Below are 141944 nucleotides of genomic sequence, written 5' to 3' on the forward strand. Positions count from 1 at the left end.
TTATCCAAATGGGAATTACCGAGTCAACACTAAAAAATTCCCAAACTCCCTCACTGCTCACACCCTCCTGTCCTTCTCCCACAACGGATGGAAAGTACCTACCACCCTCATTGATGAATACCAGACTGGCACATGTCCACAGGAAAATGAACTGGGTTTACAACAGCTCAGTATGAGGCGATACAAGAAAGAACACAGGGTGTTCAAAAGTATTTTGCCAACAAAATGTAAAGTTTATTATCATGGAAAATATTTATTTTAATACCTTTTTAGGGTCGGCCACGTTAACTATATGATTTGAAGACATACAGTATACATCTCACACAGACTAAATTCTACAACAGAAGTAATTACTGTATACTTATGTAACAAGTACTTGCGCCTGAAGCACTTCCTGCCCAGCCCAGGTGTGATATGAAGACTCTGTGCCAGGGCCTGTAAGCATAAGGCCTGTGTCTGGGCGAGATCCCGATCCTCCTGTCTTTGCTCCGCAATCACACCCAGACTCAGATCACCACACAAAGCCTGGGAGTGACAGAAGCAAGCATGCTTAAAAAATGAATCAATACAGGTTTGCAGCAAGGGATCTGCAAGGTTTCATTAGGCTGGTAACCTATTGAAAAGCAACCAAATAGCATACAAAGGGAAGAGTCTGACTGATAGAGGATCAATACATGGTTATTCCTTGCACCAAGCAGCATTTTTTGATTTTCAGCTCTTAATTTATTTAGTTTGACAATGTCTGTTTTTCCAATTGTGTTTGGGTTTTCACTTTGGGACAAAATATATTTTGTCCACTAAAAGGTGGTAAAAAATGCAACGATTTTTTCAAATCTATCATATATAGTATATCCCCAATATTAGAATTGTTTGTTCCTTATATTGTATTGTAAGAACATGATTTTGCAGGGGGTATATACCCTTGTCGTTTTTCTCAGTGTTGATCTGGTCGGAAGATCAGATGATTTGTGTCTTTGAGCACCTGCAGAAGGCTCTCCAGACTGAACCATAGACGTACCTGGCACTGCAGATTTGAAAGTGTTGTCAAGCCTTTTCTGATCTCAGCCATGAAATGGCCAGTTCTTATACTTTGCAATTCCATTATCACCCAGAAAATGTTCAAATCTCACAAACACATTTCAGAGCTTTATATTGAAATGTAATTCCATAATGCCCGTTTAAAATTTTTCTTCATGCCTTACTGTGTAGGAACCTATAAAGTACACTTTTGTACACCTGCAGGAGATTTATTAAAAGTAGGTACTCAACAAAGTTATACATTTAACATTATAACATCAGAAAACATGGCCTTTCACACATCAAAAGATATCCAGGACCTTAAACACTTTGCTGAAACCAATGCAACAGTACTGTATTGTTTACCACAGTGTTCATCCTCAAACCTCAGCATGACCTTGATTTCTTATTCAGTTTCTCATATAATGTAATGTTCACCATCTCACTTATAAGGAGCTGAAATTGTGCAAAGACTTGCTTCACTAGAATGCTTTTCATATTTCACATACTTGGAAACTGAAAAAGATGCAGATATAATCAACGCAAATAGAGTAGCAAAGCATCTGACTCTCTTGTAACAGGATGATTCATATCTATTTGATGTGTTACACAGTATAGTCGAAAGTACGGAGTGGTGTCCACAATAAACAGAAGATTTTTTGCATTGCTCATGGGTCAAAAGTAAATTGTCTGAAATTGAGTATCAGGCGTAACAATTTGTTACTCAACTTGAATTCCAGTAAACTGATGTCCTGATTAGCAGTTATCAGTGTTCAAGCATTTCAGACCTTTTTTGTAAAGGTTGTGGTAAAATTAACTTTCCTTAATGCAATAATATTTTAAAGACTGTAGGATTTTTTTTCTAAAAACTGATAAAATAGCTTACATATCTTGGCAATTTGCAGTTTATGTAACACCTGTGATGCACTGTTGGTTAGAAACAAGAATCAGGGGCGTCAGTCTGGATATCTTGGATCTTGGGCAATATCTAGACTGAGTCTCATTTCTGGTCTCAGATAAGTGCTTTCCTAGTATCAAATATCAAAATAAAAATAAAATACATATGAATTGTAACAGTAGGTTCATCCAAACGAACGAACTAGACATTAAAGATCACATCACATGAAGAAATGTTAGTCGTCTTTAGAAGGCATTTCTTTTCCAAAGGTGAACGATAAATCACAGTAATTACACTACAAAATTGTTTCAAATAATGCTGACTGGGTTACATGTAGCAAAGTCTGTTTTGTATATATCTGTAAATCATAATTAAATACCAAAGTCGGCCGTGAGAGCACTAGAAATGCGCAAGCAAAACTAAATCATTTATTTGCACTAAGCCAAATGAAACACGAGTTACATAACTGTCATTCCCTGGGGTCTAAATCACAACAAAACCTAGGCAGACACAATCGTTCTTTTTTAATCAAAAACATCTGAGGAGAACTGTACGGCATTTTCCTTGTTACTAATGGCTCGTGACAATATTCGTGCATTTCATCTCCCTCACGACAAACCATAGAAAATGGAGATTTTTAAACTATTCAAAAGTTATACGTCAGTTATTAAACTTGTTTTAGTCACAGAGACTTGCTTGACCAAGTCTGCATATTATTAACCCCCTGATTAAGCAAGGACTCGAGCTGTGCATTATATAATAGCGGTGAAGTTCAGTTAACTCAAATGCAGAAATTGCAGGACCTCGTCGCTTATACGAGCGATAAAACGAAAACCTTGGGTTAATTTCCCTGCTAGTGGGTCGAACAGCTCCCCCTGTTGGCTATTGTCTGCAATGGTGTTCGTTGAACATGGAGGCTGAGAGAACTTGGACTCCATTGGCTTTATAATAATAATTATAATAATTGCTTACACTTATATAGCGCTTTTCTGGACACTCCACTCAAAGCCCTTTACACCACCACCACCAGTGTGCAGCATCCACCTGGATGATGCGATGGCAGCCATAGTGCACCAGAACGCTCAGTGGGGAGGAGAGCAGAGTAATGAAGCCAATTCATAGAGGGGGATTATTAGGAGGCCATGATTGGTAAGGGCCAATGGGAAATTTGGCCAGGATGCCGGGGTTACACCCCTACTCTTTTCAAGAAACACCCTGGGATTTTTAATGACCACAGAGAGTCAGGACCTCGGTTTTATGTCTCATCCGAAGGACGCTGCTTATTTACAGTATATAGTGTCCCCATCACTATACTGGGGCATTAGGACCCACATGGACCGTGGGGTGCCCCACTAACACCTCTTCCAGCAGCAACCTTTTTTTTCCCAGGAGGTCTCCCATCCAGGTACTGACCAGGCTCACACCTGCTGAGCTTCAGTGGGCTGCCAGCTGTGAGTTGCAGGGTGATATGGCTGCTTTCATCTGCTTTACCTTTACTTTTTAATATAACGACACATGAAATAATACAGTTTCTTGCGGGAAATTTGAAACACAAAAACACAAGTCATGATGTATTTGTGGGGATCTTCATATGACTCCCCCTCTTCCTCCCTGACTGGCCAAGTCACAGTCACAGTGCCGAGAAACGCTTGTGGACACACAATATAATTACGGGAATTCCAATTTCTTACCATGGTACCCTTGTTTAATCAATAATGATCAATTTATTATTTTAAATAATCAAAGGGTTTACCAATTCAATATTTTTTTGAGACTCAATGTTATATGAAATAGAGAAAAAAAATTAAGAAGCCGATCAAGAATCAAGAATCAGAAACAAGAATCAAGTGAAAAGTTTAAAAAAAAAACTGGTCTAATGGGTAAACGCTCTTCATTTTGTCATTTAGTAGAAGTAGAAGAACAACTGCAGTTTGTGTAACCGTAACCCTACACTGGCCTAAAATGCACTGTGATTTAAACACCATGTTGACAGCATGTTCCACCAGATTGACAAGGAGAGAAGCAGGGCTAGTAAGGTATGTTTTATGTTTATGTTTCTTTATTAGCCCTTTACAATTTCTTGCATTAGGAAATCGTCTTTTCGCATACCCCAGCTTTTCTTCCATGGAGACACAGGCACACAGACAGGGAGAGAAGCTGGGGGTCAGAGCGCAGGGTCTGCCATTGTACGGCGCCCCCGGAGCAGTTAGAGTTAAGGGCCTTGCTCAGGGGCCCAATGGAGTAGGATCCCTCTGCCGGCCGCGGGATTTGAACCGGCAACCTTCCAGTCACAGGCGCAGATCCTGAGCCACAGAGCCACCGCTCCGCTCCCGTTTTTTTTTTTAATGAAAATGTACATAGCAGAGGATGGTTACGATCCATCGACCTCCGGGTTATGGGCCCAGCACGGTCCCGCTGCACCACTCTGCTAACAGCTCTCAGCGAGGTACAGGACACTGGACCGCGCTGAGAACCGGAGTGATCCGCTTGAGCTGGGTGACTCGGCAGCCTCTGGCACATAAACACCCCTGACTCCCCGAGAGGCGCTGCCTCGCGACTGGGCCAGGCCCTCAGAGGATGAAGAGAACAATGTGGCCGGGGGTCCCCTCTGGCTCTTGGTGTGAGAACCTCACCAGCAGGCCTCAAGGTGGACCTGCCATTCTGAGGTGGGGGAAGTGAGCTTCACTTACCCCCCCCACAAGAGATGGACCCCCTCCGCCCAACACTTTCTCTCCCAACAACTTGTTTGTGAGGACAAAGTGTGTGCCAATGCATACTTAAACCTGGGGAAATGTGTGAATGTGTGAGCCTGACCGCACAGCGGTAGGGGAAAAACGCACTTCGAGCAGTGAGCTGGGGGCTCCAGTTCTGAAAGAATGAGGAGTGTAAAACTGAGGGTGGAGACCAGGCCTGGAGATTAAAACTGAGAAAAACCTGTGCCTGGTTACCACCAATAAAGAGGGTGAGAGAAACAAAGGAGCCGGGGTTGGTAGTAAAGGCTCAATGAGTCAGATAGTTGGAAAGGGCAGAACGAATAAGGGCCCGATGGGGAGGGATGGATGTAATGTCCTCCGCGAAGAGGATCCGTTTTAGAAAAGAGTAGAAATGAGTGAAGTGGGAGTCTGGTACACAAGACAGGTCGCAGAGGGATAAGACTCGATTCTGGAAAAAGAGATACAGAGGAACTGGAGGATTCTACAGCTCTTCAGAATCTGAAAAAAGCAGTCCGACACATTGCAGCCATATGTGCATCTTCGCAGGGGGTAAAACAACCTAATCTCAGGACGGAAGATGAAATGAGGAGGGTGTCAGAGGAGATAGGCTTCCTGGAAGGGACGATTGGAGGTGTTGTCTTTGAATTCCATGAAGCGCGAGACGGACTGCTAGAATAGAAAGCAGGGTACGACACTCATTAGACTGGATCGTGAGGGGGAGCTGAATCCCAGAGAGGTTCTAGCACTTGGAGAGTGTCTCTGGTACAGGCAATGAAGGCGACAAGAATAGTGAGGCTGAATGGAGTTGAAGGCAGCCAGTGGGATACACAGAAGGTGGTGTATGCTGTCCAGGTCACATGGTGGGTGGAGCTAAAGCAGCAGACACATGTAGTCACGTGCTGCTTGAAGCTGGGCGGAAAGAGTTGATCCTGGTCAATAAAAGACTGTGGGACTCTGGAACTTGAAGAGGGGAAGGAGCTGCGGTGGGCATCATGTTGTGGAATTTGGGAATCTGCAAAAGAGAAACAGCGTCACCCGCAGCATTTGAAAGTCTAGGGAGATGTTAAACTCTTGACAGGACATTGTGGGTAATCCAGGTGAGATGGTGAAGGAGGCTTGAAATCAGGGGGGAAGAGGATCTTACTTTATCGTTAATGAAAATGGTGGATTTGCTATCACAATGAAATAGAATTGATTTTCCCATCCACTGGTATCCCCAGACGTGGGCGGCAGCAACTATAGGACAGAGTTGCAGAAGGGCTGTGGATCGTACATGGGGAGAGAGCTCCTAGATTTGAGAGGGCCTGGAACTACAAAACCAATTGAGCTTCGAAAATATCTGAAAAACTGACAGAGGAAGTATTGGTGAAGAGAGTCAGATTATGCGGAGTAGAACACCAATCGTTGTAAAACATAGAGAGGCCGTTCCAGTGGTGTAGCAAAAAACTCCACAATTTGATATCCTGTGGAGTTAGGTGACATAGCAACATGGGCATTGAGAAACCCGACAGTCGTAGAAGGAGCAGGAACCTGAGAGATGAAAGATCTGCCTTGTGGTTTAAAGAGGATAGCATCACTGGACCGCCCAAACAAAGACAACAAGCTGCGTCTAGTGATAAAATGTGAAATCTGAAAATGAGAGATGAGTCAGCTTGTAAGGAGGAAGGCCGACCTAACTTTAGATTAAACTGAATCTAAAGAGATGCCCCAAAAGTCCAGAGTGGTGAGAGGACCTAGAGTTTTCTGGGGAGACGAGTTTCCCTGGAACGCCAAGGGAAGAAAAGAGGGGTGAGATTAATTCAAGCGAGCGGGGGCCGGGGCAGGTGGCAGAGAGATGAGAACAAAGTCGTTGAGGGGTAAAAGGAGAAAAGGTACTGGGGAGGTGTTAAGTAAGATGCAGTAGAGAGCTTCCGAGAGTGTAGGGAAGACATCACGGCTGAGGCCGCAAGCTCTTTTCAGGTTTTTGGGTTCCAACTTTTTGTGTTTCTTTACCAGTTTTATATTTCTTTACGAGATTGTTAGATATTTTGTTGCATCACACCTTTCCATAAAACACTTTGAACAGTAAGAAATAATCCTTATTACCCTTCAGGGCCAATGTTACGAAACATACACATTGAGCTACCTGACATTTGACAAAAAACAAAGTGTTCGTTTCAACTCATCTCAACTGAAGGAAGACGTGGAACAACAACTCAGAAAACACTTTCTAGTTGATGTATTTAGGAACACTGCGGACAGGACTGTGATCTAGGCCGTGGACTATAATATTACTACAAAAGTGATGATTTTACCTTACCTTTTTTGATTCCTTTTATTAAAATTTCACAGATCACTAGCATGTTCATATCTTTTCTAGCCCTGTGATTGTTGCCTTATTTCATAAGGTAGACTCAAGAATGTATGATCACGCAGCTGAGAACAGAGAGCCAGGAGAGATTCAAAAGTTCATACAGTTTACTCCAAAACACCACAATATATTCTGAAAAAGACTTGATTTTATACAAGACCAAAGACATTATCAGAAAATCCAGAGACTCGAGCCAGAGTCCAGGGGACTCCAGGAAAGAATAGTCCAGAGAAATTTGTTGGGACATTGGAGCACCCTAATAACGCACATCAGCTACTTTCTACAAATGAGGCAGACTCCTGCCTTCAGTCTTGCTAAATATCTGCTTTTAATAACTGTATTTGTTGACATTTCACAATTTAACACGAAAACGTTTTCTGCATCAAAACGTTTTCATGACTTCAAGAACAACATCCTAATTCTATTCAACACATACAGTACAATAGTGTATTTTAATGTGGGCAGCAACATGGCTTATTTGAATACAGTGGGAGGCCATAATTCTCTGTTTGCAGTTGGCAGCAATAAACGGGCACAGAGAGGTTTTATGGTTTTGCAATATCTCAGTTCAAAGTAAAAAATGATTGCAAAAAAAGTAAGGAGTGGTGGACCGAAGAGAAAACTTCTGATAGTAATGTGAGGATAAGGAGTATTTTGTCGTGAACACAGAAACATTTGAATTGTGTATTTTTGCTCTTCTGGTGCAGATTATTCTTTATGAATTCTTTATGTGGTGCAGATGTAACTCTTCATGTTCCCGGATGTGTGCAGTGAGTATGAATGATAATACAAAATGTACACATTAGATTTGTCAAGTACAGTATGGAATACTATAAAATCAGGACAATTAACCATAATTAACCAATCCTTTCCTCAAAGGAAAAAAGGCATTCAAGACAATAGAAAAGATTTAAGATCTTAAGACAAAAAAGAACTGAAAGAAAAAAGTAATGTTTCCAAAGTAACTCCATCTGTTGAGGAAGATGTCTTTAAACACAGCCACTTCATTACTTTTCTTCAACCCTTTCTGTGTTCCATTTTGTGAGAAACTCCATAGCAGGCGCACGTTAAACATTTAGATTAAACAGAATGTACAAAAGTCAGCAGAGGCAGCCAAATTCAATGAAATGTCACCACTGTTCCCCTGGCTTTTAAATGACAAAATGACATAGAAAAACTCATCTGAGCCACAGAAAGGGAAAACAATTTTCCTCTTTTTGTACAGAATGCAGAGAAGGGCACCTGTCAAGTATACATCAGAAACGTCTTTAAAAGGTCACACAAAGTATTCTCATTCCACATGTACATCTCCTTAGTCTATAATTAAAATGAATGATACTGGAATAAACTGAGTAACACTGGAATGAACTGTCATAAAATAGATGGCAATGCACCATATTCAGCAGTAAGGTCAACAGCATAATCTCTATACAACAAAACAGGCTTTTTAAAACAAAAAACTGTGCTGTTTTCTCTTTTCAGATGATTCTTCATTCCTAAAAATACACAATATGTTCACTTCAAAAAAATTAAGCTGCACTTTCCACTGTTTCCTCTCCCTCTTTTGCCCTGATCAAGGCACACGAGAGGATGAAAGACGAGCACGAGTAGAAGGTGAAATATCAACATGGGAGGCAAGGCAAGCATGCACTGTGATAGAAACATACCGATTGTACACGTAAGACAAGGAAAGGGAAGGTTTCCAATGCGCGAAAAATGTTCAGGTGGTTCGTCAGGGGGTTGATAAGAGCAGGGAGACGCAGTAGGAGAGCAAATAGAAACAAAGTACTATAGTTCTGTGAGTGGAAGCACAATGAGGCTGTAGAAAGATCAGAGTGCGTTAGATATGTTCCCAAGGAATGAAGCGGAAAAATCGAGCTGCTCTTTATCTCAGGGTCTTTGGCAGATCATGTGATGCTGTCAGAGTGCGTGACACTGCTCATCGCTCGCAGCAGAAGATACCTCGCCCCCTGCTCCAAGGGCTCTGTCTAGGGCCCTAGGCTCTGGACTGAAACTCCTGCCCGTTGACGGCAGGAGGTCAGGGGACCCAGCCTCCTGCTCTTCAGCCCGGCAGAGAGGCCAGGCGCCTCACCACCTCCTCAGCAGCCCTTCGGTAAGCTCTGGCCTGGGAAACACAGGAAATCAGGTTAATCTCCCTCCAGCTCCAACTGGACAGGACACAACCCCCCCCAGAGAACTTGGGACATGGTCTGCCAATCTCAAGTGTCTACGTTAGGAATGCCAGATACAGAATCACTCTACCTCCCCAGCTCGTTCAATTGTGCAATTTAGACAAAGTATATGTTAAGCACAGAACGTTTTGCAGGTTTCCCTTGGCTTTAAAACACTTAAAGAAACCCTTCTGTCTCCAGCAGTGGGTGAAGCCACTGTTCTGCTGGCATGAATGATAAGTACACAACTGTTTCTGATTCCAAAAGTGGAATCAATTACTGCAATCTCATTTTGAGACAAAGGCCCATTTTCCCTGTGGGCAAACAGTAGGTAAACTTCCCATCTAGTTCATCTGTTATGGAATGAGCAGTTTGCCCACAGACTGCCCACGGGGAAAAGAATTCTAAACAGTTTTTTAAACAGTTGCTTTTTTATGAAATAAAATTTCCAGAGCAAAAATACTATTTAGTGTCATGCAGTGAGCACTATGTACAGTATGCCGAGCTTTTTTTAACAACAATTTCACTTTGAAAAAAAGATGAGCAAACCAGTTCCATAGTGGGAACAGTGGGGTGTATAGATCAAGGGAGTGCGCCACCAGTGTTGCAGGGTAAGAAGGGTTCCACTTCTCCCTCCACCCGAGTTGTTATTTACTAAACTGAACTCCTTATTGCTTAATAGGACACGTTGAAGCCTTTCCTTGTTCTTGGGAAGCTGGAAATCTAAAGTGACCAATAATAACAACTGGACATCAGCCCCTGAAGACTAGAGTTGGGGTCTCTGGGTTAGATATATTTCTCACAAACAATCGGTATTTTTTCATTCTTTTAATACAAAATGCTAAATATCTACAGGATATCAAACCAGAAGCTTCAGGCATCGTTAACAATTGTTATTACACGGGGGTTGCGATTAGCTGTACTGCATCGGGTGTGTGGTGTAGTGAGGTAAAAGCAGGAACAGGCACACATCCCAGTTCCACACCGGGGTGGTTGAGGGCAGGAGAAGATGAAACACCATAGGAACAGTCAGTCCTAGCAGAATCTCTCCCAATCAACCAGTCCGCTATCCCAGAGATTAAAACAGAGATGCAGCAGAGTAGTAATTAAGGAGGCCACTCGTTACTGTCCATTTAATGACCAGCTAGAGCAGTTACAGGGACGAAGGGACAGCTGGTAATTGCAGTAAATGGCTGTCAGAAGAACAAATAGTCCCTTCTAGTAAGACCTTTCTCTTTTTTCAAACGACACAACTTGTTCAGCACTAATCTCATGCAATGTATGCACGCATACTGCACACACTGATTTTTCCTATGAAATGTGTCTGATTCCTTAAACAGCATAGCAAATCAGGCTGAGAAAGATTTCTCCATGGTCTCTTTATGACTTCAAGCAACACCGTGTCAGATAACATACTGAAAATATATTAAGAGCTCATTTGTTTTCCATACAGCTAAATACCAAATTCTAATGATAATGTTTACCCAGCTTTACACAATGGCTTGAAACTCACTGGTAAATAAAAGAAAAAAAGATGTTCTGAAAAACCTCCTAACAAAACAGAGCCCTGAAATAACACCTCCGTCCAGCTTTTCATGGTGTTGAACAGTTAGATGTAAAAACGAGCTGAAAGGAAAGTCTGACCAGTCGGATTCTTTTCTTCCAAGAGGTGGAACAGGCCGTGATGATTGGTCTGGCCTTGAGACCCGACCAATCCTAGCTGAAGCTGGCGAAGCAGATGCAGAACAACCGGGATGATCAAATCTTACCAGAATAAATCATGATACAAAACAGGTCTTTGCGGTCTTGAATGACCAGAATACATTGCATTTAAAAAACAAAAATTACTGCTGCAATTTCATGCTTCAGTATCCAACGTACTTAAGAAAACTAGAGAGGGAACAGGTGGGGTGGGGGGGCATCATTTGGTATTCCAATTTTGCAGCAGCTGCTGCCTTACATATGCAGTGTATCATTTCAGAGCTCTGATTCTCGGCACCCTGTAGTTTAGTGAAATTAAACAAACCTCTGGGCTCTCAGGGGAAGACACGACGACCGGCCGGCCGCTGTCTGACGTCTCTCTGATATTTATGTGCAACGGGATGTCGGCTAGAAAAGGGAAAGGAAAGCCGTTGAGAGGAGAGAGCGAGTCCGCAGGCGCGCCAGCAGTCTTCTGGCTGCTCCTCGCGGTGCTAGGCAGTGGCAGGGGCCTTTGCAGATAGGCCTCAGCAAGATGTGCTTTGATGCAAAAGGACCTTGAAGATCACAGCGAGGCGCATCATGCTGATCCTCTCCACCCCGACGCCACAGGGGAACGTTAGCTCACACATCTGCATGGATTGAGGGAGCTCTCCAGGGAAACTCTCCCAAAACCGGTAAATATCGAATGGGTCCAATCCCCTAATACATGACAGAGAGCTTTAATAAAATCAGCTGCCGTGGCAATGACACAATACAACTTAACGACAACACCAACAGAGAGAAGCCAAGCACTGTCTGGGAGCCTGGTTTTGTGCAGCGAGCAGAAGGCTGGTGACGAGGGCACAGCAGTACCAACCAGGGGATTTATGGGCCGTTCACTTTCAATACAGCAGGGCTGTGAGTAGAATACAAATCGCCGGCCGGACGGAGGAGTGTCCTCACCTAGCACCTCCACGCCGAGGCTCTCCGCCAGCTCCCTCGCTCCATCAGCTCCAAATATATGACTCTGGTGCTGACACTTCGGACACTGGAACACACTCATGTTCTGAATGAGCCCCAGCACCTGTGAGGGGAAAGTTATGCCAATACTCAAACAGGATAAGAAGAGACTCTTTACCTTGTATTTTGCTACACCAAGGGAACTTAAAAGAAACGGTGCTTTTGGATTGTGTTTAAGGGCCAAAGCTGAAACTGCCAACTGACCAAAATGGAGTTTCCTGAGTGCCTCCTTGACCAAGCGGACGAAAGGGCTTCCCATGGTCCAGGAGGCAGAGCTGTGCTGTCTGTAGTTTGCTTCAGGCGCGTTTGTTAAAAAGCTAACGTTACCCCACGGTACATATTTTGCAGTTTAGACGTTGTTTGCATCTTCTGATGTTTCTGTGTTGTGACCACCAAACACTTCCAATTCACCCACTGAACCAAATTTTATGTATTTTATTGGCTTAAAGTTTGTTGTCATAAACGTGGAAAATGTGACTGCGCTTTTCGTTCCGCATAGCGGCGAAAGTGGCTGGATTTCTGAGGATCTCATCACTGGAGGATGGTGCCATCAGAACTTGGGTTTTGCAATCTGGATACAGTTCAAGTATAGGGGGAATTTTGAAAGTGCTTAAATACTCTATATTGGATTTTCTTCATTTTCACAAGGTATTCTCTCCGTACACTGAGATGCAAATTGAGTCTGGTTCGGCTGACTTTGATAAATGTGGCTCAGCACCTTTGGTAAGAAGCCAGCTTGGCTTGTAGTGATGCTCTTGTTTTCCCAAGATTAAGCTTTTCTAAACACATCCCCATACCTCACAAAGAAAGGACTATCTGAAACTCTCAGGACCTAACAATTAGCATCTAACCCAGCTCTTTGAAATAAATAATTCAAGCACGCAAAGTTATTTACTTCTTACTCGGGGGGAAAAATGAAAAAGAATTATTCAAGTCTATTTCCTCTTCCACCTCTCCCTCAGTCATTTTAGAAAAATTAATTGGTTCCTTTAGGGCAGGACGGATGATTAAAAGTTACAACATGTTTGATTCACGTGCACTTAAATCTTTTAAGAGATGAAAGGGAAATGGCAGCACAATTAGAGTCTCACAGCGATGTTAGCCGAGCTAGGGGTTAATCCTGGAGGGAAAACTGGCTTTCTGCTCACACTGTACTGGTCAAGTATAATTAGCAGACCGTCTCACAACAGACTGACTCCAAGTGAAGGAATGGGCAGATGAATGAGAAGAGCCGGGTTAACACACAGCCTTCCTGGAACAGCACAGATTATTAAAGGAGACAGCAAAGCTTAACACTGACAGTAAAAAGGGCTCTTCTAAAGTGGAAAATAAGAGAAGTCTGATCTCAGCAGGAGGTGCACAGTTTTGAAAAGATTACAGCAAAAATGACAGCAGTGTAACAATTATGTACTGAGAGCACACCAAGCTTATTAGACAAAAGTGAACCCATGCACGGCAAACACCTTTTATTTAAAAATTGTCCTTGTTAAAACAAGGCCTGGGGTATCAAACCCAATACCTGCAAGGCCTAGGGTCTTAGATGTTTTGTTGCAACTTCAGTAGATAAACAGCATAATGACTGTGACGGATACGTATATGAGAAATATAACATATAAGAAGATGAATGTAAGACATTATACTAGAAAAGATAAGATAAATCTAATCACCGCCTTGGCTGAAGTCAAATTTAATGTTGCTTCTAACCCTAATTCTAAGACAAAAGTAAAAGTCACAAAATATTACTCAGAAGTATACAAAATGCATATTAAAGGCTCATCTACATTGAATGACGTACACTGTGGATTTTAAAAGTAACCTAAGTTGTCAGCATCATTTTTATCTTTGCAAAGTGTGCATCACAATTCATTTTATACAGTACAAGGTGGTCTTAGCATTGCTGTAGGTGTTACCACATTATTATTGCATTTATTGTTATTGTATTTTCTCTTGTTCGTTATAGATGCTTAATGTTTTTTTAGGCTCTAAAAATATTGAGTGATATTTTAAATATCAATATCACCCATTGATGAGTAGTGTGTACTAGATGTTGATTAGATCAATGTTTAGGGTAATGACCAGTTGAGGTCAGTGTTAGAGTGAGAAATTACTGTGTGTTATGAGTGAAAACCCAACAATCACTGCTTTGTTTAATGAATCATTGTTAAGTTCTTAGGATTGTCTTCTATTTACATAATAGCGCAGATTTTCATGTATTTCATTTTGCAGCTCATAAGATGTTAAGGATCAAATTAAGTTAGGACCAGTGATTACAACTAGGTAGTTCACAACTTTAGTTTCTGCAATGCTCACAACTATGTTTTAACCACTTATTCACGAATCCTTTGTAATGTTTTGGACTCAGGCCCTATTTTTTGGATGATTGGTGTAGAGGTCGAACACAAAACCTTTCCAAAATGCATGTCTCACATTTTGGTTACTGGTTACATGAGGGCCAGTCTATGGATATGTTCGGATCTAGTTAACGTCAGTGCTCGTAGATAGCAGAGGCAGTGTGTTTGAACTTACTTTCTGACATTTTTCAACTGTTTCTCCAGGTTGGTGTTACTATTGGGTTTGAGAAAAATCTCAAACCACACCTCACATTGTTTTAATTAAGCCACAGGGAATTTAACCACTACCATGACTGAAGTCAAACTTGAATGGCACTTCTAATCCTATCTAAACCCAGACTCTGTTTACAACTGTAGGATTGGACTTGCCCTTAAATATAGGTTTAAGCTAAAAGACACAACTCACTGCTACACTGCTACCATTTTTTAATTAAATTGACATTTTAAGTCACACCCAACATGAACAGGACACAAGATAGATGGAATTACACACAGCTCGTTTAATAAATATTGTCTCAAGGTATAGTTCTGGATAGAAACCAAGAGATTGAAAAAACATAAAAATAATTTATTTCTATAATATAAGGAACGGTGCCAGCAATTTGCTGCTTTCTTTCTGTGCAGACTGGCCAACCATAAATTGTTAATGTATTGGTTACTTCAGGTACAACAACAAAAACTGAGCAAACACTGACTTCAATTTAAAACAAAATGTGCGTATGTCTTCACGACAAAAATGTAATGTTCAAATTACAATTTAAAATATCAAGAAATAAATTGAAAAACTGAAAGATTGGAACGGATCGTTTGGAAACTAAATTTGAATAAAACAGAAGCCTTATTACCTCTTCACACGGTGGCCTGGAGTAGACCTCTTGAAGAAGATGTTTTAAAAGCCATTCTCCACACGCTGTTTCATAGACATTCTCACTTAATTCACAGCAGGACAGAGGTCAGATTATCAGTTGCTATGACTACAGGTAGATAATACAGTCCAGTGGCCAAGACAGCTTGTCAATGACTTTAATTCAGGTCAATTTTAGGGTGGTGTCACCATGGAAACTAGAGGGAAACAGGAAAAACCACTATTCCTTTACACGCGTGATGTAAGAACACAGCAACAAGAATCGCACAAACAAAAGGAGAATACCTTACTAATTAACGAGGCACAATCCAGTAAGATCCTGCAGCAGCACAAGCTTACGTTACTATCCAAATCTGGAAGTACTCCTTATTTCTAATTCCAAATCTGGCATTGCCAATCTTGAACCAACCGGATGCACCACCATCACTCTTGCGTCAGCATGGAAGGCACAAGCACAATACTTGTTTTGCTTCCAAAACGTGCCACGACCAGTTATCTGTCCCTTTGGTGTACTCTCTCTAAATTAAACACCACCTGCTTAAATGCTTCACTTGCTTGAAATGCTTATTTCTCTGCAGCAGACTGGCAGACATGTTGGATAAATCCGGGGGTACAGGCTGGTTTGCTGATGTCCAGCTTCTGCAGCCAGGCTGTTATTAGGCCTGTATCAGCAGCAGCACGTGGAGAGTGCCCACTGATTCGCAGATATGAAAACCCTCGCTGGTGGAGGAACTGTCCTGCCGAGCAGAATTACAGTGCGACACTAGCAGAAAAAACCCTCCGGCAGACTTATTTACCCCCTCAGCCCCCTGACATGCAGAAACAAAGGAATCTTTAGCTTTTAGCAACCTCAATGTAAAGGCCAAGTGCAAAGCAAATAAAGGCAATTTTAACTGTGGCTTCCAATGAGCAACAGTTGAAATTTAATTATGTAATTTGGCGATTGCTTATTAGGAACAGCTTAATAAAGGGCAGGGTCTTGACTACTGCACCACTTCCCGATCCACTCTTTCAATTCTTTCAACAAAACCCTCCCCGAGACGAACTGAGCTCAGTGTGAGAAGATTACACAGTGATGCCTCCTGTGTAATGAGATATATACAAGAGGAACTGCCGTAATAAAATGCAGTAATAGGCCCTGAAAACAAATTACCCTAAGTTTCAAAACACGAAATAAGCCATAAACCACGCAGAACCATATGTTTGATCGCAGCAGGTCTGGAGTCACGGTGCTTCCCAAGGTCTGAAGACCCTGTATCCTATATCACACATGATATCTGACGTTTCTGCAAGTGGTGCAGAGCCCCAGCAGAAAACTCTCACGTGAGCTGTGCAGTGCAGGTTCAGGTTAAATGAAACAAACCCAGTCAATGCCTGCATCCGGTGCACCAGCTCTGTCACAGCAGAGGGAGGGAGGAAATCTCAAAGAAATACCTCACTTCCCTGTCTCCTCTTGAAGCCCCAGTGAGTTGGGGAAAAGAGGTTTTGATTGACAAAGTCGGAACGGAATTGATCAGAATTTGTACTTCAGTCAGAAGTACTCATGCAGTTTTGCCTTTACCTGGTTAAAGTGCCTCAGCCCTCTTATGTCATTTTATTGGCATGAAAAAGTTACCTTTAGGACTGCATGCACATTGACAAACAAAAGCTGGATGAGTTTTTAATCAGCAATGAACCATAAAGGGTGAGATTGAAGGAAATCTAAACCAAGTTTCTTAGATTCTGTGACTTTCAGCTTTTAAAGAATAGCCAACTCTTGCACACACCTGCACTGATAGGAAAGAGCAGAGGCTTTTATGAGCCAGAATTTAAAGCTCAACTACCGCACCACCAGCTAAACCAGCCTTGGTCAAAACAAGGGACGGAATGAAAAATGTACCCATGTAACAAACCAAATATTAGTAATACAGAAGGCATTATTACAGTCAGTACTGGACGCTGGGCAGCAGTCAGGCCCCGCTGATGAATGAGCTGAGAAAACAGGCAGACAAAGGCGAAATGTGAGCACGCCCCATGCCATCCGTCACACAGACACCCCAGACCAGCCAATAAATGAGGCGTGCTTTCAACTGGGACATGCTTCCATGTCTGAACACTCACCTCTCTGATGGGGCTCTCACTCACTGGCGCTCTAGGTGAGCAGGAATGCATAGATAAAACTGCGCAGGAAGTCTGTCAGCAGTTCTGATTTAGTGCTGCTCCAGGGTGCTATAGACAAATGGCTTGTAAGAAAATGTATGTGCTGGAGCTCCACTGATCACTCATACATGGCTCATCACTCATACATGGCTCTCCAACAAGAGTGCCATTCCGGTTTCCGGAGCAACTACTTACAGATGGGAATGGGGGTGGTTAATGTACTAAATGTGCTAACATATTTTATGTCATCTGGGATGGAAGTTGAAATATTTGTAAATTTTTCATTTTTTTCCCCCATTTGTTTTGCAAACAGCTTTAGCTTCGTATTCTAAGCTCTGGACTGGCTGAAACTGAAAAAAAAACAAGAAAAACATTCTGGAGGAGGAGTTTGGATTAACTTACTACTGTGTGCCCTTATTATCTCAGCACCTCCACCTGACCATTTCACCCGTGTGGCTGTTTTCATCCGTGTGCCCTGCAATCTTGTACCAGAGCCCGAGCATTCATTTTTGTTTGTACAGGATTTTTTACTTGTGCTGAAATATCTGCCACAGCTGTTCCTTTGCCTGCTGCAGCTCAAAAAAAACATTGTTGCTACTCCATTACCCAGCTGTTTCTACAGGCATACAGCTCTTAAAATGGCAAAGTCCAAAGAAAAAAAAAACTTTAGTGATCAGTAAAGCGGTGTCACCTTACCAAGTCATACCTTTATCGAGTGAAGTCCTATTATGTACTTGAGTATATTGACTTTGTAAGTAGATAAGACGAGGCAATTAACAAAGGACATGAGGGATCACAAACCACGGCAAGTTATGAAATAATTTTTACCATTGACACTGTAACTTTTAAGAGGAGATATCAGAAAGCCGAGAGCACTTGTATTATACAGCAGGTTTGAAAGCAGGAATTTCAGCTGCTGATTTGAACTGGGAAACATTCTTGACAACTATTTATGCCCACTAAAAGCTGCCCGTGAGCAGGTTATGGGGTTAACGGCAGCTCTTGTTCTCCCATTTCTAGCACTAAAATCATCACGAACCTAATCTGATGTGAAAAAGACAGACATATTTTTGTGAATAAATATCTATGGTAGCAGAGCATGGCTCTTGGCACTTGACCTACTATAGATATGTTTTGCAAAAAGAAAAAGGCGACACAATTTAATTTTGAGTTTCTCGGAAATGGTTAGGTCTTTGTTGGTTCCGAGGTAGCTGTCCAAAATTTCAAAAAAATGTATTCACCATTCTGCAACATGCTCACATTCATTAACTCTGCTCATCGACATAGATCATGAGCCCTGTGACTATTTCCCACACAGAACTGCAGAAGAAAGCCTTCTCAGGAAAAATCCGTATCTGGGAATCTATGTGCGTGCTTTCTCTTTTCAGATACATGGCACACACACAAATCCTGAAATGGGTCCAACTCAGCAGATGTCCAAGGCAGACAAGGCAGTGTCACGTTCGGGTGAAAAACAGAAACTTCTAGGTGAATATTATTCCAAATCAGCCACAGCACTCCGCATATCCTGAATTCAATCCTTCCAGATTAAGACTTGGATAAATACAATTGTCTTTTAACCTGGCTATTTATGTATGTATCCTATGTATCTTTACCTTGTTAGCTAGAGGACTTCTTTGATCACTGCCTGTCAACAGCAGAACTAGCACAACGGTATCGGAGATCCTGTACTAGTTTCCCAGGCTTTTTCCAAACCCGGCAGAGGGAAATGTGGGCTGCATTTAATCACCGACTAGAGACACCTGTGTAGCTTTATATATTCTTCATCTGACCCTCCACCCTCTTCAGTGCATTGAACAGTAAAAAAATTCAATAAATTACCTAGTACAATAAGTAAAAGATTTAAATAAATATTCAGTTACATTAAAGCAGTATAAAAACAGGATAGAATTTGCCATAAACAAAATAATAATCCCTCACTTTGATCAACTATAACAAAATTAGCATTAGTTCTATGAGCATAACTGAGCATACTAAATGGTGCTTTTTTGTGAACAACCTTTTTCCAGTATAAATCTCTAATCATGCGCTGAGCCAAAATAACTCCACCCAGATAACCTTACCTCCATCACTGTGCTCTGAGAAAAAACACTTCCACATCACAACCTGCGCATCTTCTGGACAGAACATGTTTGAAAGTGTCTCAGGTCTCAAATGCAGCTTAATGCACTTCTCATGTAATGCATTGTAAAACATGCTGTTTTCACATGAACAAGTCTCCGATTCTAAAAATAAAAGGCCTTCAAGGTTCTTGGCTATATTGTCTGAAGTTTACAAGAAGCACTCTACATGAAAGTTGATTTTGCAAACAAGCAATCATGACAGAGGCTGATGAGGGTACGGGACAGGTCTTGCTGCAGGGATCACTTGGAAGATGCCAGGTTCCTGCACCATGAAAACAGGTGTAAGAAGAAGTCTCAGAACTGACCAAGAGCGGCATCACACTAAAACAAGGACTGAAATTTTAATTACTTCCCTGCCTTCACTAGCAGATACAAAACTGATTAGCCATTGTTGCAGCAGCACAGTGCTTCTTATGCTGCTTTGGGTAATCGCCATTATAGGCTGTCTACATGAGAGTGTGGCAAAACCATGGGACGAATTCAATAAAGAATAATTACATATACGCTTCAGAGAGCTGATGTTGCAGATGTGACAGAGATAATACTTAATTGCTATCGGAAGCAAGAGAGAGCGAACAGTCTGGGAAATGTTTGTTCCGCACTTAAAGAGAAGGTTAGGAGGCCAGCTGAACATCTGGGACCCATCTTCCAATGTACGGAGACAAGGATGCACACAACTGGATCTATGATTTGCAATTTGCTTATTTTTTGAGCACAGCCAAGAAAACAGATTCTTTCGAGATTGTACTGAACTGGAAAAAAAAAGGATAAATGCCACAACATTAAATCGGACAGCTCATCCCTCAAGATCAACAAGATAACAAGAAGAAACTAATCGGGGATCCACAAATCAGGCACTACTGCGTCTCCGCCCCCAGGGATGTACGCTCCTCGCAGACCTGTGATATTTCTTTTCACGGGCCCGGCGGATCGCACCTGGTCGGGAGCTGGCAGGCCTTACCGGCACGTTCACCTTCCTGAACATCTCCGCCCCTCTGCGCGCGTCCAGCAGGGCCAGGTCCTGTGGAGTCGACACCACCACCGCCCCTGAAAGAGGTAACAACATTTGGCTTTGCGTGCCTAGCGCAAAAACAAAAAAAAGTTGGCCTACATTATTCTCTTCTTGGAAGACAAACTTCTCACTTCCAGCTGACATGAGATTTACATCTAGCTCTTTTGATTTCACTAACGGACATGAAACATGAAATTGCGCAGGATACACAAGTTCCACGTTGTAAACTGTCCAAAATATAGAATCTCTTCATTATTCTCCCACAGCAAACGAGATTCTGATCTCATGGTAGCAAGAGCACACAGCAAGAATTAGCTTTGTTACAGAACTACAATATTAATGTAATCATATCATTAATATTGGGTCAAAGAAAGAACAGATAAGACAAAAGAAAAGGTTCATCAGTCAGTATTTTTAAGTGTAGGACACCAACATGTCCTGAGTATTACTTAATCACTAGGTTTCTACTGTGACACACCCTTGCACAGAGGCAGGCAGTGTGCCCATTCCACATTCCACACAATTAACACTCATTTAATTACCACTCCCCGATGGTCAATCTACAGAGTGACTGAGGGCATCTCTGTGGCAGCTCCACTGTCACAGTGCCTCCTGTTTGGATACACTGGGCAACTTGCCACAATATTTAGATGTAGAAACCGACATTCCCTGTACAGTTAAAACCTCAGGATCAAGTTAAACTCATTTAAACACAGTTCTCGACATGTCTCTTTGTACAGTGGTACCGATTATTCCCTTTCTCTGTGGTGCTACAGTGGACCGGCATCCCATCCAGCACAAAAGCAGTTATATGCTGCCTTGTGCCCTGACTTTCTAGGATACGTTCTGGGCTGCCACGATCCTCACCAGGACAACTGGCTTTCTGAACATAGAAGGATGATGTGTCTGTCTGCAAAACATACATTATTTACTGAAACATGCTATAAAAAAATGATGGCATGCAAAATTCTTGAATTTAAAGTAGCACGTCAATCACTGCTTCTGCATTTTAAGGAGCAACATGCTTTCCTGTGCTCCATTTTAAAACCGGGCAGCCAGCCCATAGTTTAGAGGTTCAGAAAATTTGGCACTGTGAACACCGCCTCCTTATGAATCCATCAGATGGAACATTTGAAGGAAGTCATTTATCAAAATAAAGTTAAAAGCCTGAAGGAATTTTCAGTTTGCACACTAAATATGTCCAAGAAAATCTGCTAAAGACAACACAAATTCAGAAGGCATCTTTCTGTCTCCAATATTTTCGTTAAAAACAGTTAATGCACTTAATCACCCATATCACCCTGCAACTCACAACTGGCACCCACTGACGCTCAGCAGGTATGAGCCTGGTCAGTACCTGGATGGGAGACCTCCTGGGAAAAACAAAGGTTGCTGCTGGAAGAGGTGTTAGTGGGACCAGCAGGGGGCGCTCACCCTGCGGTCCATGTGGGTCCTAATGCCCCAGTATAGTGACAGGGACACTATACTGTAAGAAGGCGCCGTCCTTCGGATGAGACGTAAAACCAAGGTCCTGACTCTCTGTGGTCATTCAAAATCCCAGGGCGTTTCTTGAAAAGAGTAGGGGTGTAACCCCAGTGTCCTGGCCAAATTTCCCATTGGCCCTTACCAATCATGGCCTCCTAATAATCCCCCTCTATGAATTGGCTTCATTACTCTGCTCTCCTCCCCACTAATAGCGGTGGTGAGCGTTCTGGCACACTATGGCTGCCGTCGCATCATCCAGGTGGGGCTGCACACTGGTGGTGGTGGAGGGGATCCCCATGACCCGTAAAGCGCTTTGAGTGGAGTGTCCAAAAAAGCGCTATATAAGTGTAAGCAATTATTATTATTATTATTATTATTAATGATAAGTGTTAGTCAGGTACATTTAGTAAAGACAACTAAGCGCGGAGCTATAAACAAATACATTCTGAATTCAATCTCAGCTTTTTGGTCAGATTTAAAGGTTTAATCTAATTTGCCTCATTATAAAACAGAACCAATTATCATCATGAAGCTTCTTCCCCTTGGCATTGATTGAAATGTTTTGAATTTACTAAGTCTAAGTGAAATACCTCTGGGGAGTGATTAGGTCTCTTGACATGAAGTACATCACATCAGAAATCTGGTTGTAAAACAGCCCAGAGGGGTTTTCTGAAATTCAGGTAACTTAATCCCCCTCTGAGTAAGCTAAGAGCTAGATCCAAACAACATAGTGATAGCCATCTTTTTAATTTTCAATAGTTATTTTATGTAATGCCAGGCACAGATGGCCGACTCCAACAATGCTCTCAGAACCTTCAACGAGCACAAAAAACAGAGAGAACTATTTTTGCTTCTTCTAGCTGTTGACATCAGATTCAATTATGTTCCACTGCTCATCTCCCTGGTACCTTTACAACTGAAAAGTGCAGACGTGTCACTGTAAATCTGCTCAACGTGTCCCCCACTGTTCTGAACACCGTTTTGATCTGATCATGACAATTTGTAATTAAAAACCAGATGAGCGCAGCTTCGCAAAACAGAGCATGAACAAAAACAAAATGGATCATTGGATGGAAAATGTGAACTGGCCGACCTGAACAGCAGCCCCAGCTTTTCAGAAAGGGAAATTCCTACTCTGCTTAGAAAAAAGGGTAAAGAAATCTAAACACTTCAAACTAACGTTACAGACCACACAGCATCAGCATTATCTAGCTGTCATACAGTATTTCATACATCGGGTGTGGCTATACTGGTAACAAAACAGAATTCCACTTCTATGACATCATTTTAGTCACATCTAGGGTTAAAAGAATAGTTTCAGTCTTTCAGTGTTTCTTTTTCAGCATCCTGAAAAACAAATACTAACAACCTGAGGAAAAGGGGGTCCCAGCTAATTCAGCACGTGATAATATGTAAAGATGCTAAAACAGCTCTCTGCTCATCAGATGAATCAGAAACACATTCACTTTCCTTATCTACATCGCCTCTTTTTCTAGTAAGCAAACCAGGCACAAGAACGATACCATGCTTCCAGCCTTGCCCTTTTCAAAGACTTGCAATATAAATGGGATTTACTTCACTCTTTGCAATCTTAAATGGCTTAAACTATGCATATCCCAAACATTCTGCCACTCATTACGCAGACAATGAGAAGCAGCTTGGTGCTGGAAGGCTTTTGGAAAGTCACTGTTCCAAACAGGAGCTCAGCCTGCAGAGAGGGCTGCAGTGTGAGAGTCTGCTTGCCTGCTGCAGACAGCAGGTGCAGGAGTTCAGCAGGGTGAGGCCGTTGGTCTGATAGGTCAGGCTCCAGTCTGGGATTGCCAGCAGCACGAAGCCAGGGAGATTCGGCATGAAAGCTGGGAATGATAAATGGATTGATATACTGTACAGCGTTTGGCACACGGGACCCTCCAGTATTACAGCTCGCAGCTGGCCGAGGATATACTGGAACAGAATGAAGAGACCAGCTCCCGGCCACTGCCAAACACATTACAAATAGTGTGTGGATGCAGGAAAAAAACAGCCTGCTCTCTATTTAGCTTTGGGCAAGATTCTGCCGTTGTAAAAGCGACAGCTGTCAGCCGAATGTGCTCTTGACATTCGCCACATGCAACATTCCCTCTGCTCCCACCACTGCACTTGTGTCAGATGGGCTCTTAGCACTGGACTCATTTCTGGTAGGGCAGACTGGTCAAAAAAACAGAAGCGGGACACAGTGTCGTTTAAGCCAATGCGTGTGGAATTCCAATGTGGTGGGTGTACACCGAGGCAGACACAGTCACAAACTTACATCACCTGTGCGCAATGGAAAACAAAAGTCCATGCTTGAGCCTCCTGGCTCATCTGGACGGAGCTGAGCTTGGCTTAATGTTAAGCATACTGGGTGTACACTGCCCCCCTGTGGACTGTCACCACCCAACAACACTCATGCCCATCTGTTCAGCTTGGTGGGTTGGAGCAATAACTGGAGAACTTCCTTCCACGAGGGTATGACAGAGCAGAGTCTCGCACACCCATCGCCATGCCCTAACCATTGCTCTGCACTGCCCCCAGGGGGCAGTATAGTACTCTTTAAAGACCAAGGCACAGTGTTCAAAGGGAGCACCAATACGGTATGCCCACCTGTACACTGAACATGCCAGAATAAAAATGTGAAACACTGGAGGTGACAGGGTTCCTTATGCTGGCGGATAAAACCTTTCAGCCACCAGGTCGACGAACAGGCTCCAGAGCGGAGAGCGAGGGGGGAGGGAGGGTGGGCTCGGCTGCTGGGGGGGAGCAGAAAGTATACATTTCTTTCTTTGTTGGGGTTTCTTTTACTACGGTACCAATGCCAGCCACAGGGAAAGTCTGCCAGGACGAGAAAGTACATATAACATCAATTATTTCAAGATTTATTGAGAAAGATTTGCAGGAGGAGAAGCCCTGGAGGCCAGGCATTGTAAATCGCCCCTAGGGTGGAAGAGGAGAGAAAAGAGGGGTTTTTAAGGACTCATTCTCTTTTGTTCTTACAGTAAGCAGCGGCGCAGCTCAGGCTGATGCCAAGTTTTCAGAAAGAACCAGAATTTAGTCCACACACAATCATTTGGAGTGACAGAGCAGAAATGCACTCAGCTTTCCCACAGTTACCCGCAAGGAATTCAAACCATTGAATTTCCATCCGAAATGACTCATCTCCATTGTTGGAGAAACGAAAAAACACCACTGTTTTATTGCCATCAGAAACAACACTCACTGAATATCTCCTGCACCGAATTCCACAGATCTCCATTTCATGTTGTTAAAGGCAGTATTCATGAGAATATGTTGCTAGCAAGCCCTTGATAATCCGGCAGGATATAGATCCCTTTGTTTCCATAGCAGTGATTTCTTGCTTCTCAGAGGGGAAATGTGAATTGCAGGTTCTAAACTTTTATCATAAATGTGCCTTTTGTAATTTACCTTTTGATGCCTTGTATACTGACAACACTCACTTTGCTAAGCCAAGTAGAGTACAGCACATATTTATATACACACACAAGGGGACTGTCATTTTGCTGTCTGCTGGTTTGCAGCCAAGAGATTTGCATACAGAATGTCTTTTTTTTCTCTCCAGTGAACTGTTGCAGTTTACCAGGAACAATGAAGAAGCTGTGCACTGAGTCCCTCTAGTGGAGGACAAATTACCAACATCAGAAAGTTCCCAGAGTCTACAGAACCGGGCATCACATTTCACGCTTACTGCAGGACCTGCGTGAATCACAAAACGAAAAATCCTTTCTTATTTTGCTTATTGTGTGACTGCTACCCATTTTAAAATTTAAAATAAATATTTCATTGGTCTTTGCTTTATTTGTTTTGCTGTGAACAGTAAAAATGAGTCTTGCAAATTTAAAATTTTATATTACAAGAATATTGTTTCTGACAGCAATTTAATGGGTAAAATCATGACAAGAACATTACACAATTCATATTGAGTTACTATGTAGGCTACAATTTAAAGACCTTCAAAAAGCAAGCCACTTGCAGTACTTTATTACATGTAAGCACGCTTAGCATTGCATTCTTTCATACCAGCAAGAGAGTGCTTGAACAAAAAACAGAGGAAGAGGTCACAGTCCATTTTTCTGTCCACCGCTCTTGAGATGTTAAAGTTTATTGTGATGGGGTTTTCCTCCTTGTTTGCTAGGAGGTCTATTATGACATGAACAGTGCTACACCTAGTTACCATTTTGCGTGCTGTATTTAAATACACAACAACATTGTGTATTCGGGAAAACTATATTAAAACTATATTAAAAGTAAATATTTTGCCTGTTATTTTTTTTTTTTTTTTTGCCTGTTATTTTTCAGCTTACTTGTACCTACTGGGGAGATGTTAAGTGCATCGCCTGTCACAGATGCAGTTCAATAGGGATTCCAGTAGAGGGCAGCACTAGATGGTTTGGTAATGTACCTGTCTGTGGGCAGCACTGCGGGCACTTTTGACCAGAATATTGTTAATGAACTATCACAAAATGGTTCAGTGCGCTCAGACTTACAATCATTCATCTGTATGATAATTACCTTGAAATACAGAAAGTATTTTATTTCATTTATTATTTCATTTGTTTCACGCCTGAAATTAAGAAAATAAACTCATGAATTCAAACTTAGCTGCTAATCAGGGTCAGTGGGCGTTATACTGCACAACAACTGCTTTTAAAGGAGTTTAAAAAGCTTTAAAAGAAAAAAAATCAAAATATTTTGGTTGTAAAAGTGAACTGTCAGCTTGTTTAATCTGAAACAGAAAGTGTAAAAAACCTCTTCCTCTTGCCTGTTGAATCCCAAGTGGCATTTACTGATCTGCATTCCCCACAACATCAAGTACATGATGCATTACATTTTTAATAACCCCCTCTGGAAATGAAACGCCCCTCCAAACATTAAGCTAAGACAGCTACTCGTGAGCTGGAGTTTTAAAACCTTAAGAGCATGAGCAGGATAATCCATTCACTCTCAAAGTAAACCTTTCTTAATATAAACCAAGTTATCTGTGCAACACCCTGAAAATACATCTCTCCCTTTCCTCTTTAGATAATCTTCTTATACAAAATACTTGACATACTTTACTGAATTACTTTTTCTTCATTTCTATACCCGTATTTCTCACCATTCACACAGTGAAGAGACATTTCCTGCTGGGGTTTATATGTCCTACCTGCTATGGGAATATTCTGGGTGACAGACAGCTGCACATCTCCTGTGCCAGGGGGCATGTCCACAACCAGGTAGTCCAGGGTACCCCAGTCTACCTGTGAAATAAAGAAGCATAACATGTCACATGTTTCCAGCAAACAATGATCATCATTGTTAGCAGCCATATCACCCTGCAACTCACAACTGGCAGCCCACTGAAGCTCAGCAGGTGTGAGCCTGGTCAGTACCTGGATGGGAGACCTCCTGGGAAACACAAAGGTTGCTGCTGGAAGAGGTGTTAGTGGGGCCAGCAGGGGGCGCTCACCCTGCAGTCCATGTGGGTCCTAATGCCCCAGTATAGTGACGGGGACACTATACTGTAAACAGGCGCCGTCCCGTCCTTCGGATGGGACATAAAACCAAGGTCCTGACTCTCTGTGGTCATTAAAAATCCCAGGGTGTTTCTCGAAAATAGTAAGGGTGTAACCCCGGCGTCCTGGCCAAATTTCCAGTTGGCCCTTACCAATCAAGGCCTCCTAATAATCCCCCTCTATGAATTGGCTACATTACTCTGCTCTCCTCCCCACTGATAGCTGATGTGTGGTGGCTGCCGTCGCATCATCCAGGTGGATGCTGCACACTGGTGGTGCTGGAGGGGATCCCCATTACCTGTAAAGTGATTTGAGTGGAGTGTCCAGAAAAGTGCTATATAAGTGTAAGCAATTATTATTATCATTCCTATCCTGCAGGAGTAGGGCAAAAACAGGCAACTTCCTACTTTTACCCCCCACACACTGGAAAATAATGTGTCTCCCCACCTGTCTTAACAGCTTCTCTATGGCTGACATCACCATGAGGCCTCTCCACACCACTGGGGCCGTGTCCTCCACCAGAAAGCCCATGGACATGCTGGCACAGAAGGGGCAGGGAAAACAATCACTGGAGCCATTACGTTCATCAATTAATACCTGCTGAACACGGCTAATTCTAATACATCTTTAACTTACCAAGGAATGCCAAAATTCACCAGTGGTCTCATCAGGTTTTCTGAAAATGAAAACTTTTGTGTGAAAAAGAGATCTGAGTGGGTGTGTCTACTAAAATGGTTATAAAATATGGAGCATATGAATCAGTATAACTGGTGTACATAAGTGATAATGTACCAGCCACATATGAGCTGCACCTCCCCAGCTGTAAAAACCTGACACTGGCTACCACAAAAAGCTACGCTTATGTTCACAAAACCACTTCTTAACGTCTGTGAGAGAACAAAGAGACTTACTGTCTGTGAGCTCAGGGTTCCCTCTCAGGTTCATGAGTTTGGGGATTGAAGGACCATAAACGTCTGCATCCAAGAGCCCCACTGACTTTTCCTGTTTCAAAGGAGAGAAGGTGCACTATCTTCAAATGACCAGAAAAACCTCCTGGCAGGTATGCCCATGCCACAAATTCTCAGACAGTGCAACAGGACACAGGGGATTGTCTTTTGCCATGGAGATAGAAGGATACGCTTTTGTCTCAGCATTTGTCTCACCTTAGTGTACTCAGAGGAAACTCGGAGGCTCATAGGGAAGAACAAATTAAAATACAGTCTTCAGAAGGAACGAATAAAATAAAAGAACACAAGCATCCTGTTTAGATCTGGAAACAGGAAAGCTTCTTAAACCGTTCTAAAGATCACAGAAACACGGCTGGTCTTCTTGCTGTGCGTGAGGACACTTTGCAATGCAAGCTTCACATACAGTGTGCAAGTTGCACCGGACATGTCATACATGGGGAAAAAAGCAGACATTTCAGAAAAGGCTGAGGATAATTACCAGGTCATTAGCGGCAAGTCCAAGAGCCAGGTTCACTGCAAAACAAGTTAAAAATTGATGGTAATTTGTAGTCTGTGAATTATAAAATGAGGACAATTAGTATAATGAAAGTAATTAAAAAAGAACTGAGTAATTATGCCTGCCTAGGAGCATGATTGTGTCTCTTTAGGAGTGCAGGGGAGGCACCTGTCTGTGCCAGAGATAACATGGTGCTCGTGTTCCCTGATGACAGGGGGGTCGTTCCTGTTGTTTATTACAGTTTATTTGCATTTGCATAGCAAGGTGGCATCGGGATCTGGTTCTGATCTTGATTTGACCGATACGTCTTATTTGAGAATTTTTGCCCCCCTAACTCTTTTTGAAAGCTGTAGCCTGCTCTGCCCAGACGACACAACTCAGCGCAGTTCGTCAGACAGGGGGGGAATGGGGCCGATGACAACATCTGGGGAGGAATAGCTCCTGGAAATAAGCCACGTGGATAATAGCCTTGCATACACTTGCAGATTTTTCAAAACAAATAAAGCCCAGAGTGAACAAGAAGCTGAAAAACATGTCCCAATAACCCTGCTGCAACTGGTAACACTCACGCTGTCGATCGTGCTCGGTTTTTCTCACTGAGCTTTGCTGTGTGCACGGCGGTGTGTATACCCTGTGCTGTACGCTTTGGGAAAAGGAGCTGCAGACAGTTGTAAGGCCCCTGTAACTGGGCAGCATACCTGCGGTGGTTGACTTCCCCACACCTCCCTTTCCCGAGGCCACAACGATGACCTGCTTCACCCCTGGGATGGGCCTCTGACGGGGCAGACCTCTGGCCATGTGCTGTCTCTGCCTCTCCTGGAGTGTCGGCCCCTCAGATCCCGAGGCCTGGAACGAGCAGTGGCCCAGTTCTTAACTTGTCATAGAAGCGCTGTCCCAGTCTCAGCTCAGATAGCTACTGTACATGGAAGAGCATCTGGGGACTTGTTCATGAACACAGTACATCAATACCATCAACTGAGAAACACTGCCATGGAAATCAGACTCTGCAGGAGCAGATCTGGCAGTCTTAGATCGAAGGCAGGACTTGGATTCAGTTCTTCACTCTCTTGACTCGTCCCGCTGATGAGATCACAGAAATCATTAATCATGAAATAAAGGATTTGGAAAATGGAAAAGATTTGGAATGAACTAGAAAAGACACCACTACTCACAGTCATAGTGAACACTGTAGGTTAGTCATTACTTCTGAATGATGCATATATTTTCACCTGATCAAAAGACTTACTGTATATGCTTCTTATTTTCTTTACATACCTGTATGTATATTATTTTTAACATCGTTTTACAACGCTTTCCAATAAGATAATGAAAGCATCGTGCTTTATTTAATTCTAAAAACAATCTAACTTTAACCTTGCTCAGGCTGCCAAGGTTATTAGTTTAAAACTGTAGATCTACGTGACATCAGGGGCACTGTTTTTTTTAATAACATTATACGAGACAGCATCATTGGAAGCAACCTTTAAAAACGTATCAAGTGCTGCTATCTCCCTACACTGTTAAATGAAGAAGCGATGTTGTTTACGCAGATGAAAGAGTACATGTAGAAGGCTTTCTTTTTGATTTTCTATTTAATAATTCATGCATATCATTACTCACAACTAATGCCATGATCTTTCAAGTTCAAGCGACTTTACAACAGGTCAGCATTTGTCTCACCTTAAAGCGAACACAATAATTTATAAAGACTGGAAGGACAGATTTTTCTCCCGGCACCGACAGTAGATGGGCTGTGTTACAACTGACAAAATGTCTATGAACATGTAACAAACGGCTGCTAAACCTTAAAGCCATTTTAAATGCAGCTATGAAGCACCAAAAGGCACCGAGAGAGCGCAGCAGATACATTGGCGATTTCTGATGACGTTAAACTCGTCTTCAGAAACTCAAACGTTTGTAAACGAGGAATGCATGTTCAAACAAAATTAACGATCGTTTCTTCAATCTTATGTTTTATTTTTCCTTGTTTTCTCCCAGGTTATGGTTCTTCATTGCACGTTTTCGGAACAAACACATTCCAAGCTACACAAGACACAATGGGTTTGTTTGTAATGTGTCAACTGCATTACAGTCTTGGATTATGGACCACAACCGCACACTAAATCCGATTTGCCCATCGGTAGAATCCGGATCATTTCGTTATTTCCGCTGCAAAGAAAGGTATTATTTGCCGAGCTCCAAGAAAGTACGTTTCTTTTTTAAAAAAATACAACACTAATAGCGTGTCGTCTTGCTGTTTTGAACACCTCATACTAATTTTACTTTCTAACTCTGGTTGTGTATGAGTACACTGGTGACCGAAGTTTTTCGTTGTTTTATATATAAAAGAACTCTTACATTATGGGCATGGGATTTAAATTCCATTATTACCCTGTGCAATGACCAGCTTTCCTGAAACAAGCTGCGTTAGAATTAAAAATCATTCAAAACAAGAAGTGGGTGAAGCGTATCCATGAAAGTCTCAGATTCATTGTGCTCTACGGTCTGCGGATCTTGTATCACATCGATTGCTCGATATTTGACAACACGGCCGGAAACATCGAGAAATGGGGTTGTGTCACCTAAATTGGGTCCGTGACACTCCCTTCTAAACATGGCGGAGAAGACGGCGCCTGTATCAGCCAGAGTTGTCTTGCAGCAATGCTTGCACGCAAAACTGCAGGTCAAACCTGCAGAAGTCGATTCGGATGCGGAGTGGGTTGAGGTACTGTTTTATAAATAAATACGATATATATTAAAGAAACACATTTGTTTGAATTTGATGTATTGGTACAAGCCATTCCCTGCCCTTTAAATATATCAGCCGGCTATTAACATTATACATATTTAATAAATGCATTTTTTTTATATTTCAACTGACTGAATATTGATATCCTGCCATAGATCTTACGGAATCAGATATTCAAATATGTGCAGATGTTCGAGGTGCTGACGGGATTGTTATAAACGTTTATTGTCATTCTACTCATACTCAGGTATATGGTATTTTAGTGCATGTAATGCGCATCCTATTTAAATCACTGTAGCCCTAAGTAAGCTTTCAAGAATATGTAAGGTGGGAAGTTAGTATTAACGTTTTGTTTTAGAAATAAAGGTGTGTTCCCTTCTAAAAACAGCCCTGTTTAAATAGGAACTTCGTGGGAACTGGTAAGCAGTCCAAGTAAGCAGTACTGTATGTGCTGTGTTTCCTAACAGTCAAGTTGTTTTTTCGTTTCAAATGTAGATTCAGAGGGGAATGGTGATTTACATCTGCTTTTTCAAGGGGGCCACGGAAGGAATTATTCCCAAAATGGGTATGCTGTAATCTGTGCTCTTTTTTTCTTTTTTAGAACTATAAAATATGATAGAACAAAAAGTTAAAGTAGGGAGCTGCGTCAGCGTGCGAAGGCTGCAAAGGAACAAGTAAAGGTTTATTCCGTGCTGTAAAAAGAAGAAAGGAAACAGCGTTTCGGCTGTGGGAACGTTTCCTTTGTGTTTCCTTTCTTCTCTTTTCAGATTGGAATAAACCTATTACTTGTTCATTAAAAAAAAACGGTTTGGCAAATCAATGTATGGTTTGACGTTGTTCACCAAACACGGAGCAAGTGCTCAAGTGGTAATCCCTGCGACCCAGTTAAAGAGCCTCCAACCCTGAATATTCAGTTTTCTTGATCAAGCGCAGTTATCTATGAATCTGTCACGGCTTGCTGGTGACAATACCGATGCTGCCCTGGAGCCATTTTCCCCCTTCCTAACCAGGTGGCACCCTTGCGCTGTCTTCCCAGTGGGCGCGCTGTTAAACGTGAAGCTGTGCGAGCTGGACTCCGGTAAATACGTGTCGGTGCTGGACCTGCCCGGCCATGTGCTGGTCGTCCCCCAGGCCACGCTGGGCGGCAGAGCCAAGGGGAAAAGCATGCAGTACCACGGCAACATCGACAAGGAGGACGGCAAGAGGCTGTACGAGCTGTTCGTGTCCCGCTGCGAGCAGCAGCTGTCCTCCTCCGGCGCCTGTGTGGAGGCGGGGGTCGCGGTGCAGCACGGGACCTACGGCAACAGGCAGGTGCTGAAGCTGGACACCAACGGCCCCTCCACCCACCTGATGGACTTCTAGCACACGGCTCGGCTGTGGCACTTTCTCACTGGGGTCCGAAGGCCGAGACGGGAACAAGATTTCTGCCGTCGCAGGATGCAAACTCCGGAGCTCCCTTTTTAGGGATGCTGGTTTAAAAAAAAAAAAGTCGGTTTTGAGAAGACCTGGGGGGGAGAAGAGAAACAAACCGGTGTACAGATCTAGTCCCATGTTTTCTGAAATGAAGTTGATTTATGATGCCTCTGACAATGTGTAACCGATCTGTGGCTTGAGATTAACACGTTTGTGCATTGACGCACAACGGCTGTACGGTATTTAAATGTGAGATTGTATAGTATAGGAGATATTTGTATTTCCAGCTAATGAGTTACTGGGGGGGAAAAAAGATCTTTTGGTCATATGGGTGATGAGAATTTTTTGTATGATTCGATTTTGATTGTAAATAATGGCAGTGTGTCAGGTTGAATTCACTATGAATTTGTAATGACTCTGCATGTGTTCACAACCTGTATTTAATATAATTGCCCAAAGTTAAAAGGTAAATGAATTGCTGTATTTATTATTTGTACGTTCACTTGCTGGTTTGTATTGACCCCTTAGGAGTGTGTAGGCCTGAAACATACTGTACTTCTCCAGACTCCGAGACACAGTGAGTCATTCAATTGAAGCTCCTTTTAAAACGTAGTTAAACTCTTTTCATTAACATCACCAAGAAATATCAAGAGGAATCTAGTGTATGTGTCTTACAGTATATATACCCCTTGTTGCATTAATCACATGAAGTTGCAGGAAACATATAGTAAAATGACAAAGTTATGTTGTATAGTGAGTGGGTGCAGCAGGTTCTGTAAGAGCCTGGCAGAAAACAATTCCCTGCCTTGGTATGGCGCTCTTCATCCTAGAGGATACCAAAGACTTCATCGACAGGAGGGGATCAGCCCTCAAACAAAAGTCACATTTCCTTGCACTTCTGGGACAAGTGGAAGATATAACTGCATGCATGTTAGTTGGCAATTGATGAAAAATAAAAACATGACTACACTGAAATTACAGATGAGATCTTTCTTTAGTGTGTGTTAATTTTAGTAAAAAAAAGGCCAAAGTTTTATCTTACATTGTCATCTGCTTCAGAATACCTTTCACTCTGGAAAGAAGCCCTTAAATGTGTAAGATGTATAGTACCCTGTAGTGTTCCGATAATGGTTTTAACATAAATCTGTATCTGATTAAAACACTGAATCGATTTTCTGCAGTGATCCGCCATTGATATAGCTGGGATCCTGAAGGGCAGAAAATTGATATGTGTATTAAATCATATCTGGGATGCAAATGCAGTACTGCTGCAGTGTCCAACCTTCTACATGACATTGGTCTGTAGTGTTTCTAGAAGTGTTTTTTCACGAAATCTCTGCACAAACCATAATTGTTTATAGGTCGCTGTTCCTTTTCATCTCCATGCCATTGACATTGATTAATTGCAGCTGTGAATTTCTTTTATTTCGATTTTTTTCCTGGTTGAAATGTTCTCTCTCAGAGTGAAATAAGGTTGAACATTTTCCTGAGCCAGATTTAAGAGGAGATCGGCGGAAGCTACAAGTAACACCATGCAAGAGTAAGAGTGCAAGGAAATTAAAATGACAAAGCAATCCGGCTCATCTCTGTCATTGTGTTCCGTGAAATTTTCTTTGAATTTGAGGTGCTTCAGCTACATGATTGGGTCGTTTTTTTTTTCCTGTCATGTCCTGTTCTTTGTGTCGAAAGAATTCAGTTTCTCCCCAAAATGCATCACCTACTAATTTCCATCTCTTATCTGTATCCGTGTTTCATGACTAAACTTGAAGTAGCCAATGTGATTACCTAGGGACTTAAATTGCTCCTTTATTACTGTGCCTTACATACTGTATAAAGTCTTTCTTCTTTGGTCTGTTCTCCTTTTAATGCTATTTTCAGCTAATAGTTCCTTGATTAGAACAAAGGAAAAGAGATCTGAGATATGGAAATGTGCTCACTTGCTCTCTCCTCGTTGTTTGGCTTTAGTTAATGCACAGGTGACGTTTGTACACATTAATATTGGAACTGGAAGTCGCTAATTTGGCACTCTGGTAAAGAACTGATCACTTCTATAAGCTTCCAAGTCATGCACAGATTATGATTCGCATTATTGAAAAGACTGGTTTAATTTACAATATCGGACATTTTAAAGTGCCAATTCGTTACTGTAGCCTTTTGAATTTTATTCAATTTGAGATGATATGAGACAAGTGTACCTCAGTTTAGAACAAGCTTAATTCAGTTAGTTAATAAGGGAATGAACTCAGCTGAACTGTCATTTCAAAGCCTTACTCATCTCCTTGTTACTGAACATGGCGGGATGCAGACCAAAGGTCACTATCTCTCATCCTAAACGTGGTGCCGTTACTTTTCATTCTAGTCTAGTTCTCAGAGTAATCACTGGTTTAGTTAGTTAAAGATAGCTATAAATCCTGAAACACTGTTGCTGTCCACTGGCAGAGTGGTGGCTCTGTGGCTAAGGATCTGTGCCTGTGGCTGGGAGATTGCTGGTTCAAATCCTGTAGCCAGCAGAGGAATCCTACTCTGCTGGGCCCCTGAGCAAGTCTCTTAACCCCTACTGCTCCAGGGGTGCTGTATAATGTTTGACCCTGTGCTCTGACCCCAAGCTTCTCTCCCTGTCTGTGTGTCTCATGGAAAGCAAGTTGGGGTATGCGAAAAGACAAATTCCTCATACAAGAAATTGTATATGGCTCATAAAGTGATCTTATCTTATCTTAAACAGGGTTGAATAGAATGTGTCTTTCACTTGAAAGTTTCCTAATTTCTTTCCTCATATCTCAGAGCATCAGTAAACATTTGTGACTGTAAAAGAATCTTAATCAAGTACAGTAGATGAGAAGTGGTGAAGACATGCAGTAAGGCATGCAGGTCAATGTCATTAACATTGCAAATCTGAATCCTATTTACCCTATGGTAATCTTGTTGGACTAGACCCTATTTATCTTCAGGACTCGTCTTTTGCATACACCATATTGTGAAGACCCTTTAACGCCAGGGCTGCTTTGTCAAAGCCCGCAGGGTTACTGTTCAAGAAGCCCAACAGATGTCATTTCTTTGCGTCTTCTCACGTGCGGCCAAGTTACACGCTTCTCATGTTCACTGTGCTAAATCGTGTGCATGTCTCTTCATTGCAATTACGTCTGCTTCAAACCCAGCGGCTTTATTCGGCTGGGTTTCTGCCTCTGGGAATGGAAGATTATAGTGCGTGTGATCTCACAGCTCATGTTGCCTCTGTGCGCTTTTTGCGCATCCCATCAAATATTCTGTTTCCGGTTCCACATCTCCAACGGCGCTACTGGTTTGCGGAGCATATTATTCTTTTAGAGATGGGTGCTCAGTTCATCATGATTAAGACTCCCCTACACATTTCGCCAGGACAGTATTGAAGTGATGATTGGTTTTGATTCTTTTTCTCGTTTGTGGATATATAAATTACCACCTGTAATCTTGAAATAGAGGGATTTTTTAGAATGTGAATATCTTTCAAAGGCTATACAGTGAGCACACCCCCGCGCTGTTTTCCTTTGACAGGATACCAGGATTTTCGGTTTACTTGAAAGCAAAAAAAAACTGGTAAGTTTGATTTTTACCATTTACTTCATATTTATAGCGTCAAAAAATAATTCAGCATACCCTTTAATTGACAGTTCTGGTAAATCTAAACTTTACAAGGTATACGCAAACAGTAAATATATATTATATTATTCATAAAAAAACAAAAGCTTGGGTAATGTTTGTCATTTCAATATATTAATGCACTTTTTATTTTAAATTCTAAATTGCACACGTGTGCTTGGTTGTTAAACGTTAAGTATTCTCGAGTGAATGTCTTTAATTGAAAAGGATCACGATCGCTTCTTTCGTTGTAAGCGCTGCATTTCGGTGTGCTCCCATTTACCTTATTTGTAACACGGTGCGTTAACAGTACAGGTTAATATCCACCTGCACGCCTGTCTACCCGTACGAGTGGAGTCCAATTGGCCGTCTCAAGTGCCATGTCGTCGTGAGCCGAGTCGCTCCGTAGCTCTTCGGTTGATTAGCGTGCCTTGAACTAATTGAGCGTGCTCGGTGGCTCTGCGCTCGGCTGCCTCGCTCTGTTTGTTTCAGTCGGAGTCCGGACAGCAGCTGTAACGCCGAGGCGCCTGGTGTCCGAAACAGCCCTTCAGCTCGGGGCGTCTGCAACATCACCTCGCTGGAATTCACCAACTTTACGAATCATTAGGTAATGCTGAAGAACTTTCCTCCCCCACCCTCTAGGTTGGGGTTCGCGTTACCCGGACGGGGAGGGGGGAGTTTAGTTTCTCACCCGACACCGAGAGCAATTAGGTGGCATGATAGTTGCGGGATCTCTCGCAAAAGCTGTCCGCCTGTATGCCTCAGGCCGGGGTGGAAAAGCAGCCCAGACTCCCAGCTGCGCCCTGTGGTGGGAGTTTTTAGCTTGCTATGTGTGAATAAGCATTTTCTTCCGCTGCGGACGCGAGCCTTAAATATGCCCCTTGACGTCTACGTGTGCCAGGGGAAATCCTGGATCTTTTTTTTCTAGGAATCTGTATGATGTGATTTGTGAATGTTATGTTCGGGTGGCGATACCTGTCGGGGAGAGTGCACGTATAAATTAAGTTAGAGCCCTAGATCAAAATAATTAGCCGAATGGGTTTCGGTCTTTCGAAAGTTTCATGATGCATTCCGATCACTGCCCTTTATAGTAATAAAAAAACGTGAATAGTATTTAACTTTCTCTCTTATTGTTGTTCTTCATCGCAGTGATTTTAAAACCTAGTCGGTTATTTTGTTCCCCATTTTTCTAGACGATATTTATTGTGGCAAAGGTCGGGAAATACAGACGTTTATCGAAAGGTCCGGTCAAATTTGCAGTGATAGAGATGAGTCGTAAAACCATATTTTTAACGGGAAAAAAACATTTGTATGAATGCGGTATATGCATGACGCACGGATTACAGTTTCTTTAACAATTGAACAAGTTTCAAAACTTAACTGCGAGTGATGTAATTGCAATGTGTTTAAAAACAACTAAAAGGTGACAACATTAACTGTTGAGCTGTGTTGCATTTCGGATCTGCACCGGGGTCATCACGGGTCCGCGGTCTGTAAGACGTGTCGCAGTGTCCACCTCTCTGACCAAGTCCGGTCGTTTCAGACCCTTCTGCTGATTTTGTTAGTGCTGCATAAAAAAACGTGAAAGAAGCTTAGAGGCATGCGTGGGATTTAACATAGCTGCTTGGTTGCAGTGTGGAATCCTACAGTCTGGCTTGGTGGATATTGTATTCTGAATGCACACCTCGGTAATGGGGCACACTGTGTAGGATGAGTCGTGCTGTCAGGGGCTCGTTATGATTCCCACAGATTGGAGAGAAATTTACGAGGAGCTGCAAATGTTAATCTCTGCCTCAGCAGCTACCCTGTACGTGTCCTGGCTTCAGAGATGTTAGTGTATACCAAAAATTGCTTCACAACCTGAGCATTACTGGAGAATTCCCAATTCCCCCTCGTTGCTGCATTGTGAAGTGAGGGTGTTTGACATTAATATCTAAAATTGACGAGTTGTGAGCGCACTATCTTTTGCTGAGCTGTTGCATCACTTTAACCTGGCAGGCTGCTGTCATGAATGGTGTAACTACTGTAGGAATGCTGTGCAGTTCAGCCGTGTGATGTAACCTGTGTAGCACTATCTGGTTCACAGGTCAGGTGAAGTACTGATAGTGGCCACCTTCCCTGTGTTGAGCTTTGTGGATTTGCAATGATAGGCACCAGGGGCTTGTCAGGTTGTTGGAGCAGGAGAATAAAATATCATCTTTGTTTCCATGATCCATGCAAAAGCCTTGAGCAAAGAAGCAGTGATAGTTACAGCTTGTGACTGCTCTCGCTTCCAGTTGAATCACTTCACAAAAGCTCTGCTCTCTCCCAGGAACCCTCCTGATAGCTGCCACAACGTTTGTTTCACACCAGCTCGTACTGTAGCTCTGATTCTGCGGAAGCTGCAACATGAAAAGAGCTCAGCTTGACGAGCTGCCTTGGGAGTTTTGTACAGGTTCTGTACTGTTTCTTCAGCATTGTATTAAGACTTGACAGTCATAAGCTTGGCTAAACAAATATATGTGACTGCCCACAACAGTCCACAGGTACTGTGGGCCTCCAGGGAATAAATGAAGGTGAAGATTTTCATTCCAGTGTCTCTGTTTCATCTTCAAGAAAAATCGGCTTCTCTCTTTAGGAGCAGAGCCTGAATCTTCGTGCTTAGCACAGAAAGTTTAAGATGCATCCTGGAATGTAGATGCAAATTCTTCTTAACTAAGGGAAATTGATCTCTTCCCAGAAGGAGAAGAGTTTCAGGCTAATCTTGTACCTAGTGTTTCAGCACTGAGGGGCTGGGCTGCTGTTGAAAATGGGGTCTTGTCCTTGAGACAAGCTGGAAGCCTGGATTTGAAGATGTTCCTGTCTGTGTAATTCTTCATCCAAGATCATGAAGCCTCTGTTATTTTGAGACAATCTGCTTATCTTTGTAGGATTTTGAAGTTGTCTCACATCAGTGGAAGCTCAGTGATTCTAGTCTGTAAACTGTGATTTTCAGTATTTGCTTGGGATAAAACAGGATCTATAAGAAAATGATTACGTAGGAAATTTCAAATAGTGTAATGATAAATTTACAAAAGTATACTGTTTCAGCAGTCCGTCTTCAAATATACTGATACACAATCAAAATGCAAGATTTAAGATTCACATCAGTAGCTCATTGGGCACATATGTGGTCTTCTTTGCAATTTAAATAATGAACAAGTATACTTGTTGGTAGTTTTAGTAGCATTGTGTCTTAGGATTATGAAATGCTGTGCTGAAGTTGTTCATAAAAAAAATGCCCAGGTGCTACGTGTTGAGTTAAAATGACCAAAGTGAGTGAAGAATCTGTGTAAGTAGTCACTCGCAAAGAAATGCGTTTTCTCCGTATAACAATTACAAGAGATTCTGCCATGCCCTGCCTGAGCAGTGAGGACTGGTTATTGTTGGCATGGTTGACTGCCTGTCTGAGAGAGAAGCTGCCAGCAGAATGAGACGATTAGCAGACCGGTCCAGAGAAGCCAGCATCCCAGCCCTGTGAGAGACCGGCCACAGTCTGGAAGGCAGAAGATCACCACAGGCGCCCATCTCTCAGACTGCAGCGGCTACAGGGAGAGATATCGAAGGAAGGACTAACCTGTGCATCAGCAGAAGACGGGAGCTCGTTGGCTGCATGAAAATGATCTGCGTGCTTGGAGGTCATTTAAGGGAGAACACGTTGATAACCGAGAGATGAAATTTCTCTTCTGTGGGCAATCGCCCGTATGAGGAGGTGGCTCAGACAGTGCTGGAGTGTTTCATTCGCCTTCACAAACCTGCTGGAAGATGGTGTTTGCGGAGATTTTGTTGTTAGTGTTACACTGAGTTTTACATTGTTCATGCCAACAAGTGAGATGATTTTAATGTGATGTAGAGAGGAGTCTCGATTAATTCAAGAGCATATTTGCATTTTGACAACAGCCTAAGGGCTCTATGATATTTTGTCAAAGTCCTTGAACAGAACTTCCAACAGTTTTCTGTTCTTGCAAGCTGTTTCCGAAGTGTCAGTTTTCCAGAAGGACAGTGGACAACCGTGCAATGCTAGGACTGGCAACAGCATCGACGGGTTCAACCTCATTGACTGAATCAACCATGAAACCTGAAGCAGAGGGCACTAGTGGAAACTACAGGAAAGGTGCATTTAAACGGAGAACACTCCTCTACACAATGGATGGTGGGAGACTGGGACAAAGCAGCCAAGCCATTTTGTCAAAGTCGATGCAACCATTTCTTTTAAGAAACAGCTGGGTGAGATTCTTGGATCAGTTGGCCGCGAGCCTTGTTGGGGTTGAATGACTTCCTCATGCACCCTCTCCATATGTTCTTGTGCTTACAATGGCATGATGTCAGGAAAGAAATGTTGGAGATTTGCCATGGCCAGCCCTCTGTGGGAGTAACGTGCCATTGGCATCAGCAAGCCACAGCTGTGGCCAGCCTGACTTCTCCAGCTGCCTCCAGAACCTGATCAGATCTCTGTCGGCATTACCAGGATTGTGCTGATGCCTGGAGAGGTCTTACCTGATACTGACTTCATAGTGTTTTTATTTTGACAGTGTCACATTTCGTCCTGAAAGCTTCTGATGTATTTGATCTGTTTTTATTCATTTTGGGACTGATGTGTTTAAAATATTGGAGGAAATCCATTAGACTTGTGTTGCATTTTTTGTGTATCAGTGTATACATTTCCACAAAGTTGTTTTTGACATTCAATGCAGTCTTCATTGATCTGAATTTTTATTTTTTACCGGCGCCTCTTTGCACCATGAGATCTATTGCTTCTGGGGAATAAGATACCGAAGAAATGTGCACTGTATATCTCTCCTCTGTGGATTGTGCTGCATGCTGCAGTTCCTAATGCTATGAGCCTCACCACAAAAAGCACCCATTAGGAGAGAGCCATATTAAAAGACAGTGCCATTGGTGTATTAATTGTCTCATAATGCACATGCAGAAGGAAAAAGAGCTGTTGATGGGTGTTATGACGTCATTTAAGCAAATTCCAGCAGTTTAAAGCCTTATCAACTTGACGCCTCTCTCCTTGATGCTCAAGTAAAGGCATAATAGTAGTCGTTTAAAATGTGTATATTTTACTGAATTCTTACCGGTCAGTTTAACGGATTGATTTGTCAGCTGATGTGTTGTGAACTGAAACCAGGACTGCCAGCTGCAATGCTGCCTGGTCTCTGCTGCCTCCTGCTGGATGTGGTCTTCTATCATGGACCTTTCAAGTCTTACTGAAGAAGAGCAGAAGTACAGTACATCCAGAAGCTCCATGCCAACATCATCTTACTGCTGCTGATCCAGTAACCAGCCCCGTGAGCTGAGAGCTGTGTTCATGTGGGGTGTAATTATGTAGCATATGGTTGCACACAGCAGTATCTCCTCACCGTGGTGCGTTTTACTATTCTCATCATTGAATAAGAGAAGACGCGAATAAGACAGCCGTGAATCTACAGATGTGAGGTCAAAGCCAATCAAGCAGTATCTTAGGAGAATGTCAAAAGTAATATTTTCTTTAAAAAAAACAACCCTATAATACTAGAGTGCCTGTTGCAGTTTTACACAACTGAATTTAAAACCCTGTTTTCAGAGTTATGCAAGGATTAGGCTTGTTTTTTCAGTCTTTTGAGTGGAAAGAGCGAATAGAGACTGTAATTACATAGCCTTGCTGAATGGGATTGATCACTTCTAAGAATGCTTTGAAGTGAAAGTGGAGTGATTTTGACAACAGGACATACTTTGTAGAAGAAACTGAAGTTGTATAGAATTTATGATAGAAATCAACTTTCAATGTACTTTTACGCTTTGTTGTTTAAAGAATTAAACCTGAAAATATGGTCACAGCACTGGCTTAAAATTTAGCATATGAGTAAAATTGTGATAGAATAGAATCGTGCTATATAGAATAAAAGGTTATTACAAGTATTAAGGTTTGATTATGTAAAAGATGAACGTAAACATTTTGGTGAGTATGAATGGACTGAATATTTTTTACTTGCACTTTGATTGTTTTAATGCAAGATCCACTGTTTAGAAAGAATAATTTCTCTATTCGAATAATAAATGGCATGGTGAAAATCTAGAACCGAGACCCGAAATGGATAATTAAATATCTTGTCGCATGCTTACTCTGACTTGAAGCGGTACCAGCCTGGCTTGAAGTGCCAAGTCCAGCCCACGGGATCTTCTCTTCTAGACTGGCCACTATTGACAGCCCTGCGATGCGTTTGTATTGTCAGCATGTGTGAAGGGTACCTGTGAGATTTGGCCTTCAGGAGGCAGTGGCCGTCCTGGCCTGTGCTGCGATCTGGGCTTCCGGAGCAGGAGGTGGAGTGGGGCCCAGACCTGTCTGTCTGCAGGGTGGATCCCTGCAAAACATACTGTCACTTGGGGGAATTGTGGGTAACTAATCTAGCAGATGCTCTAGTGTGCTTGACAGGCAGAGGATTTCTAAATTATTCATGGCGTTGCATGCAGTCTTATTCTCAGCTTACAGTTTTACATTGAGGGTTTCTGGTTTTAAAATGAAAAGCGTGACTCGCTGCCATGCATGACTTTGCCCCGAAAGAATTTAACTGAGCCTAAGGCTGGCAAAAAAAATGGGTGCATTGCATTAAACTTTTATGTGTTTTTTGAACAAATGCGTAGTGGTGCCTGTGCATAACATGCATTCAGGCAGCAGCTGAACTGTCTTGCAAGTGTAATTGTCATTAATATTGTTTTCACTCCTTGATCTAACTGGGCAGCGCTGGTGTACCAGCAGTCTGCTGGTGGTGTTTTGCAGGGACGGAACTCCTGGAGGGGCGCGGAGGGGCAGGAGAGGGAGTGGGAGAAGGAATGGAGCTGGCCCACGGCCTGTTACTGAACGAAGAAGCCTGCAGCCAGCTCAGCAAGCAACAGAAGGCAGAGTTTGTGTTCGAATGGCTACGATTCCTCAAGAAACTTTTAGTTGCGGCGGACAGGGTAAGAGATCTGAATTCGGCGGTTTAAACGTCCCTGGTTGTTTGCGGTGTTCAGGATGCATCTTTAACGAAACTGTTTTTCTCATCCTTGGTGTGGGAGCCATGTCTGTTGCCTTCTGACTTTTTTTCTTCTGTTGTTCTCTAAGCCCTTGGTTTGGCTGACCAGCACTAACTGTAGCTTTGTGGAGAAAGTAATGTGTTGCTTGATGAAGACCAGCCAAGCTGTGCTGGTGTAGAATACAGATGAGTCCGTCACAGCGCACTCTGTTGCCAGTGAGGATGTAGCCCGTTCCAGCGGGCTTCAGTGGATTCTGCAAGTGCCAGGTGATTTTCTATAAGGCACTGTGTCATTGAAAAGTGATGGGGTCTATTTAGGAAATATTTAACGTTTTGAAGGTTATGTGGGTGCCAGGGTTTAAACAACTTGAATCTGCATCGCTGAAAACAGAGAAGCTCTTGTAGCTTCAGTATCGTATGCAGTATTGTTAACATCATCTGACTGACAGCTGGTTCAGGCTTAATTTTAGTTGAAGAAGAACAATTTCCTCTTGGGCTGGTTGACATGTTCAAGAGCTTTTCATCTCTCGCTGACAGTCTGGCTTTGTATCAGGCTTGAAAGAAACATGAGTGGTCCCCTTGGTAGCTAGTATTGTCCTACAGAGAAGCAGTGTGCAAGTCTACAATATTCAGTGCTGTTATTGAGGACTCCAAGCCTGAGTGACAAAAAGCAATCGGATCAAAATATAGGTGAATTTAGTAATGTCCAAGAAGGCGATACTTTAAAAAAATAATACATTTAGAATAACTGTTACCTTTAGAATGTGGGAGGGTACAGGGGGCCCACTTGCTTTCTTCTGAAACCATATCCAGAGCTCTTGGGTCTTGGGTTACTTACCAGCAGAGTTGTCACCAGCTGGGGTGCTCACAGGGACCATGCCAAGCTGACAGGATCACACATTGTGGTGTGCACAGGGGGGACTCCAAGCCCCAGCTGGCTAACGGCGCAGTCCAAACTCACAGAGGCATCTTGATTTGCAGGGCTCAGCCTGAGCTCTTCCTAGCTGGACCTATTCAAGAGTGAGCCTCCCTTCCTAAGGATGATATAATGGTGCTTTTCCAGACCTGAAAATTAAGAAGAAATGATTGTTATAGATCCAGTGCAGTGCCGTTGAACTGAAGAGCTAGAGATCTTTCCCCTTATAAATCCTTGCTGGGACTAACAGCTCAGTGAGGATAAAATCTAAATTGTTGTTGACCAGGCAGCTTTTGGGGGGCTTTGTAAGCAGTGCTTTAGGGGAATGCAAGGTTGACTGAAGCCTTCAGTGTTAAGGAGGAATTAAGGACTGTAATGAGAAGGGGTTATTGTCATATAAACATTTCGATGAGACCTACGATATGCTCTGGTGCTGTCCGTTCAGTTTTAGAGATGCAACACGTACTGCTCAGAGCTTTACGTGCCTCATTATTGCACTTGGTAAGAGTGTTTTCACCGAAGAGCTTGAGGTAGGTTTTCTGCGTCGGTCTTTTACACGAATGACCCAGACAAGCAGCAGTGACAGCAGCCGATCTATTAAATCCGAACGTCTTTGTGGATGGGTGGCATTTTAAAAACCTTGCTCTGCTCCTTCGGTAGAATGGGTGGTGTACGGGGTTCACCGGGGAAAACCAGGGATTTCTGAGTGGGCTTGTCCTGTGCTCCCTGCAGGCCGATGTGAAGGAGAAGCAGAAGAAGCTGGTGGAGCAGCTGCTGGCGGTGCTGAACAGCTCCCCAGGGCCCCCCACCCGCTGGCTTTTAGCCCATGACCTGGCCCTGCTCTACAGCGTGGGCGACACCTTCTCCGCACACCACACCGTGGACAAGTGCAACGAGATCATCCGCAGCAAAGACGACTCGCCCAGCTGCCTGCCCACCAGGCTGTGAGTCCAGAGAACACGCTGCTGGGGCTCGAGCCCCTGGTCCTTAATACTTGGGGTCTGTAGCATAAATGACGAGATTTTTCTGGCTCTTTTCATATGAAGTGAAGATAAAGGATTGAGGAGGTGGGGATAATGCGATCCGGTTGATCTTTTTATTTCTTGCGGGGCTGTCCTTGTCTCTCTTTTCAGCAGTCCAGGATTCACACAAGTTTGAAGTTTCTTTGGTTTATTTTAAAAAAATCAATTAATTCTGGTTTGACATCCAACCAAGCCATTTCTGCGCAATGTTAAAAGAAATATGAAAGCTTAAATGGGTGATTTCTAGAGCATGATTCACTTGTGCCCTAGAAATCTACTGTAAAATTGGAGGAGATCTATTAACTCTTTCAGGAGGCTCATTATAATCATGAGGGTGGAAAAAACAGTCCACTAACATGATGGTAGAAGCATCCAAGATCAAGAGACTAGATCCACATTTAGGCTCTGAGAAAACTGAGGTCTGAAGTCACGGACAGGGGTCATGAGAGACTGATTAAACTGCTTTGGAGAATCTGAAAAAGAATCCAAAAAGCAGGCAAGGGTTCAAGGCACGGGAATCTGTCCAAGACATGCACAAAAAACTGGGTTGAATCACAGAGGGTGAAAATACCAAACGCAGGGGAAATCCTATAAATAGTCGGTACACAAAACAGAGTATAAACTGGAATAAACGTTGAAAAGCTAGCAAGGACTGCGAGTTGTGTTACTGTAGGAAGACCCAGTGACTGAGCAAGGGAGACTGTGAATGTAGGACTTAAATACCTGGAAGTAACAACCTAAGAGCTGTCTTAATTGTGTGCAGGTGGTACAGATAATCCTCCATATCTTGTCGTTATGGTGTTGGAAGAATTAACAGACAGTGTGGAGACTAGGCCTGTTGCTGCGGGGGCAAATGGACACTACAGTGCGTCTGTCCAGTGAAGGGCTGGGCGCCGCTCAGATGCCACTTGTGTGTTTTCAGGGCTGCAGTGGCCTGTCTGGGTGCTTTGTACGAACAGCTGGGCCGGCTGCTGGGGAACACCTTCACCGACACCGTGGGGAACCTGCTTAAGGCAATGAAGAGTGCAGAGGTAAGGAGCTGCAGCCCACTGATGAAAAGTGTCAGGGACATTAAACTGCTCCATTATAAACGGCTCCGATGTTCACCATGCTGGGGCTGTAGTGAGAGAACAGTGAAGCTCTCACTTCACTTCATTGACCTCTCACCTGCTCATGCTGGCATCAGGTGTTAGAAACAGCACAGCACTGTCTTTTTTCTTTATTAGAAGGATTTTGTAGTATTGAGGCTCTGGCCGTCTCTGTGCCCTGTTGGAACCTGCTGTGAGCTAGAAATCAGGTTAATTGCTCTCAAAATCTGGAGGCCTTCGTTAGTGTGGAAAGTAACACATTCGTGTAAATGGGAGACACAATCTGAGTGTGTTCTCCGGGTCATCAAATTTGGGCTAATACATTCACCATTGACTTTGCATTGAATAATCCTGCGAATATTTCAGATGATATTCTGTGATTTCAATTGATTCCATTTAGCTAGTGCCGCCCATTCATTTGAGAAAAGCCAATCCATGATGATAAAATTTACAATGATCTAAAACGACACAATAAAGCATCCAGTTTTCAAAACAGCTGGGTAACGATTCGCTACTTTCTCTTTCTGCCCCTGTTTATCTGTGACCTATTATTGATCTGTAAGTGGAAGAAGACCTTTGCTGATTGAGTTGCTCTGCTCTGCCTGCAGTCTCGGGGCCGCTATGAGATCATGCTGAGCCTGGAGAAGATTCTGCGTGGCCTGGGAGTGAGCGCGGTGCCCTGCCACAGGGAGATCTACAAGGCGGCTCGCGTCTGCCTGACTGACCGCTCCATGGCTGTACGCTGTGCGGCCGCCAAGGTAGGGCGGCCCCCCGCTGGCCCGGAGATCTCGACTCCTCGCGCGGCGATGCAAAGACAGGCTCCCGTTCTTGCGCACACCAGTCCAGGCGGCGGAGCCAGGCTCGGCCTCTGGCTGCTGTGTCGTTAGTGGGGGCCTTTTGTTCTGCCGTGAAAGGTCTGATGTGAAAAAAGCACACCCGTGATGCTCAGTGCCTGACTTCTTCCAGCTGTGTTCTTGGGGTCAGATTTGAAGAGAGTCAAGTAATTTGGTGCTGAAGGGCATTCCATGGCAGTGAAGCAGTGAGAGAAGAAGCACTGCGACCAGAAGTCTGAGATTTAATCCTGGAAACGATGAGCAAAGGACCTACCTCAGCTATGGAGTCTACGGGAGGAAGTGTTAACATGGAGGAGTTCAGAGATGTATGACCGATTGTACAGGCGGTGGTGAAAGAATGAATAGGATGCTGATGCACACAGAGTTCGGTGCCCGTAGGTTGCAGTTACTTTTTTGACATTTCATTCAGAAATGAGCATAGTAACATTAAAATGGCAGGTTGCTCTGTCTGGTGATGTGTTTTTTCCCATTTTGCTTGCAGAATGATTGGTTCGTAACCCACACGAGCTCTCAGGGGGGTTGGAAAACTGAAACCATTCTGATTGAAATGCAGCTCTCTTGCCTGCTGCTTTGCCTGGCTTATGTTAATTGAGTTTGTCTGATAGAAGATGGCAGGGTAGTCATTTCTCCAATGGTCATTCTTTTCTTCCTAGACTTTGATGTAATAGAATCAAATTGGAATTAAAGTAAAACTTGGGAGTGGTGCTGAACCCAGGTTTTTAAAATATCACCAGACTCAGTCGATTTTGGTACAGCCTGAGAGTGAGGGGTTGACTTTATAGCAGAGTGTTGTGTTGTCTGTCGAAAAGGGTTTGTCTTAAAAACCACAGCAGGCAAACTGTTTTCTTTGTCCGCTGTTCATATGCTTGTGTTCTAGAGCAATCCGATAGGCTCTGCTGTCCCTTTAATGCCTTCGTTATAAGTGATCTCAAGTATATTAGCTGATTTTTTGTGAAGAGTTTGACACTAAAAAAAAAAACTTGAGAAGAAGGCAAATTCTTAGGCAGTCCTTATCTCCTGTGGTCTGTTTGGATCGTTGGCTCCCATTCACTGGCATGTTTGGTTTCTGTGGGACCAAACAGACACTACAGAGAGCAGGGGAAATGACTGTGCGTTCTGCTGCATGCTGACATCCTCGCAGGCTGTTGGTTAATGTGAGAGCTCCGAGCCCTTCTTCAGCCCTGCATTTTGACCCCTGAGTGTCCGAACCAGAGAAATTAAAAGCCTTGAGATTTTCAACGACGGTCTGACATTGACAGGAGTTTTGCCGTTTGCTGTAGTGACACATAAAAATTGAAAGCAGTCTGTGAGGAAGCTCACAAGCACTGCTCCAGGACTAAAAAATATTTTTATAATATTTAAATATTGAAGCCCTTTTTAAAATATAATTTTAAAAAGTACTTCTGAGCAAACGCAACAGGCTGGTTTAACTGTGGTTAATTGTGAATGTGTGGATCATAACAGAAAATTAAAATGTGTCTGTTTACCAAACTGCAATGTGCACTTTCAGTTATTAACAATCTGGTTGCCTGCTAGCACCATCTTAATTTGATGCATTTAAAGCTTCTCGGGGAATTGAGTTAAAAGTAACTTGTTCATTAAATAAACAGGCTGATTTCTTTTGTGAAAGAAAACAAACATATCAGCTACATTTGTCCCACAAGTCCAGTGGTCTCCAGTGTTTATCCTTTTGTCCTACCAGTAGTTGTGGCCTTTTTAAATTTCCTGAATAACGCTGCTTGTCAGTATGCAGCTGTATATACAAGTACAGCATATGTACAAAATATGGGTCTTTATTTATGGAACAGCAGCCTGGAAATCAGCTGGGATTTATAGATCAAATCTGAAAGCAACTTTCGGTATTTAAGTATTTTAAGAATTTATATTTGTGGGCTTTTGTTCAATTCCCAGTGCCTCCTGGAGCTCCAAAACGAAGCCATTTTCCTTCGAACCTCAGAGCTGGAGAACGTGGTCACCTTGTGCTTCAAGGCCTTTGAAGGCTCCAACTATGATGTGCGGATGGCTGTTTCAAAGCTCCTGGGCACCATTCTCGCAGCAGCTGTAATGCCTAAACAAGCCACAGGTGAGAGTTGGAAGGTTTTCCATGTTGCTGCTTTCTACTGGAAATGAATTCCCTAAATATGCTTTTGGTTGTGTGTTTGCTTAACCCTGCTTATTAAAGTAATCTTATTTTAGCACAAAAGAGTTTAAAATGTTGTGGCATTTTGTGTGTGTATATAGTGTGCATATGAAATGATGAAAATGTACAGATAATGGCTCTAACCGGTAATATAGTTGTAATATGCAAAGGAACAAGTAATAGGTTTATTCCATGCTGAAAAAAAGAAGAAAGAGAACACAACGTTTCGGCCGTGGAGCCTTCTTCAGGTGTGTGATATATAGTTGTAATATGGACTGGATGTGATGATCCAGGAATACACAGCTCTTGTCCCGACGTATTGAATGATGGGGGATGATAAGGAAAGGATAGTGTCTGATATTTCAGCAGGTGTCAGCAAACAGATTGCTTTCTAGCCGTTCAGTCCCTTCCCAGTCTCAGATCAATACAAGAGCTGTGGGCAGTGAAACAGCTGGAAGCCAAAGAAATCACGATTGTTCAGCTGACTAATGGAAACTAAAATGTGATTAGTGTTACAAATTTCTGATTTTGCGAGCGAGGCATTGACCTTATACCACTCTTAAGATGCTGACTGATTAGCCATGAGAACAAAGCAGGTACTCATTCTAGACTGGCTGTATTTTTACCATGTGTAGCACTGACAAATTATGACAAAAAGTGCATATTGTACCACAACCAAGCTCCTAAGGTTCATGTTACAGTAAAATGAAACAGGTTTTGAAATGTTTAAGATGAGAATTGCCTTCAGAAGTGTATTTAGATTTTGGCACACTGCTTGGGGCTCTAGGGAGTGTCTGCCTGCCTTCCTGCAAGGCTTCAGCTGGTTCTCATTCTCTCTCTTTCCTTGTTCCTGCCTCCCTCTCCCTCTCCCAGCAGCGCCCAGGCAGAGTCTGAAGAAGACCTCCCTGGAGGAGGTGATGGACCTCCTGGCCTCGGGGTTTCTGCGTGGGGGCACGGGGTTCCTGCGGGCTGGTGGGGACATGCTGAAGGGCACCAGCTCGGTCAGCAGGGACGTCAGAGTGGGCATCACTCAGGTTAGTCTGCGCCAGTGACCAGTGACCTTCAGCTAGATAGACGATGGGTACCGTGTGGGTGGAGCTGGGTAGCAGTGGCTGTCCACTTCCTGCTTTCATTCATTTTGTGTAGGAAAGCCTTTATTTTCTCAAGTCTCAGTTGAAGAGTTTGCATTGACAATTGCGTTGTCTAGGTTTTCCCGTTAGTCTTATTTGCTGTAGCAATCACGTTAGTAGAGAACTGTGGGTGAAGATGTCTGTAGTTGTTCATACACAGTCCATATCCCCCTGCTCCATTTCCATATTTTCTTTTTTTAAGCTGTTTTTTTTAATTCATAACAAAGAATATAATGCTTCACATTTTGCACTGCCGACAAAGTCGGAATGAACATACATCAAGGGAACTATTACACCAGTTACGTGTTGTTCAGATATTCGTGTACTAAGCTGTAGAAGAGAAGCTAAAACATCATTTTTAACTTTGTGTATGCATAATATCTTTCCACACTAGTAACATTTTGCTGCTACGTCGACGGTGCAAGATCCAAGAGTACTCCTGGTTATTTTTAAATACATCAGCAGTAGTACCATGTTGTGTAATCCAAACACATTTGCCTTCTTTTGAGATCGCCAAACAGGTTCACACAGCGTGGGGACAATAGTGGGAAGTTACACTCTCTGTCTAATATCCCCTCGAAGTCTGTATTAACTCCCATTTTAACTCGGCTTCAGGAAAGAAAAAAAATGAATTATGCTGCTCCTGCACCGGATAAATAGTAATTCTTGATTAAATTGCTGTCAAATTAAGATGGGGCTTTGTTACGACATCCCGCTTCATTGAATTCCTAATAGATATTTAATTGTCTCCCCTGGGAAAGGGTTTTTCTTCCACATAATCTCGTGGCCTCCAGAATGTGATTAATGTGAGCCTCCACTGCTGACTTTCCTGCCGAGAATAAAAACAGAAGGTCTGTAGTCTGCGTGACGCTGGAAACGGGAGCCCCAGCATTGAGCTGCAGACACCCTGAGCAGCCAGGGTCCCGTTCTGAGTTAGTGGACTTGTCTCCTGGTCAGCCGTGCAGCTGATTGTCAGGAGACCCGTATTGGAGAAATCTGACACTGGTATTGTTCTTGCTGACAGCAAGAGTGGGGCGGAGCGGTGGCTCTGTGGCTCAGGATCGGCGCCTGTGACTGGAAGGTTGCCGGTTTAAATCCCGCAGCCGGCAGAGGAATCCTACTTCGTTGGGCCCCTGAGCAAGGCCCTTCACCCCAACTGCTCCAGGGGCGCTGTACAATGGCTGAGCCTGCGCTCTGACCCCAAGCTTCTCTCCCTGTCTGTGTCTCATGGAGAGCAAGCTGGGGTATGCGAAAAGACGAATTCCTAATGCAAGAAATTGTATGGGGCTAATAAAGTTATGTTAAGTACTGTTGGAACCCGTCAAATACTTGTAATTTCAGAAGAATCTTTGATCAAACTTTGATATTTCCATTTTTTTGTCCCCTCGTTCATCCGTTTCCTTTAAGTTGTGACATTCAGTTTGACGTTGAAGCTGGTTTAGTCCTGGCAGTCGTGTCTGTACAAGCTGTTGCAGCATGTACATGTGCAATGTTTTCCCCCTGAGTGCTATGGAAGATGTTTTCCACCCTGGGGGGGGGTGAGTTTCCCAGCTGCAGCCTTGGTGAGGCGGCCTGTGTCACGGTGAAGGGCGTCTCTGTCCCGCAGGCCTGTGTCGTGTTTGTCTCCTGTCTGGGTGGCCCCTGGCTGGAGAGGAACTTCTCGGCCCTGCTGGGGCTCGTCTTGGAGCTGGTGTCCCACCCCAAGGCCACGCAGACTCCGGCAGACGCCATCTTCTGCCGCCGATGCATCTCCTTCGTCCTGCGCGCCACAGTGGGGGGGCTGCTGGGGGAGAAGGCCCAGATCGCGGCCGCCAAGGAGATCTGCCAGGCGGTGGGCCGACAGAAGAGAGCTGTAGGTGAGTGCTCTGGTGGGTCAGCTTGAAATCGGTCACGCTTGCAACTGCTCCTGCTCTGAAGACAAGACGCAACATCCCAAGTGGCAGTTATTGGCCCAAATATCCTGGTTAAAAATAAACATTCTTTGGCTGGTGACAGAAATCCTGATAGACAGAACAGGAACGGGACATCTAGTGTCTTCCCTTTCTGAAAATAATTACTTCAGCTGGCAGAAGAATGCCGAGTGACATCAGAATGCAAAACTTCAAAATACCCTTTTCAGGAACTTATAAAGGGCTTCAACTAAGTGACAGTTGCTATTTTTTCCCTTTTGAAAGAAGTGTTTATAAAAAAAACATAAAACAAAGTGATGTTTGAAGCATCTTGCTGCAGTGGATATTATCTTCTGTCCCTAGGATTGTAGTCTTTTTCTGTTCCTTATTTTGAAAGCAAACTTAGAAATAGCATTCTTATTTTTAATTTAAAACGTAAGTGTATTTATTTCTGGTTCAGGTTTTTTTTGGGGGGGGCCTTTGGATGTTCCTTTGTAGCTGCAGGTGTGGCTCAGCTGATGGGGAAAAGTGCCTTTTCTGTCTTGAACCTGCAGATGCCGCCATGAGCGAGAGCAATGTGGAGACGAGGGTGGGAACGTTGGATGTCTCGGCCAGCCAGCATGTGCTGGTCTGTGCCCTGCTGGAGCTGGGCAGTCTGGTTCAGGGTCTGGCCTCCACTGCCACCCCTCTGCTGCAGGACGCCAGCACAGGTACAGGAAAGAGATGTCCCGTTACTGCAGGAAATGACCAGCAAGTAGTCCTGCGTCCATGACCATGTTCATGAGGTGTTGTCAGGAGTTGTGATAGGACTTGCACCCTGCTCTCTGCTAGAACTTTGTTCTGTGCAATAGAGTTTAATGACTTTTGTTTTTTGTGGTCTAATGTGAATTTTTACATTGTTGTGATTCTCTGTAATTCATGCCTGAGACTTCATGAAAATTGGTAGAAGTGAGTGAGATCTTTTCATTTGATTAATCAAGTGAAATAAGGGCTGACTGTTAATCTTTAGGATGTCTTCTTCTCTGACTGAATGCATTATCTTTTCTTATGGATCCTTATAAACATTAAATAGAATAAAATTATTTTTACAGAATATAAAATACCCCTTCAGTGGTAGATCTTGTTCATATTGACTTCCCGGTTGTAGATTTTCTTTCAAATGCAAAGACTTTCATCTAAAAAAAATCAAAGCAAAGGTTCCCTCAAAGTCAGCTCCTAGCATGAGAGAGTCAGCACTATTGATCAATTATTAATACAACTCATGTTTCAACTTTATTGCTAAGAAGTAAAATTTCAGTGCTTTCTAATTCACTGCACAGTGCAGACAGACTTCAGGCTGGGGAATTATCACAGGCTCCCTTCATTGATCCTTTGGGTTCTGGGAACGCCAGTCAATAACCTTCCGCACACAGGGTTATCAATAACTGCCACATGTAAAATACTTATTCTGCTCCTGGACTGTGAAGTCGTATTTTATCAATGGGTGTCCTGCTTCTAGTACACTTGCAATATGTTGAATCAGTATTGTATCCACTTCAAAGTCATCTGTGTTGATGGCTGGCCAAGAACACAGGGTTTTTCGAGGTCCATATAATGAACCCAGTGTTTGTGAATGAACCTAATGACCAAAAAGTATGGTAAGAGTTGTTTTTTATCAGTACAAACCCATAATCCATTATCTTTCTTTGGCACAGGGCTCCATTAGACATTGTTAGGCAGAAATTCATCTTATTCTAAAGAGCTGAACTGTACATGTCGTTAAAATATTTTAAATTCAGAGGCCTCTGTAGACAATACTCAGTCCCACAACCACAAGCCAGCGCCCTCTCTGATGAGACAGAAGACAAAGCCCTCTGCCTAAAATGTTCAGGTCCCTGCTCTGGGCAGCCAGTCCATATAGAAAATAACCAAAACACGTTCTTTCTACATGCTTGAGTGACCTGTCCTAAAGCTGCTGCTAGGAACAAAAGGCAGGATCTTGAAAAAGCAGTGAAATCAGAAGACACTTTTGCGTCTTCTACAAGGCCACAGTGATCCCAGAAATATTCAGTTTAACTCTTTACGTTCATTTCTTAAACTGCCTCAAAAAAACATCGCTCAGTTCATACAGAACTGTTTTATCTTGCCAGAAGATGTTTGCTTCTAAGCATCTGCAGATTGGAAGGTGTAGATATCTGGCTCTGGCCTGGAGTCATTGACCTGGTCTCCTGACCCGGCTTGAGAGAATTTTAGAATGGCTGCCTGCTGCTGTACGTGACACCACAGAAATAGCTGAAAGGCGGGACAACATCAAGAATAGCCACTGGATAATAAGTAGAATGCTGACTTTTTACCCCCCCATTAATGGTAATAAGATGGCTCGACTGGGCCTATAAAAACCTCTGTAAAACTGTTGCGGTTCTGGGCACTGTGGGAGATACACCTCGTGTCTGTCTCCTTCGGTGGTTCTCCGGAGGTGGCCATTTTCGTCATTTTCGTAAACTCATCTCAAGCGTTCACTGGGCTGCGCTGTGACTGCTCGCACCCCGGGGCCCGCCTGTCTGCGAAGGCACGGGGCCAGCAGGCGTCTCACGCAGCTCGGTGTGCCCTGTCGTCCGCAGGGGTCCTGGACACGGTGGTGTCCGTGCTGCTCCACCCCAGCGCGTCGGCGCGGCTGGCCGCCGCGTGGTGCCTGCGCTGTGCGGCCGTGGCGCTGCCCTCCCAGCTCTCCCCGGTGCTGGACCGCTGCGCCGAGCGGCTGCAGGCGCTGAAGTCCTGTCCGGAGGCCGTGGCGGGGTACAGCGCCGCCATCGCCGCCCTGCTGGGCGCCGTGCAGCACTGCCCTCTGGGCATCCCGCACGGAAAGGGCGAGGTAGGGCTGTCCCGAGAACACCGGGAGAGGGGTAAACTGACTCGGACAAGAAATCCAAGGAAAATCGGAAAGAAAGCAGTGAACCGTCTCTTACGTGTGTAGAATATTTGCTGGCACCTTCAGTAAAAGTTGCTGGTTCTGTGTGTCAAACAGGATGGTATTAGTATTTGATTAACTGAGAGATGGGTGTGATACGGGTGAGGAAGGCTGGGAGTTTTTGACAAGAAAAAGTTGCAGAGTGGTGAAAAAAGTTTCCTCGTGTCTGTGTGGGAATTTGGTGCAAAGCTGTTCCGCTGGTAAAACTGCATCTGCGGCTGCTGACACTGGTTCCTCTTGGCTGATATAACACAAGGCAGAAGAGAGCCAGGGCAGTGATGTATTAATAGCCTGCTCCTCGTACCCTGGCATCTGTACCTCGTAATTATTTATTGATTGAAGCTCCAGCATCCTTTGAGACTTTTGAGAGTGAAATTATCACACTCTTCCCAAGTGACATGGTGGTGTCCGGTACTGGTTTAAAACTATTTATTTCTGCCCTCTGTCTTCTGGGATTTTCAGGTAGTAATTGGCTTGGCAGAGGACTTGCTTCGATCTGCCGTCCAGAACAGCCGCATCTCTGTCCAGCGCACTCAAGCTGGCTGGCTCCTGCTCTCAGCATTAATGACATTAGGTGAGACGTTTTTTCCATAATTGCATTATTTTTTTAAAGCAGTGAGATATTAGCTAGAATGTAGAAATCGGATCTTGACAGAAGCCGCTGTTGGAATGAGGAATCTTAGCTCTGAAGTGGGAGAAGCTAACCTTGGAGAAGAACGGCCGGGTTCTAAACGGGCAGAGGAGCCTGAAATAAATCTTTTGGAATAAACGGGATGTCTTTCAATCTGGGGCAGGGCCCGCTGTCGTCGAGTGCCATGTTCCCAGGATCCTGCTGCTGTGGAGGTGTGCTTTCCCTCTGTCCGTCAAGGATCTGGACACGGAGCGTAGCCGTGGAGACTCTTTCACCTGGCAGGTGACCCTGGAGGGCCGGGCAGGAGCCCTGTGTGGTAGGTTCCCAGTCCACCCGCGCCGATGGGCCAGACGATCACACTGCCCCCTGCTGGATTTTTCATGCCTGCTCACTTTCAGAACAATGGAACACATGGGCCTAATGCCTCGGCCCTTGCCTGAAGTTCCTTGCTCAAGTAGAGCAAAGTTGTGAGGACACTGTTTTGCTCATGTTTGCTGTGAGTTGATGGTAATTGAGTTTTCAATATCTGTCCCCTTCCAGACGTCTTGTTCATCTCCGGATTTTCAGATATTAAAAAAATAGTATAATATTCATAAACGTGCCTGCTGCTTAAATAGTTTGATTAAAGAGGACTATAGAGTTTTTTTCTCACATGCAAAGGAATAATTTATAAACATTCAAATGGTTTCTAAAATGTTTTTGCATTACTGCAGTACCTGGTTCTATGCAGGACCGATTAGTGGAGTGTTTTTTTTTTTACCAATAAGAATCAATATCAAATCCACAGCTTCAGTCATGGCTGGATTTACAATTATTTATAAATTTGGAGAAGTGGTTTTTAGTGCACTATGTCGTTTTGGGGTGGGGGGTGTCTCACACACGCTGTCCTCCCTCCTCCTCTCCAGCGATGAAGAACTTTGTCGTGCACTGTGGAGATCTCCTCAACGATGATGTCATTTGCCGGCTGCTGCCGCCCCTGACCTGTGCCGTAGCTTTATTAACGCAGTAAGTAGTTGCTGCTCTGTCTGGGACCGCTGGATCATGGAGGCTATGGCTGGACACCGGACAGGGGGCTGTGACAGATCAGTGGGGGAATGTGGGGGTCCTGGCGCATGTTGGGGCAAAGACTCGGCTGAGCTTGGAAATAGGCTCGTGCCTGGTTTATTTGTTCAGGTGCTGTTTATGCCCATTCTTTTCATTTGCACACCTTTCTCTTTTGTTAGCTGTGCCGTGTGACCTCCCAAAGTCCTTCTTGGCTTGAGCGTAGGTGATCATACGTTTGAGTTGGCCAAACAAACCTGGGGTGACGTGGGGTGGGGTGCGTTGGCACAGGGTGCTGTTTGAGAGGGGCAGCCTGAAACAGCAGCAAAGTGATAATAAAGCTCGACACCTCGAGTGAAACTTTCATTTAGAAGAATGACTTTGTGGGGGGGAAAACACTTCAGATTTCCCTTCCCATGTGATGCTTTGGACGAAACTGTAGCTCAAAGGGGTGATGAAAGATGGTTTTATCACACAAAACAGAACTACGAGCCGTTTAAGAAAGACTGCCAGATTTATTGAAACCCTTCTCTTCTCCACCTTGAGACCTGTGACAATGCGACGTTGTACGCATTCGGCTCACCCTGAATGTGGCTGTAGACTAGTTAGGCAGCATGTGTACCAGACTGCAGAGCGAAGACCTCAGGCTTCATCAGGCGCTGGGGATTCTGGGAAATCTTTCCACCCTCACCAGCCGAGCCTGATTAACGAGCAGCAAGGAGAGAGTCCTGTGACTTGGGGAACACGGCATCAGGCTGACCATGGAGCTCCAGCAGTTCCTACTTACTCATTAGAAAAGCTTATTCTATGACTATAAGTTGGTTTATTGACTGTTTTTCCTTATGACATTGGAAAATAGAAGCTTTTAATTCCCAGTGCTTTCTTTTCTCTCTCCTTAGGTTGCCTTCGCTTCTCAAAGTATATGGGAATCCAATGAAAAATATATCAATGGTCTTTAGACAGAGACTGTATGAGATCCTTGCTTTTCTGCCTCCCAAGACCTATGAAGGTAAGATTATAAAGTTAGAGAAACAGATAAAAACTATCCAATGCTCGTCAGTGTTTTTTCTTAGGAATATAGTTTTTGCTTTGTTGTAGATTGATTTTAACATTTGAAATTGATACTCATGTTTGCCTCATTATTTAAAGTGCTCCTCATGCAGTGCAATTTGCGCTCATGTGGGATTGATGAGAGTTCAGCCTGCTCTGTCATAACCTTTCTTTGTGAAGACCTGTGGCAGTCTGTTTCTGGCCATCTTTGCTGGGTGCAGAGAAGTGCTAGAGAAAAATACTCAGCTCTTTTAATCTGTGATGGCTTCTAAAGGGTCTTTTTAATTTGCTTGAATTCAGATTCAGATAGCATGAAATGATTTAGTGAGGCTACTAAAGTGGCTGAAAATTACAGGAAGTCTATGTTAGTGTTAGTGTTAAAGGTATGGTGAGGTATAGGGTGATAGAATTGAGAGAAAGGATTGAGTTATGGTGAAGGTTTAGTGCAGGGTTGCTTTTAGGACTAATGTTGAGTTAAAACTAAGTGGACTGTCGGATATGCGATCGGCTCACATCCTTGCCTTGTCACCATTTCCAGAGAGTTTCAGAGCCGTGCTCAGACAGCTGGTCAGTGAATTGACTGGACCCGAGAGCCCTGTGTGTGCTGGCCCGGTTCTGCTGCCGCCTCTCTGCCATGCGGACGATGTGTCTCTCCTTGGCCCAGCGCTGCAGGACACCGACCACCACTTCATCGAGGAGCAGGTCTGAGCCACTGGGCCAGGGCAGCCCAGCCCTGTACAATACTGCGATCAGATCTTCATCTAAGTCCTAAAATTAGATAAAGAAAAACCCAATAAAACAAATAACACGCAAAGGGATATACAATTTTGCATTCATTTATTGATCAAAATGATCCAACATGAAATGTCTTTGTCGGAAAAGTGTGTGAGCCTATGCACATGATGAGGGAAATGTACTTGCACTCAGTTTTTTAAGTTTCCATATTTTTCTGTCTTCTCCTCTGCAACTCTGTATTGGATAAAGCTTTTAGGAAATAGCTGGATAGTTGTGAAATGAACTTCATGAATAGTCGTAGCATTTTCTGTTTGTGCTATATTGGAATTGATATACTATGGTATACTGATATACTATATATTGATATACTCATACTATATATTGTACATATATATAGTATATACTATATGCTGATATACAACTGACATGCTGTACGTTAAGTTGGCTCAAGGCTTTAATATTAAGCTCATTACTTAATAAGGGGCAGGACTGCACCCTGATGCCAGGGAGTATTCGTTTCTGATTGGATCAGCACCTGGTTGTGCCTCCTGTCTGCGGGGCCTGGGCTGTGGGGTGCTGACCTGCCTGCGTTGTTTCCCCCAGCTGCACCAGGGCGGCGGCGCTGGGGGAGGGAGCCTGGAGCACGACGTCTTCGTCATCAGCGAGAAGGGGTGGAGGGTCCCCGCCCCCCTGCCTCCCGCGCTGGCCGTCGTCGTGGCGGCGGCGCGGCTCTTCGGGGTCATCTTCCCGCAGCTGGCGGCCGCGCAGAGGTAGCCACCTTCCCCGAAAGAGGAAGCCGCCGTTTCCCGTTGTTGCCGGCGGTCGGACTTGTCCGCGGTCTTTCTTCGAAATAACACCGAAGCACTCCCCTCCCCTCCCTTCCAGGGCCAAATGAACAAGTAAAAACTGAAGGCAGCGCGCTTAGTGTCCTCTTAGAGTTAGAATTCATTGTTCTGAGACCCAGGTGAGATCAGGTTCGAGCCACGTCCTGGTGTCCATGGTTTTAAGCGAACTAGGAACATAGGTCTCTGACCCTGGATGGGAGACCAGGCCATCACCGAGCCCACACCCAGCAAACACTGGTCCTGGCTGGGCTGGGTGGACTGGAGCCATGGCGGTAAAGTACCTCACTCAAGGTACAACAGCAGTGTCGAACCCACAGACCACCACTCCCGAGCCCAGAGACTTTTCGCTTCACCGTGCTGCCCCAGATTGTATTAGACTGAACACCAGTTCTCAACAAGGTTTTAATTAAAGGGGAAGCTTAGTTGAAACTCCCTTTTATATTTTGGGTTAGAAGGAATCAGCAGTGATGACACTTATTTGCCCGTACATCGCAGGACGTCAGTGACTAGTGAGCAGGAAGGGCCACAATCCGTGGGTTTGAGACAACATGGCGACTTGGGGTACTTTCACAAAGTTCTCAGTTTTTGATGATTAATTTGTAATTTGTCAAATTTTTCTAGGACGTCAATGAATTTATTTTGTTACTGAGATTCAATAACCATTGTGAGAAACTGGGACTGCAATTTAATTTAGATTTTCTGAACATTTATAGTACATTTGCCTTTGTACATTCTTTCAAATATGCCTTTAAGTGTAAGGGTCCTGCCTTTTATTTTTACCTGCGCATTATTAACAGGAGGTGTTATAGTCTGCCCCTTCACTGTCTTTTAACAATGAAATTCTTTTGAATTGAAGAGCCCAGATTCTGGAGCAGTTTTTGGAGAGCCTAAAACAACTCAAAGGAGCCCGCCAGCAGGCAGCCCAGATCCACACAGTCTCCGCGTTCTGCTGTGCCTTGAAGGTAAATCTCCAGGTTCCTCCAGTCCGAGAGTGTAGACACTCCCTGGCGGTGCACGCTTTGGAGAACTGGGTGAGCAGTGGGAAGGATTGGGAGTTATCAACCAGTCGCAGCGTTTTGAGCATTTCTCCCTGTGTGGAATTCTGATACTCGGGGCTCTTCAGCCTCTTCTGCACCTTAAAAGTAACGAGTGCTCTAAGCCTCAAGTGGCACAACACAACAATACAAAATAAAACTCAATTAAGCCTCGCAACTCTAGCGATGTAATAATCACTCACTAAATTGATAGAATTGCTTTAAAAAAACACATTGCTTTTATGCCCCTCCCAAGGTCACAGTAAACCTGACCTAATTACCCTCAGGCTAATTGGTAATTACTCATTTATCTGTAAGTTCTTATGGGAGGATTTGTATTACTTCCTTCCACTGAGAGACGACAATAATGCAGAAGGTTCCGGAACTTTTGACCCCCCCGGGGGCCGCAGCCCCCAGGGAGAGGGAGAGATGCCGTTTCCCGCTTGTCTTCCAGCGCCTGGGAACGTGCCGCGGGGGGCTGGGCTCGGAGGAGCTGCGGAAGCCGGCTCTGGCTCTGCTGATGGGCGCTCTGGAAAGCGCCAACGCCCAGCTGAGGTGCGCGGCGGCCGAGGGGCTGTCTCGGCTGGCGCAGGCGGCGAACGACGCGGCCTTCACGGCGGGCGTGACCCAGATCAGCTTTGACAAGTGCGTAGAGACTGGACCGCCAAGCCTGCCTTCCCAGAATGCACCCCCTTGGGAATTTCCTCTAAATTTATTTAGAATCTGTTCTTTCAAAATGTTCCAGAAGCATTGTGGGTTTTTTTTAATGAGGGCTGCTTTTGTAGCATGCATTTAAATTTATCAGATCAAGATCACAGTACGCATTAAGGTCTCTTTTGTGTCCAAAAAAAGGCCAACCCTGCCTGAATTCTGACCTTGTCCTTTCCTGACCTTTGTGGTTCAAAAAGAATCTTAACTGTCCTTCTGATCGCATTTTCTTATGTCTGATGGAATGATTGCTTGTTGGGTGTACAGCTGTCGGACTGCTCTTGTTGAGAAAGGGAGATGAAATGGTAGAATCGCGAAGCTCCTTGCTGGCCTTAAAAATAACGGAGAAAAACTCTTTTGTAGGCTGAAATCCGCCAGGGACGTGATATCGCGGACAGGACACTCCCTGCTCCTGGGGTCCCTGTACCGCTATTTAGGAGGTATCAGCTCCAGCCAGCATCTGGGTGCCTGTGTGGGAATCCTATACACCCTCTCTCAGGACAGCACCTCACCTGAGGTTCAGGTAATTGTAATGCTTGAGTTACTACTTCAATATCGGTGTAACTTCACATTCCTTACTCATTAAAGTAGCATTTTTTTAATATACTATTTTTTTATTTATTATTTATTTTCTTATGCTCACGTATGTGTTGCGTCTGTTATCGTATAAATCCTAGAGTACAAGTGGTGTGCCGTTGTGTGCTTTGTCCGTTGTGGTGGTTGGTCTGCAGGATAACTTTCAGGTGTCGGTCTGCTGTCTGACAGGCGTGGGCGCTGCACTCCCTGTCTCTGGTGATAGACCTCGCTGGGCCACTGTACCACGCACACATAGAGCCCACCTTCACTCTGGTCCTGAGGCTGCTGCTGTCTGTGCCTCCCGCACACGTGGAGGTGCATCAGAGCCTGGGCCGCTGCTTAAACGTCCTCATCACCTCCCTTGGACCCGAGCTGCAAGGTACCTTTTTCAAAACAACGTGTCCGGAACAGAAGCCTCAGGTCTGATCTGCAAGCCTAAAGACAGGAGACCATCTTAAAGGTCATTTCCGGTCCTAAATGTAGTATGGGATGTGTACCAGCAACATATGGGACATGGTTTTTTGTTATAATATTTGTACAAAGCAGGGTTAGGATAAAAAAGTAAAAGATTTTAAGGACCTGGATTTGAACAGATATCAAATAATATTTTACAAGTAAAGTTTTATTCCATGCTGAAAAGAAAAAAAACCCCAATGTTTCGGCTGTGGAACTGAAACATTGTGTCTCTTTACTTTTCAGCAGGGAATAAACCTTTACTTGTTCCTTTGCAGCCCACACATGCTGACGCAGCTCCCTACTTGAAATAGTATTTTATTTTTACTTTGTACCGTAAACTATTTGTTCACAATCTGCTACCGTTCTCAGGCATGCGAAGCTGTATTTTTCCTAGATCCCAGGGGCTGTAAACTGGGCGATAGCTGTATTTTTTCTCAGTTGATTCTCCCCCATATACGAACAACTTTACTGCCATCCCTATCACCACGGCTGTGATCCGTTCAGGAAAGCTGGAATTCGGCCTGGAGAGGTTGCCTCGCTGGCGGCTCTGAGAGGACATGTCGGCTCTCTTTATCTCAGGTAGCAGCTCCGCGGTCTCGGCCCTCAGGACGTCCTGTCTGGTTGGCTGTGCGGTGATGCAGGACAATCCTGACTGTCTGGTCCAGGCTCAGGCCATCTCCTGCCTGCAACAGCTCCACATGTTTGCCCCCCGGCACGTCAACCTCACCAGCCTTGTCCCCAGCCTCTGCGTAAGCACCATCCTCTATGCCTTGTGCTGTCGAGCACCTTCACTGCCTTCGCGGCTTTGTGTTTTAAACAAGTTGCTTCCGTGTGGGGTATTCTGTAGGCAATAGCAATGTACTTGAGGCTGTTAATGTGTGTTCTGCTCTTTATCTGGAGACGTTTAGGAGTACTACACAATACGGACCTTAGCTTTTTTCTGTAGCACTGTCCACAGGGTAAAGAATATTTTGTAGTCTCTGTTAACTCATTTTTGGTGTTCATTTGCACCTTTCCTGCTGAGGTCTAGTTAGCCCAGTGCTGTTTTAGAGCTGCAGTCTCACTCTTCCTTTGCTTCAACCCATTTAATTAAAATAGTGCTTAAAAACCTCCAGCATTCGCACTTCTAGTAATTTTGTAGTACCTTGTTAGTTTTGTCCATTAGTTTTGTCCATTACAGACATGGCATTTTACTGTATAGAAAATGTTTGTTAGACCCAGACCATTTGTTGTGTTGTTTTTTTTAGTCTGTTACTCTTCTATTGTTCAAACTTTCAAAAATTTTCTCTTTATATTCTGTTTTCTTTTCCTTGTGCCTTGTATATATTTTATTGAAAGTTTGAACTTGAGGTTTTAAAATATGAAAAGCAGGAAATTCTATTCTTAGCTCATCTTTATTCTCAGTTGTAATTTCTGTAGCTGAAATCTTTTCTGTCATCTGTGTATGTGAGTATCCTTCTCTCCCCTTGGTGCTATGGTGACTGGTCTGTCATTTGCTCTCTCGTGCAGGAGATCTTGTTGGATAATTCTGTGTTGGTAGGTTCCTTTCCCTGACAGGTTTGCAGTGTGAAGTTTTCTCTTGCATCTGCTGTTGAATCTGAGTTTTATTTCTCTCTCTACCTCTCTATTCATTTTGGCTGTCCGTTTGTTTCTGAACTAACCTGATCACTGTCAAGCAGAGCATGAGCCGACATTGCTATGGTTTTATTTTGTACAACATCTCACGGCAGGGGTAGTGTGAAGGACTTTGTTTGTTTGCACATTAGAAGCAGCTCGCAGACCGGCTGTCTCTTGCTTAGAGACAATTGTGTTTAGAAATTTGGGACGATTCCTCCAAAAACGGGTTTTGCAACCCTAGAAGGTGGTGTGGGGCATTTCCGTAGTAAATATTGCATAACTACCCACAAGATGAAAGAGGAGGGTTTTTTCTATACATGTGGGAGTATAGACTAGGTGCTTTAAAGTGTTTAAATTTTTACCTGTTTTGCTTTAGTACTAAGTAATTTTCCTTTCCCTATCCCCTTTTCAAGAGGACAAATATGTAACTTACTACATATGTTTTTGTAATTTGGAGATTTTTTTTCTTCATTTTGAATGCCTCAGAGCAACGGAAGTCAGTTATTTTGCTGGTGTCTCAGTTGTGTAGTTTATAAAACAAACAGGCCTTAAACAGTACCCCTGTCTTCAATATCGTCCCACAACCTTTCCTGGCTGGAGCAGATCATGTTTGCGCTTCCCCCATTGCACATTGCAGGATTAACACCAGATGAGCCACCAGGGCGGCGCTAGCCACATGGAGCTAACAACGCTGTTGGTTCTTATTTGACCATGTGTTTGAGCTTTTTCGATCTGCCCCTTTAATTTCTTAAGTACAATAATTGCTTTGGAAGGTGCTCCAACATGATTGGCAAAAGAAGTAACTTGCATAAATGTGTTTGTTTTTTATTATTGTTGTTGTTGTTGTTGTTGTTGTTTTGCAGTTTTTCGAAAGCTTTGTTTTTTCCTGTGTGTAATGGCGGGTAATTGTGTGGGTTTGGGTCCTGCCACTGCTGTCAGAGCATGGGCCTTTGCTGACGTACATCGCAGAAGAGGACAGCAGTCAGTACTTGCAGTCCTCTGCTTATTTTCTGTATGCAGCATTCCATCTCAGTCTGTGTGTGCATCTTCTCGCATCTGCTCTGAAACCGAAAACTTCCCCGGATTGAGTTCTGAAACAGATCTTTGAGCCAGGTGTTTGCCTTGACAAAACCTTTGTTTTCTGAACCGTGCTGCGTTGATACATACTGAAATGGTTTAGAAATGCAAGTCTGGATTAAGGATACGTGTTAGATGGAATAAATATAGGTTAATTGTATGCTTTATGACTGTGATGCTTGATAAACCAATTTCTGTAGACGTCAGGAACTGAGAGTATACACATGATCAATACCTGGTTTGTCCAATGTTAATCTGATCACATGTATATATACATAATACATGCAACAGACGCATTGCACACTGTCCACAGGGATGTTCCTCTATTCAGGCAACTGCCAAATCCTCTGTGTTTACAGTGAAGTCCACATCGGCCCAAAGTGATCATACTGTTGTTCAATGGGGTTGAGACCTAGTGATACAGGAGATACATGCATGACAGGAAGTCACGCTAGTTCAAGACTGATCTTAAGTGACCTTTGCCCATGTGCTGGTTATCGAGTTTAACTTTTCATGGATCATACTGGCATTTTTTTAATGTAACAATACTGTAGGTGGAACAAAAGCTTCAAAATGGGATCAGCAGATTGCTGTTCAGTTAACTTACCATCAGCAGCAAGTCAATATCTCTCCCCTAAACGATTCTGTTGCTGCCACCAAAACCGCACTGTTTCCTTATTTGGACTTGAGGACTTTTCGTGGTTTCTCCTGCGTCCATCTGGTCTGTCATCACCGCAGTAGACAGCACCAGCTCCAAGTCAGTATGGAGGCAGTTGTTGTTGCTACAGTCATGCAGTGCAGGAAAGCAGAGTCATGATGCTGCAGGGTTCCATGGCTGTGGTCAGATGCATGGGTGATCCATGATTCATTATTTTTAGCAGCTGCAGTTGTTGTTTTGGCGAAGTGACCTCTATGGTGGTACCAGTGAATTTGAAGATTCTGTTATAGGGTTACTGCAGTTAATAATGAATAATTCCTTGCCTTTATGTAGCACTTTTCATCCTGAGGATTCACAAAGCACTTTATTGATAAGAGGACACCCACTTCATCCAAGAATGAAGTGCAACCACCACACATTCTACTTCCCCAGCTGAGGGGGATCTCTTCTGGTAGACCAGATTATAAAAGCCCAGTGTTTAATCCATCTGCAGCACCGAGGTAAACACCCCTACTGTTATGACCAGTGCCATGGGTTCTTTATTGACGAATCAGTCAGGACCTGGGTGTAACATTGCTGGGCTGCACCTCCTACAGCACATTATTACCTGTCCTGAGGCTTTAGTTTGGAAATTCTGGTCCAGAGAAGGAGCTCCACCTACTGGTCAACTGGCACTATGTAGTGCTGCAACCTGGTTTCCCATCTCCGTAAGGACCTGGTTAGATCCGTACCAGAACAGGCTACACAGTAATGCACCTCCTGTCAGTTTTAAAGGATGAATCCCAGTGTCCTAAGAATTTTCACTGTGCCTGTTCCTGCCATTATAACTGACCAAGTGTTGTTGTCTCTTCTGTTTAGCTTAAGCACCATTTTTACATGACAAACTGAACCTCTAATAGTGTCCTAAACAAACCACTTTAAAAAATGGACCTTGTCCACCTAGTAACTGGGAGCAAAAAATAGCTTTGCATTTCTAAAGCATTTTAGACACTGTAGTTTAATGTTTTTTCTCATTGTGTTTATTTCTGTCTTTCGACACCTGTCTGTAATGTTTAGCGATCGTGTTCTTTATCTCCGGAGGTCTTAATCGTGAGAGAAAATGAGAGAGAACTGAAGCTGATTCCTCATTACTCCCCTGAACACTCTTCCTCATGCTTTTATCAGCTGCATTCCACAGACAGATCCTACTGAGCTCAAACCACTTTCGATTTAAGATGTGTGTAAAATAAAGAGGCAGCCAGAATAGCCAGTTTCAGTATGAATGTCATGGTACCCAAAAGCCTGTGCTTTAGTTTCCCTTTGTCTTTTTTGGGTTCCTTTTGTGTTACTATTTATGCTTATGAAGTTGTTTACTTAATAATACATTAACTGTGGTTACATCTAATTGCTCTGCAAGTAACTGAGTTTGTTAAAACCTTTTTTTCTAATCAAGATCAGTCAAATAAAATTCACGTAAAAGACGGCAGGATATGAAAACTGGTATTATTTAGCTCTGGTGCAGAAAGTTCAGACCTCAGAATGTAATAGCTTGAGTTTGACAATTTCCCTTGTACTGGGGAACCTGAGACTTTAGCTCCCTTAGGTATACCTATCTCAAGCCTCAGCAGTTCGGCATTTATTTGAAGAGGTGATCCTGTCGAGTGTCTCTGTAGCTTCCGTAACCTGTTACTTTGTGTTTCAGTGGTAGATGAAGGACTATGTCACACTCAGACTGTTTGGTGTTGAAGTTTATTTCATTGATCTCGATGGCAAGGATCTGCCTCCCTGAAAGTCCAACAAAGTACCAATTTTAGGCTTTTTAGTAGAAAATATAAAAAGCTCTGGATGAAAGGCTGCAATTTTGAAGTAAATTTGCTCCTCTTCTGAGCCCTAAATTGTCCGTGCAACCTGTGTCATACAACCAGTGCTTGTAAATAATCCGTACGTAGTGTGGCAACAGTCAGGGCTTGTTTCCAGGGCTCAGAAATGCACTCAGTGCAGACAGAATGTAATCATGATGCTCAGGTGGATTTTCTGAAGGGTGACGATGAAGCTCACCGTGGGTTAAAGCCGGGGCAGTGAAAGCCTGTGAACGCTGTGAAAGCCTGTGGGCGCTGCAGGGGTCGAGAGTGCCGGTGTGACGCTCCCCGGCGTGCTGTGCTTGCAGGTGAACCTGTGCAGTTCCTATCTGTCCCTGCGGAGGGCAGTGCTGGCCTGCCTGAGGCAGCTGGCCCAGAGGGAGGCGGCCGAGGTGTCGGAGCACGCCGTGGCCCTGGTCAGAGACCTGCCGCGCCGCGACAGCACCGCGCTGGGTGAGTGAAGGCGGGCTTGCACCATCCCAGCTCGAGAGGCCTCACAGCTACGCACACATGTTGGGAGGGTTTTTTTTGCCTTTCACACTGACCTCTCATCTAAACCTCCCTTGACATCGCTATTCTGCAAGGTCCCCTCTGGTCTCGGTTCCTTTCGGTAGAGTTTGCTCAGTAGCCTTCCTGGGATTCCAAATTCCTTGCAAATTCCGTGCGACCAGTGGTTATGGTGAGGAAGAATTTTGCCATTTACCTTTTTTTACATGTGCAGGGTAGTAACGATTTGTCTTCGCTAACATGCCTTTTTTACTTGGCAGCAGCATGAAAGAATAAATTGCTGACGAATTATTTGATCTTTTTGATGCTAACGCTATAACCACGTTTAAAAGAGTGTTTAGCTAAATTTCACACCTTCTATTAGTTTATGTGCTTTTCACCAAATAAAAGGTGAATTTTCATTTCTTAAGAATAAAGTGGTCAGTTACGAAGAAGTTATGTGTAGAGAGAAGCTACTCCTAATATGGAAATTCGGAACGAGCTGTGTGACCCTGAACCTGCTGTATAAAACCCATCACCTTTGACATCATCATTCATATCTGTATATGAGTGAAGAGTCTATAACTGGATGCTTTTAAGTAGAATAAAAGCAGGCATGACCCAAGTCCTAATAAAACTCAAACATGGTGCGCTTGTGATACCTGGGCTGTGTGATTATCTGTAGCTCGTTGGGTCCATGAGTGGCTGTGGAGCTATATGAGCTCATTCATCAAAGTTCTGTCCTCAGGAGAAATTTTAAGTGATTGTGAATGTTACAAGAAACGTCTGTTGGCTGGTTTACAACACTGAAATTGTTGTACATTATTCATTATGCTTATTATTTATTCCTATATCTGTGATTCAGATAATGTTTTTTTTTCCTTCCAGGTATGGGTAGTGTTAACACTGTACAGCCGTAGGGTGATGTCAGTCACCACAGCACTCTAAGACTCAGTGTGACCCCTAAATTGGGGTCACAGGCCAGAAAACAAGAGTCAGACAAAGAGGTGATATTTTGTTTCTCCAGATATCATGATCAAAGAAACTGGCCTGGAGGGGGCGCTGTTTAGTCTCCTGGACAGGGAGCACGATCAGCGGCTGTGCCAGGACATCAAGGAGACGCTGGGTCACATGCTGTCCTCCATCACTGCGGGGAAGCTGGCGCATTGGCTCAAGCTGTGCAAGGACGTGCTTTCAGCCTCCGCCGGTAAGTGAGAGAAAGTCCTGGGCTCCTCTTCCTTTCCAACAGTCACCGTTTACCTACCTCGGGGCCCACTGCGCAGAACTGTGAAATGAATTCCCTTCGCGCTCAGATTTCGCCACTGCTGCCCCGGTGGAGACGACTCAAGAGGAGGAGGAGGGAGACCGCGCGGAGGACACCTCCGTCTTCACCTGCAAGCCCGAGCCCAGCTGCCCCTTCACCAACCCGCGCTGGTCCACGCGCGTCTTCGCCGCGGAGTGCGTGTGCCGCGTCATTGCGCAATGCCAGAGCGGCGACGAGGCGCACTGCAACATGGCTCTGGCGCAGGAGAGGAGACTACAAGACCCTGCCGGTGAGTGCGGCGGCCCTCTCTGGCCTTTCAGAGATTCTCAGCGGGACTGTACCCCTGCTGCACTGATGGGCTTTCGCAGGTAAACACCCATGAGTGCTGTGTGCAAGTCCAGAATGCTCCGTTACCCTTAAGTCCATGGAAAAACTAACAGGGAAGCCGATTAGAGGGAAAGCAATTCTTTTTAACATCGTCCCTCCCTGAGTCACTAAACTGATGAAGCAGCTGTGCAGTGGGGACCTTCGCTGCTCGTCTTGAGTGGTCAGAAACAGGCCGGCGGCTGATCGCAGCCCTCGCGCTCTCTCCTCAGCGGACTTCCTGGTGCTGCACCTGGCGGACCTGATCCGCATGGCCTTCATGGCAGCCACAGACCACAGCGACCAGCTGCGACTCTCTGGCTTACAGACCCTCCTGATCATCATCCGGAAGTTCGCCGGCGTTCCGGAGCCCGAGTTTCCTGGGCACGTCATCCTGGAGCAGTACCAGGCCAACGTAAGCCCCTCTTCTGCTGAAGCAGTTGTCAGCCAGCTACTCTTTTGCTCAGTTAGACATCAGCAGTCATCTGTAACTGCATCTCTTAAGAACTATGTTCAGATTAATTTTTGATTCTTGTAGCCCATTTCATGACTATGACATCTGCAAAGTGCTTGATTTGATCTTTTTAGATTAAATGTGGCAAAGCTGGATGCTAGAGCCTTTTATTTTCAAAGCTGCCTCCTGCAGCTTCCTTTCAGGTGCGCTGAGTGCAGCTGGCTGCAGTGCAGATTTAGAACGTGTCTACAGGGAACTGTACTCGTCTGCCCTCAGCTGCTGACAAACCGGGTTTATTTTAAAGCCAGACGGCAAGCTTTTCATTAAGCTTTTACATTTTTTAGTTTGCTCGGACAACACAGGAAAGTGACTCACCTCTCAGCTTCTTTCTGTCACGGTTTTGCTGTAGGTGGGAGCCGCCCTCAGACCTGCCTTCAGTCCTGATACGCCACCTGACGTAACAGCCAAGGCTTGCCAGGTACGATGCCCTCTTCAGCTGCAGAGACGAGATCGATTTACCCGTATCCAAAACTAATCATTGTTATTTGTTTTGTGTATTGCGTCAGCCGATTTTCTGGGTGTAAAAAGCGAAACAGTTCTTTGATTGTGTTGTGCTTTGAAGACCTCCATTTGTTTCTCTTCCATCATTTTTCTCAAACACACATCTTGTGATCAAAACAATTTTACTGCAGGGGTAGGAAAACCTGCTTATCAGGACAGTTTGATTTCTAGGCCATTTGAAAGATGGATAAAGCAGATACGGCAGGAGAAAATCTCATTCTCATTCTCAACGAGACAGACCTCAGCCCTGGTGGTGCTGGGCTTTTAATACCTTGAGTCTTTCTGATCTGTGCGTGACCCATAAGGCAGATCTTTCCCCTCGGCGTCTCTCGTCAGGCTCCAGACTAACGAGACTGAGCTCCTTACCTCCTTGTGAGCGTGAGCTCGGTCAGTCGGGGGTTACAGCTGTGGCTCTCGTTACCTGTGGACAGGTGTGCAGCGCCTGGATCGCCAGCGGGGTGGTCAGTGACCTGGGAGACCTGCGCAGGGTGCAGCAGCTCCTGGCCTCCTCTCTGGTCAAGGTGCAGGCCGGGAAGGAGGTGCACAGCCAGCTGTACAATGAGAGCACATCCACCATGGAGACCCTGGCCGTGCTCAAGGCCTGGGCAGAGGTAAGGACACAACACCCTGCACTTCAAGCCTGCAGAACAGCATGCACTTTGCATACTTACCCTTCGAGTTCACTTTTACGCAGAAACAAGTGAGCAGTATGACAGTAGCACTTTTCTGATTGATTTGATAGAGTTTTATGGGTCTTTGGTTTCGCGTTTGGGTTTGAAATGGTTTAAACCTGCATGCAGTGTGAATTGTGGCGATGTTTGATTTGAATTGACTCCTACAGGAGGGCTTCACCTGACGCTATTCCATGTGCTCTGGGGCGAATGGGAGTCCTGATTATTTTCCTCTCGGCCTTGTCTCTCACCGTGGCTGTTTCAGGTGTACATCGTGGCCGTGGAGAGCCCCAAGCAGAGCGACAGTCCCCTGAAGCCGCCGAGGGCGGCCGGCTCCTCGGATGACCCGGGCAGCTCTTCAGTGGACGGGCTGCTGCGGTTGGTGCAGGCCGACCTGGCCACTCTGAGCCGGCTGTGGCTGGCCGCGCTGCAGGACTACGCCCTGCTCACTCTGCCCCAGGAGTACGCCTCTCAGCTCCCTGCCGGAGGTGAGCCTCTGCACCCCTCTCCGTCACGTCCTTCACGACGCCCGCAAAGATACTCTGAGGCCCAGAGATAACGTGAAGCGTAGAGATGAGCTGTTAGTGACTTGGCTGATGCTTTCATACTTGCACCTTTTTGTTCAGCTAGAGCATTTTTCTGGAGCACTCTGGGTAGAGTTACCTTGCATGAGAGGGTCGCACCTGTGCCCCACCTGGATGAAGGCTCGCAGCCTTCTAGTGCCCCACTCAACTCACCTCAACTTTATTGTCATTAAACTTACACAGGTGCATAGTATAATGAAAAGTGTTTCTCATTAGTCACTCAGGTGCAGTATATAAATAGGACAGAAGATAAGACAATAGACAGTTACACAATAGCAATAACAGTAACATGTAATAACATAACATAAATAAGATGTAATCAAGTAATCTTGGGTGGGACCTGGGTGGGACTGGGGCCTGGAGCTGTTGGGTTATAAGTCCAGAGCTCTGACCACTCCACACTGCTGCCTGTGGTGAAGCATGGTTATGGTTGTGTTATGGTCATGTCATGCTGACATATTAGTTACACTATCGCAGTTTCTTTGGTGGAGTGTTATGACAGCAGTCTGAACTGTACTGTGCTGTTGACGTGAGATTGCGAAACGAGGTGTTCTTTCTGTACACGATGCCTTCTGCGGTCCCGTGTGTCTGTTACGGGTGTTGTCCTTTTTCAGGCGGCGCGTTTTACACTGCAGAAACAGTAGAGCACGCCAGGCCCCATTACTGCAGCTCCTGGGCTCCCATTCTTCATGCTACTGCACTCTGGCTCAGCAGCACGGGGTTCATCGTGGTGGACGAAGGGCCAGCCAACCTGTCCAGGCCCGTCACCCCGACCTCCATGGGTCAGTCCACTTCACTGGCCAGCGTCAAGTCTCCGGAGGACGTCAACACTGACCGCTTCCACCTCATCTTAGGTCAGGAACAACTGCCCCTTCGCTCTTCATCTAGCAGACATTCATGTTCTTCCAATCGCGTAAAACGTGGTACAGGATAAAACTAACTTTTATCATGAGAACAGGCAGTTCAACCTGCTTTTCCTTTTCCTGTCTGCGAATTGTATATCAAAGCTGTTGCCTGATTTTTTTAAGGGGTGATGTTGCTTGACAGTTACATGACTCGTTTTCTAAAATCTGCTTGTAATATGGTCGAGGAATCTAAACATGAGGTAGCGGTGAGGGTGGTGGGGATTTGACAGACACTTCTGTTAAAAGGCCAGGTGCCAGGAAGTGTTGGGTCTGTGGTCGGTTGAGTCCGTGAAGCACTGATCAGAGCCCTGGTGTGTGCAGGGATCAGCGTGGAGTTCCTGTGCTCGCCTCGGTCGGACACGCAGATGGAGAGCATCTCCTCCTGTCTACACGCCCTGCAGTCTTTGCTGGACGTCCCTTGGCCGAGATCTAAAATTGGAAACGATCAGGTATTTCACACTCTTCGCCATTGCTTTATATTCAAGCACATTGCTGCCCTCGCGTACTTTGTGATCATCACCTGATAGCACAGTTGTTATACAAAACCTACAGTACATTTATCACGGACCGTCTTTCCGTTTTTGAGCAGTGGAATCGATTGTACGGTACACTCTTTCTTGTTGAAGGATATGTGTAAGTGCCGTCATGGTTATTATAAAGGTTGTGTTCACATGAAATACAGATTGGAACATTGTGTTCGGACTAAACCCCAGTGGGAAGTAAGTGGGCACCTTCACGGGCACTAACCCCAAAGTGCTGTTGCCCTGCAGGCCCTCAGCGTGGAGCTGCTCAGCGTGCTGCACCGCCTGGTCCTGACCCGCGAGTCCCCCGCCGTGCAGCTGGCCGTGCTCCAGCTGGCCCGCCAGGTGGTGTGCGCTGCCCAGGAGCACGTCAAGGAGAAGCGGCACAGCGCGGAGGGTGGGCGCCTTCGGCTGGATTGCTGACGAACCGATGCGGGTCTCGGATGCGTGGCTTTGAGCATGCTGGCCTTCGTGGGGCACAGATCAGTCGGGGGAGCCCCAGGTGGCATCGGGGATTTTCTTGATCTAATTTTAGAATGAAAGTTAGTTGATGAGGGGACTCTGTGCAAGTTATGAGACACTGGTAAATGCTCTGACTGGGGGGGGATCATTAGATTTTAAACTGTTTTAGATGTTTTTTGTGCTGAGTTTTTGCTGCATTATTTTCACACACCAAAGTTATAGGCTGTCAGGCACCTCTTCCTGAGATTAAATAATCACTCCAGAAGAGAGCAAGCAGGTATGATTGTGATTATACTTATTGGACACTCCACTGTAAAGTGCTTTACAGGTAATGGGGATCCCCTCCACCTCCTCCAGTGTGCAGCCCCACCTGGATGATGCGACAGCAGCCATAGTGTGCCAGAACGCTCTCCACACACCAGCTCTCAGTGGGGAGGAGAACAGGGTGATGAAGCCAGTTCATAGATGGGGCTTAGCAAAGGCAGGAAGGCAGTGCTATGCTGGTCTGTAGCATTGCTATGGGTGTGCAGTTCATTCCTGCCGCTTGTGCTTGCAGTTGACGATGGTGCCGCAGAGAAGGAGACGCTCCCGGAGTTCGGGGAGGGCAGAGACACAGGGGGCCTGGTGCCAGGGAAGTCCCTGGTGTTCGCCACGCTGGAGCTCTGCCTGTGCATCCTGGTGAGGCAGCTCCCACAGCTCAACCCGAAGCTGGCTGGCAGCCCTGTGGGGCAGGGAGGCCAGCCCCAGCCCCTTACCGAGAACGACTGCAAGCTGGTCTCTGCTGCCCTGGGCATCCTTTCTGACCTGCCTTCCATCTGCTCCCCTGAAGGTACCCGTAGCTTCGTTTTGGGGTTTGGCTGAACAAAAGCTCCTGCAAAGACATGAAGTCAGCAGTGCTTAATAGGTATTTGCCCAACTCCAGATTTCGTCTTGGCCTTCAAATATGATTCGTTTTAAAACGAGCTTTGTTAAGGAAAACCTCACGCAGTCATGTGGCCTCCTGTATTTTGGTGAAGTCTCTGTGTTAAAACCTGATTCGCTCCCCTCACGAAGTCAGTCGCTCCTTGTAAAGGAAAGCGGCGCGGAGGCCGGTTCTGCAGTGACGGCCGGCTCGGTTCTCCTCGCAGGCAGCGTGTCGATCCTCCCCACGGTGCTGTTCCTGATCACCGGCGTGCTGCGCGAGGCCGTGCTGCGGGGGCAGGGCAGCCCGCTGGCCCTGGTGGCCCTGGTGGTCCCGGTGGCCCTGCAGGCGCTCCGGGCGGTGGTCTCGTCCCCCATGGCCCGCACCGAGAAGAGCCACGCCGCCTGGACCGGCCTGCTGCGCTGCGCTCTGGCCACGCTGCTCGACCTGTGGGACGCCGGTAGGTCACCCCGGCCCCCAGCCCCGCTCCCCGCCTTCGCACGGCCGCGGCGGCGGAATTCGGTTTTGCCGAGGCGACTCGTTCACGAGTCTTGGACGACTTGCTGCTCAAGCTGAGGTCTCCAGCCTCTTGACCAAGACGGACCGAGCAGAACTGTTGTTTTTTTGTTTGAACAGGCGAGTCTCACCCAGAGGTGGACGAGGTCAGTCTCCTCACAGCACTGACAATTTTCCTGCTGTCCGCTAGCCCGGAGGTCACCACCGCGCCCTGCCTTCAGACCCGCTGCATCGCCAAGTTCAGAAGAAGCCTGGAGACGCAGGATCCTGTGGTGAGCTTGACCTCCTCGGCTGCCTCCCCATTTACAGGAGGACACCCACTCTTACACAGTGGCTTCATTTTTGCTGGTGTGGGCACTGTCAGAGAGTAGAGTTCTTTGCTCATGCCAAAGAGAAAGCACACTTCTGTTTCTCTGAATGTACAAAACTTACTGCACAACAACTGTGTAATAATAGTTATATTACAGTATTCTACTCCTGTAGAATTCTACTGTACAATACTCTACTGTAATAACTGTGTTATTACATAGTTGTTGTTGTGATATCTCTTTGCCTCCCCCCCCATCTGCGGTTCTCGCTGTATAGGTTTTGACGAAGAGCTGCCAGCTGCTGCAGACCGTGTTCCAGAGCCCCAGCCCGGTGGTGGCGATACCCTTCATCCAGGCGCTGGGCCCGGCCATCGTGGGGCGGCTGCGGGAGGTGGAGAAGAGGACGCCCCAGAGCGTGGCCGAGCTGCAGGCCGCGCAGGAGGGGGTGCGGGCCCTGGAGGCGCTGGTGTCCGTGGCTGACGAGGAGTGCCGTGAGTGCGGGGACAGCGGAGGCGCGGACCTCCCCTGTGGTTCGGGGTTCAGGCAGAAGCAGAAGTCTGAAAGGAGAAGAGGTTTACCAGAGAGTAGCTATAAGGTTCATTGCAAGACGTGTGTATAACCATGGTGTTGGTGCACAAGACAAATGTCCCCGAAAGCCAAGCTCTGCCAGTGTTGGCTTCAAATCTCAGTATGTCCCAGTACTCCTGCATTCCCACTGTCCCACAGGGGTTTTTCTGTTTCTGCAGAGGACCCCATGTTAAAGGATGAGAAGGGTTCTTGTGGGATCTCCACACTGGAGAAATTAATTCATTGTAATTGTTGCATTTTGCACGAAACCATAAAAATCTCTAGTGAAAGATGTGGTTTCACAGTTAGAAATGACCATTTATTTGTTTTTAATGTAAACTGATGTCTTGTAGACGAGTCATCTGTTATTAGAGATGCCTGGTTGCAGAGCTTGTGAGAGGGAAACTGATGTTCTTCTCTCTCTGTCCATTCCTCTGTTTGTAGGCTCCCAGCTGGTGGCAGTCTTGCTGCCCATTCTGATCTCATTCCTGCTGGATGAGAACGCGCTGGCCTCCGCGCAGCTCCCCGCGCGCAACCTGCACGAGTTTGCCCTCCAGGACCTGATGCGGCTCGGCCCCCAGTACTCCGCGGTCTTCAGGTCCCTCATGGCCAGCTCCCCGCCCATGAAGGCGCGGCTGGAGGCCGCCGTCAAGGGCAATCAGGAGAGCATCAAGGCCAAGACCGCTGCCCGAGAGCCCAGACCCCCTGGGAAGAACTCTCCCAGCATCCAGCTCAAGACCAACTTCCTGTGACGCCAGTGTGGCCTTGAAAAGATCCACTGGGGATGTGCACTCGCTTACTGTAGAACGTCTCACACTGTAACTCTCAATTAACACTCGAGGCACGCGGAGTCAGTGAGCATTTCTTTACTGTTAGTTCGCCAAAAAAAAAAAGAGATTTTTATTTTTATTGATTATTTTTTTAATCTTAAGTAGTGATTAGGCTTGATTCAGATTTTATTGGAAGTGTTTGAAAGCTCTTGGAGGAAGTGGAAGAAGGAGTGGTATGAGGATGATACAGAATGGGAACTGGTCTCTGCAAAGACCTTTATCCACTTAAAGAGCTAAAATGGATCAGGTAGCCCAAATGTACTACCTTGTCTCCCTGGGGAGGCACTGTGAGGGCTTGGGGAGGAGCTCAGGTAGTCTGTTCCTAGGCAAAGAGAGAAATCTTACGCCTTTAGCCTACTGCAAAGAAGCAGAAGTGGGTGCATTTCCAGAGACGCATAATTAACAAAGTCTTTCACCAACTTTTCCTCCAGATGAAAAATTGAACCCAGTGTCAGTATTGGTACAGTATCAAACCTGAGGAATACTAGGAGCCTGACGGCAGTTATTTGCACTTCAGTCAGAAGGGAGGAAAAAAAAGCTTGTTTTGTATTACTAAATGCAGCAGGATGTAGTGACTTCTCCAAGGTACTAAATATTGTGAGTTTTAGTATTGTTAATCTTAAAATTAAGGTGGACCAGCTAATGGTAAACTCCAGTTCCTTTTAGAAACAATAGTTTCACAAATAGGAGCTATCTAATATAATAAATAGCAAATATAAGGGTTATTGCCAGAAATTGCTTGATAACTTAAAAGCTTTCAGGTGAACCTGTATTTTCTGGGCCTGGCAAACAAATCCAGTTCACTTTCAGTGTCAAGACAAAACATGTTTTTGTTCATTTCCTAAATGGCAAAGTAGGGTAATTGCTAATGATTAAAATGTGCTCTTAGATACGTAAAAAACTGCACAACAGACAAATAAAATCTGCTGAACAGTTTGGTACCTTGTTCGTCCTTTTGCAGTATTTAAGTCCATTAAAGCATAATGCATGCTTTTATACAACCTGATTTGCTCTTACAGTATTAACTGAAATAGTAATGAAAATATGGGCCATTTTATGAAAATGTAGTAAACCTTTATTTTGTCAAGAGGAGTATTGTAATAAATTTGAGTATTTTTTTCCAGCATGGCATTCACTCCAGCAGTGACACATAATAATGTAACAGCAAGCTAAATAATTGTACACAAAGTGGCTGAGAGAGTATACATCTTCCAGCTGGATTATCTTGATTCTCTTACGTTTAATTTTACAATTTAGAATTGTGAGAAAAATGCCCTATAGCACGAAAATACTAATTTGTGTTTCTGAGCTCTTTTCCACTGTTGCTGTATTAATGGCTTGGAAAGCAAAAGAAGTTAATAAATGTGATTCTACTAAATTTCATTTAAACTGACAACCTTCAAAATATATTACAGATAAACTGGTAGAGATCTGTTTTTTTTTTCTGTCCACTGAGGTAACTAATTCAGAATTGTGATTGGTATCATGGATTTTTAATTTCTCTTGCAATGTCATTACAGCAATGTTTAGTTAAATATAAAAATGATTCAGAAGGTATTTGGTAAAACAGCAAGTGGATTTTGTTTTCTAATATTAAAACCCACTGAAGTGTGGAGGATTGGAGAAGTAATAAGTGTGGATCAAATAGATTCCTGGTATTAATCCCCTATTTTCCAAACTCCTGAAGCACTTTTATCATGACAAATTGTGTGTAACATACTTTATTAATTGCATCATAAAACAGTATTTTGTACATAACATTGTAAATTGTACAGACTTAACAATTTGACTTAAATCCTAACAATTTTTTCTAATGTACTTAAAATAAAGCCTAATTTTTCTCTTAATTTCTGGTGCTGTCTGTTTTCAGTGATTGTAAACAGGTGGTTTATATTATTGTAAGCCTACGGCGTGCGGTATGAATCTTATCTCAAACACTGGAGACTCAGTGTGAGTAAGATCAGTAACATCTCTGTCATGATGTTCTTATCCAGTCTCTTAATGATAGGCACCATGGGACATGTCGCTGTGTGCTGTTGACTTAATGTTTGCAGGAAGCCTCATTTGACAAGATCTTGTTTTGCCTGCATTAAGAGGACAAATATGGGTTAACCTTCAGATTCAGATTGGGGCGGAGCAGTGGCTCTGTGGCTCAGGATCTGTCCCTGTGGCTGGAAGGTTGGTGGTTCAAATCCTGCAGCCGGCAGAGGAATCCTACTCCGTTGGGCCCCTGAGCAAGGCCCTTCACCCCAGCTGCTCCAGGGGTGCTGTACAATGGCTGACCCTGCGCTTTGATCCCAGGCTCTCTCCCTGTCTGTGTGTCTCATGGAGAGCAAGCTGGGGTATGTGAAAAGATGAATTCCTAATGCAAGAAATTGTACAGGGCTAATAAAGCAACATAAGATTCAGTAAGCGTTTGTAACATTGGGATAGTTTTCATTTGGTAGCTGACTAAAATGCAGCATTGTGTATTTTAAGTGAGCTTGTCCCTATACTGTATAAGCTTATACCATCCAAAAAGCGTTGCTCAGGCTTTTTCTACCTCACAGGACCCTCAGATTTGGTCTTAGTGTGCCCTTTGAATGTTTCTCCACTCGAATCCAGAGAAGGATTGGTTGAGGAGCTGGGGATTCTTCTCTCTGGGAAAGTCAATCCCACAGCAGGAACTGCAGCCCTTAGAAGCCCTGTGCTGGCTTCTTCACTGCGTCACGATTTTTTTCTTGATACCTCAGGGCCTGTGGCTTCTCATTGCACCTGTGCTGTGTAGATCACAGTTCTGGAGGAGAGAGCTGTTCTATAACTAGTTTCCTCAGACAGGATTGCTTCTCTCATTTGTCTGAGGCAATGGCAAAACACTGTCACCTTGCTCGAGGAGACAAAGTGAAGCTGCAGAGTTTGTGTTTTTGTCTTTCTGGAGCACCCCAGTCCTCTATTGCTCTAGGTCAGACATAAAAGAGGGACACGGGTGTGCGTCCTGTAACAGAGTAATGAAAATTGAGAATCACAGTGCTGCTTTATTATGACTTCACTCATAATTGAAGTCACTGTCAAGATAATTGAACGCATCACTTGCATGGCATCTTATGTATGGTGGAGTCCAGCAATTTGATTAGCAAAGCAAATATAAAATGTTGAAAGAATAGATATTCAATTAATGACTGGCTGCATTTTGGTTTCTTTATGCATGTAAACAGACAGTACATATTAGCAGTCCTCATTGATTGTAATGAAAGAATACGACCTGCAAACCCCTCCCTGTTCCTTTTTACAGTTGAATGAGCAGTTTTGTCTTCCTCAACCTTTTTTTACATAATGCAGTGCCTTTGAAAATGTAACTTGTATATCCAAAACATCTGACAATATGGGTCTGAGAAGGAGTATAGAATTATATTAAGTATGTAGCTGTGACAGCCTACAACACTGACATTGGCATAGGAGTTTTCTGTGGAAAGCCTCCAATTTGAGATTGGGAGGACTGTGGGGCAGCATACAGAACATGAATCCCTTATGTCTTGAGGTTTCAATTCTGATATCCTACAGTGAGTCTTTTCTTTGATCTCTTGTGTAGGAAATTATTGATGTAATTCAGTGTTCCTGGCATGCTATCTGCAGTGGATCGAAATGCTCGTTTTTGTTAATGTCAAGGTGCACACCTCCTTGAATCATCCATCACGCATACTGTATGTGAAAGGTGTGCAGTTGATTCAGGGGCTATTAGCAATATGACATTTACTTAATATAGAAAAATTGCACAACTTTAAAGCAGATGTAAGGATGTGACATCTGGACCTGAGATTTAAGCACTCCAGTAATGATCACTTTTCATTGACCTTATATCCAAACATTCTAAAAAGGTGACATTGCACAATTCGTGTAGCTCAAATTCTAATAATTGTGATATGACGCTTCTGTGAAGTTTTGAATATGTGGTGAACGCAATGGCTCCTTGGAAGGAGCTCTTCATAGGTGTACAGAGAAAAACTGAAGCATTTTTAACTAATGAGAAATATTCCTTTAGACAAACAGGAGCCTAGTTTTGTTTTTCACCCAATGCTAAGTGTAAAACTAGCTCTAGGGATTGATTAGATGCTGGTACTCTTGGGAACAGACGTCACAGAGTGATGTTAAGCTCCTTAGAGTAAATTTCCTACTTGACAGGTGATATTCCAGAACAGATCTTGTGAGCAACTTAAATGAAACCGTAAAGTACAGCACAGAACACTACACTCCAGGTGGGCTTGTAGCCGCTCAGAAATCATTGATGAAGGCAAGACGAGAAAAACAAAAAGGCTGAAATGGACAACAGAAAAGCAACTGGGTTGATCAAGCCTGTTATTTGTAATACAGGCCTAAGTGCTGGCTCAGCTCAGTGGATAAACTCTTTTTAAGGCTTTTAAACTAGGCTTCTGAAAGCTTTTGTCAGGGCCAATGTTCATAATGACCTCATTCATTATGACCTCATCAGCACCTCAGGGAATGGGTTTGGTCTCATACCATCTGAAGGCATGCCCAAGTGAGATCAGTGCTGGTTACGCCCATAAGAGTATGAGGGCCAGATTCCTGTGAAACATCTTCGACTTAGCACAGGCTGTAACTATTATTGGCACTGGCAAGGGTGACATTAGTATGTTCAGTATCATATTTATGTAATCAAAATAACAATTTCACTTTAAAATGCAATACTGCTATAATAATTGATGCAGGTATTTTCGCTATGGTGATGAACATTAGCCAAATTCATAGCTGATCAATGGGGAGTCTGAATGGCACAACCTGCTGGGATGTATGGCTGCTGTTTGAAACAATGCAAGCTGGATTGTATTATGTCACAGATGCCGTCTCTTGGGGCTCATCATTCCTTTGGATGATTCCTGGATGAGCCTGTGCCTCTTCACTGGTCTGTGAGGTCTAGATGCCACAGGTCATCCCAGCACATCCCACAAGTGTTCCATGGAGGAGAGCTGTCCTACGGCACCATGCTTTGGATGAGACTCAACACTGAGGTTCTGAATCTCTGTGGCCATTAAGAATCCAAGGGCGTTTCTCAAAAATAGGAGTGTTACCCCGGTGTCCTGGCCAACTTTCCCCCTGGCCTTTACTAATCAGGGCCTCCTAATAATCCCCATCTATGATCTGGCCTCATCGCCGTGTTCTCCTCCTCACTGAGAGCTGGTGTGTGCTAAGCGTTCTGGCGCACTATGGCTGCCGTCGCATCATCCAGGTGGATGATGCAAACTGGTGGTGGTGGAGGGGAGTCCCCATTACCTGCAAAGAGCTCTTAGTGAAGTGTCCAGAAAAGCACTATGCAAGTGTAAAGAATTATTACTATTATTATTAAAGTGGGACTCCATGTTAGTACAGTAACATTCTGATCTTACAGGAGAGACACTATGACATAAGCTGCACGAGGATGTGTGTTGGCCAGTAGGAAGAGATCAATGTACTGTAGCACCGTTCAGTCACGCTGCCATCAGTCACAACTGGGTTCTGTTGCGACTAAACATCTTGCCCAGACCATCACATTTTGACCTCCTCATCACTTTTGTCACGGTCTCTCGGATTGTGGCCTATCTATGACGCACTGTGGGTATCATCTTCCTGAGTTAGTAATTGCTGGCTGTGGACTCTCCAGACGGGGAGCGACGATGCTCTGGCCTCTGTAATGCAGTGAAGACAAAAAAGCCTTTGTTTCATTCATAAGTGAGGCAAGTTGGTTCTTTTCTATATTTAACCTTCTTGATTTTTGCTGGGCTTGACTTTCAACAAGTTGTCACCTCATTACCTGTAATAATGAGGAGTATTGGCATTACTGCAAGTCAGAATCGCTTATTCATTCATCATGATCAGACATAAATTATCAAGATGAATCAATGAGCAAGAAATGCTTGAAACATTTAATCAATATCAGAAATAGACTTTTTAAAAAATGTTTTGATGACCAATACACAGTGGGTAATAACTCATTATATCACATGAACATTGCATAAGAAGAGTGTTTGATGTTCCTTTTTGAAAATGCCATCGTTCAAATATTGTTTTTTATTTCACAAGCGGTTTTGACTAATTCATATCGCTTGCTGATAATGCGTAACGATGAAGTCACGGTGTTCAGCGCAACACAGAAACGTTTTGTTTGTCCGGCGTTTCACTGAATTGCATCATGCTGCATTTTCAAACCACGCGAAAGGTGTCAGGACAAGATACGTTTCGGTAAATATGATGAAATTGAACAGTACTGGGTAAAAAAAAAAACTCCACTTCCCCCATTCCTACTGGTATTTAAAGCCGACCACGAATGTTTCCCTACCCAAGCATCAGCTAATAATTATCTCAAGGTCAACAAGGTAAGGTAAGCATGACGCCAGAAGAAAAACAAAGTGGAGAGTCGGTTACCGGGACTGGCTGCCCAAAGTTTCTTTCACGGCCTACGCGTACACACGCCGTGCGCTGCGGTGCTGGGTAACAGCGCCCCCTGCGGCCGGCGCGGTGCCGTGCGCTGCTGTATTGGCAAGAGTGCTGCGCTGGGGGGTTTATTCGCAGAGACTCGTGATGCGGACGGGGACCAGCTGCCTCGCTTCCCCACGGTAGCTCTCTGTCTGAGGTCGGAGCGATCTGTCGGACTTTTCTTTTGTCACTTTCGGCCTCGGTGTCCGGGGAGAGCGAGAGAGTTGGGGGGGGGTGGGAGGCGGAAATTAACGGGGCGTCGTTGTTCCCGCAGCCTCTGTGATTGATCCTCGCCTTCTCGTTTGTTTTTTTTTTTTTACCCGTGTGTGAATCGGTTGTTGTTCCTCCTCCTCCTCTGCCGCAGCGAGAAGGTAAGTGTCGGCGCCGAGCGCGGGTCGGGCGGTTTCCTGGGTTGCGGAGGCCGAGCCAAGCGCTAGGGCCTGTGGGCGACTTGTAACTGGAGCCTCGCGGTTTGGAAGAAAACACCGGGCCGGTTGTAGGTTAATGTTGCAAAAACAAAACAACAGAACAATGTAGCCTTTTAACCTTCCCGATAGATATGTGGTATATAACTAGGCGATTGATGTAAGCCTGATTATGTTAGAATTTGGTAGTTTTGGAAGAAACACTCAGTGTTGTGTTAGCGGATAGTTGTTTGTATTTGATGTTTTTTTAAAACACGGCAGTGATGATAAAAGTATATTTTATGTATCTTATATATTGGAAGCGTTAAATAAAAATCGAATCCGCAACACTGTCTGGATTTTACATGATGTTTGAGCATATTACGACTTTTGCCACCGACACATTGCGGTGTTTTTAAAGTTTAACAGCGCATCAACAAATTAAGTTTGTTTTTCCGCATAAGGCCGAACAAATCAATAAAATGGATTCTTAAATCCACGTAGAATAACCTAGTTTTGATTTCCTCGAATCCAGGAAATTCTGTGGGTTAATATTTCTGTTTGAAATTTGAAGGGCAGTAGGTGTTAGTGTTATCAGATGTTCTGTACCTAATCTTATAATAATCGTTTGTTCCATTTTCGCCTGGTTTCACATGATAAAAGTGTTCTAAAGCTTTTCATATAAGGAATGGCGACAATCCATAATGATTATTGTTTATTCCCCTTATATGACAGTGCGTTTGAACACGAGAATTAATTACAGTTCTCAGACATTAACCTTTTTTAGGTACTAATGGTCATACAAAAGGCTAAGGGAAACACTCAACAAACCCGATCAAATATCCACGATCATTCACGTTTATGCAAATATAGGCTTTATATATTAAATACTTTTTTTTTTACTAAAAGCTATGTGCGTTTATTGCTGTCCTCTTGTTTGATAACGTTATTATTTTCTTAAAATATAACATCAATGTCGTATAGGAGATTAAAATTGATGTTAATGCTGTTCCAGAAATGTGTTGTTTGCATAGTACACGGGCCTTCAGAAGCAGTTGTGAAATATGAATAGGGAGTGAATGCTTTGTGGGATTTGTTTGGAAGTTGGGGAAAGAATGTGTTAAATTGCCCACCCTTGGACTTAGACAAAAACAAAGAGGGGTTTTCACAGTCTTGTTTACAGAACCACAAGCTAAGGAATACAGTGGTGCCTTTGGTCGCACAAAAACTTAATTTATGGGATGTGTGTGAATTAGTAAATTAACTATGTTGTAGTTGTAAAGGTGTTTTTCTCGACATGTTTGGTTAGATGAATGTTTCGAGGAGTAGTACTGCTAAATGCCGCTATGTCCAGGATATTTCACATGGAACGTAAACGTTCATGAAATGACAGGTGCTCAGATTTTGTAACATGGGCTGAAGGGTTTGTAAAGTCTGTCTGTTGGCAGTCTGTTTTAAGTCTTGCATAATCTTGTAGCCTATCTGTCTTATTTTGGGATGGTAGTCTGTCCTGGTGGAGGTGGGGTTTAGAGTTATATTATTGGCTCAGGTCACACTCTAGGAGAGTATGTAGAGTTAAGTGTGATTGATGCAGAGTAGTATAGTACTATATACATGATGCATTTCTTTCTGTAAATTGGACCACACAGAGAGAGAAACATGTAACCCTTTAGTTGTTATTTTAATATATGTATATAATGTAAGTGTGCATATTTTAGATCTGTAGAAATGTGTTTCTGAGATGTTACTGAAAAAGACATTGGGCCTATTTTGAGATATACTGCTTTATATTGAATAGTCCACTTTTCTTACTACCACCAGTTATAAATTGAGGCTGCTGGCTCATTAGGCACTGAAAGTAATTAATATTTACCCTAAAGTGAGGTGGAGGACTGTTATTTGATTCCATCAGAAAACAATGGCTGCATCTAAAGTCTGTTTATAGAAGGCCAGGCCCTGACAAAGACGCCGAGCCTATGGTTTCGAATTAAGCAGCTAACTAATCAGCTTAGGCTTTTGTGAGTCCTTCCAAATGTTCACTGTTTGGGCTGCATGTGAACCAGTTGAAAAGGTGGATTCATGCTGCAGGTAAAAATAGGCAGGCTGCTTGAACCTGCATGTTCCATGTCTTCATGCAATCGGATTGAAAAGGACAGCTTACATGTTTTACATTATCACCTTTCTTTTTCTCCAGGTGAAGACTGCATGAGACGGAAGGTGAGAAATAAAGATCTTCCTCTTCCCAGCTGATGCTTCTACAGCAGCCCCGGCTGTAGTTATATTTTTCTCGGATTCCCAGTTGAACCGGTAGCGAGTAGGACTCGGGCTGAAGCTGATTGGGCAGGGGAGTGCCGAGCAGCATGGCCGATGTGGACCCCGACACATTGCTGGAGTGGCTCCAGATGGGGCAGGGGGACGAAAGGGACATGCAGCTGATCGCTCTGGAGCAGCTGTGCATGCTCCTCTTGATGTCGGACAACGTGGATCGCTGTTTCGAAACGTGAGTGTGCACGCCGCGTTTCACGCCAGCCGTCGCCAAGGTTTTGTTTCAACCTGAAAAGTGCAGAGGGTTGCGGTGGGCGAGTGGTGATGGTCTGTACGAATTATTGCACTGACAGCTGTCATTTCCATTTTATTTCTCTCACTCTAAATTAAAAGCCCTCTAGTTACCAGAGGGAGACTCTGCTTTCAGATTGGCTGGATGCTCAGCCACTTGGTAAAGATGGTAACTCTTGAAAATGTTTGAGACATATCACATCTTGAACTTGTTAGTTCCTTAAGTAAAACATCCAAAATACAAAATAGATGTATTTTACAAGATGTAAATGCGATGGTGACTTGCTTATAGGTTATTTGAATAGGCTTGTTTGCCTTAAGTAATTTGCACATTGACTTGTGCTGAATAAATTTGAATAAGTACGTTTTGCATTTCCCTGTTTCACTGTGCTGTGCAATAAATTGATCAAAAACTTGGTAAATAACTTAATTACTGTTCCTTAGATGGTTTGGACTTAATATTTGTCTAGAAAGGCTTGTGTACTTTAGTTTTCAGCTATTTTAGATTAGAATAGAGTACCTCTGGTTATGTGACGTAAAATCAGACAAGACGTAAGCAGTGTCTGGGGAATTATTGATGGGTTCATTTCTGTCATCTGCACAAAATGTTAAGCATAATATGGTGCTTCAGCTGTCTATTGATCATCTTTACCACTTTGTTCATCATCCTTGGATGTGATTCATTTTTTTGTCCCTGAAGAGAGAGCAGGCAAGCGAGAGAGTAAATTTTAACTTGACCACATCCTTTAACTCACATTTCACACTTATAGCAAACTCTTTGACAAAGTTCTGGGGTGGAAGGTGACCTTCACTCTGTTGATGTATTCAGGGATATCTTAAATCTTCAGTTTTGCGATCCTAGAAGGTGAAGTGTTCCAGTGTAATTACTAAAGTGTGTGTTGAATGTTTTGGTGGGTTGAAAATGAGTCAAAAGTGAAACCCTTGTCTTCACAACTGTTGGTAAAAAGTTGATGATTCAGCTGACTCTTTGTGTTCTAACTGTGTGCTGTTCATTAAGGCTTAGATCATCACATGTCTCTATAGTGTTTTTAGTTAAAAATGAGTCAGTTTCCCTTTTGGGGAGTTGTTTTGGTTGTCCTTAATTTTTACTTTGCCTAGGTAATAGGCAAACTAAGGGATAACACAATATTGGTGCTTCCTCTTGAACTCACTAAGATTCATAAGAGACAACATGACTGCACTTCAAAGTTATTCAGTAGTACCAAACCCATTCTTTAAAATGTAAGGTTTAAGCAAAATTTATGTTTTAGTCCTTGTTCTGCCAAATTAAAAAAAAAAAAACATTTTAAAGGGTGAGGAATTGCAGGGCTACCCCCATTAAATGGGATTTTGGAGTTTCTGTCTTGGAGAATTGTTGGATTATGTGAACTAGGGGCTTTACAGTGCATTAAAGGTGTGTCTGGATTTCAACAGTGTGCCTTTTATTGAAATACCCTTAACACTGACTTGTTTCAGAAACAAATGACCCAAGTGCAAATTGTGGTTTCAAAACTATTGGGAATAGTTTTATTTAAATATTACCAAGCCACAGTCCGTTTTATAATCTACTAACAATTGACTTAAATCTGAACAGATGAATATTGATTAAGTTTTGTGCTAGTATTGAATAACACAGAAGTGATTCTTAACTTCTGCCAGGTGTACTAATGCATAACCATATATAACCATATGTATTTTATTCTTCATTACAAACAGTAAGAAGCAATAAGCAACATAATTTAACTACAATGTAAAACATTCTAAAAATCCCAGTCATTTTTCATTCAGATGCTTAACTATTTCAGCCAATACAAACTGGAAAGACAGTACAAGGCAAGCTCTTGCACTAAAAGATGTAAGATTCTTGCATAGTCTTTCAATCTTTGGTTTTTGTGCAACCTGCTATTTTCATTTCTCATTATTCACTGAACCTATTCACAGCTCTACTCTACATATTAAATTAGATTGTTTTGGGGAGGCTGCTTTTTAAATACTTGACTTTTCTGTCTTTCATTTTAATATCTCTCTGCTTTAATGCTTGTAGTGTCAGTTCTAAAACAATTGCTCAAAAAGGAAGATGGAGACTTCTGGTGATACACTATTCACTATTTCTCTTTTTAATGTTGGCGTGCTGTAAGTTAGCAGTCTGTTAGTGGGCTTAAAAGAGAAAATTAGTTCCAGATGGAGCTTTGGAGTATGATGCCCCTTTTTAATCAGTGGAAGTTTAAGATGCAAAATAACTATAGTCAAATAACTATACAGTAGATCAAAAATCTACCAAGGAGCTTTAAGATAATGTTGTATCTTTTCAAAATTGCCAGTGGAATTTCAATATTTGTATTTAGTTTTGACATTATCTGCAATTCACTATCATTATTCTCCTTCAAACAAACCTTTTGGAGCCTCCTGAGTAGCCCAGCTGGTAAATGCCCTTGCCCGAGTGCCGGTGGGGGTGTGTGAGCCTGGTCACATTGCCGACGGACCAGGACTGGCCAAGTGGAAGCATGCCATTGGTTGACCCTGATCAAGGCCAGGGTGGAAAGGGTCAGACATGGTGCTCTCACCTCTTACCCATGTGCTTGCAGGCAGGGGTTGTGCCTCTCCTCATGTTGGTGCAGAAACGTGGCTTAAGTAAGCTGGGAAAGAAAAGGAGTTTTTAAATAGCCACCGATTCAGTGTGTTCAAAATAAAGTCATAAGGGAAATAAAGATTAGTAAGGGCTTGTAATTTTTTTTGTGTTGTCAAATTGCACTGATCTTAGCCTGTCAGGAATGTCATGAAGTATGTAGCTTTTTTTACAGCATCACAAATGAAAGCATCACAATTTTTTATTACGCTTTTAGGCTTCCTTTTATTTTTGCTCCTTCTGTTTTTTTCCTCCTTTTCCAAATGAGAACGTGGGCTAATTTTAGAACTAGGAGACAAGAATGAGAAGTCAACAATAATAGCTGTTCTGTCAAAAACAAAAACAGTTACATTATTGAAGTAGTGCTACTACTTGCCAATGAATGTTTTTTTTAATACATTCTTAGCCTGTAGCTGTCTGATACAGCATAGATTTTGAAGGAGATTTTTAAGTGTACATAATGAAGACATGTTTTTGAGCCTTTTTCCGGTCTTTAATTGTAGGAAGGTTTTTAAATAAAATTTGAAATCGGTCCACTTTTTGGAGTTTTTTAGTTTGAGTGCAAATGAGGTTTACTTTAGCGTCACTGTTGTTTCCATTTATGCAAATGATAAGATGGAGGAACAAACTGATACTGTGAGTTTGTACATTTGGCACTACAGCTAAATAGTTAAGACAGGAGAGACTTTCACCAAACTGGGGTTGTTGAGGTTAAATCTCAGTTTCATATTTTTGTCTTGCAAGTGAAAATGTCTTTTAAAGGGGCCATCACATCATTTTTATCTCCATTAATATGTAGATATAGGGTTGTTATTACATCATATTTGCAAAAATAGAAGTGCCATAATCCAAGATAGAAACTTTTGATTTAACTTCAAAGAGACCTTCTCTGAGAGAGAAGCTCATTTACTCCCTGTTATCTGGATTGTAATGACATTCCGTACAAAAAAACAATACAAGTTAGATATTTGCCAGAGTAATTCTTTAAGGCGTATAATAAAACTTCTAAAGTTTGGGCAACTTGACAAATTTGCTTGCTTGCTTTAAGTTTTTTCCATCAGTTTTTTTAAGATGCTGTGCTCATGAGGTCTTGAAGTGTTTGCAATTAAACAGTCATCTCCAAAACAACAGATTGTCTTCTAAACTGAGGGGAAAAGTCAGCCTAATTGAATTATTTTAATAATTTCATTATTTAGTAAGGAGCCTGGCTACACAGGCAGAACTAATAAAATAATTAGATTAGTGATCAGTTATTTAGCTTGAATTTACAGATGATAAAATGTGATGTCAAAGGAAGGGTTGTGTTCTGCTCAGGTATTCTGTTGCCCTGTTAAGTGGAGAAGAGATTTTAGACTTTGAAGGTTTGAACATCTATAAGAATTAGGTCATACATTATATAAAATACATTTTGTTTTATTAAAGATGATGCAGTTCCATTTCCTGTTGTATAGTAATTGCATATTGTGTCTGTGTATTTCATTTTAAATTTATTTTTCTTAGGTGCCCCCCAAGAACGTTCCTACCAGCACTATGCAAGATCTTTCTGGATGAAAGTGCTCCAGACAACGTATTGGAAGTGACAGCTCGTGCCATAACATACTACCTGGATGTGTCTGCTGAATGTACTCGGAGGATTGTGGGAGTGGATGGTGCTATAAAAGCACTTTGTAACCGTTTGGTTGTTGTTGAACTCAATAACAGGACCAGCAGGGATCTAGCTGAGCAGTGTGTAAAGGTGATGATCAGGTTTTTCTAGCTAGTACTTGGATCTTCTGTTGTGTGAGACATGCTTCTTGGGCAGTCCTTAGTTTGTACTTAGTACAGATGATAACCTGACAATTCTGCTTTAAATATTTATGAGTAAATATAAAAATTATGGAAGAGCTTCTCTTGATGTTTAGATTATACAGTACATAAACCTGTGAATTTTAGGATTGAGGTTGATCTTCACCAATAATAGCAAAGCTTGGCCAATAATAGTGGATGTTTTTTTTTTTCTTCTAGGTGCTAGAACTGATTTGCACAAGGGAATCAGGTGCTGTGTTTGAAGCTGGTGGACTGAACTGTGTGCTGAGCTTTATTCGGGACAGCGGTCATCTGGTCCATAAGGACACTTTGCACTCTGCAATGGCTGTAGTATCCAGGCTGTGTGGTAAAATGGAGCCTCAGGATTCCTCATTGGAAACCTGTGTTGAGTCTCTCTCCAGCCTGCTCAAACATGAAGATCACCAGGTAAAAACAACATTTGTCCTCATTCTTTATAGTTAGTTGGCTACTTTTATGTGAAGCTTAGAGATGCAGTGTGACAAAATATAGATGTCAGCCTGTTTATTTGCATGGTTTTCCTTTATCACGGTAGTGTAACTTCTTGCTCTAAGCTTGTTAAATCATGGTCCCAGCTATTCTGTCGAGTTCCCATGACACTATTCATAAGAGTATTGTGTTAACTCTGCTCTTCTTTCTGGATTCCTCTCTTGACTTTCATAACCTGGCCTACCTACAGCTTCATTTTAATTGGTGAAAAGATTTCTTATTTGTCTAGTAGGGCTCTGGTTCGTGATTGAACTCGCTATCTATCGCTATGTGTGGAATGAGCTTTGGGGGTGCTGTTGACAAATATGCAAGCAATCATTTGTTTTTCCACCTCTAGGTGTCTGATGGAGCTCTGCGCTGTTTCGCCTCTCTAGCTGACCGGTTTACCCGGCGTGGTGTAGACCCAGCTCCGCTAGCCAAGCATGGCCTGACAGAGGAGCTTCTGTCCCGCATGGCAGCGGCCGGGGGCACCGTGTCAGGCCCATCTTCCACCTGCAAGCCAGGCCGCACCTCCACTGGCGCCACAGCCACGGCGGCAGACTCCAAAGTCAGCAACCAGGTGTCCACCATCGTCAGCCTGCTGTCCACGCTGTGCAGGGGTTCCCCTCTAGTGACGCATGTAAGAGCTTTTAAAAACCTCCTGGGGTTGGGGGGTGATGTGTCCTTCCTCTGCTTCCGTTTGTATTAAACTCTGTATAGCATTGGTTTTGTTGCGCCATATTTGGAGTAAATAAAGTTGGTATTAATTTACATGGCCACCTTGCCAATCAAGACCTTGGGTTTCATTGCCTTTTCTTGGCATATTCTGCACAGGATCTGTTGAGGTCAGAGCTGCCCTACTCTATAGAGAGCGCCCTGCAGGGTGATGAGAGGTGTGTTCTGGACACCATGCGGCTGGTGGATCTCTTACTGGTGCTGCTGTTTGAAGGACGGAAAGCCCTGCCAAAGTCCAGTGCTGGATCCACCGGCAGAATCCCTGGCTTGAGGAGGCTCGACAGCTCTGGAGAGCGCTCTCATCGACAACTGATAGACTGTATTCGCAGTAAAGACACTGATGCTTTAATAGATGCCATTGATACCGGAGGTAAGTCAGCGTGGTACATTCTGCACTGATTGTTTAATGTGCTTGTCCTCCTGCTTTATTTATGGTTTACCGTGTTCACAAAATTCAAGCCAATACAGATTCACCCTTTGAATTTTTTTTCAGCACATACAAATTTGCAGAAGCACTAATAATTTTAGCATTATCTCTACAAGTTAGAAGCAGTGTTAATAATTAGCTTAAATGTTATCTATTGATAATGAGTAACGTTAAACATCATAGCATCAGTAAGCAGATGAAATTTGATTCAGTACCTCATGATACAATTACATTTTTTAAACATCTAAGTACTTTAGGTGATTTTTAAAAATTGTTCTTTTAGCCTTTGAAGTAAATTTCATGGATGATGTAGGACAAACCCTTTTGAATTGGGCCTCTGCGTTTGGTACTCAAGAAATGGTAAGCTGCTATTCTTTGATTTTTGTGTAGAGACTGATATTTACCAAGCTTTTCATGCTCGTTGATGTTTTGAGTAATGCAATTATATTTTGTACAACAGCCTCTTAACCTAATCATAGCTTTAACTTTTTGTGCGCTTGACAAATTTTACAAGTTGTACTGTGGAAAATAGCCAAAGGGAAAAAAATCTTCATTGTTTGACATTAAGACAGCTGGAGGTTATAAGTGCGTTTTACTAAGCTGCTTGTAAGAACTCATTGAAGATGATGCACAGCCTTTCCAACAAGTAAAGGCAATCCTCTGCCGAGTTTGGTTACTATAGAAACTAGCTCAACAAAAGAGGGCTTTTTGCATAATCTCCTCTGAAGCTTCCCGACAATTGAACTCTGAAGTAACTTTTAATTAGTCATGCCATGCTAATGACCACCTTTGTTCTTATGGTTTACTACACTAACTGAAATAAACAAGTGTGTACAATGCTGTTTGCTTGTTTCCCAGGTGGAGTTCTTGTGTGAAAGAGGTGCTGATGTCAATCGCGGTCAGAGGTCGTCTTCGTTGCATTATGCAGCATGCTTTGGAAGACCCCAGGTAGCAAAGGTACAGTGCTAAAGCTCCCCCTGTTGGCATACTTTCTGTTCTACATGTTTTGTTACAATTGCATAAAACCTCAGGAAATTTCTAGTTTCTTCAACTGCTGAGCCAAAGTTGTAGAACTGAGATATTGTGTAAAATTTGTTTATTTTTTTCCCTGCAGACTTTGCTGCGCCATGGAGCCAATCCAGATCTTAGAGATGAAGATGGTAAAACTCCCTTAGATAAAGCGCGAGAGAGAGGGCATAGTGAGGTAGTTGCCATTCTCCAGTCTCCAGGTGAGCACGGCTCTGTTTGCTTGTATTCTAGTTGCACAGCAGAAAGCAAACTTTAATAAAAAAACATTGATATATTTCAAAAGCGATCAGGACCCTGTTTTTCAGTTTCTCATGAAGAAGCTCAAAGGCTTTGAATTTCTGTTTTCCATCATGTCCTGACATCCTATATAAGGCCATTTACACACACTTCTTCATGCCTCTGATAAAGTAAACATTAATGTTGCCTGCTTCCAAGAAACCTCTCTACAGTACTCACTTGCGAAGATTATATGGCACCTGCTTGTGTTAAAAATAAAAATATTTATTGGTTCAATTTATATTTTACTGAAAGGGAAACTTTTTTTCAAATCGCTTTTTGAAACTAATGCACAAGATCTTTCATTGCGGTCAGTTAACATGTAGGCCATTATCTTCCCCTATCATGAGGAAAAAACATTGTAAGAAATACTTTTTTTTCTACACCTTCTCAGTAAGGTGCTGTATGATCCCTTTAATTATATTTAAGTGGTTTTAGGATTTAAGTTTTCCTTTCTTAAGTAGTAAAACATGCTTACGCAAGCAAATTTCCTATTCCTTACTTGAATAAAAGGTGCAAGTTAATGTGATGATAGAAACAGTCCAATCGTTCTGATTCTTGGCGAGCCCATGTTAATTGAGCATGTATTTGTTTTTTACAACATAAATGATGTGCTTTCCAGGTGATTGGATGTGCCCAGTCAATAAAGGTGATGACAAAAAGAAGAAAGATGTGAACAAAGAGGAGGAAGAGGGCAATGAACCAAAAGGTGACCCTGAAATGGCTCCCATATATCTGAAGAGACTGCTTCCAGTATTTGCACAGACCTTCCAAGAAACTATGCTCCCTTCAATAAGGTAAACCAATTTTAAATTCCTTCTGTCACGCCTAGAAATGGGAACTAAAAGAATAGTTTTTGACTTAATGTTTTAGCAGTCTGAGTAAATAAGGGGGAGCAACTGTGGGGATTATGATAATAACAGGCATGTTATTGTCCTCGATTCTACTGTCCATGTTCTGGAGTTGTTGAGTTGTGTAAAGTGAGGATTTAATCTATGTACCTTTTCTGTAGATTCCTCTATTTTGTCGAAAAAGGTAAAAGCATACTTCTTAATCCGTTATCAGACTGGTTGGATTGCAGAGGTTTTCCCCCCCCCCTCACAAAACCCATAATATTGGTAAAAAATCAGGCAATGAAGTAATAGTTCTTAATTGAAAAAATGTTATACATACAAATTCTGAATTTAAATAAGGATTATACCTTTTAAAAATACATGCGACATGAAATTATTTTAAAGAATATGTGGAAATTGTAGCATATCTAAAGTGGAAATTAACAGAGTTCAGTCTTTACATGTATTTACTTTTTTTTTTAAACAGGAAAGCAAGCCTTGCCCTTATCAGGAAAATGATCCACTACTGCTCAGAAGCCCTTCTGAAAGAAGTGTGTGATTCTGATGCCGGACATAATCTGCCTACAGTATTAGTCGAGATCACAGCAACTGTTCTTGACCAGGAGGTGAACGGACATTTATTATCTTTACTACATAATCATGCTGCTCTGAAGATTTACTGTGTCCTTCCCAGAAACTTTATACTTTTATGAAGGTTAAGGAGTATTTTTGTTTTGCCGAAATTAAGCCTTATGCCTTGGTATGCATAGAGGTCCATTAAATAAATTTGTAAGAACTGTTTTTCTGATCAAAGTGCATTTTGGTTGGCTAAATGTGAAATACTTTCCCCTTAGGATGACGATGATGGACACTTACTGGCTTTACAGATCATAAGAGATCTGGTTGATAAAGGTGGAGATGTTTTCTTAGACCAGTTGGCCCGCCTTGGCGTTATTAACAAGGTGTCGACCCTGGCCGGACCGACATCAGACGATGAGAATGAAGAAGAGTCAAAGCCGGAGAAGGTAAAAGGCCCTTTTGAAATAGGATTTATGCCTAAAGTGAAATTAAGAAAAATCTGTCAGGATTATAAACGAGTTTTACTAAACACAGCTGTTAAACACTTGTCGGGTAGCAGACGTATCTCAGCAGTAAGTTAGAGGGTTTGCTTCACCAACGTTTCTCCCAATCCTGAAACAAAATCCACCAAAATGATCGAGAATCATTGATTTTTTTAACATGTCCTTCTGGGCCTCAGAAACCATGTTCTTGATTTAATTTTTTTAAACTTTTCAATCAGTGGTCAAAAACCATGACGTTTTCTCTTTTGAAAGCAAAGCCGAGAAGCTTTAGCTTTAATGAAAACCAGGGGACCGTGTGACGATGAAAGCCCCGTTGTAGAAGATGAGTGGAGGTTGTCTGTTTCGTGGGCAAAACTAGACATGTTGGCTTACATTATGGTGTGCAAGCTCGAAAGTGGTGATGTTCCCACAGGAGGATGAGCCCCAGGAAGATGCCAAAGAAATCCAGCAGGGGAAGCCATACCATTGGAGGGACTGGTCTATCATTCGAGGGCGAGACTGTTTGTATATCTGGAGTGACGCGGCTGCCCTGGAGCTGTCGAACGGCAGCAACGGCTGGTTTAGGTTTATTCTCGATGGTAAGCTAGCCACCATGTACTCGAGCGGGAGCCCTGAAGGTGGATCTGATAGTTCAGGTACAGTTCTTTCCTTACTTTTTAAATTACCTTGTTTACTAAGCAAAGATAAGTTCTGAAAAGATTACCTTTACCTTCATTTATGATTGTAGTTGGACTAGTAAACAATAGCTGTCTTTTTCAAAAGAAAGTGGAGTTAATATACCTTAGAACCGGGGTATAAAATGACTTAATTGGGGGAATATGATTCTGTTTACAAAAAAAGACAACGCAACGATTGGAAACATGGAGTCTACAGTTCTCTCTATCAACTTTGTTGTGTAGCCACGTTTTGTGTAAGCATGATGTGTTAATATGGTTGGATACTCAAATGACTGGATGCAGAGCAACCCGCCTCATTCCGCTTGAAATGGTTTTGTCTTGAACAGAGAGCAGAAGCGAGTTTCTTGAGAAGCTGCAGAGAGCACGGAGTCAAGTGAAACCTGCAACCGCGAGCCAGCCTATTCTTTCAGCTCTGGGGCCGACCAAACTCACTGTGGGAAACTGGTCTCTTACCTGCCTGAAGGAAGGGGAAATCGCAATCCACAACTCTGATGGCCAGCAGGCTACCATACTCAAAGAGGACCTGCCAGGCTTTGTCTTCGAGTCCAACAGAGGGACCAAGCATTCTTTCACTGCAGAAACATCCCTGGGTAAGTTTGTAGGTAAGTGTGTGGAGAGAAGAACGACAGGTAAGGTTTGGAGTTAGCGCTGCGAATATCATGTAAACTTTTTTTTTTTCTTCAAGCCGTGAAATATCCGGTGTTCTGATTTTGGTTTCTCTGTTCTGGCAATTCAAGGTTCGGAATTCGTTACCGGTTGGACTGGAAAAAGAGGAAGGAAACTTAAATCCAAATTAGAGAAAACTAAACAGAAGGTAATTTTGTAAACTGAAGAGGACTCATTTGTTATATGCTTTTTACTAAAACTAAAATCTAGACCCAGCGCTTTATGTAGAAGTGTAATTTGGTTATGCTTATTCTTTAATGTCATTGTTAATGCTTCCCACAGATGTGTATTTTGTAGCTCAGCAAAAAAGAACATTGTTTTCTTGGTTATAATGAACAAAACGAATGGTTTTTACATTTCACCCATGGAAGAGATTTAAGCTAATGTTTCCTATAGATATAGGTAATGTAGTGTTGCTTTCATTACATAGTGTTACTGTAACTAATGCAGGATATCCAGAATTCTAGGAATTGTGGCAAAGCATAACATCGACAACAGTATTGTTCTGAAAAAGTATTCTTCTTCCCAAGGTGAAAACCATGGCGAGGGATTTATATGATGATCATTTTAAAGCTGTCGAGAGTATGCCAAGAGGAGTTGTAGTCACATTGAGGAACATTGCTACCCAGCTGGAATCTGCATGGGAACTCCATACAAATAGACAGGTAAGTAAAAAAATTGTAATTTAAATGTGTGAAATAGATATATTGGATAGATTTTTTGGTTAAGGAGTATTTATGTAGTATATTGAGACATTGCAACAGTATAAATTATTGTGAACATAATTTATTAACATCACAAAAAATATAATTACAGTCCTTGAAGAATGTTAATAAGCAAAATCTTTTTTCCTAGTGTATTGAGGGAGAGAACATGTGGCGAGATCTAATGAAGACTGCTTTGGAAAACTTAATTGTGGTTTTGAAGGATGAAAACACCATCTCTCCCTATGAAATGTGTAGCAGTGGCCTTGTGCAAGCACTTTTTACAGTACTAAACAATGTGAGTATTAAATAACATTTGTTCGTTTGTACTACTTTATGTATTTGCCGCCTTTAACTTTTCTCTCTTCTCTCAATAGAGTGTGGATCTCGAGGTGAAACATGATTGTAGGCCATTAATGGAAAGAATCAATGTTTTCAAAACTGCATTTAGTGAAAATGAAGATGATGAAAGGTAGTTTTAATCCATTTTATAAAGCAACATTTATAAGTTTTGCATTGATTTTCAAGCAGCGTCTCATATACTGTTTTGTTTTTTCTTCAGTCGACCCGCAGTTGCCTTAATTAGAAAGCTTATTGCAGTTTTGGAATCAATTGAAAGGCTTCCTCTTCACTTGTATGATACACCAGGATCTACATATAATCTACAGGTAAAATATACAGGACATTACAAAACCTTAAGCATCGATGTTTGTATTATGACTTGAATATCATCAGGGAAGTCAGTTTATTTCTAAAGATAAAGAGGGCACTAGGTTTAATCATTTTCCCGGCAATGACTGAACCTTTAGATCATTTGTGCATGAAAAGTTTTTGAATTGTCAGACATCAAAACAGATCTTAGGTGCAAGAGAAACTGCAGTTCAGATTTGCTGCTGCATTACTGTTAATCTAATTGCACCCTTGACTAGGGTATGAAATCTGTTATTAAAGCACCACATCTTTACTTGCAGAAAAAGTGTAGCTACATATGTCTAAAACTAACACCTGATAGTCATCAGGCTGTATGAAAATATATTTTTGCCTTTTGGTTTTGCTCTTTAAAGTATAAGTATTTATTAATGCTTAACATTGTGGATAAATAGAATAATAATGCTAGGCAGTGCAATTATAGACTTTTCTGCATGAACTGTCTGAATGTTGTTCTAGATTCTAACTAGAAGACTGAGATTTCGCCTGGAGCGTGCCCCTGGTGAGACAGCTTTGATTGACAGGACAGGAAGAATGCTTAAAATGGAGCCTCTGGCTACCGTGGAGTCCTTAGAACAGTACCTCCTCAAAATGGTATTTTTTCTTGTATTGATGAATTTATTAACCATAAGTTCATTCATGGTTTCATTCCGGAGCTAAACGAATGGTGTTTTTTTTTCCTCAGGTGGCAAAGCAGTGGTATGACTTTGACAGGTCCTCCTTCGTGTTTGTCAGAAAGCTGCGCGAGGGACAGATGTTTACATTCAGGCACCAGCATGACTTTGATGAGAATGGAATCGTGTACTGGATTGGGACCAATGCAAAGTAAGATGATTGTTAAAAATGTTTTAATGGAACTAGACAGATTAAATATTTCAAGTGTTAGGTTTTACGATGCAACATGAACAGTACTAAAGTACGGGAGCTGATGCTAAATGACCTAATGAAATATTTATGAACAATGTTTGAGCGCCTACCTCATCCGGTTGGCAGAATGACTAGTCTGAAAGATGTTTTATTACTCAGAAGTGGGTGGCTAGATGCAGAACTGAATGCATTGTTAAAATGGTCTTAAATAACAATGTTTCTGTTATTTGTGAGAAAAGAAGGGATGTAGTGGCTGCTACACTTTTTTTAGGTAGCAAAGGCCAAATGCTTTTGATGGCTAGTTCAGAAAAATTCCCCCCCAGTGTGGGCGGTATACTGACGATTGACCACCCACCTTGAACAGCGTCACTCTCTTCAAAAAGAACATGTTGTCATTTTAAATCATACAATGTACAAGCTTTTGTGTATTCGTTCCCTATAAATGAATTCTTAAATGTTTCCTACTGTTTCCCTCAATCCTTTCAAGTTTGTTGTAGTTTTGTTATATTTTTATTGATTTAATAGTAACACCACATTTTGATTGCCCAGCGTCAGATTCTCACTGCGAGTCTGCTACTGTTTCAGAACTGCATATGAATGGGTCAATCCTGCTGCTTATGGACTTGTGGTGGTGACTTCATCAGAAGGGAGAAATCTACCTTATGGGCGTTTGGAGGACATTTTAAGCAGAGACAGCTCAGCCCTTAACTGCCACACCAATGATGATAAGAACGCTTGGTTTGCACTAGACCTTGGGCTGTGGGTGATTCCCTCTGCATACACTTTACGACACGCTCGTGGCTATGGGCGCTCCGCTCTGAGGAACTGGGTGTTTCAGGTGTCTAAGGATGGACAGAACTGGACGACCTTGTACACCCATGTGGATGACTGTAGTCTCAATGAGCCAGGGTATGTTCTCAAATCTAAAATATGCAACAGTAATTGCTTAGATCTCTCTCTTTAATAGTGGTGCTCGGGGTTACCAGTTATAAATCTCGTCTGTAGTTGAGCCATTCTCTCCATATAAGAGGTTTGAAAAGAGCATGGTGGGGTTTTGATGTTTTTCTTGAATTCCTTGCTAACCTTTGGCAACAACAGATGTAAAATGAATTAGATTTGGGTAACTGAATTTTCTGATTGTTTTTCCAGAAATTTGAGCGTTTTTCAGTTGAATGTCAAAATAGAGGGTAAAGAGAATTCGATTTTAAAAACAAAGAAATGTCTGTGTTGGTTAGTGAAATTCAGAGAAAATATGCCTTTATTGAACAGATTTAAGCATGATGTTTCCTTGAGGTTTTTTTAAGTGTACTAGGCTGCAACGTAGCTTAGCTGGAATGTTCTATCAACAGCATTCCTCATTCCCAGATACTCATACAAACATCTAAAGATTGGCATGTTCTCTTTAGTTATATACTTGTTATATTGCAAAATAAAGATTTTTCAAATCCTTATGCTTGCAGCTATCTTCCTAGCTTGCCCCCTTTGTAAGAGGTGGATTGAAGATCATTGGAGCATTCATTCATTTGTGGTGTCTAGTTTCTCATTATAGTCTTGAATGACATTGCTTGACCAACAGTGTATTTAGCTGTACAGAATTGATCTTAAGAAATACATGCGCCTGACAAACTATTTTACAGGGAGCGCTTGAAAGAATCTATGAATTGTTCATTAAGTGAACAAATAATGATCTCAGCCTTTTAAGCTAATGAACCCATTCCATCAAGTACAGTTAAGTCTCTTTGTCTTACCATTTGGTTCTGTAGATGCATCTTCTGAAAGTGTTCTGCCTATTTCATGTGGTTGTACAGGCTTTTGAAAGCAATATTATGTACAGAAAATTTACAGTGAGTAAATTTTAGGAAGTTGTTACAAGGCAAAATGTTTTGAGAGCAGGTGGTGGGTGAAGGAGAGGAGTAGTGTGTTATACATGAGTCTGGTACTTCATTTCTGCTGCAGGCACAGATGACTGTCTGTGCCTCCACGTACCACCAACGTTTGTGGTTCATGTCCTTTGCCAACATGATGCAGAGGGTTTGAGAGAGTTTTGTGATTTGAGGTACTTTTTTTAGGCACCAATTTAAAAACTGTTCAGAAAAAAATGCCCCTACCTATAAATGCTCATTTTCTGTGTGTAATCTTTATTTTGCTTGGTACGTCACTAAATGGTAACCTGGATATAAACATTTTTTATTTTAATTAGAAACAAATGTGTACATCAAGCCTTAATGTTCGTGCTCAATTGCTGCAGCATGGTAAATACCGAACGATTGTTCGCAGTTCGTGCTGAGTGTAATTTAATTATCCCGGAACAGGTCGTCAATATAATTGCGGCATTTATTGTTCTACCGGGTGAAGCGGGCAAAATTCATTGACAAAACGTGAGACAAGTCTTTTTTTTGCTTTTACCTGCCATTGATGAATAAATGAATGCCATGTGCGTCTTTGACTTCAAAGGTCTACAGCTACATGGCCCTTGGACCCTTCTAAGGATGAGAAGCAGGGCTGGAGACACATAAGAATAAAGCAAATGGGAAAGAATGCTAGTGGTCAGACTCACTACCTCTCTTTGTCGGGGCTGGAGCTTTACGGAACTGTCAGCGGAGTGTGTGAAGACCAGTTAGGTGAGTGTAACTGGGAATGCTCTAAATTGTCAGAATGAAAGCCACCCTCGATTGTCTTAGTCTGATAATGATGTGCTTTATCCACTAACTTAAATGTCACAGGCAAGGCTGTGAAGGAAGCCGAAGCCAATCTGAGGAGACAGAGGCGTCTGTTTCGCTCCCAGGTCATGAAGTACATTGTTCCGGGAGCTCGTGTAGTCCGGGGTATTGACTGGAAGTGGAGGGACCAGGATGGGAACCCACCAGGAGAGGGCACGGTGACGGGGGAGGCGCACAACGGTGAGGACAGGCGATAGGAATGCGCCGTGGGTGTGTTTTGGATGGTGGTGATTTTTGTTTCTAACACTTAAGTTTGTTTTTTTTAAGAAGCGATCTAGAAAGCATCTTTGGACCAAGGGATGGTATTGTTTACGATTTAGCAACTGGGTATCAGACTGTCCTAAATGTTACTGGGATATCTCAAAGGTTCAAGGCAATGGTATTCATGCCTAGTCCTCCATGGCCTCAGTCTTCCAGGTTTTAATGATAATGAGTAGAAATCTAAAACTGGTAGTAATATAGACAAAATAAATGACTGATTTTAGATAGTCATTTTAGAGTCCATAGTGGAATAATTCTTCTGTGATAGAAGATATGACTGCTCTTCAGTATCAAGAGTGAATATCAGAGCTTTAGGGTATCAAACAGATTTAAATTTAGTTTTATACCAGTCTGACATGCCATAACTGGGTTTCATCAGTGAATTACAGTAGTGTGGAATACCTTTAGAGTGTATAAACCACTACCTGCAATGGCCCTGTGATCACTGTGGTATATAGATGCTGGATATAATCCAGAGAGGCCTTATTGCTGTAAAATTATCCAGTAAAATCTGGATAATTAGACCAATAGGATTGGACCTAAATGAATAACATTTTAATAAAGAGCTTTTTTTTATCAATTTACCTTCAATGTATTTAAAGTAAAGCAAGTAACTCCAATAATGCACAGAATGTAATGAACAGTGCATCTACGTGTCACATTGTACCTTTACAAAAACAATTTGTAGAGGAATAATGGGCAGAAATGTATTTTTCCTCTGAATCTCATTAAAACCAAGAAAAACGGCAGTCTCTGAAAGCTTTGCATCTCTTAAAACCTGGCACCTAGAGTAGATTCATTCTGTATTTAGGTGCATAAATTAATGACCCTGTTTAGTACTGTATTCTTGGACATGTGTATTTCTACTCAGTGATTATAGGATTTTGAATCCCTCCATGGTTTAAAGAGCAGTTCAGTCCCTTCTCCATGACAGGGATGCTCAGCTCCAGTCCTGGAAAGCTGCTGTCTGTTTAGGTTTTCATTCCAGCTCAGCACTTAATGAGCCAGCTGAAGTAATTATTGCCCTGACTGGAATTCACCAGCTTTTCCCAGCTTTTAGGTACTGCTGATTTTTAAGGAGACCCACAAAACCTGTTAGACTGTGGCCCTCCAGGACTGGAGTGGGGCAGCTCTGGTCTACAGTGTGCATGTAACTGCAAATGTTATGTGATCAAGGATTTTTTCTTTTTTCCCCACAAGCTTTGTACATAAGGCAAAGCTTATTTTCCTGTTGCTATTCAAGCATGATAAATTAATTGAATCCTTTAAATTCCCTTTCAAGGACCAGAATTCATCATCTTACACGCAATTTCATTTAATATTTTCTCTTTTGTCTTTTTATGCTACCTCCACAATTCCTTTTTGTTCTTAACTGAACTTTGAGCACATTTTTGAGTTTTTTAAAGGTCTTTTTTCCCCTACACTTAACAGGTAACCTTTTCATACTAAGCATTTTCTTCATTGCAGTTGGATCTTTGGGCAGTCACATTTTCATGTTTAAGATTTTTAATGACTTATTTCCATTAATCAGCTAAGTGCATGTTGATGTCACAATTTTGCAAGCAACAAATGGACTTGATTGCAATTTTGTTTACTTTGATGGAAATACTTCAGTTCCATTTCTTTCTGAGTGGCTTTTAGCTTGGCGTTTGCAATATTCTACTTGGCTTTTTGTCATTTTCTGTAACTCATGTTTCTATTTCATTGCTTCACCTGGACCAGACTATGCTGTGTATCAGTCTGTTGATTGAGGCACTTAATGATATTGATCATTTTATTTTAATGGCTCCATTTCCAAATTGCAGTTTTTTACTCCTTCAGAAATGTTTTAAGGAGTATATGTGGTTGAAAATTGAATTTTCCATATCAAGGAAAAATACAGTGCTGATTTCATGTCTAAATCCCAATCTTTTCAATGTTATTCAAGGTGTTAAGCCTGGGGCTTATATGAAAACAGCATTGCTACTCTTATAGTCTGTAAGTTTTATTAAAACACACAGGTATTAGGGAAGTGAAAGGAATTATTCTGAGGAGCATTCCCCTTATTCTAGAGGAGTGATGTGATTAGAAGTATAATGTTTGGTCCAGTGTTAAGCTGAGCTGCTGTCTGACTTGCTGCTGTCTGCTCTCTGCTGGGTCTCACAAACTCATGTCCCTTTCCAGGCTGGATTGATGTCACCTGGGATGCTGGTGGCTCAAACTCTTACCGTATGGGTGCAGAAGGAAAATTTGACCTCAAGCTTGCGCCAGGGTACGACCCTGAGTCAGCGCCGTCACCCAAACCTGTTTCATCCACTGTTTCAGGCCCAGCGCAGTCCTGGAGCAGCCTGGTGAAAAATAACTGTCCGGACAAGTCGGCCACGGCTGGGGCCAGCTCCTCTAGCAGGAAAGGAAGCAGCAGCTCTGTGTGTAGTGTGGCCAGCAGCAGTGATATCAGTCTGAGCTCAGCCAAGCTGGAACGGCGGTCTGAAAGTGTACTGGAGCATGGCACGGCCCCTAGCGCAGAAAGCCACGAGCCGATTGTGGTCCTGTCCGCGGCGGACAGCAGCCCCCATGCTGAAGGGGGGTCTGCGTCCAGCGCAAGCACCAGCACTTTGACGGCAGACACGGGGGGTGAAAACGCAGACCGTAAACTGGGCGCCGATGCCGCGGTTCGACCCACTGGAGAATCGGGAGCCATCTCTATGGGGATTGTCAGCATCAGCTCCCCAGATGTCAGTTCCGTTTCCGAGTCCTCCAGCAAGGAAGCTACGTCTCAGCGCCCGCTTTGCTCTGCGGCCAACACCAGACTGTCAGTCAGCTCACTGCTTGCTGCCGGGGCGCCAATGAGCTCTAGTGCAAGTGTACCAAACCTTTCTTCTCGAGAAGCCAGCCTGATGGAATCATTTGTCAGAAGAGCACCCAATATGTCCCGCACCAATGCCACTAATAACATGAACCTGAGCCGCAGTAGCAGCGACAACAACACTAATACTCTGGGAAGGAATGTCATGAGCACTGCCAGTGAGTACTGTTCAGCTGTGGTCTTATTGTCATCTTATTTTAAGTGTATGCGTAACCCTTTTAGAAAACAACCTTTCCCGCTGGCAGTCATTTGTGGCACTGTGCCTTCACTTTAAAGCTGCCTTTCAATGTTAACACTAACCTGAGAGTAATGTTTAAGAAGTAACGCTGAATAACCACTATTGCCACTTAAGAATAATTACTGGTTTTGAACTTTGAATTGTAACCCTTGGCTGAATATTTTTTCTGATGTTTGGGAGTAGCTTTTAAAAATGCTGTTTGTAATGCAACTGTGCTTTCCTGCCTAATTAATCTAGTACTTTAACTGAACTTCAATTTTCCCTAGTGAAAAAACCTTTCTAAGTTGTTTACCATGCTTCACTGTTACCAAGTAAGATTGAAGACTCTACAGCAGGGTAGGCTATGAGGGATATTAAATCATACTCCTGTTTTCACAAATAAGTTGTTTTCTAATTAACAGTAAATACATTTTTAGATAAAGAATAAAATGAAATGCCCAGAGGCATCAAAAAGTGTCAAATGAGGCAAGTTTTGTTTTCCGTGGCTGAGAAGATTTGCCTTTTGCCTAGTTTCAGCCTGAATTGCAGATTGTCGCGTTATGGCAGAACGTGCATATTTAGCACATTTTTAATACCTGCTTTTTTTTTTATAACTAACAGCTTTTTCGGTTTTGTTTGCAGCTTCTCCTCTCATGGGTGCGCAGAGTTTTCCTAACCTCACTACCACTGGTACCACCTCAACTGTTACAATGTCAACTTCCATAGTAACCAGCAGCAATAATGTAGCCACGGCAACCACAGGTTTGTCCGTCGGCCAGTCGCTCAGTAACACTCTGACGACCAGCCTGACCTCGACTTCTAGTGAGAGCGACACAGGTCAGGAAGCTGAGTTTTCTTTATATGGTAGGCTATATCTAGGATTAAAACATTAATTCCTGTTTTTTTCCACACTATTACATTCTCCTTGCCTGATTTTCTTTCCTTATTTTTGTAATTGTCGATTTTGTTGGTGTCCTGTCCTTGTCCATTCATTCACCCATGCCTGTCTTGTCAGTAATTCTTATTAACTGTGTGTTTTGAATCTTCCAAGTTGTAAGTAAAGCTGCCTTGGCCTCTGCAGATTTCCTGGACAGCTGCCGTGCAAACACTTTACTGGCAGAGTTGGATGATGAGGAGGACTTGCCTGAGCCAGATGAGGATGACGATGAGAATGAAGATGACAATCAGGAAGACCAGGAGTATGAGGAAGTTCTGGTACGGTCCAGGGTAAACCTTGGTTTTCACATTCTTATGAATAGCGTAAAACATGTCATTTTTGTGGTGGTTGAATTTGGGCATTTCTTAAATGCATGTATGTAAAACGTATTTTGTTCTTCCCTTATTTTTCAGTGCACGGTGTTGCTTGACTGTAAAAGTGAAGAACTTAACAGTGACTTTCCTTTATAACTGTAATGAAGTATTTTTTATTGTACATTTATTTTAAAAATGGAACACTGACAACAAAAAATGTAACAGGATTTTGAGTGAATTGTTCTGAAAGTTGAAGAAATCTTTTTTTTTTAATTTAGAAATGGTTATTTTCTGAATTTAGTTGCAGCCATGACTATAAAGGTATTGCTCCAACATTGTGTTTCTAAGGAGGAAGAGGAATATGAAACCAAAGGGGGTCGCCGCAGGACCTGGGATGATGACTTTGTGTTGAAGCGTCAGTTTTCTGCATTGGTTCCGGCTTTTGATCCAAGACCAGGTCGGACAAACGTGCAGCAAACGACAGATCTGGAAATACCACCTCCAGGTGTGTTCGATCTCCGCCTAACAAACAGCCACACATAATGAGAGAATGGTAAAAAATATTCAAACTGAGAAATTCAGGCTTTCTTGAAACTGGATCTAATCAATGTACATACATGTAAAGAAGTACAGAATAAGCATGTAATGCGCAGATATCCGATTTCTAAAAATTAACGTGTAGCATATGAATTTGAAGATGCTTGGTACCTAGATCAGCTTATCATAATCTTTCACGGGCGTGTTTCAGAAGTTGATTTTGTCTTTTGTTGGTGCGCTTGGTCTTAACAGTTGAATTATAACTTACAGGAACTCCTCGGTCAGAGATCTTGGAGGAAGTAGAATGTGCACCGTCCCCACACTTAGCACTTATCTTGAAGGTAGCCGGTCTTGGAACCACAAGAGAAGTTGAACTACCTCTCTCAAACTACAAGTCTACTATATTCTACTATGTACAGAAGCTCCTGCAGCTTTCCTGTAACGGCAGTGTGAAATCGGATAAGCTTAGGCGTATTTGGGAGCCTACGTACACGTAAGTTTTCTTTTCCAGTTTCTCGTTTTTCTGCTGGGGATGTCGTGAAACACACGTGGGGCCCACTGTGAGCTACACGCACTAAAATCATTTTCATTGTTGTTTCAAGAACGCGAGTTTAAATTTTAACATTGTGTTTGTAGGATAATGTACAGAGAAATGAAGGATTCCGACAAAGGAAAAGAAAGTGGAAAGATGGTAATTATCATTTAGTTCTTGCTTTCCAATACATTTACTCTTGGCTGTGTATTTCTGTGGCTGTTAAATGTTAATGCTCCTTTTTACATAGACAGAAACCTCACTAACCTTTAATAAGGATGTCGTTGAAGTTTATACTGATAATTGATAATTGCATGGCCCTATAGTGGTAATTTTGATGTAATGCATGTGTACTCCGTGAGACTTTACAATCAGGAAAGACCAACATTTGGTTCTTCCTGTTGTAGGGTTGCTGGTCTGTAGAGCATGTGGAACAGTACCTTGGCACTGATGAATTACCAAAGAATGACTTGATAACCTACCTGCAGAAGAATGCAGACTCAACTTTCCTTCGCCGCTGGAAATTAACCGGCACTAATAAAAGTATTAGGAAAAACAGAAATTGTTCTCAGCTCATAGCTGCATACAAGGTATATGATGGCATCTGGATATTTTTTTCACACTTTTCTTGCTTGAATGTAGCCATGTGCTTGTTTTAGCCACTTGCAGGCAATGCTCCTGTCTATGTTAGCTTTGATGTTGTAAAGCTGGTTATGAGAGGCTTTCACGTTTAGCATTTATTAAAAACCTGAGGGGATGTGTGTCTAAAATTCTAATGGCTAAATATTTTATTAATGGAAAACATGACTACCACTAGAGGGGGTTGATTACAATGTTAAGGATTGTTTGCAGTATTTTTTAACCGAAGTAGTAAAGAAATAAAATGCTAAATTTAATAAACGTCCAACCAAACGTTCATCCGAGGTTTTCAAAACAAATCTGTAATTGTTAGTACTAAGTAAGCTGTGTTGAGGTGGTCATGTTTTAAAAACTGATCTGAATGTTTTAAAACTTCTTGCTGTCCTTTTCTTGCAGGATTTCTCTGAGCATGGTTCCAAGTCGTCTGCACTGAGCCAAGGGTCTCTGTCATCCCTGCAGACCTGCGATATTCTGAGCTCTGCCCGTGAGCAGGCTCAGGCCAAAGCAGGAAGCGGACAGACTGCCTGTGGTGTGGAGGATGTGCTGCAGTTGCTCCGGATTCTCTATATTATTGCAGGGGATCCTTACTCGACCAGGACACTTCAAGAAGGTAGAGCAAGAAACATGGTTCAAATGAGTTGTATGTTATTTAACGGTCTTTGTATTGGAGCATACGTGCAAGTAAGAATTTCATTGCACTTGTGCATATGACCTACTAAACTGAATAAACATTAAAATGGGATTTTGATTTTAGTTAAAGGGAGAAACACCCTTATGTTTGAGCTTAATTCACAGGATTGTTGTTGACTGTTTTTGTCCAATTAGGTATTTATGAATGTGCAGATGTTTGATGACATCAATAATTTTCTCAATTTTAGACTTCATGAATGTGCTTGTTTTTATTTGTCATGTTCTAACCATTGTTTGCTACACTCTTACATGTAATTTCTTATGCTGTAGTGACCATATTTTCTGTTTACCAGAACCTGACGAACAACTTCAGTTTAATGTCTCGCCTGAAGAGTTCACAAGTAAAAAAGTCACAACCAAAATTCTGCAACAGATAGAGGTATTATACTGTGCATTTCTTAATTCAGATTGTTGTGCTGTTTTTAACACCTTTTTTCTTAAAAACCCTACAAACGTTTTGAGAAGAGCGGTGTATTCAAACAAATGAACCACTGACGAACACTGGGAATAGAAATAACAATACCCATGGTTTGTGAAAAGGCATGACCACTTTTTTAATGAAGAATGTTGTACACTTTATTATGTTTGTCTTAGCCTGATTTATTATTTGTATGCAGCAATTTATTGAAAGTTTTCAGAGTCTAGTTATTCTGTGATATCTCAGCATATTGTACAATGCATTTTTCCTAACTGTATGTGCTTAAATTTAGGAGCCCTTGGCGTTGGCTAGCGGTGCATTGCCTGACTGGTGTGAACAGTTAACCAGCAAGTGCCCATTCTTAATACCCTTTGAAACAAGACAACTGTATTTCACTTGCACAGCTTTTGGAGCCTCACGGTAAGGATAATATTAATAAAAATCAATTTTGGTAACATTGTTTAAAAGATTTGCATTTCTGTAGTGTGTGAATAAATTTAATAAAGTGCCAGGGAGTTATGTTGTGGCTTGTTAAATGTAGATTTATTGCAGGAGTACTTGAAAAGTCACTCGTACGATGAGAAGCTCTTGAATGGCATTAACTTCTCAACTATCATATGCATGCAGAGCAATATTGCCATGTACTGATGGTGGGCTGGGGGGGGGGAACCTGCATCTTTTGTGCCACGTGCTATTGAGGTCTTATCATAAATCTGAATTCATTCCCATTGGCCACATGTCTTTGTGCAGGGCGATAGTGTGGCTCCAGAACAGGCGCGAGGCTACAATGGAGCGCTCCAGGCCCTCCACCGCGGTGAGGAGAGACGACCCTGGGGAATTCAGAGTGGGCCGGCTGAAGCACGAGAGGGTGAAGGTCCCCCGGGGAGACAACATGATGGAGTGGGCAGAAAATGTCATGCAAATTCATGCTGACAGGAAGTCTGTTTTAGAGGTAAATAAGCTACTGAGTTGAGCCGATCTTGATTTAAAGGGCTAGACATCCTTTTAAAAAGGTAGTAGTCAAGGTGGGTAGCTGCATCAGCATGCGTAGGCTGCAAAGGAACAAGTAATAGGTTTATTCCATGCTAAAAAAAGGAGAAAGAACACAACGTTTCGGCCGTGGAGCCTTCTTCAGGTGTGTGTCTTCAGACACACCTGAAGAAGGCTCCACGACCGAAACGTTGTGTTCTCTTTCTTCCTTTTTTCAGCATGGAATAAACCTATTACTTGTTCCTTTGCATCCTTTTAAAAGGTCACACATTGCATCACGAGAGGAAGGGTGATTTTTATTTTCCATGCCGTAGTTTTATTCAGATTTCATCGTTGTTTTACTGAAACCTTTGTGATTCTTGTTTTTTTTCTGGCACTCTGTTATGTGGGTAAAGAGGACTTGAGAATTAATGTTTAATGAGAAATCTGTGTTTTCTCAAATAATTCCTCCCCAGGTGGAATTTCTGGGTGAAGAAGGAACAGGATTGGGACCTACATTAGAGTTTTATGCTCTGGTAGCAGCAGAGTTTCAGAGGAAATCTCTGGGAGTCTGGCTTTGTGATGACGATTTCCCAGACGACGAATCTCGCCAGGTAAGTTATCCCAAGAAAAATTGTGTACTGGTTTTGTTGTCTTTTGGTTGAGGGATGCCGAGAATGTTTCCATTGATTTTTTTTTTTAATTTAACCATTTTCTTTGTAAATCTTCAATATAATCTTGGTTTTGTAATTATTTTCTTTAATTAAACTTACCCTTATTGATATTTCAGGTTGATCTTGGAGGTGGACTTAAACCCCCCGGATATTATGTCCAGAGATCCTGTGGACTTTTCCCTGCCCCTTTCCCCCAGGATAGTGACGAACTGGACAGAATTAGCAAACTCTTCCTCTTCTTGGGTGTATTTTTGGCCAAGTGCATCCAGGATAACCGATTGGTGGACTTGCCAATTTCCAAGCCTTTCTTCAAGTTAATGTGCATGGGAGACATTAAAAGCAATATGAGCAAACTGCTGTATGAGTCCCGGGGTGATGCGGACTTGCACTTTTCTGAAATCCAGTCCGAAGCATCTACAGAGGAAGGTCATGACACCTATTCCGTAGGAAGCTTTGATGAAGACTCCAAATCGGAGTTTATTCTTGACCCGCCAAAACCCAAACCACCTGCTTGGTACCATGGCATTCTGACCTGGGAGGACTTTGAGCTGGTGAACCCCCACAGGGCTAAATTCCTGAAGGAAGTAAAAGAACTTGCTGTAATGCGCCGCCAGATACTGACTAACAAGAGCCTCACTGAGGATGAGAAGAACACCAGGCTGCAGGACCTCATGCTGAAGAACCCGTCCGGCTCGGGGCCAGCTCTGAGCATTGAAGATCTGGGGTGAGACGGGCTTGTCTGTGTAATGCCAAATGAAATGTGGAAGAATAGCCCTAGTCTATGTATTTCATTTATCAGCTAAAAGATTATTTTTTAAAAGCAGCCTCGTGAACCATGCAGCCTTTCCACATTCCAGAGTGTTGTGTAGCACATTTCAGATGTGTTTGGGAAATGATTGTGTATCAAGATTTTTGTTAACTTGGATGGTAAAATTAAAGTGCATTATCTCCATCTTATTAGCCTCTTATTAGTTTATTAGTTGTTCTTATTTAAGAAAGGATCGCAAGGGGTAGTGGTATGAGCTACTTCTTTGAAAAAGTCAAACATGGCTTCTTTTCTCACTCAGATTGAACTTCCAGTTTTGCCCTTCATCTAAAGTGCATGGATTCACAGCTGTGGATCTGAAACCCAACGGAGAAGATGAGGTACATATATTCAGTAAAATACTTAAAAATGAGGTTGAAAGCATATGGCTTCTTAGAGTAACTTGCTTTGTTTTTCCTTTAGATGGTGACAATTGACAATGCAGAAGAATATGTAGAACTAATGTTTGACTTCTGTATGCATACCGGAATTCAGAAACAAATGGAGTCTTTTAGAGGTATCCTTGTCTTTAATATTTCTATTATTGAGTGCTTCCTGTTTTCTTCCAGTCTGTCCCAATCAGTTTAATAAAGCAAAAACAAAGGTTATTTTAACATTTCCTTTTTAATCATTAACTGTACAGATCAAGGTACAGGTCATTACATTGTTTTAGAATTATCCGAAGAGTAATTATGGATGGTGTAATGTTTTTTTAAAGAAGTGAGTCAGTTTTTTCCGTAAGATTATAAGAGATAACATCATGCAATTAAACTGTTTAGATCAAGGCCCATTTAAAAAAATAGGATTCTTACTGAGTTTTGTTATAGAACGTTTTTCTTGTTTCTCCAAGATGGCTTCAACAGAGTTTTCCCCATGGAGAAGCTGAGCTCCTTCAGCCATGAAGAGGTGCAGATGATTCTGTGTGGGAACCAGTCCCCTTCATGGACAGCTGAGGACATTATTAACTATACTGAACCCAAGCTGGGATACACCCGAGACAGGTTTGTCATTTCCAGCATGCAGATTGAGGTTTTTGAAATACACGCATGACCCAGTAATGTGATTGCATTGTTGGGGTGCTTTAAGGATGTTAGTGCGATGACATCAGTTTTGTTCCAGATTATGTACTATAGAGTGGTGCTGTAAACGTTAACAAACATAAAAATAAAGTGCTAAGACGTTTTCAGACTAACGAGTAGAATACAGTCTCCTTGCTAAGCAGATGCGACTTTTTTGGTTGTTAGTAGCCCAAGGGTCAGTTTCAAAATGTTCTCAGTTTCTGGTGTGTCTTTGCATTTTCCACTATTTCCCACAGTACCCTTTGGTTTTTGTTTCACTGTTGATTCTGAATAAGACCACAGTGTTAATCTTTGAAAGTTTTGGGTCCATGACTCGGGCCCTCTTGTAGAGTTCTCTGTTTAAGAGTAATATGTGCAGCTCTTTTTATCCTATCAGTACAAGGGATTCTTTTATGCCTGGTTAGTGTATTTTTCTTTCTGGGACATATTTTAGAGACTGACAGCATTTTTGCAATTTGGTGACCAAACTGTACATTCTGTTATAAACATGGTATTAAAATTGCATTGTGCAAGTTGAATATCTCTTAATTTAAATTTTATAGTTTTAACGGTGCTCCAGAAGAAATGCACTACTCCATGAACGCCTGTTTTTACGAGAATTTTGGATGCTGATTAAGTGTTTCTGTCACCACTGTGATGGATTATTCGTGACAACTCGAATGATGTTGTATAAGCACTAAATCATATCTTTAAGTTAACTTGTTGCGTGTCAATCTTGTTCAAGGAAACAGAAATTAGCCAATATGCTCCGAAAGGCATATTTATAAAAAGTCTTCTGAGATTAATAAACCATATCATAAGATGTATCCATGATGTAATTGTAGATTTTGTAGGTACAACAGGTGCTTGTCTCCAAGTTAAAGCAACAAATCCTAATTCAATCCATGTTGACTGGACCCTGGAATCTGATTGTTTTCGGTAACCTTACATGTAATAGAAGGCCCATTGCTCTGTAACTGGTTCAGTTTTGTCACAGATTATTCACAGTTTTCAGTTTCTAGTGTTGAGGTGTATGAAGATGAACAATGAATGCATGTTGTGACTTGTGTTTTCACAGTCCTGGATTTCTGAGATTTGTACGGGTCCTCTGCGGCATGTCCTCAGATGAAAGAAAAGCATTCCTACAGTTCACTACAGGATGCTCAACTCTTCCCCCGGGTGGCTTAGCTAACCTTCATCCCCGACTCACCATCGTGCGCAAGGTACACCCATTCTGGAAATCTGAGTTTTTGAGCTATAACCTTAGTAACTAAAGGCTTACCTGTAAAATGTTTTCAATGCATTAAATATGATACTACAAAACATTTGAAAAGATGTTGTGACAGATTATTGGTTGTCTGCTACTTTGTATGTAGTATAGAACATAACCCACAAGGTAAATTTAACAAGTTACATTTCTATTTTTAGAAGACCTTATAATCTAAAGACTTTCCTTTCATGTTTGCTGTCCAGCAGCCTGACATCTACTTATTCTTATACTTTTTTATATATTTCACTTTCTAGGTTGATGCAACAGATGCAAGCTATCCATCAGTTAACACATGTGTGCACTACCTGAAGCTTCCTGAGTATTCCTCAGAGGAGATCATGAGAGAGCGCTTGCTGGCTGCTACCATGGAGAAAGGCTTTCATCTTAATTGAGCAGTCTGCATCCCCAGTTGATAAAACAGAACTTGATACTGAAGAAGCCTGTCGTGTTTGTTACAAAAAAAATCCCTAGCTGTGCTCTGATGAGACTTCCTTTTTTCCCAAAGCTTTAGGAAAAAAGTAATGTATTAACTCTACTAGCTGCTGCTGAACATGCAGGAAATATTCCTGTACCCTACTCGGCCAGCAAATTATGGCACAGAGCACTGTGTGCTGCTTCAAGGGCTTGTGAGACTGGAATCCAGGGCAGTTTGTTTGTGTTTTCATTGTTTACCATTTCATTTCCACCTGAACATGTGTGTGAAGTTTCATGTAATTCTGTGCACCAGTTATCTGGGTACACTACATTTATCATAAATTGGTTCTTCTGTCTGCTGTCCTCTCCCATTTTGCTGGCCTTAGGCAAAGTGGTGAAAAGCCTGCTTTGATAGATTTGTAACTAGAGTGTATGGGCCTTTCTTGAACAGGTTTTAATTTTTACTAGTGCCTGCACCGTTTGAGTATTAGTTTCTTTTCTTCCTTGCTCATCTTAAGTATACAATCATGCACATGCTTTTGTTCTTCTTCTTGCTTTCGTTATCGTGTGTTTTGACTCTTTAATGCCCTGCTACGAAGATCAAATCCCTGAGTGCATTTGTGTAATTTTACTATAAAGCTATAGGAAAAAAACACTGGTTCTAGGTGCAAGGCACATTTAAAGCAAGCTAAGCTTTCCCTTGTATTTTCTTTGTATATTATAAACATTTATTTAACTCGAGTTGCAGTTTGAAGTAAACTATTTTCAAAGGTGTATGCTCCAAAAATAATCATTAAAATGTTTGCAAAGTATAGCTTCTGTTGTATTGTTTTACTTGTAATTTAGGGGATAAATGTGAACCTTCCACACTGTCAACAGTTTAAGCTGCTTGTCTCAAAATGCAATAAATATGAAGAAACAAAAAAACATGGCAATCTTTAACTTTTAGTTATCTAATGCATCAGACAAGTGTTATTAATGAAATTGTAAGATTTATTCTGTTAAGTACAAGGTAATTCCATACTGCTTCGGACCCATCATGAAATGCTGATTTCTTAGTCTCTTCAATCCCCATATGAAATTTAAGAGTCCTGGCTTCAGTTGTTCCCTTAGCTTTCTGCCATTTTGTCAAGGGCTAGTAAAGGGGCCAGGATCCTGTTTTTATTCGTTTCCACAATGCGTCCATTCAGTATAATTTCATCCAAAATGATGTGCACTTTCTCCAGGTTAAACATTATCTGAGGGTGTAAGAGTTAAAGACATTTTCTCTTGAGTTCAAATGCTTCAGTCATTCAATCATCTAATTCATGAAACTGTTATAGAAAGAAAAGTTATTAACTCTAGGTCTGCAAATATTGAATACCTCTTTTTGTTAACAGTAGCATTCATAACTGTCCAGTAGGTGGAGCTCTCTTAGTGTGAGGCTGCCCAGTGATGTATGCAGCACAACTCTAAAACAGTCAGCACACCTCTGTGCCAAGAACATCAGGAGACTGATATCATTGAGCACTCACTTGGGCACATTAACGCAAATTGGAATAGGCCAGCTAAAGTCTGTTAAACATCTAGACCGCTGTAAATTACTGTTCGCTCAACAGAGAGGACAGCTCGAGGCCACACAGCAGCCCCTGCTGGCCGAGTGAGGCGTGACTAGTGCAGGGAGAGGAAGTGCTCAAACCCAATCCATGGCCAACGCCAGCTGGGTGAAACAGGCCACCTTACTATCTGGAACTGGAGCGCCTGAACTTGCAAACTGCGGTAGATTACACAAAGCAGTGTATGATGGGCAAACCCTTTTCTTTCGACAGTTCTTTTAAATGCCTTGTTCATGTCGGTCTTTCTTCTTGATGGGACAAACCAGTTATAGTTTCCTTTTCTCTGAACGAAGTTAGAAGCTTGTAAAGGACCTCGTGTGTTTGATAAACGTCCAGATAGTCAGGCATGTGGTCTTGGCGAGGGACATTCATCATTAGCTAGAGGGACTATAATTGGAAAATGTATTCAAAAGATATTTCACAGTACAGGAAGGAATACAATTGAAAAGCACTTAAAACAGTCCTGAATCAAGAACCTCCGTTTAAGCAACTAACCAAAAATGCACTGTTTTTAATTGAAAGCCTGTAACAAAAGTTAAAGCTAGAAGAGTTATAAAAAGGATACATCCAGCTCACTCTGTAGGGGAAAAATAATATTTACATATAACATTCTTTGAAACCTCAAACGTTCAGTACTACATTATTACTAGTTACACATCATCAGTCTATAATGGCTTCAACGTCATGAAGTGTAACAAACATTGCACCCACACATTAACGTTTAAATGTAAAACATTTAAATTCCAATAACATTTATTTTGCATGAGTGTAGTTCCTGGTATAAAAAAAAATATTTTTGAACAAAAAAGTAATTTTCCCTAAAATGATAAAACGAAGATGTGACCGTTTTTTTAACTGGCAGCTCTGTAGTTTTAAAAAAACACTGAGCCATGAGAGGAGAAGAAATGAATGGTGCTTACCACTCTGCTGAAATACTTGTCAAGCACTTCCACAAAATTCTGTATAAGCTCGTAGACTGCCAGCTCGTTCTGGAAAAAAAAACCCAGCTTTGCCGTTTATGAGAGGAATTTCTGGTTTTGTGGGGGTGACTAGTTAATTGTTTTTATACAGTGATTCCACTTTCCCTTAGTCTGACAGCTCACATCACAATGGTACTCAAAGACACCTATATTGGTAGAGTGTAGCATCCACACTGTCATATGAACGATCTCTCAAGAAGTGTAAACTTGATTCTGCAAGGCACAACTTTCCTCAGTGTTAGACGAAAGTCCATAGAACTGACCCACTTAACACCTGATCACAGTGTATCCATCCTTGCATTTTCTAACTACTTCTTCCCATTTAGGGTCACTGGGAGCCGGAGCCTATCCAGGCAGGCTACGGGTGCAAGGCAGGATACACACTGGACGGAGGGCCAGTTCATTGCTGGGCACACATCCACAACTAGGAACACTTTTTCCCAGAAGCCAATTAAGCTCCCACCATGCTTTTGGACTGTGGGAGGAAACCGGAGCACCCAGAAGAAACCCATATGAACACGCAGATAGCACCCCAGGTCCAGAATTGAATTCAGGGCCCAGTGCTGTGACAATGCTATCCACTCTACCATTGTGCTGCACTCACTGGGTATCATTTAAAAAAAATATATATGTACGCTGAATTTGAGAGGCAGGATGCAGAGGTCTGAAAAATAACTAAATGCATTGGAAAACCTGTTACAAGGCACTGTAATAGAAACTTATAGCTGGACCATAATATTCAGTGCTGTGTGTGTTCATAAAAGGAAACATACAAAACACACTAGCTTACCTCAGTGTCGTCCACCCCAACCACGATGAAAAGTGCTGCATACTGTCGATAAATGAGCTTGAAGTCTTTATATTCAACAAAGGAACACTGAAAAAACAGTACACCTCATTAGAATCTACACAGCTTCTTCTTTGAAGAGTCAGTCCATAACTGTCTCCAATACGCATACAATTCCACAGTCACAGGCTAGTTAAAATCAATCACATGACTTTACCCTTCCCAACAGTACAATAATAAAGAAAATATAAAATGACCAAATGAAAGGTATTTCATTGGTTTCTAGGTAAGTATTATTTCATGTGGAACTGGGGTAGTTTAAGACTAGTAACATACAATAACATCCATAACAACAGCTTTACTTCTGTATTCAGCCTGCCAGGCGAAAGTGGCATTATTGTTAAGATATGGGACTTAACCAGTGTTAGCACTCTCATCGCCCTGATTATCTTTCAATAACAATACAGTTCAGTAGAATTCGACCAGGGTTTCTGGATAAATACCCCATGATGATTCCCAAAAATCAATTCCATATTGCATACCTCCTCTTTTCTCCGGGACAGGCAGTTTTTAATGACTTCAGCTTCCAAATACATTCGCTTCTGAATATCCAGGTGCTCGTAGTACTTGGACAGGCGTGTCTGACCCTGCTTGTTAACCATCAGGAAAAACTTGATCATGTTTTTCTGGAGGCTCCTGCGGCTTTCTCTCTGAAGAGCAATAAGTCTAAATAAATATTGAGCTTTCAAAAGCAAAAGCAGATGGAAGCTGCAGGGAAGCTGCAACAGTATGTGAACAATATAAACTGTGGCTTAGTGGTCTAATTTGAGCCGTTTTAATACACCTTAGTTGCATGAGAAAAAAAGAGGCTGTGAGGTGTTCTATTACATATTCTATGAAAAATGCAAAACAAATAATCAAGCACACAAACAGACATGGTACATATGGGAAACTGAAGTGGGGAGAGCAGGAACAAAGTTTTCCTTTCCTTTGGGCTCCCTTCTAACACGAGCCATAACTGTTCCCTGCAGTGCAGAGAGGCTCAGACTCCAAACTGGAGCCCAACGAAGTCCAGCAGTTTCTTTTCTTGATCCAATTTTGAAATCAGAACCCGCCTGTATTTTCTTAGCTAATGGTAATGAAATCATGCACGAAAATTTGCATTCGGTGAAACAAGGAAAAATACCTTAGAAACTCTTTATCACAGGAAGGGTAATTGGGGTATCTAATATGACAGAAGGATGCAGAGAGGGATAGGTGTGATGTGATATCCAGCTCAGTGTACAATGCGGATAGTGTATAGGTAGTGTGGAAACAAGGCGCAGTGTCTGATTCTTCAACCTGAACAGCAAGATGGGAATATCTCCTACATCTCAGATCTCTTACAAAGCACAACCAAATCTGTTTACACATTTTTTGTCCCTCCTTGTCTCTGGGGCACTCTGAAATGACAAGTGTGCTGTATATATTAGCAAGGAGAACGTGTTCTTTGCCAATGAGCCACAAAGGTACAGCCCCAAATAACCCTTTTACTTGCATACAGTCACGTCAAACCCCCAAACAAAACAACTGAGACACTCCGAGGAAAGCATGGAGCTAAATGGCTGACGCTAAATTTACCCTAAATAGATATACGAGGAGTAGCACAGTGGTAAGCATTGCTGCCTCACAGAGCCGGGGCCGAGGTTCAATTCCCAGCGTGCTGTCGGCATGGAGTTTGTATGTTCTCCATGCGTTTGCATGGGTTTCCTCCTACAGTCAAAAGCATACTGGTAGGCTAAATGGCTTCTGGGAAAACTGGCCCCAAGTGCGAGTGTGTGCGTGTCTGTGTGTGTCTGTGAGGGCCCTGCAATGTCCCGGAGTCCCTGCCTCGCGCTCACTGCTTCCTGGGACACGATCCCACTCCCAGCAAACCCGAACTGGAAGAAGCGGTTAGGAAATGGACAGGCAAATCTTTCCATGTGTCTTACCGGTGTATGAAAATTTCTCCTCTCAACTGCAACACTTAAAAGATGACTGATCAAGATGGTGGTGTGCACAGACGCAGTGGCTGTTCTGGGTCTGGAAAAAACGCTCTGTGGACTAGGAGGAAGGATATTTCGTAACACTGTATACTTGCAGATGACTGGAATGACAAATAAACGTGAACTTGAACTTGAAAATCTACAACAGGACTGCTCCAGGGGTGGTGTATAAATGGCTGACCCTGTGCTCTGACCCCAAGCTTCTATCCCTGCCTGTGTGTCCGTGTGTCTCATGGAGAGCAAGTTGGGGTATGCGAAAAGAAAAATTCCTAACGCAAGAAATTGGATATGGCCGATAAAGTGATCTTATCTTATGTGCTCACAAGTGCCTCAAGCAGAGGAAAAAGCGCCGCTGTCGTGACGCATGTGCAGCGCTCGTCACTTGTGCAGGAGCGCTGTGCAACTGTCGCAATATCCTGGCAGATCACCGACAATTCTGGGGCAGGGTTGGGGGAAAGGCAGCAGACAGGACGTCCTGCCTCACGTCAGCGGCAGGTCTGCACTCTGGACGCTGGGCTGTGCCCTTTGGCCACCGCCCGTCCCCGTCCCAAAACACAATGACTGTCCTCAAGAAAGTGCGTCCTTTTTAAAGGCACTGCTCTAAAAAAGAGCACAGACAGAACCAAAGCCCCAGGGAACGTAGAGAACAGAAACAAATACGTCATTCCTTAAGGCCACGACAGAGGAGCAAAGAATTCCACTTTTGTTCCTAAAGCAGGTTAGCAGAAGCCACTGTGGGAACGCCATCTACACTCCCTTCAGATTCACATTTGGAGCAGAAGACCAGCTCTGGCCAGCCACAACTCATATGTACTGTACTGCACGCTGCAATAGTGCAGGCAGGACCAGTTAACAACATGACAGGCCAGTCCACACCTCAGCGCAGTGAAATACTCTGTGGACACTATGTGCATGATCTTTTTGTAACATGCACATTACATCTAAATGTTTTGGCTGAGGACGCGTCCGACCACATGACTGCCGCACACCATTAACCTAAGAAAACAAACCTGTTATCTTTTCCCATGGGAGTGGCCGGTGATTAAACAGCTGTATCTGTGCAGTATTAATAATTATGTTGATAGAAAATATATACGTTTTAAACTATAACAGCAGAAATTCTCAGAATTGCTACTGAAGTGGCACACTGCATTGTTTGCTTGAATTCAGTCAAGGATCCTGGTTCAATTGCCAGAAAAACAGTAAATTCTGCATGTTAACACAAGCACTAATTATTACAAATATACCAGACAGCCAGGGGACATTGAACGAATGAATGTGTTCAAATTCAGTGTCGCATCATGCCACTGGGGATGGTCAACTCCAGCCTACTGTGTAAAAAATAAATCATTCTGTAGTCTGTGATAGCAGCTTCTCATCTCTGGTGGAACATTTAAGTATGTACCTATCAATTACTGCATATTCTGTTCTATTAAATTTCAACAATTTTCAAGAACACAAGGACAAATTGTGTCATACTGTCATTTTTTTAGATTTAAATTAAAAAAAAATAATGCACAAAGTTCACTGGCTAACGTAACTTATACAAAAATTAAAATATATTTTAACAATCCACACTTCTGTGGCATCACAGGTCTTGTGGCGTTGGATTTGATTGCAGATTGGGGTATGCTGTGTGTGGAGTTTGCATGTACTCTCTGAGTTCATATCATCCAGTTTATCCCAAAGCACAAGTTCACAGTGACACTGCACTTGACTAAGAAATAACGGAACATGCTTGAATGGACACCTGATCTCCCTTCCCATTTACTGTACTTCCCTGTTTATCTCCATAACGTTTGTATCAATACGAGCTATTAAAAATGCAATAAGAGGAGCCCAGATTTGTTTCACTAGGCGACCTCATAACTTCACTGGACATCACATCAACCTCGATTCTCGGCTCAGACAGAACAGCGAAGTGCCAGCTACTGTTCACCGAGTCTACTTAATACAGCATGCTCGAAGTATAATCCCCCTAGATACACTCCTGGATTTCGGAGTATTCTACAAATGTTTCAGAATATCGGGATTGTGCCCCCTGTACATCCAGCTCTTGTACCATGCGCTTTTGTTCTCCGTCGCAATGAGCGAGATGACGATTTTGTCAAGGTGCGGACTGACACCTCCCAGCAGCCCGAGAACCCGCTCCGGTGCGACCAATTTCTCACACAATGACAGGCGCAGGAACGCGAAATATAAAACACGGAGCTCCCACGTTTTATTTCACCCCATATAAGGTCACGTTTTCATTTTGTGTGTGTGTGTGTAGAAAATCCACGCGAGAAACGAAAACCGACGCGCACGTTGCCAGCTCTGCCTACGGACGACCTGTGCGTGCAACGGAGCCTTTATTTCTTTCTTTCTTCCGTGCACATTCTCGGACTCTCTGTCAGCACCGGCCAACATAACGCTTGAGCTCTCCCACGTTTTACGAGGTGCCTGGGAACAGCCAAACCGCCGTCCCCCCCCAGCCCGGCCACCATGTAAGACGGCACGCATGCCCGGTGCCTGCCAGGTCTGTATTTGGATATAAATGAGAAAAAAAAAACCGCCTGGTGAGTGTGTCCCGGCATGCAGCGCGGGCCCATTCTCCCTCACCCCCGCAGTGAGGAGACAGGCTCACATCCAGGGACTGTAATGGCGGCCGGCAGCTCGTTGCTTCTCTGACACACAACCCAAACACCACCTCACAACAGGCACCTCCGCGACCCCAGCTGGGGGGGGGCGGCGGCGGAAAGGGCGCTTGCGAATTGCACACGGCGGCGGGGCACTCGTTTGGGGGCAAGCACAAAGAGAGAGAGAGAGAGCGAGAAGAGCGAAGGGACCTGTGCGGCATTAGCTGTCGCTGGGGCAAATTTTTTTTCTTCTTCCCTTTTTTTTTTTTAAAAAAAAAATGGATGAACACCCGGGAGGAGGTGGAAGTGGCGGAGGAGGAGTAGGAATGGCCGCGCCGAGGCAACAGCAGCTCCAACAACAACAACAACAGCAGCAGCAGCAGCCGGGGAATAATAATAACAACATGAATCCCCAGTCCGGGGGAGGAGGGGGTGCCTTGGTGGTCCAGCAGCAGCAGCCGCCGCAGCAGGACGAGATGCCTCGGCCCCAGCAGTACACTATCCCGGGGATCCTGCACTACATCCAGCACGAGTGGGCCCGGTTCGAGATGGAGAGGGCGCACTGGGAGGTGGAGAGGGCCGAACTCCAGGTATCGGATCACGGCACTTTCGCAGTATTTCGCCCCGCCGATAGCTAGAGGCAGTCGGGGCTGAGCACGCCCCTTGCTACAGAAAAGGCGACGCACGGCCACGACTGCCCGAAAATAATATTTCGGAAGTGGAGCGGCGGAGCCGAAGCAAAAGGAAAAAAAATAAAAGAACCCCCCCCCACACACACACACACGATCTGCGTGGTTTTTTTAATTTTTTTTTACCTGCTTGCTCTGGAGTGAAGGTCGGTCTGGGGGCTCGTTGGGGTTTCCCTTAGCTCTACACCAGGAGAGGGGGGGGGATTAAAACAGGAAAACCGAGCGAACCAGTAACTCGCGTATAGAGGGATCCTCTAGGCGGCCATTTTGGTTGTGCCAATATGGCGTCAGGCGGAGGGCCGCTTTCTGTTACAGTACTGCGCGGTGCAGAACCGACGCAGCAGGCCGGCAGCTCGGCCCCCTCCGTACACGAGCAGGGCTCGGGCCCTGGGCTTTGCAGGAAAGCCCGGGGGGGGGTCTCTATGGGGGGTGTCTTAATTGCTGCAGCGTGTGCGCTGGCCAGGCAAAGGCGAGCTGCAGCCTGGCGCCCGGCTCCTAGTGCTCTGCGCTGCTTGGACGAGTTCACCCACTCCCCTTCACGGATTCACCGGAGGGGAAGCGGCTTCACTCCTGTCGGCGGGGTGGAGGTGGTGTGATAACAACAGCGGTCACGGTCGTTGATCACGGCCGTGGCTTGTGAAGTCTGTGATTGTTGTGTGATGGTGGAGCGCGTCACCCGACGACTTCTTGAGCACCGTGCATTGAGCCAACAGGCGCCCCCGAAGCCCCGTTAATTTAGAATCGCCCCCCGAATTAACCGTGTTTTGTTGTTGTTGTTTTTTTTTTTAAATGACACAAAGGGTTGCCACGAATCGCCAGGGACGCAGACGCGGGGACGTGTCCGTGTCTCGCAACACCCGCTTGATTTAGATTCGGGTGGACGCGCTTTGTGCAGCCGGCCGGACTGGGGGAGGAGGGTGGCGGCGGCGGCGGCGGCTTGTGTGTTAGTCACAAGTGCGGAGACGAAACAGTGTGAAAGTGCATGGCTTCGTAACGTCCCCATCACATGCCCTCGATTACTACTCGGGTTAAAAATAGAGCCCCCCCCCCCAACTTCCTAGTGCCAGCCGGGCAGTGAGGTGTGAGGGCCCGTCTGTGCAAAAGTGTTGCGCGTGTGATATAGGTCAATAGCTGCTGTTCTGCATTTGGCTTTTTTTGACAGCTGCGTGCCTCTCTGTTATACAACGGGTGGGCAGAAGCTTGCCGGTTTACCCTACCGGACAGTTGCAATCCATCTACTGCTTTTAATTCAAGTTCATGTTTTGTTAGTATTACTTAAATGTTTGTTTTAAATCTGCATCATGTTTATTACGCTCTAGATTGAAACGGTTTTTGATTATTCAGTGGTGGCCTCTTGGTCATTCATGATGTCTCTGACATCCCCAGCGAGTGCGGGATCAGAGTTGGTTCTGATGACATCACTTGTCGGGAAGCCTGGGAACTTTCCCAGAATTGTGCTAATGTGTTGTGTGAAAACTGTGGAAAGATTCATCTAGTGATTCATCATCATGCTCTTATTGCAGGTTACTACTGTGTCTTGAACTAAGGAGCTATTTGAAATTAAGATTCAGCTGTGTGTGTAGCCTTAGTCTCTCTTGTTATGCTGAGGGAATTTGAACATAATTTCACATATTCCTACGGAGACCTAGACAGACTCAGCTGTATTTGCATACAAAATATTGCTTGAAAGTTTTGTCATGTGCATGTATATTTCAGAATGGTAACTATATGAAAATTGTCAGATTTACTAAGGACAGATACTGAAGTTATGAAATTTCTTTATGGATTATTGCAGTGTTAAAAGATACACTTTAAAGCCATTCAGAAGTGCTAAAATCTGTGGATAGAAATTCAGGGCCTTTTAATCACTTGCTGTGTTCCTGTCAAAATGATAAATAACTCTACGGGTCTATAATGCCTATAGCTACCTTCTGAGAACACCATTTGGCACTAACTGCAGATTTTGTGAAGGTTTACATTCAAAATAAAGCTGGTACACTAAAATGCAGTTACTGTTTTATACTAGGTGTAATGCACTACATTGGGAATAGTCTTCCTTTTTAAGAAGGCTGCCCAACATTTTCTCATACAGTGTTGTTATGCAAGTGTCTGGTCTGTGAAATTGATCACACTTCAATCACATTTTGTTGTGCTGGATGTCGATGCATATATCCTCGTATGTGTTGTAGATGGCTAGCTGCAGACGCTATCTTCTCAGTGCCAGTTGTTTGCTAAACAGTTTCCCTGTTATTTATAAAACACTTGGTCCCTCAATATTTATACAAACAATATCTGTGCTCTCTCTCTGTCTTCAGTGGCTGTAGGAGTCCATCTGTGTAGAGGCTTCTGGTAGAAGGAAGGTCATGTGGGCAGCATGAGGGAGTCTTGCTGTTTAAATCTTCTTAATCTGTTTACTAGTGAAAAGAAAAGCAGAACTGACCTGTGATTATGGCAAGACAGTGGCCGACCGGTGATGAGAAAATGCCTGGGAGCAACAACAAGTCCATTACTGCAACATGTACCTTAAAAAAAAAAAAGCTTGCTTCTTAGGGAAAAGGGGCAGATTGGACATTCTACTGCAGGAAGTGCTGAGCATCAACTTTCTGGTTCACCTGAAAACAATAAATGGAGCTTAGTTTTGTGCCAAACACATACTGAAATCGTGTCTGTTGGTTTTATTTTTATTTTTTACTTTTCCTTCGCCATTTTGCTTAATCTTGTCCCTTTGCTGAACCAGAGAACAGAAATGTAACTGCACATGCGGAGGCTATTGAGGACACCACAATTAAAGTGTGAGTTGTTCACACACTCTTCACATTGGTTTTTGATCACTGATGATTTTGAGTATTACCTGTTCAGGAAATTGCTGTGCTTTTTGGTCAGCAGCCCAAAGAGTGCGAGCATCTCAGAATTTACATCCATGGGTGACTTAAATGAATTAACATCTCATAACGTATTTGCTTGTTCTTTAGGTGCTTCATAGAGAATCTGTATATCTCTTGTTTATACTTGGGACTCTCTGGTCCACAGTTATTTCAGACCTGGTTTTGTTCTTCAGGTGAACCCTTCGGTGTGTTGTGACAACACTCTACTTGAACAGTCCCATGAACCGAGTAGCCTAAATCGGAACTAATCAAGATGGCAGAGTTTAGTGCTGAAAGACTTTGTTGTACGAAACATTTCTGAGTGACTGTATTCACACGCTCTAGAACTCTGAATTGTAAAAGAGTACCTGCAAAACATCAATAGCAGTTCATTGGCAAGCTCTTGAGTGTGATCCAATAAACCGCGTTTCTTAATCCTCCGAGGAAAATATTGGTAAATGTGATGGTGACTCCAGGAACTGTGCTAACAATTTGCGGGTCAGAGGAACAAGTAAGCTGTCAAGGCTCTGAAAAACTACAACATTAAAATTGAGGTTTTTCTCCTTTTCAAATTCGGATCAAACTACATCTGCAGCAAGTAGAGAAATTTGGAAGAAAAACCCAAACAGCTTGTCTCGAGACCTAATCCGCTAGGGCATGTTTCAGGGAAGGTGAGGCAAAGTAAGAGGAATGGATTTTAGTATGACTAATATATTCATGCACAAACGTGTTGGTACAGCAACACATACCTTCTCTATGAGAGCCTTTTCTTATGCATTTCCTTTTGATTGAAACAGAAGATTGCAGTCAATTACCCTTTTCACGTCTGTAGTGTACGCTTTGTTTGAGACCTTTTTTTTTTGTCTTGTCCAAAAGCGCTCGATGTGATTCATGCAGGCAGTCTGGCAAATCCAGGACATTGCCATTTTTGTCTGTGTAGCTCATAATTTGAAGGTCAGCTTTTGATTTGTGGGGGGAAAAAAGTTTAACTTTCCCCTGGCAATAGAATAATACAACAGTCATGGAAAGTAGATTGAAAATGTGGAAGAATTGCACAAAGCTAAGGTAGCTTGTTTTGCCCGGATTTCAATTGGATTCCTTTTTCCGACAAGGGATTTGATTGTGTAGCCTTGGGTTAGTGATCACGAACTGCAACTGTGTTCTGTTGATTTTTTGAGAACATGGTTTTCCTGTATCGAGAAGTAGGTTCCTCGTGGCAGAAGGCACTATCACTAGATGGTACCAAAGCCTCTTAAGTTCTCCTGAATGGATGGGTCAGTTACATGACTATCACAATGGCTGGTAACACATATGAAATAGACAGCCTGCTGGACTGGATAAAGTAATCAAACCCTTGGCCTACATTGAAGTAGTTTGCACTTCTGAAAAGCTAAATGAATCATAAATGTTACATTTTATGTACTCTCAAAAATTGAAGGGAGTTGACAGCTTTCTTGTCCATTTTACCCCGAGAGAACCAAATCGGTTTCCAGGTGATACTTTTGACCCAGTATGTGAGTTAATCAACAGCACCCGAGTCAAATTGGGAAATGGAAAAAAGGACTGTGCAAGATTATTGAACTTCGGAAAGCATCAGATTTTGTGGTTTATTTTTTTTTTCAAAATAATCTGAACTCACTTTCTTCATTGTTCCCAGCAGTTTGTTTTAAAAGTCAGAATTAAGTGACATCAAGACCTGAACAGTTCTGGCTTTTCATACTGAGCTGGGATTTCCATCAAGTTCTCGATTGTGCTTCTTGGTGTGAACCCATGCCCTCTCAAGTCCACAAACACCATGTGCTGAGGTCAATTTGGGATTTAAGGTGATAAAAAAGGAATTTTTGGTGATAGGGGAACATGGTTAATACTAACTTTAAATTAATTAACAAGAGTTGTTTGCTTAAACACCAGTAAGAGACATGATATAAGAAAATGTGACTGAGGTTCAATTTAAAACTTTGTGTCAGTGTTGTGGATCAAGGACTAGTCTGATAACTGAATAATAAGCTTAAACTTTTATATTAATGCTTGTCAGTGATGGGTGAGATAACTGAATAGTTCATTTAGCTGCTTCTTTAGGTTAGATGTTATTTTTCTGTTATACACATCATACTGCTTCTGTTGATCCTCTTACATGGATCTTAAAAGGATGTGGTCTTTTAAGATGAGAAGGTAACTAGGTTTATGAAACTTACTGTTTTTTATGCCCCCCACTTCCTCATAGATGTTTAGCTAGGTAAGATTAGCCAGGTTAAAGGTTACACTGTTACTTCCAGATTTTTTGCAGCAAAATAATTATCTTTGAAACTGTGTTTTTATTATAATTGTCTTTCCATCTGGGCATATTTTATACTTGTTCAGTTAGAGTTCTAGTCATCAAATGCAAAGTAAATAGAGCACACACTTTTAGAGTACAAATGATGCAAGTCTGTTTCTGTTTATCTGGTTAATTCTATCAGAGAATATTACTTTTGAAATACAATATGCGAAGGAAGAGGAAGGAATGCACGTTAGGTTTAATAAACCATTTTGTGAAATCCTTTAAAATCCAGACAAACCGTCCGTCCACACAACTAAGGATATTTGTTTCTTGAGAATAAGTATTGTTAGTTTGCTACTAGCTACACTTAAAACACATCGGTGAGCTGTGCTTTTGTTGTATATGATTTAATAGAATCTACACGATGTTAGCTGAAGATCTTATTGTTATTATTCTTATTATAAGTGTTTATTGAGCCCTGGACAGTGTTCCTTATGGCTGTGCAAATGCCTTACATGCTATCTTCAGAACAAATGAGAGAATTGCTAACTCTTGCAAGTGAGTCTGTGCTCAGAAACTAAGCTGGGAGCAAGTCTAGTGTCAAACAAGGCCTTGCAGAATTCTTGAAAGTCAGTGCCTCAGAAATCAGAAAATGTTTGATTATTATACTTAGATCCTTTTTTGTGGTACAACAGCATTCAAAAGCTCAGCTTAATGCTGCTTTTGCTGTCCCTGACTGGTGGTAGTTTTCGCACACATACCAAACGGATCCCCATGTTGTTTTAGTTTAAGCACAGGCTTGTGCCATGAGCAGAGTAGCTGCAGGGAATGTTTAACTGTCCCTGAAGGCAGAATCCCAAATGCTGTTTCCTAGTAGGGACCTGGGAGAAGCAGGGGGTTTATCTTGGGGGTTCTTTTGCCTTAACAGCAGCAGGGGGGTTGTTTCAGGGGTATTTAGTCAAATGCATCACTCAGATTCTTTGATGTTGCATATACACTTCTGTTTTCTACCAGCATCTGTAAATAAAAAGAGAGGCCTAGATTCTTCAGTGTTTTTAGTATTTTATGTAGGGATTGTTTTCATACTGTACAATTTATTTGTAAAAAACAAATGCAATAAAGGAGTCATTCTGTTTCAGAATAATGAGCAAATGACCCTTGCTGATGATGGCAGGCTTCAATGCATCAGAGAACATTAAAGTATTGCTGCATCCGCGAAGAGAACAGTCATAAAGCAGACTCTCTTGTAGCTTTGGAACTTAATGATACCTTGCTACCATCCCATAAACTAAACACTAAAAATTTAATGAAGATTTTGAGCAGTTCAAAACCTGGAGTGTTTTTTTTCCTGAAGTTGTTTAAATGTAAACTTTGCCAATCTCTCAAACCAGCAGCCTGTTTTCGGAATTATTTCTGCATGAGGTTGGTAAACAGCTGTTTTATGTTGTGAAACTGGGGGTTTGTAAACAGCTGTTTTATGTTATGAAGCTATCTTTAAAAAAAACAGCCCTGACATAAGATCCAGCAAAACAGCCTTAAAGCCAACATGTGTGACTGCAGCACAGCCTGGAAAGTTGTACTGTAGGTAGAGGCTGACTTACTCTGTGTAAACATGCTAAGGATTGTTGACTCTTTTTTTTAGTCTGATTCTTCTGTCTCACTTTATAAGATGCCAGTATTTCATCAACACTTCAGGTAGCTAAAATATGTTGTTTTAGAAGTTTCTCCTTTTATTGCTTAATATCAAAATACAACTAGTAGTACAATGTATAATTACAGCAAGCCATGTTGCTGTTTTGATATCGGTTGTTTTATTTTAGCCTTTTCTTCTTAATTATTAATGGAAGCATAAGCAGCTATTTTTGGACATCTGTTTTATTGTTCACCTTTCTGTGTTCTAAAATACCAGGATGGGCTTGTGATCTCCTGCAGGATTTTGTTTATTTTAATTTTTTTATTAACAAATATACCTTGGAATTAAAAATTCTCAATACTGACTGAGAACCTTTGAGAAACCTGTAATTCATCTACTACATGCAGATTTAGTCAAATCGTATTGGCTCAAATGAGAACCTTAATTGTTCTTCATAAGTTTGTGTCCTATCAGTTGGGTTTGACATTTGCCATTAACTGATTTATTTGATAGATGCTTTTATCAGTTTAATTTTATTCAATATAAATGACTTGCATTTGTACCAGTTTACACTGCTGGTTACTTTAAGGGAACAGTTTGGCTGATCTTCATTGCTCAAAGGTACAACACCAGCGTCTCGCCTGTGATTCGAACCAACAGTTTTGCAGTTATGAGTCCAGAAACCTGACCAGTGCTGTACACTGCTGCTTGCTGATACAGAACACTTGAGAATTGAAGATCAATAGTCTTTATCTCTGAAATACAGGATCCCTTGGTTTCCCAAACGGGCAACTTGTAGTAGTCGCATCCTCCCTAGTGTGGCTGTTTGCAAGGGCCAGCTGGTGCATGGCTAGTTTATACTTGGGAGGAAACAGTGTGTATCCGAAGTCTTTCCTGCCACTCAGGTGGTCAGTGTGTTGGCTGTGTAGGGTACCCCAGCTGCATGTGTTGTAGTTTAAAAAAGTTTAGTTTAAAAAAAATCAACTAAAACATTCAATTAGAGGCTAAACCAGGCTTTGTGTTGATCGGCTTGGCAAGGTTTGGCATTGCATTTACAAAGACCATAGAAATCTGAGGTTCATTTCCTGGTTTTAGAATTAAAAATCAGCTTTGCATGAGTCTCCTTTGAAAATGCTTTGACCCTAACCAAATATAAGCATTTCCCATACTGGATATTCGTATTTTGCAGACTGTGGTATTATTAAAGAAAAATGTGGGTAATTCAAGGTTCCTCCCTTTTGTAAGTGTTTAACAAGAATATAAAGTTTTAATTACACTTGTGTTTTTAATCACTTATTGTAGGAGGTGATTTGTAGTAACTGAGGTTAGTTACTTCATGTTGTCGCGTGTCTTTCCTTTTTTCAGTGAAATCAGATGCACGTTGCACTGTTGTGGGTGGAACAATCTTCAGTGCTGTGTAGCTGAGCTGTGGTTTCCTGGATAATGCCGAAACCAATTAAGATGCTAAATTGGGCTTTATTTCCATGCTTTGGAATTTTCATGGCTTTTCACAAGAATGCTTTAATTTGCTTTGAGTTTTCTAAAAAGCTTGACATAAACAAAAACTGTCAGTGATTAAAATAATACACGTAGGAATGTTATTTTTAAAAGTATAGCTATCAGATTAAAGGTGAAGGCTTACTGGTAACATTTCATTGCTTAGGCAGACTTTAGCTTTTGTGGTTGTTTTTTACTTTGGTATTTACTGTACTGGATTCAGCTAGAAGGCTGCTAAATAAATTGTCCTATTTGATTTGCACCAACAATCCTTTTAAATACTGCTAGTGTTTGTACCCTCTAGGGTCCAGGCAATGCAACATTCTTGTTCAAAGGCAGCAGACTTCTGCAGTAGTCCCACATGGCCATGTCCAGTTTTTGGGATTTATATGCAAAGGAGGGATTTTTTCTTTTTGAGTTGCAGTGGTAATACAGGCTTGTGAGATATAGCGGGCTGCTATCCTGTACAAGACCTGCTGGGCTGCGATTCTCCAGGATTAAGACTAGCTACCCCTGGTGTAAACATTGGGTGTTCCTTTAATATTGTCACAATGTACCTTCTCATAAATCAGTGCAAGTGGTATATATATACAAGGTTATATATATAGTGTGATGTGTGTGTGTATACATATAAGGTAGAAACTTTGGGGCCTTTTGTCCATCTAGCCATTCTGGTGGCTAGTAGCAAATAGATCCAGGTAATACATAATTGTTTTAGCTCCCTTTTTTCCAGTTTTTAAATATACAAACCACTACGATATCTTTTAAATGTAATAGTAGTTCTTCCCTGAAAGTTGTAGTTTGCAAGGCATTCCATTGCTCGTCAAGTTTGTCAGGGGGCATAACCCGAGAAAAGCAAACAATTGCTGTTTGCAGTTGGGATTCTTTGTAGTTCAATGTGGTATAAATAGGTCATTTATGAGGAAAAAAGATTAAAGCTAGTCATTTTTCTCTTAAGTCCTTCGGTAAAAGTAGGATGTGGTGTGGGCCCCTCCATGCAACAATCCTTTAGTTGAAGAAGAGTCCTGTTTTGGGCCAGCTGCTTGTTTTTGTCTTTTGGAGCTGACAGCTTTCCACTGGAGTCAGGTGGTAAGCTCTCAGAGGTGCTTAATTATAGCCCCAACAGGGTTGCTAAGATGCAAACAGGGATGCCCCATAGGTAAGGCAAGACAGAGTTACTGTTGTGCTGCCAGAAAAAGCAGATGTGGTGGGGCCAGGTGGAAAATAGAGGTCCAGGGAAGGAAATATAGAATAATTATTTTCTTCCGATCTTTTGAATACATGTGTTCATGATTATCGCTCTTGTCCACTGCTCCCATGATGCACAGCAGTGCACATTCACCATTGTAGAGCCGACGCTTGTGAAAGTGAACTCAGGAAACCAAGAAAAAAAATTAAGGTTATTGCATTAAAGCTTATGAATAGGTAAATTTTTCAGAATGACTTGTCCAGAGACTTGATAATTGTGTACAGATACTTTATTTTAAATAAGTTTACATATTTATGCCCTGAAAGATTAAATGCACTGAAAATGAGTTTCAGAATTAGTTCTTGGCTTGAACAAAAGTATGAACGCTTGACATATCCTTCGCATAGCCTTCTTCTCATTCCACTCTGCTCCATCAGAAACGGCACCGGACGCCGGCCTTTTAAAATGAGCTATGACTGACAATTGTTCAGCTGTTCCTTAACAGTATTTATTCCATCTCTTACATGATCATTTCACCCCTTCCCAACAGCTGGAATGGCAAAATCTAAAGGGTTGGTGACTTCAAACAATTAATTTTGATTAAAAAGGGTAATTGCAAGACTTATTTGTATATAAAAAGCCGCCAGCACCCTTTGACTAACGGAGCAAAGGAGACAACATTGAATGATTTTTGGGAACAGCATTTTTATTCATCTTCGAGTAGCAGTTGAGTTATGAGTATGGTTGCGTTATTGTTGCTCTTTTTAGGAAGTGCATGTCAGAAAAAACCACTACCTCTCATTGACTTTTCTGGATTCATCTGTTGGAATTTCCACTGTTTATTTCCTCATTGACAAGCAAGTGAACAATAGGCGTTCGTTGGCGAACTGTGGAATCCAGAGCTTGCTCTGAGAACAGGAGTGTAGCTAGTTCTTGCACTTCAGGATATACTCCCCTCTTAGAGCATAATGTTTGTTCTTGGGCTGAGTTCAATAAGCTGAGATGGACATTGCTGTTCAGACAGAGCGCTTTATGATGGTATGAAAAACAACCTAAGTGGGCTTATAAAGTATTGCTCAGAAATGAAGACAAGGAACAGATGACATTTGTTGCAGTCAGGGTGAAAAGTACAGGCTGATTTGTTTTTAACAGAATCAATAAGAAAGATGGGAAAACCTGTCAGATATTCACCTGATAAGTCCCCCAGTAGCTTCTTGATACACACATGCTGCTTGACTTAGACAGCTGACTTTGATGTCATTAATACTAAAAAGCTAGAGATGTCAGAATCTCCGTTTAATGTGATTTTGCACTTTTACTGAAATGCTGTCATAACAAGAGGGAACCTGAAGTGTAATTTAAATAACCGCATTTTTTATGACTTCATAGTTTGTAACATGCAGTTAACACCATCTGTGGAAAGGGTTAACAAAGCAGTGACTGGCTTCCATGACTGGCCTGCTCTCCAAGGTCACCATGATGCAGCAGGTATTAAAAAGTCATTCTGAGTGCATTGGGTAAAATCAAAAGTTTGTTTATTCAGTAAACAAAATGGTTGTCACAGTGGAGCTAGCACTAGTTGCTGGTATAAAAATAGCATCTTAGCTATTCCTGTGTCGTTTTTCAGTAATATGGATCAGGTTACAATACGCTGCCCCTGGTACTGATATGATTTGGCTCTTTGTCATATAACAGGATTAAAGACAATTATTTCTGCACTCCTTTCTGCACATGCAGTGCTCTACTTGTGTAGCATATTTGTTTTCATTACGTTATTCTTCTAGGCATGATTTATTCATGGTGTGGGACAAAGGGTTGTTTTGGCCCTGAGAACATAGCTAAACCTCTTGCTGTATCAATATAACCTTTCATAGTTTATTAAAGTCAGATAATGGATGATATAAATGCAACTGATATTTTTTTCCCTCTAATTTTCATGTCTTGTGAAGAAAAGTAATTAAGGAATGGAATAGCAGTGTTGGGTGCAGATTAGTCTTTCTAGACTGGAGACTTCATTTAAATGTCCAGAACCTTTCGTGTGACTTGGAGTTGATGGTTATGTGTGAAAGAGGAAAGGCTCAAGGGTTATAGTTAACTACAATAAATAGTATGGTCAGTTGCATGCTTTCTTTACTCTTTAACATGGACTGGTACTGGCTTGTCATTTTGCAGAGAAAGAGGTAAACATATGTGACAGAATTTAACAGAACTGAAAATTTAATTATTGTGTACATTTTGTTGCCGTTTTTGTTTGGCCAGGTGGCCCGTTAGCCTGTATACAACTGTGGGAAACCACGCCTACCACCTGTAATTTGAGAGTTTTATAGTGCTCTTTATCAACATTTTTCTGAAAATCTGTATTCATCCTATTTAATTATGTGTCCCATACTGTTGCTGTACAGAACATGTTGGATAAGCAACACCTACCTTTTCTAAATCCATGTTGACTATCCCCTAAAATAGCTTTTTCATATAGGTGTTTCACTGGTTTACTTCTAATTATTGTTTCCATAACCAAACATGTTGAGGAAGTCAGTTTAATTGGTCTATAATTACTTGTTTTGACATTCTTTTTGTGAATAGGCAGTACATTAGCACTTCTCCAGTCCACAGGTACTGTCTCTGGCTTGACTGATGCTTGGCAGAGTTGCGTTAATGAATAACTTCTCATATTTTTAGGTACGATAGTTAGGATACCATCGGGCTATGGAGATTTGTCAGTCGAGAGTGCTTCTAATAACCCAGACACATCTGCCTATTCTATGGTACTATTGTTTAATCGAGAATTTTCTTCCACTGTGCGAGGCACGTTGTTGATTTCTTCCTTAGCGAACACCTGAGTAAAATATTCATTTAGTATATCGGCCATTTCCTTTTCATTGTCTTGGAAGTTTCCTGTTATTGTCCCAGATCCGTTGTGATTCATCCTTTATGGTTCTTTTGTTGTAATTCTAACAAACTTTCATTATGTATTTTAGCCTTCATTAGAATATTGCTTTCTGCCTCTCTCACTCTTTCTGTTATCCCTTTTTTCCTGTACTTTTCTTCTTTAACTGGATTCTTTGATCACAAAAAAAAATTGAAGTGCTTTGTATTTTAGTGTACTCGTCCTTAATGATTTGGTGAACCATGTGGGCTGCTGTTTTTAGCTTTTGACTTCGTCGCTGATAGAGAGAGTTCCCTAGCAGGATCCCTTCTCCACCAGCTCTGTATCTCTCCTATCACATTTGACTTTTCGTGCACTTTCTCATTCCTTCTCATTCACGTCTTTCCTGAGGATCCTTCAAATTTCTAGAACGAGCCCGTATGCAGATATTTAAAATATGATGATGTACATGTTGATTACTGATCTCTTTATTATATTTTGTAAATATCCTGCCGTTTACCACCTCTCGCCGCCTTTTGTCTTTCAGGCCCGGATAGCATTCTTACAAGGAGAAAGAAAGGGTCAAGAGAACTTAAAAAATGATCTAGTAAGAAGAATAAAAATGTTAGAGTATGCGTTAAAGCAAGAAAGGTACGTCTTGAATATCTTTTACTTGCTCACCTCATGCGTCCTACAATTTTAATTTTCTTCTGCACATTCCCAGTCTCTTGGTTTGTACTCTGGGGTTATGTTTAGTTCTATGAAACTTGTTCAGTATTACGGACAGACCCTCGGACATGGTAGCCAATGCATGTTATGTAGTTTAAGGACATTTACCACACCATGCTTACAAAGCAAAATGTGTTGTTGGGCAGAATGCCAGTTCATAGTAATTGAAATTCTAGAGGCCCTACTGGAGTACCGGAAATGGTTCAGATTTGCTTACCTGGAGAGTAATATTTGCATGAGGATATAAAGCAGTGGAACTCTCAATAGGAGGACTTGAAAGAGGAAGTTGGTAGTTTGAATACAGAAGGATGCAGAGAATTGTTTTCAAGGAATGCAAAGAAACAAAAGGGCTACATTTACTTGTTACACTCAGTTTAGTTTTCGTTGTATTTGTTTAGGTTATGAATCACTATTAAAAACTGTTTTGGGTTTGCTTGCTATTTTATGTGGAACTTGGAGGAAACATAGTAGGATAAGATAGAGATCATAGGTTTTTGAGCTGTTAAAAGATGACTATTGCATATATTTGTCTTGCTCTGCATGTGGTTTTGGATTAATAATTTGAAATAATTCTGCTTATTTTTGCATAAAACCAAATGATTCTGTTAGCTGGTTTTGAAATGCTATTGTGCTGTCTTTGTTTTCCTCTTACAGGGCAAAGTATCACAAATTAAAATACGGAACAGAACTAAATCAGGGTGACTTAAAGATGCCAGCCTTTGAATCAGGTAATAGAGTTTATCGTCATTTTTTAATTGTCTTACAAAATTGTGAAGGGAGTTAGTAAATTGTCCTCATGGAGACTGTCCTAAAAAAGCTCTTCCATCAGCACATATGTAAATAAATATTCTGAATAATAAAAGGGGTAATGTAACATCTTGATTTTAATGGATGCACGTGCTTACGTCTTAGTCCCTTATAGAACTTTTTGTCCACCATTATATCATTGCATCCAATTAAAATGTAGTCCTATACTAACTGTTCATAAACTTTATATGAAGATACTGGACCATAGATAAAACCTGAACCTTCCAGGTGAAAAGGGTTATTCAACCTCATTTGTTGAATGTTCCACCAGTCCTATCAGGATTAAGTGATATGCCAAAGCTTTTTTTCTTCTCCCCTGCTCTGTATGGGTTTGGATACATTTGGTGAATTTACCAAGAGTCAAACTGGTCAAATAGTAGTTAATAGGAGGAGTTTTTATCCTTCAACATCCATTTTTTATTGGTTAATACTGAGCTGAATCTCCTTAAAGTCCTGATGGCTTTCTTTTCCCCACACTTTCAGAAGAAACCAAAGACTCAGAAGTTCCAGCAGTTCCTCAGAACAGCCAGTTAACGTGGAAACAAGGCAGACAGTTGCTTAGACAGTGAGTAAAAAGCATATACTGTGAATAGTTTTTCTTCCAAGACCTGTCAAAATAAGTTAACAGATTCATTACTTTGTGATGTCTTTTGCATGGGTTTATTCTCATATCGTATAATACAGTTTATATACTTTTTATCTTTATATAAATCCGATATTTATTAAGCTGTTTTGGCAATCAACTTTTAACCTTTAAGCTTTGTTGTTTTTTCTGCATTTCAGATATCTTCAGGAAGTAGGTTACACAGACACGATATTAGATGTCCGATCTCAAAGGGTGCGATCTTTACTAGGTTTGTCAAGCTCTGAGCAAAATGGCTCAGTAGAATCAAAAAACCTGGAACAGATTCTCAATGGAGGAGAGTCTCCTACAAAACAAAAGGGACAGGATTTAAAAAGGTATGTGACTCAGTTCAGCAATCACATGACTCTTGGGTCAGACTTACCAATAAAGAAGTGTTTTGGTGGAATAGGAAAGGTAACTCCTCCCTCAACCAAAGTTTAGCAGGTAGCCTGCGGTGTTTTTTTAATTGCCTTAGACCGTCTGCAGGTTGATTACATAATACCCATAGTTGATATTACGTAGAAATTGGGTATCTTTGTCGAGTAGGACTTCTTAAAAAGAGATCCTGCAAACAGAAAATTTTGGAAAGGAACCCCTGGTTAGATGAAAGGTTCATTTTTTCTCTGTACTCTGAGATTTTAGTTTCTGATGAATCATAAATTGGCATGTTTACTTCAGATTACTAACTGCAGCTTCAGATAGTTTGAAATTTCTTTAACAACATATGTAGGAATACTGTTTTTGTTTTTTCAGCTGGTGAGTGAAAGTTGGTGCACAATCGCTATGTCACAGTATGTGTGTTACAGGAATCCAGGAGATGTTCTGGAAACATTTAACTTCTTAGAAAATGCAGATGACAGTGATGAAGAGGATGAAGATGAGGGAGATCTTGTAGATGATATCACGGATGGAAAGGAAAAGCACAGAATTAACAAGAGGCATAAAATCAAGGTATTCTTGTTACTCTTAACAGTCAGCAAAATTAATTTTCTCCAGTCATTGTGACTTACACTTTACCTTAGATCTGATTTCAGCAGACCACTGATTGAAAAGAAAAGGTTTTAAATTTATTTCACTTCAGTGTGTACTTTTATTGTTACATATGATTAAACAGAAGTCTTAAAATGTAAAATGTGGGTTAAAATATTCCAAAAATATTTTTCATAACCTTCAATTCTCCTTTCATGGATTTAGAAGTGTGCATTTGTAACCATTCTCCACAAAATTCTTCTTGAAGTTTCATTTAATACGTAGAAGGTGCCCTGGTTTGCCTTGATTTAAAGTTTCTAGTTTCTCACCTAAATTGTTATCCAGTATTGGGTGATAATTGGGGGGGTTATGTTTAAACAAAATAAGTGAGAAATCCCATTAAAATGTGCTTTTAATGGGTGGTTGATGTAGGTAACAGTGCACTTTTACAAGGATTTTAAAGGGATAAAATATTTCAGAAGGAATATTGTTCGTCTTTTGTCCAGTTGCAGGCTGTAATTGTGAGCTGCAGTAATTTCTTGCTGTGACGTGCAGTACATGAGGCTATTCTGACGTTTGCAGATTGGCAATGAGGGACTGGCGGCGGACCTCCCCGATGACCAGGACACAGAGGAGGCCCTCAAGGAGTTTGATTTCCTAGTGACCGCAGAAGACGGGGAGGGCGCCGGGGAAGCCAGGAGCTCGGGCGATGGAACGGAGTGGGGTAAGGCTGCCCGCTGAACACCGTGCTTCCCATAGTCCCCTAAAGGAAGAAGGACAGGAGACGTCTTCGTTTTTTGTTTTGTCTCTCTTTTGTGAGATTGGTTTTCCTTTTGTGTTCCACCTTATCACGAAGGAAGGAATGCATTGAGTTTATAAACAGAACACAGTGTATTAATTGCTTTGCTTTAAATCGCCTAAAAAAAAAGTGGTTATATGAGACATTTGTATTAAAACGGATGTGTAAACTTGCATGTGGTTTACGCTTTACAGGATTTTTTATTGTTCAGTTGTAATCATTTTTCACGTTCAGATTTTGCAATAAATACTCAAATGATATGAAGGTTTTAATGCAGTTATAATCCAAACTTATTGGAAGTTTATCTTACGCTGTAATAACAAAGTGCAGTATAACACAGGTTGTCTGTAAAGTGTTCCTGCTGTTGTGATAATATTGTTGCTTTTTATTTTAACAAGATCAGGTCATGACTTACTAACTCGCAGCTTGAGTGCTTGAGAAATTGAGATTACAAAGTCAATTTTTCTTCTGTTTTCTTGCTTCTGAAGCTGGGTCAAAATAAGTTAAAATGTTCCAGTGCAGATGTGGAGACACTTTAGGTGGTTTAACCATGGCAAGTCTTTTTTTTGTTTTTCCAGTCTGTAGTGTGGCGTAAGAGGCACATAACTAGAAATCTGTGCTTCTGAAGTTGATTTGAATTGTGTTCTGTGCATATCTGTGGTTTGCTAATTATGGTTGTACTTCTGTGTGTCGTGCAATACCGGCTACACGTTTGATGTCATGAGAGGGGCATAGCTGAAGCATTACATCTCTGTTTTGTAACAGGTGTTTGTTTGATTTGTAATTTTTTAAATGTTGCAATTAAAAAAATCCTAATGCATTAAACATAATGCATTACTTGTCTAGAGATGTTCAGACATTGCCTTTGAAGTTGTGGGAGTCAGCGAGTGTACCCCGATCCTGGACTTCCATTCTAGTTCTTGTCTACTATTGTGAGATTAGCCTGGGTTTATTGGCTTTTGGGTTACACCCATATGGGGAAACCCAACTTTCTGATGAATCTCTGTCCAAGCCTCACCAGGGATCTGGTCGAATTCTCAGTTGGTATGGTTTCAGAGTCAACATTTTAAACATATTTGCACCTCTGTGTTCCTTCTTTTCCTGTCTTAACTGCCAAGGACCCCTGATTTATCTCTTCTTATTTAATGATTAAATTACTATTAATCATTATGAAAAATTAAAGTAGCTTTGAGCTTAGTTTTAAAGGGTTTTAATTATATTTATTAATTTTTAAATATGATGTTTTATTCAAGAGCTAGTCAGATGAACACATTTGAGTGTGAAACATTGAATATCTGTTGTGTAACTGTACTGTAGGTCAGGAAGATGGCTGTCTGAGTCTGGTGTTGAAGTGGCTGTCTAGCATGTGTCCTAACACCCTTCAGTACAACTGCCCCTCTCCTTTCTTTGTCATTCAGAATGCACTACAATATCGCAGAAGATTAATAAAGATACTTTAAACGTACATACATTTTTCTAAATCCAGTGATAAGTCTTGTTAAAAATCTCACGGCCTCTTGAACGATCTTTGCAGAATATTTAAGAAATTGTTGACTTCTGATCCACTTTTTGTTTTTAGTTTGTCAACAATTTGATACATCACTTTCAGTAATGACAATTGAGTAAAAGCAGCTATTGTTTTTCAGCCCCCTGAATATGAAGGGCGAAATGCATGTTTTTAATCTAATTGTTTGCAAAGCTTGTTTTCTTGCCGTATGTCTTTACACTTTGTTTCAAGCAACACTGGCTGACAGCGTGGTCCACGGTTTTGCACACTTTGCCCCCAGCATTGTACTTGATGAGCTGGAGGATGCCTGTGCCATGTGGGGGAGGCAGGCTATGATCAGCAACAGCAGAGCTCTGTTGTCCTTACATTAGAAAACACTAATGTAGTCAATGGGTGCCCTGATGCAGTCATCTGTCTTTAGTATATAGTCTAGTAAAATAGTTTCTCACCTCTTGGTGTTTTTTTTTACTACTATTATGTCCTGTGTTTGTGTTTGGAATTCAAAGTGACTCAAATTGAAACCTCTGTGGTAAAGCTTGATGTCTTTTTTTTTAATTAATGAAATACTCACTTTTAAAATCAGGGCACCATATTATTCCTTACC

At 42.5% G+C, this 141944-nt stretch overlaps 6 protein-coding genes across 27 annotated transcripts in view; 4 read left to right on the forward strand and 2 right to left on the reverse strand.

Annotated features, from left to right (window-relative positions):
- Positions 1-4310: 4310 nt before the first annotated feature.
- nubpl (nucleotide binding protein-like) lies at positions 4311-31001 on the reverse strand. 4 transcript variants are annotated; one of them, XM_015350598.2, is made up of 11 exons: positions 30519-30969; positions 29537-29684; positions 28821-28855; positions 28286-28376; positions 28011-28050; positions 27822-27912; positions 27026-27119; positions 20311-20396; positions 11794-11914; positions 11177-11259; positions 4313-9104 (listed from the first exon to the last, which is right to left on the reverse strand). In XM_015350598.2, the coding sequence occupies exons 1-11, from the start codon at positions 30705-30707 to the stop codon at positions 9042-9044; spliced, it is 1041 nt and encodes a 346-aa protein (XP_015206084.1). In that variant the 5' UTR covers positions 30708-30969; the 3' UTR covers positions 4313-9041. The 4 variants fall into 4 exon arrangements, with proteins under 4 accessions (XP_015206087.1, XP_015206088.1, XP_015206084.1 ...); XM_015350601.2 differs by lacking the exon at positions 11177-11259 and having other exon boundaries at positions 4311-9104; positions 30519-30980; XM_015350599.2 differs by lacking the exons at positions 4313-9104; positions 11177-11259 and adding an exon at positions 11267-11550 and having other exon boundaries at positions 30519-31001.
- A 420-nt stretch (positions 31002-31421) lies between these two features.
- Positions 31422-33975, forward strand: dtd2 (D-aminoacyl-tRNA deacylase 2). Its single transcript, XM_006632162.3, has 3 exons — positions 31422-31563; positions 32083-32152; positions 32624-33975. The coding sequence occupies exons 1-3, from the start codon at positions 31453-31455 to the stop codon at positions 32947-32949; spliced, it is 507 nt and encodes a 168-aa protein (XP_006632225.2). The 5' UTR covers positions 31422-31452; the 3' UTR covers positions 32950-33975.
- A 3108-nt stretch (positions 33976-37083) lies between these two features.
- heatr5a (HEAT repeat containing 5a) lies at positions 37084-79123 on the forward strand. 5 transcript variants are annotated; one of them, XM_069193043.1, is made up of 37 exons: positions 37084-37222; positions 43373-43575; positions 45280-45491; positions 46492-46600; positions 47266-47415; positions 49423-49594; positions 50525-50685; positions 52388-52637; positions 53225-53380; positions 55271-55521; positions 56080-56191; positions 56412-56564; positions 57154-57253; positions 58189-58298; positions 58878-59041; positions 59678-59844; positions 60776-60881; positions 61408-61598; positions 62025-62184; positions 62427-62616; positions 63273-63442; positions 64203-64229; positions 68192-68336; positions 69397-69576; positions 69683-69922; positions 70230-70411; positions 70860-70928; positions 71443-71622; positions 71948-72170; positions 72881-73120; positions 73493-73620; positions 73942-74089; positions 74711-74983; positions 75282-75515; positions 75692-75843; positions 76157-76370; positions 76891-79123. In XM_069193043.1, the coding sequence occupies exons 2-37, from the start codon at positions 43450-43452 to the stop codon at positions 77196-77198; spliced, it is 6153 nt and encodes a 2050-aa protein (XP_069049144.1). In that variant the 5' UTR covers positions 37084-37222; positions 43373-43449; the 3' UTR covers positions 77199-79123. The 5 variants fall into 5 exon arrangements, with proteins under 5 accessions (XP_069049144.1, XP_069049146.1, XP_069049145.1 ...); XM_069193045.1 differs by having other exon boundaries at positions 50528-50685; XM_069193044.1 differs by having other exon boundaries at positions 43376-43575.
- A 4655-nt stretch (positions 79124-83778) lies between these two features.
- Positions 83779-115716, forward strand: hectd1 (HECT domain containing 1). 10 transcript variants are annotated; one of them, XM_015350143.2, is made up of 42 exons: positions 83779-83877; positions 86319-86624; positions 90807-91041; positions 91311-91538; positions 91957-92238; positions 92433-92703; positions 93044-93120; positions 93619-93717; positions 93875-93989; positions 94688-94862; positions 95386-95524; positions 95753-95923; positions 96393-96615; positions 96984-97259; positions 97395-97471; positions 97854-97988; positions 98179-98325; positions 98405-98499; positions 98590-98695; positions 99195-99329; positions 99421-99560; positions 100188-100511; positions 102057-102223; positions 102326-102502; positions 104747-105586; positions 106288-106509; positions 106727-106872; positions 107245-107401; positions 107704-107926; positions 108070-108124; positions 108373-108555; positions 109001-109214; positions 109588-109673; positions 110005-110132; positions 110463-110664; positions 111158-111295; positions 111472-112079; positions 112423-112501; positions 112584-112677; positions 113011-113161; positions 114297-114441; positions 114743-115716. In XM_015350143.2, exons 2-42 carry the CDS (start codon positions 86485-86487, stop codon positions 114878-114880), a joined length of 7743 nt encoding a protein of 2580 aa, XP_015205629.2. In that variant the 5' UTR covers positions 83779-83877; positions 86319-86484; the 3' UTR covers positions 114881-115716. The 10 variants fall into 10 exon arrangements, with proteins under 10 accessions (XP_015205629.2, XP_015205628.2, XP_015205631.2 ...); XM_015350142.2 differs by having other exon boundaries at positions 83835-84091; XM_015350145.2 differs by having other exon boundaries at positions 83835-84091; positions 106727-106860.
- A 158-nt stretch (positions 115717-115874) lies between these two features.
- ap4s1 (adaptor related protein complex 4 subunit sigma 1) lies at positions 115875-124127 on the reverse strand. 4 transcript variants are annotated; one of them, XM_006632165.3, is made up of 6 exons: positions 123722-124127; positions 118807-118974; positions 118268-118354; positions 117418-117486; positions 117063-117074; positions 115875-116140 (listed from the first exon to the last, which is right to left on the reverse strand). In XM_006632165.3, exons 2-6 carry the CDS (start codon positions 118942-118944, stop codon positions 116012-116014), a joined length of 435 nt encoding a protein of 144 aa, XP_006632228.1. In that variant the 5' UTR covers positions 118945-118974; positions 123722-124127; the 3' UTR covers positions 115875-116011. The 4 variants fall into 4 exon arrangements, with proteins under 4 accessions (XP_006632228.1, XP_015205642.1, XP_069049152.1 ...); XM_015350156.2 differs by lacking the exon at positions 123722-124127 and adding an exon at positions 122890-122977; XM_069193051.1 differs by lacking the exon at positions 123722-124127 and adding an exon at positions 120235-120609.
- Positions 123185-141944, forward strand: part of strn3 (striatin, calmodulin binding protein 3) — a 29682-nt gene continuing 10922 nt past the window's right edge. For all 3 annotated transcript variants that reach the window (XM_015350152.2, XM_015350153.2, XM_015350155.2), the window contains exons 1-7: positions 123185-123496; positions 136452-136555; positions 137288-137361; positions 137924-138005; positions 138224-138400; positions 138872-139016; positions 139617-139758. In XM_015350152.2, the coding sequence (XP_015205638.2) occupies positions 123185-123496; positions 136452-136555; positions 137288-137361; positions 137924-138005; positions 138224-138400; positions 138872-139016; positions 139617-139758 (1036 nt within the window). The remainder of the gene's footprint in view (positions 123497-136451; positions 136556-137287; positions 137362-137923; positions 138006-138223; positions 138401-138871; positions 139017-139616; positions 139759-141944) is intronic.

This window comes from Lepisosteus oculatus, chromosome 8, assembly GCF_040954835.1.
Source record: "Lepisosteus oculatus isolate fLepOcu1 chromosome 8, fLepOcu1.hap2, whole genome shotgun sequence".
NCBI classification, from domain to species: domain Eukaryota; kingdom Metazoa; phylum Chordata; class Actinopteri; order Semionotiformes; family Lepisosteidae; genus Lepisosteus; species Lepisosteus oculatus.

Excerpts from the sequence above, each read along its gene's own strand:
- ap4s1 (XM_069193051.1), bottom strand. The coding sequence starts at position 120,522 with ATGAGACACACGGACACACAGGCAGGGATAGAAGCTTGGGGTCAGAGC. Across the intron at positions 118,975-120,234 it reads GGAGAAATTTTCATACACCG|AGAGAAAGCCGCAGGAGCCT; the intron begins GTAAGACACATG and ends ATTGCTCTTCAG. Across the intron at positions 118,355-118,806 it reads TGTCCCGGAGAAAAGAGGAG|TGTTCCTTTGTTGAATATAA; the intron begins GTATGCAATATG and ends CTGTTTTTTCAG.
- heatr5a (XM_069193043.1), top strand. The coding sequence starts at position 43,450 with ATGGAGCTGGCCCACGGCCTGTTACTGAACGAAGAAGCCTGCAGCCAG. Across the intron at positions 59,845-60,775 it reads CAGCTGGCGGCCGCGCAGAG|AGCCCAGATTCTGGAGCAGT; the intron begins GTAGCCACCTTC and ends TTTGAATTGAAG. Across the intron at positions 60,882-61,407 it reads CGTTCTGCTGTGCCTTGAAG|CGCCTGGGAACGTGCCGCGG; the intron begins GTAAATCTCCAG and ends CTTGTCTTCCAG.
- nubpl (XM_015350598.2), bottom strand. The coding sequence starts at position 30,707 with ATGTATCTGCTGCGCTCTCTCGGTGCCTTTTGGTGCTTCATAGCTGCA. Across the intron at positions 27,913-28,010 it reads GTGAATTTTGGCATTCCTTG|CATGTCCATGGGCTTTCTGG; the intron begins GTAAGTTAAAGA and ends CTTCTGTGCCAG. Across the intron at positions 11,915-20,310 it reads TCAGGAAGGTGAACGTGCCG|GTGCTGGGGCTCATTCAGAA; the intron begins GTAAGGCCTGCC and ends TTCCCCTCACAG.
- dtd2 (XM_006632162.3), top strand. The coding sequence starts at position 31,453 with ATGGCGGAGAAGACGGCGCCTGTATCAGCCAGAGTTGTCTTGCAGCAA. Across the intron at positions 31,564-32,082 it reads CGGATGCGGAGTGGGTTGAG|ATTCAGAGGGGAATGGTGAT; the intron begins GTACTGTTTTAT and ends TTTCAAATGTAG. Across the intron at positions 32,153-32,623 it reads AGGAATTATTCCCAAAATGG|TGGGCGCGCTGTTAAACGTG; the intron begins GTATGCTGTAAT and ends CTGTCTTCCCAG.
- hectd1 (XM_015350143.2), top strand. The coding sequence starts at position 86,485 with ATGGCCGATGTGGACCCCGACACATTGCTGGAGTGGCTCCAGATGGGG. Across the intron at positions 86,625-90,806 it reads GTGGATCGCTGTTTCGAAAC|GTGCCCCCCAAGAACGTTCC; the intron begins GTGAGTGTGCAC and ends TATTTTTCTTAG. Across the intron at positions 106,510-106,726 it reads AGCTGAGTTTTCTTTATATG|ATTTCCTGGACAGCTGCCGT; the intron begins GTAGGCTATATC and ends TGGCCTCTGCAG.